The sequence below is a fragment of the Periophthalmus magnuspinnatus genome, chromosome 2, assembly GCF_009829125.3.
Source record: "Periophthalmus magnuspinnatus isolate fPerMag1 chromosome 2, fPerMag1.2.pri, whole genome shotgun sequence".
NCBI classification, from domain to species: Eukaryota; Metazoa; Chordata; class Actinopteri; order Gobiiformes; family Gobiidae; genus Periophthalmus; species Periophthalmus magnuspinnatus.
This window is the reverse complement of record NC_047127.1, coordinates 2,492,447-2,632,458: the sequence shown is the minus strand read 5'-3', so window position 1 is coordinate 2,632,458 and position 140,012 is coordinate 2,492,447. Positions and strand designations below refer to the sequence as shown.

The window sequence follows — 140,012 nt, the reverse complement described above, 5'->3', positions numbered from 1 at the left end:
CGAAATTAAAACTCCAGGATCACGTAGAGCGATGTTTTTTTTCAATAGAAAGTGAATTGGAGCCAGCAGCGCGCCCTCGATCACTTCCTGTTTGGCACATAGCGGCGAGCAGGTTAGCTATGTCCACTTTTACCTACAGTCTATGTGTAAAAGTCACCAACAGAATAAAATCCAACCAGTAGACGGATTTTTTTCAGCATCGTTTTGTTCAAAATAGGCTCAAGTTTTTATTTGATGTGAAGGGGACCCCCGGCTGCGTCTAAAATATGAGGCTAATATTTCTGTTATGTTCAATCTTTCACTTTACCCAGCGTGCATTGCAGTTCCGGGCGCTATTTCTTTACAGCAGACTGGCTTTGGCAAAATGGGAAAACCAACATATGAGCAGCTCGGGGCGATGCAGCCAAAGCACTGAAGCTGTGTGAGCAAACTCAGAACAGACCGAGATAAGGAAAAAAGACTAAATATATACATTAAAGGTCCTATATTTTGCAAAATTGACTGTGGCCACCTTGTGATGTCATGCGGTGATACAGGAAGTGCGCCAAATTGACTCTTCTGAGCTTTACGTCGTGTTATAATGTCGTTTTCTCATCAAAAACAGACCTGGAGTTGTGTTTTGTTTCATTCACACATGTTTGGCTAATACGTTATTGTCATCTCCAAATGCTCTGTTCCACCTTGTGATGTCATGAAGTGGTAGTTTTCAAGTTAACAGCTTCTTTTGCCTTTAGTTTAGGCGAGATAAGTGGCAATTCCAGGAGCTGAAATGATCCAAATGATTCTAGAAATGAAGGTGTGTGGAGTTTAAAAACACAGTGGAGCACTTCCTGTTTCGCCACATGATGACATCACAAGGTGGAACAGAGCGTTTTCAGTTTGAGAGAAGAACTCAGCCTAAATATGCAGGTTTCCAGGTCTGTTTGTTTTCTGATCTGTTCTAATGTTTCCTCATCACAGTGTCATATGAACGCTTTAACACGCAAACTTCACTCAGACAGAAAACGCTCTGTTCCACCTTGTGATGTCACGAAGTGGTAATGGTTTTCAAGTTAACGGCTCCTTTTACCTTCAGTTCAGTAGAGATAAGTGGCAATTCCAGGAGCTGAAATGATCTAAATGAAGGTGTGTGGAGTTTAAAAACACAGTGGAGCACTTCCTGTATCATCACATGATGACATCACAAGGTGGAACAGCGTGTTTTCAGTTTGAGAGAAGAACTCATGCTAAATATGCAGCGTTTGAATGAAACAAAACATAACTCCAGGTCTGTTTGTGATGAAACCCTTTAACACACAAACTCAGACAGAAAACACCCCGTTCCACCTCGTGATGTCATTAGAATACAGGAAGTGCTTTAAAAACAACATATTTAAAACCGCTCCAATGTGACCAGAACATAAGCAACATGTCATCTTGTCTTTTATGGCCGTCACAGGCTGCCGTGTCGTTGGTTTACGGGACGTGGAGGGCTGTAAATGGATAAAACCGTATTTACTTTGCATTTATCTGGAACGTCGTCAGTTTATGAGGCACTTTGGGAGCCACACCGAGCCGAGGAAATGAGTTTATACCTGAGCTACTCTTAAAGCTGTAACGACTAATGAAGAGCTTATTAAAAATGCACCAGGCCCGTGTGTTTTTGTGTTTTTGCGTTTTAGCCGTAGACTGTTCACATACATGGACGTAGCTAACCCGCTATCCGCCGTGTACAAACAGGAAGTGATCGTGGCCCATTTGTTACCAAAAATAACAGCACCTTTCACTTTATACACTTTAAATTGCACGTACAGTTTAATCGCTAACAGCACTTTGAACATTATTTACACTTTTAAAAATAAAACAATTACACAAAAGGATTTAAAAATGTTTATTCAACTTGTCTGTTCTCGTCCCCAATTTTAGACCTGGAGGAACAGTGTTATTTTAACTGAAGCTACGTGTCCTTTAGGGTTAAAATAAGACAAATTTAAAGTTTACTGCTAATAATTAAATTATATATGTGCAATTTTAGTGCAATGTTTGTTTAAGAATGTTTTTAAATGTTTGTGTTATGTAATTTGTTGTGTTTTTAGTGAAATAGTGTTTTAAAAATGTTAAACTTACCTCCTGTGTCCTTGTGTCCGGGCATCAAACAGGTCCCCCTGGAAACGAGCTCCCTTAAAAAGGTTCCAGGGCAGGGTTTATGGGTTTATGGGTTTTTTAAGTATCTTTGGTGCTTGTTTTTTTGAGTTTATGTGTAATATATGTATAAACTTAATCTGATTTATGGGTTTATTTGGTTTTATGGAGGGTTTAAGAGTTTTAAGGAGCTAATGTTATTTTTAAACACCCATTTTTAGTAAGAATAGTTTTATCCGATTAGTGGGACAGTATAAAAGTCGCCTGAAACAAAACACCAGGTTCTGCTGCAGGGGGAGACATTGCTCTTTGCACTTTGGTAATTTAAAAAAAAATTAATTAAAATTGTGGACAACGCCCGTGTGCCGTCTTCTGTCCTACCTTGATTTAAAAATGTCCGACTGGAGCTGAACGCTGTGGGTGACGTCGCACTCACTCAGTCCTAGATTAACAATTACATAAAAGTGCAGCGATGGGTTAATAATGTTCGGGTGTTAATAGGACCTCATGCATTTTTCATTCGCTCCACACACTCTGAGATTATACTGAGCTTGTGTCTCTATGGTTCTCATCTCTGCGGATCATTCTGTTATAATCTACACGTTTTAAATCACAATATTCATCCAAAACAACTTAATAAAAGAAACAGTTCAAGCTGAGTTCATGTTAGAAAACTGCGGCGTCCAACAGGAGCTGACGTCGCCGTAAACGTCGTCACAATAAAGAGTCGTGTAGCTGTTGACGCCCCCTATGGACAGCTGCACGTCACACTAGAGCAGCACGTTTTTGAAAATTTGTACCGAAATGACGACGCAACGCTGCCGAATCCTACGAGTATCAACGATTAAGAAAATAAAACTGGAGAAGGAAGTGCGGACGTCACAGTGAAGGTGAAAACTGGGGTGGATCGACAAAATGGCGTCTTGAAAATAGTGGATTAAAGATTAAACTCAAACATGAATCAGTCCAAACACGACTTAAGAGGCTCAATGAGAAGAAACGACTAGAACATGTTTAAAAGTTCTGATTTAAGTAAGAAAGAATATTCCACATTCACTCCCGACATCCGAACGTGACATAAACGACGGTGAAAGTCATTAAACACATCGTGGATGACCACGATGTTCCACTGAGTCATCCAAGCATTTCCAAACTTAACACTTTATCAATTACTCTGCATGTTCAATTAGTTTAACCAGCGCAAGGCGACGCTAGCACAACGTGATGCTAATGACCTGCAACACGGCTGGACACTTTATGAAATGGGAAATTAGAAGGAAGCGTTTAATTGAGCTTCCTCTGCAGGGTGGCTGAGCGCTTCCTTAGAGACAGGGCGAGGAGCAGAATCACGTAGGAGGAGCTCGGAGTAGAGACGCTGCTCCTACACGTGGAGAGGAACAGCTGAGGAGGCGTGGGTATCTGTTCTGGACGCCTCCCTGGAGAAATGTTCACGACTTACAGGGAGAGGAAGTCCCGGGGGAAAGGCACGCAGGGGGGTCCATGTCTGTCGGCTGGAATGGGAACGTCTTGGAATCCCGTTGGAAGAGCTGGATGAAGAGAGTGTGGACAGGAAAGTCTGGGAATCCCTGCTCAGACTGCTGCTCCATAGCCTGGCCCGGGGTAAACTGGAGAAAAATGGAAAATCTGAAAAAGAAAATGCAGAAAGAAGAGGAACTATGTCTCTCGTCCGGCCTGGGAACGCCTTGGGGTCCCACTGGAGAAACTGGAAGACGTGTCTGGGGTGAGGGAAGTCTGGGAGTTCCTGGTTAGACTGCTGCCATGGAGAAGCGGAAGAATGGATGGATGGGAAATCTGTAAAAGAAACACAGTTAATGCAGTTTAACAAAAATACAAAATGGAGATTAACCAGCACGTTCTTTGTCAGTTTAGCGTAGAACGTCTCGAAAGGAAACACCTCCACTCACTCCTCACCAGGACACGGAATTCTTTATAAAATACATCGTCTAGCTTTGAATGTATATTTTCTGATACAGTGAAAAGTAGTAACATCGTGAAGTATTAGCACAAGTACTTCAACAACACCCCATTCACAAAAGCATCCTGACAGCCCGTGTTCACCGTCCTGCTCTGTGGTGCTGTGTAATTGGCGCTGAGTCAGCAGGTGAGTGATTACCGCACTGCCTTCTGGGACACTGCCCTCATTATGATGTATTGGGCACCGAAAAATGGTTATTAGTGTTATTAGTGCGCTCGCTAACCTTGCCCTGGGCGCGGCTAATTAGATGGATTAATACCACCTCCGTGCTCCAGGTGGCGAGCTGTCAGTCTTACAGTAAAGAGGTCCCTGTACAGCGCAGTGGCCGGTGGACGTGCCGCGGAGTGACTTAGAGGTGAAAGGGTTTAACGGCGTTGACAGCTTCACGTCCATCCTGCTCCTGTACCTCACCAAGATGGCCGCCGCGCTCTGTAGTCAAGACGACGGCGAATTATCTCCCCCCCGAAACTGTCAGATCTCTCAAAAAATAGTCGAGCATTGCTATTGTCACGGAGAGATATTGCGTCACCTTCTCCCCCGGCACGTCACCTGCCTGTTTCCATGGAGATAGATACGTTTTGGAAGACGATAATCAGAAGAACAACATTTCCACGGAAACGAGCCAAACGAGGTCGTCCTTCGGGCCAAATAAGGGTCAGGTTTGTGGATGTGCGAGCCTGCTCACTGGAAGGACGCATGTTTTTGTATGTTCTTCAATGCAATGAAAACATCCACCGTGAAAACAAAACAAAACATGATTTTATTTTAGGTTGTTTTTGGTAAAAAGTTACGTACTGTTGCTTTAAAAGTCCTATGTTACACAAAATGATTTCTTTTGAGCTTTAAGATGTGTTTTAATGTTGTTTCCTCCGCAAAAACAGACCTGGAATTGTGTTTTGTTTCATTCACACATGTTTGAGTCACACTTTATTATTAGTCTGTTACATCTCCAAAGCTCAAAACGCTCTGTTCCACTTTGTGATGTCATCAAGTGGTAGTTGTTTTTTTTGTTTTTTTTTTTAAGTTAACAGCTCCTTTTACCTTTAGTTCAGTAAAAATTGGCAATTCCAGGGCAAAAATGATCCAAATGATTCTAGAAATGAAGGTGTGTGGATTTTAAAAACGCAGCGGAGCACTTCCTGTATCACCACATGATGACATCACAAGGTGGGACGGAGTGTTTTCAGTTTGAGAGAAGAGCTCAAGCTAAATATGCAGAGTTTTTTGTGTGTTAAACTTGTGTGAATGAAACAAACAAAAAAACACAACTCCAGGTCTGTTTGTGATGAAGAAACAACATTAGAACAGAGATCAGAGAATATGGCCGCTTTAAACGTTATCGCCCCCTAAAGGTTACGGCCGGTGTGTGTGTGTGTGTGTGTGTGTGTTGGGTTTGAGCTCGCAGTAGAAAGTGAACACAGTTAATTACGTGTCCGGCAACAAACCTCCAATGATTTCCCCCGGTGGCAGTAAAAATATTTCATCATGAAGACGATTTGTTTTTTTCTAACCTCAATCCACAAGAGCGAGCCTCGTTTACAGCAGCCGACTTTTAATAAAACACTGAAGCCTAATCTACGTTAAAGCGCGCCCATGTTACGCCGTCCTCTGATCTGTGTTCTAATCTTGTTTCCTCGTCAAAAACAGACCTGGAGTTGTGTGTTTTTGTTTCATTCACATGTCTGACGCACAAAAACCCCTGCATATTTAGCTTGAGTTCTTCTCTCAAACTGAAAACACTCTGTTCCACCTTGTGATGTCATCAAGTGGTAATCCAGGAAGTGCTCCGCTGTGTTTTTAAACTCCACACACCTTCATTTCTAGAATCATTTGGATCATTTCCGCCCTGGAATTGCCCATTTTTAGTGAACTAAAGGTAAAAAGTAGCTGTTAAAACTTGAAAACTACCACTTGATGACATCACAAGGTGGAACGTCGCATTTTGAGCTTTGGAGATGTGACAGACGAATAATAAAGTGTGACTCAAACGTGTGTGAATGAAACAAAACACAACTCCAGGTCTGTTTTTGAGGCGGGAACAGCATTAGGACACGACTTAAAACTCATAACACATAATTTAAAGCTATAATATGTAACTTTTAGCCAAAAAAATTAAATAAATAAATAAAATAATGTTGCTTTTTTTCATTGTGGATGTTTTTATTACATTGAAAAACGCAAAACAATTACAAAAAAACATGTGTCCTTACTGTTAACTGGCTCGAATCTCCACAAACCTGACTCTTACTTGGCCTGTTAGCTTAAAAACTACCACTTTATGACATCACAAAGTGGAACAGTATTTTGAGCTTTGGATGTAACATTATAACACGACTTAAACCGCACAAGAGTCTATTTTTATCACTACACGACCTTTAAAGAAACACTACAGTACTTCTTCAGCTGTGCAGGTAATAAAACTAATGATTATAATTAGAGACTTGATTGACACGGCTGATTAATCACGCTGATAATTACGTGAAATCAGCCTCCACGACGGCGCTTCCTCGTGACCGTCCAATCAGAGCGCTCCCCGGTAACGACCTCAAACCTACGCTCACAGTGTGGACGGAATAACACCGGCCTAAAGGGGGCAGTACAGGGACAAATGATTAGAATGAGCGCGAAAAATAGAATGAATTTAACGAGAACTCTGCCCCCACAGTGAGAAAAGATCTGGGTTTGATTCACGAGACGCTCAGGTTTTTCTGTGTGGATTTTGCATGTTCTTCCTGTGTCTCTGTGTGGAATTTGCATGCTCTACCTGCATCTTTATGTAGTTTGCATGTCCTCCCTGCATCTCTGTAGTGTTTGCGCATTCTCTCTGTGTCTCTGTGGAGTTTGCATGTTCTTTCTGCATTTCTGTAGAGTTTGCATGTTCTCTCTGTGTCTCTGTGGAGTTTGCATGTTTTGCCTGTGTCCGTGTGAAGTTTGCATGTGCTTTCTGCATTTCTGTAGAGTTTGCATGTTCTCTCTGTGTCTCTATGGAGTTTGCATGTTCTCCCTGCGCCTTTATGGGGTTTGCATGTTCTCCCTGCGCCTTTATGGAGTTTGCATGTTCTCATTGTGTCTCTGTAGAGTTTGCATGTTCTCTCTGTGTCTCTGTGGAGTTTGCACGTTTTTCCTGTGTCTGTGAAGTTTGCATGTCCTCTCTGTGTCTCTGTAGAGTTTGCATGTTCTCCCTGCATCTCTATAAAGTTTGCATGTTCTCCCTGCGCCTTTATGGAGTTTGCATGTTCTCATTATGTCTCCGTGTGTCTGTGTGGAGTTGAAAAAGTGAAAAGCCGGTATAAATAAAAAGAAACAAAGTTACTGTCCCTGTGTCTATGTGAAGTCTGCATGTTCTCCCTGTGTCTGTGTGTGGCGTTTGCATGTTCTCTCTGCATCTGAATGACCTCATCCACCCAAAAGACACACCAAAGCTCAAATCCTCCAGTTAAGGCCGTCCTGACCGAGCCTCAGAGATGTGTCCGCGGGTCAAACACAGAGGACAAACGTCTCTACGATGACGGTAAAGTTTAACCAAACCGACCTGAACTTCACTCACATTATGACTATGAGGTTTGTAAACGTCTCTGGCACAAACGGGCAGCCACATCCATGTCATTTAGCCCCACGGCAGCTGTGACTTCAACTTATATAAACACAAAACCCACACATAAAACTGCTTTGGTAAGTGGACCATTCATTTCTATGTAGTTGTCCAGTAGTAGAGCAATGTAAACATGACAGTCCGGCTTTAGCCCCGGCTTTGGCCCCGGCTTTGGCCCCGGCTTTGGCCCCGGCTTTGGCCCCTAATCCTGGGATCGCTGCAGGGACAAGGAGCTCCCACTTCCAGGAATGACCCACTCCCTGTGCGCCGCATGTGTCCACTCACCGCAGCCCGAGCTCTGACGGAAACACGGAAAGATAATGGATTTACCGCGGCGTAAACACGACACAAATACGTCAACAATTTGTCTGCAGCGCTTGTGAATTTACTCGATAAATGTGCTGCGTGTTGTTCCGCATTATGGCATTAAAGTTAACTTGAAAACACCTCGATCACGTCCACGTCCTTGGGAAAAACGCGTGAAAAGCGGCGTGTAAAAACATGAGCATTTATCATTTGTCTTCACGTGTCGATACCTACGTTTAAAGCCATACTGCGGAACATTCCAAGCAAATCACACCTGCAATGCGACGAGCGGAATGCGAAATCAACATCAGAAAAGTTCCGCAGTGCAGCGTCCTTATGAACAGCAGTGTAAGCCCCAGTTTGAGATATTCGGTAGGTGGTCATAATGTTTTGGCTCATCTTCACACAGGACCGTCCACGGGTCACACAGATCCACCCTTTGTCCCGAGGCCCGTCCCGCAGATAAGACTCTCGCCTCTCGTCTAGTGCCGTGTTCCTATCTCGTCCGGGGGCTCGTCGGTTCGTGGGAAACAGGCGCCGGGGTCCGTGGCGTTGGCGCGTCCGTGATAACCCCCACGTCAGGCCCAGATACGGGGGGTTTGTGTAGCGTCAGCGCCGCCTTCGCACTAAACCCGTCATCACCACAGAGACGTGTCCCAGCGACGCTGCCCCGTGTCCGACTCTCACTCTGAGGTACTGCAAAAACTGAAAGGGCTTTGAAGTATTTATAGTACTACAGCTGATATGGAAATGGTACAACTAAAACTACTACTACAACTACTAAAACAACACTGTCACCACTACAACAACAACTACTACTATAACTACCTCTACAACTACTACAACAACACTGTCACCTCTACAACTACTACTACAACTGCCTCTACAACAACTACTACTACAACTACTACACTCTCTACAACTACCTCTACAATTACTGCTACTACTACTTGAACGACACTGTCACCGTCGTAAAACTACTACTACTACTACCTCTACAATTACTACTACTACAGCTACCTCTACAACTACTACTACTACCTCTACAACAACTACTACTACTACTACCTCTACTACTACTAAAACAACACCATTGTAAAATAACAACTACTACTACAACTACTACTACCTCTACAATTACTGCTACTGCTACTACTACTAAAACAACACTGTCACCACTGGTATTTACCAGTAGTAGTAGTAGTACACATGTGTACTACTACTACTACTACTACTGCTGCTGCTGCTGACACTACAGTATTAGTAGTAATACTTTACGCTTCAGTAGTTGTTTTACTACTACTCCTATTACTACTAGTACTATTCCTACTGCTGCTCATACTACTAATAATGTAATCTTCAGTACAACACCAACTACATTTTCTACTACGACTATAGCTACTACAACTACTACTACTATTTTGACTGCTGCTGCTGATACTACTAATACTGCCTCTTTAGTACTTCAGTTGAACAACTATTACTACTACGACTTACTACTATTTGTACTATTAATACTGCTGCTGATACTAATACTGCATATTAAGTACTTCAGTAAAACGACAACTTGTACTACTCCTGCCTCTCCAGTACTTCAGTAAGTACTCCTCCTCCTGAGCTCGTGTACACGGCTCAGACTCGTCTCCCTCATGTGAGGAAAACGAAACTGATTCTGTTTCCGATGGCAACGGTGGAGCCGTTCACACGAGCGACACACAAACACAACACACAAACACAACACATAAGACACAAACACATCACACAAACACAACACACAAACACAACACACAAACACAAAACACAAACATAACACAAACACAACACATGAAACATATACACAACAGAGCCGCAAATCAGAACTGTAAACGGCTCCTCATAGAACACACACACCTCCCCAAAGAACACGCACCTCCCCATAGGACACACACGTCCCCAGAGGAACACACACATCCCCAAAGAACACACACACGTCCTCAGAGGAGCGCACACCTCTGGTCCAGCTCATAACTGTGTTAATCTGACAGTTTTATTATGATCCATGTGTCTCTGAACTGAGCAAATACAAGAGTTTCACCTTTATTTACACAAAACCTCTCTTTTGAGGGTGTACTACAGAGGGTGTACTACAGAGGGTGTGTACTACAGAGGGTGTGTACTACAGAGGGTGTACTACAGAGGGTGTGTACTACAGAGGGTGTGTACTACAGAGGGTGTACTACAGAGGGTGTGTACTACAGAGGGTGTGTACTACAGAGGGTGTACTACAGAGGGTGTGTACTACAGAGGGTGTGTACTACAGAGGGTGTACTACAGAGGGTGTACTACAGAGGGTGTACTACAGAGGGTGTGTACTACAGAGGGTGTACTAAAGAGAGTGTGTACTACAGAGGGTGTACTAAAGAGAGTGTGTACTATAGAGAGTGAGTACTATATAGAGTATGTACTATAGAGAGTGTTTACTATAGAAAATGTGTAGTATAGAGAGTGTGTACTATATAAAGTTGTGTAGTATAGAGAGTGTGAGTATATAGAATGTATACTATAGAGAGTGTGTAGTATAGTTTGTGTACTATAGAAAGTGTAGTATACAGAGTGTACTACAGAGAATGTGTACTATAGAGTCTGTCTACTATAGAATGTTTACTATAGAGTGTGTGTACTATAGACTGTGTGGTATACAGAGTGTGTACTACAGAGTGTGTACTATAGAGTGTGTGTACTATAGAGTGTGTACTATAGAGTTCTGTTCATATATTCTTGTACTTGTATTCTGTACTTCCTCACACTGACCCCACGTTCTCTGACCTCTGTCCAGTTTACGCTCCGTTAGCCTCATCGCGCCGTATGAGCTAGCTCTCCGCGGAGACGTTCAAACGGCCCACATTGCCACACTGTGTTTCTATGTGTCTCACTGGCCCACAAAGGCTCGGTGCGGCCCGTCATTAGGAGGTGATCCCCCCGGAGACGTGGGCCGTCCTCCTCTGGACCCGTCCGTTCATCTGTTCATTCCTCCGGTGCTGATCCAGTCCCCTCCTCCTCTTCCTCCCTCCATCTCTCCCTCTGTCGCTCGTCGGCTCCGGCTCGAGCCGGTTGGAGGATCAGGAGCCAGGGTTGCCGTGGCAACTTGGTCCTATCCCTACATCTCCGCTCGGATCATCCCCTTTAAGACGAGTCACGCTCTGGACTCACCTGTTTACTCTGGGTTTGTGTCGAGAGTCGGTTTGTCTGACCTCTGACCCCATATGGCACTAGATCTGACCTTTGACCCCATATGGCTCTAGAATTAAATGAACCCCCCTCACCCCCAGTGTCTGTGTACACTGTATTACTACTAACACAACTACTACCTAATACTACTAATACTCCCTCCCCAGTACTTCAGTAAACAACTATTACTACTACTACTTTACAACTAGAAAGTAGTAAAAAATAAAGACAGGTTGTGTAGTTTGTATTTTATTTTTACAGATTTATCATCAGGACTCAAACTGTTCAGTCTGGTCTTTCCTCTTTTGAAAATATGAGCCAACAGGAGCCGACAGGACCCTCTGGGAGCCGATACGAGCCAATAGAACCGTATAGGAGCCGATGGAACCGTATAGGAGCCAATAGGAGCCGATAGGAGCCAAGAGAACCGTATAGGAGCCAATAAGAGCTGATAGGAGCCAATGGGAGCCAATAGGACCTTATAGGAGCCAACAAGAGACAATAGAACCGTATAGGAGCTGATGGGAGCCTATGGGAGCCAATAGGACCTTATAGGAGCCACTAAGAGACAATAGAACCGTATAGGGGTCAATAGGAGCCAATACAAGCCAATAGAACCTTATAGGAGCCACTAAGAGCCGATGGGAGCCAATACGAGCCAATAGAACCTTATAGGAGCCACTAAGAGCCGATGGGAGCCAATACGAGCCAATAGAACCGTATAGGAGCCACTAAGAGCCGATGGGAGCCAATACGAGCCAATAGAACCGTATAGGAGCCACTAAGAGCCGATGGGAGCCAATACGAGCCAATAGAACCGTATAGGAGCCACTAAGAGCCGATGGGAGCCGATAGGACCCTATAGGAGCTGATACGAGTGAATAGAACCATATAGGAACTGATGGGAGCCGGTGGGAGTTTACAGGAGCCGATAGGAGAAAATAGGAGCCAATAGGAGCCAATAGGAGCCAGTGGGAGCCAGTGGGAGCCAGTGGGAGCCAGTGGGAGCCAGTAGGAGCCAGTGGAAGCCAGTGGGAGCCAACAGAAGTGGGTGAGCCGTGCTTCAGAGACTCTCTGGTGGACTCTGATGTAGAGGCTTTTACTGCTCGAGTGGGACAGAAATAGCCGACCGTAATTACGTCTGAGTTATATAGTGTTCCCTCTCTTACATAATGCCATTTAAAGTCTGATCGAGCTGGTTTCACGTCGGAGTCTCGTCCTTAAAAGAGCCACGGCGTTTACCCACAAGGCACTGGGGCAAACTCCATTACACACATGCAGTATTAGTTTAAAGAGTCAATGCGACGCTTCTCTGATCTGTCCCAATGTTTCATCACAAACAGAAACATCCATCCATTTTCTTCCTCTTATCCGGGGCCGGGTCGCGGGGGGCAGCAGTCTAAGCAGGGACTCCCAGACTTCCCTCACCCCAGACAAGTCCTCCATCTCCTCCGGTGGGACCCCAAGGTGTTCCCAGTCCAGCCGAGAGACATAGTCCCTCCAGCGCGTCCTGGGTCTTCCCCGGGGCCTCCTCTCGTTGGGACATGCCCAGAACACCTCCCTAGGGAGGCGTCCAGGAGGCATCCTGAGCAGATGCCTGAGCCTCAGCTGCTCCTCTCAACGTGTAGGAGCAGCGGCTCTACTCCGAGCTCCTCACCCTATCCCTAAGGGTGCGCCCGGCCACTCTGCGGAGGAAACCCAAACAGAAACATGTTCAACACAACCTGCAGATTTACACTGAGTTCTTCTCTCAAACAGAAAACACTCTGTTCCACCTTGTGATGTCATCATGTGGTAATACAGTGTGCTCCAATGTGTTTACTACTACTGCTACTGCTGCTACTGCTACTGCTGCTACTGCTACTACTACTGCTACTACTACTACTACTGCTACTACTACTACTACTGCTACTGCTGCTACTACTACTGCTACTCCTGCTACTACTACTACTACTGCTACTGCTGCTACTACTACTGCTACTCCTGCTACTACTACTACTACTGCTACTGCTACTGCTGCTACAAATCCTGTCTCTCCAGTACTTCAGTGATAAGTGAAGTACTGCAGTTTTTGTGAATACTCAGTCATCATTAGTACACTTCAGCACACAGTAATACTCTGTCTACTACCACTACGACTACTACTACTATAGTTACTGCAGTTTCTATGGATACTCTGAGTCATCCTGAGTAGACAGTAGTACTCAGTAGTACACAGTAGTACTCAGTAGTACACAGTGGTACTCAGTAGTACTCAGTAGTACACAGTAGTACACAGTAGTACACAGTAGTACACAGGCTACATCTACATTAAGAAACTGACTGATACTAAAAAGGAAATGTAGAATTAAAGCTGTTTCCCTGAAACATGATACAGAGTCTCCATTAGTGATGTAATTATCCACAGAGTGAAGCCGACGACGAGCTGCAGCTCAGCGCTACGCTAACATGTTTATGCTAACATGTTTATGCTAACATGTTTATGCTAACATGTTTATGCTAACATGTTTATGCTAGCATGTGTATGTTAGCATGTTTATACTACATTTATATTGTTTTACAGTTGTGGAATGTCTGTATACAGATACTACTACTACTATTGCCACTGGTACTACTACTACTAGAAGTACTACTACTACTAGCAGAACTATTGCTGCTGCTGACACTACTAATATAATCTCTTCAGTACTACTACTTCAGTAACTACAAACACTACTATTACTACTAATACTACAACTATTGCTCCTGCTGCTGCAGATTTTAGGATCATTTAGATTTTGTCACATTTTAACAAACCCAATGGACTTTCACTTTCAGCCACAAAAATGACCTGTTTTTTCACTTTAATCAAATATTTATACATTTTTGAGCATAAGTAAAACATGTTTTAGATGTGGCTGAATTTTTGTCTTTAAAATCCAAATAGTTTTTAGCTCAAACATTAGTGACATTTTGCTGAAGTTTATGTCAAAGGTCTGGAGTGTATGAGGTTTAATGTTCTACTGTTTCCTCCTCAAAAACAGACCTGGAGTTTGTTTTGTTTCATTCACACATGTTTGAGTCACACTTTATTATTCGTCTATAACATCTCTAAAGCTCAAAACGCTCTGTTCCACCTTGTGATGTCATCAAGTGGTAGTTTTTAAGTTAACAGGTGTTTTTCGCCTCCTTCAGTTGTCTTGTGTTTTAATATTTTAGTTTCTCCTTTTATACAGTCAGGAGATTCACATAAAGTAAACACAGGTGTGAGGGGGCGGGGTCTGACACAGGTGTGAGGGGGCGGAGTCTGACACAGGTGTGAGGGGGCGGGGGCGGAGTCTGTAAACACTGAGGGGGAGCATCCACCACAGATCTGACTCCAGGATCCATTTTAGAGTCAGAAGAGGTGAAGTCGATTTAAATAACTGAAGAAAAACAGAAGAAAAATAACTGAAGAAAAACAGAAGAAAAACAAAAGAAAAACAGAGGAAAAACAGAGGAATAACTGAAGAAAAACGGGAGAAAAACTGAAGAATAACAGAAGAAAAACAGAAGAATAACAGAAGAAAAACTGAAGAATAACAGAAGAAAAACTGAAGAAAAATAACAGAAAAATAACTGAAGAAAAACAGAAGAAAAACAAAAGAAAAACAGAAGAAAAACAGAAGAAAAATAACTGAAGAAAAAGAGAAGAAAAACAAAAGAAAAACAGGAAAAACAGAAGAAAAACAGAAGAAAAATGGGAGAAAAACAGAAGAAAAACAGAGGAAAAACAGAAGAATAACTGAAGAAAAACGGGAGAAAAACTGATGGATTTAGCTCAAAAACAGAAAAACATCAGTGTGTGGAAAATCACTCATAAATAGGAAAGAAAAGAGGAGACTCAGGAGAGAAAGAGGAGGAGAGAGGGAGTGAGAGCAGAGAAGGAGAGAGAAAGAGGAGAGGAGAACATAGAGAGAGGGAGGCAGAAAGAGAGAGAAAGGCAAGGAAGCGAAAAGAGGAGACAAAGAGAGGGGAGGAGGAGAGAAGGAATGAGAGGGAGGGAGGAGGGGGAGGAAAGTGAAAGAGGAGATAAGGAGAGAGAGAGAGGAGAGGAAGAGAGAGGAAGAGGAGAGATGGAGAGGAGGCGAGAGAAAAAGGAGAAGAAGAAGAGATAGGAGGAAAGAGGGAGACAGAGGAGAGGAGGCGAGGGAGTGAAAGAGAAGGAGGAGAAGAGAGAAAGAGGAGAGGAGGAAATAAAGAGAGGGAGGAGGGTGAGAAAGAGGAGAGGCAGAGAGAGGGAGAAGAGAGGAAGAGACAGAGGAAGAGACAGAGAGGAGAGGAGGAGAAAGAAAGAAAGAAAGTAAGAGAGAAAGGAGATAAGGAGAGAGAGAGGAGAGGAACAAGGAAGAGGAGGCAGAGAGAGGGGAGGAGGAGGAGAGAGAAAGGAGAAAAAGGGAGAGGAGGAGGGAGGGAGTAAGAGAGGGAGGAGGAGAGAGAATAAGGAGAGCAGGAGAGAGGGAGAGGAGAGGAAAAGAGAGGAGGATCCAATTAGAAAAACAAAACAACTGTGTGGTTTAAGTAAAAACACAGCCCTGGATCCTCGTTTAATTAACACAAACATTTACCCCACAGCAGTGAACAAACTGGAGCTTTTGTTTTAACGGAGTCATTAAAACAGAGTGATTAAAACGGAGTGATTAAAAGTGTGACACGTGCGGCCGGAGTGACGTCACACTCCTCTCACCCCGGAGTAACGAGAGACGCACGTCCCACGACAAAACCAGGACAAAGAAACAAGAACTGAGCTTTTAACGGCCAAAGGATCAACGCTCAAGTGTCCGACGACAAACAAAGTGGACACGAAAACAGGACTAAAGTGGGTCTAGACCAGGACTAGACCAGGACTAGACCAGGACTAGACCAGGACTAGACCAGGACTAAACCAGGACTAAACCAGAACTAGACCAGGACTAAACCAGGACTAGACCAGGACTAAACCAGGACTAGACCAGGACTAAACCAGGACTAGACCAGGACTAGACCAGGACTAGACCAGGTCTAAACCAGGACTAGACCAGGACTAGACCAGGACTAGACCAGGACTAAACCAGGACTAGACCAGGACTAGACCAGGACTAGACCAGGACTAGACCAGGACTAAACCAGGACTAGACCAGGACTAGACCAGGACTAGACCAGGACTAAACCAGGACTAGACCAGGACTAGACCAGGACTAAACCAGGACTAGACCAGGACTAAACCAGGACTAGACCAGGACTAAACTAGGACTAGACCAGGACTAGACCAGGACTAGACCAGGACTAGACCAGGACTAGACCAGGACTAGACCAGGACTAAACCAGGTCTAAACCAGGTCTAAACCAGAACTAGACCAGGACTAGACCAGGACTAGACCAGGACTAAACCAGGACTAAACCAGGACTAAACCAGGACTAAACCAGGACTAAACCAGGACTAGACCAGGACTAGACCAGGACTAGACCAGGACTAGACCAGGACTAAACCAGGACTAAACAAGGACTAAACAAGGACTAGACCAGGACTAAACCAGGACTAGACCAGGACTAAACCAGGTCTAAACCAGGACTAAACCAGGACTAAACTAAGACTAAACCAGGTCTAAACCAGGTCTAAACCAGGACTAAACCAGGTCTAAACCAGGTCTAAACCAGGTCTAAACCAGGACTAAACCAGGTCATAAGCATAAATCGGTGTTTGAGTTTTGTGCAGCTAAATCCAGACTCAAACTTCTTTTTAGCTGCATGTGACTGAAAGGGGTTTATTCTGCACTTTTCTCCTTTAATATTAAAGCTCATGATGATTATTCATGTTTTGATTTGTCGTTTTGTGATTTTAACGTCTTTCTTATTCCGTAAAACACTTTAAATCACCTTGAGTAAGTTTGTTCTTTACAGTTAAACTTGTTTTTCTCCTGGTGCAGTGAGAAAGCAGCTGTAAATATTTCATAAAGCAGGTGAGGATTGTGTAACGCTGATGTTTGTCCGACTGTTTGTAGGTTCTGAAAGTCTGATCAGGTTTAGAGACACAAAAAGACTCAAGAAAAGACAAATCTGATCTTTAGAAACAGAGAAAATAAAGATTTATCAAAGTAAAAGGCTCTGATATGAGAAAACACATGATTATACTGCCATCTGCTGGACACATCACTGTATCACACCATAAAGGAGGCAAGAGAAAGAGGAGAAGAAGAGAGGAGGAGAGAAACAGGGGAGGAGGTGAGAGAGAGGGGGAGAAGTGAGGGAGTGAGAGAGAAGGAGGAGGAGAGAGAGCGACAAGGAGGAGAGAGAAAGAAGAGGAGGAGACAGAGAGGGAGGCAGAAAGAGGGGAGGAAGCAAGAGAGGAGACAAAGAGGAGGAGACAGAGAGAGAGGAGGAGGAGAAAGGGAGGGAGAGAGGGAGAGAGGAGACAAAGAGGAGACAGAGAGAGGAGGAGAGAGAGAGGGGGGAGGAGAAGTGAGGGAGTGAGAGAGAAGGAGGAGGAGAGAGAGCGTCAAGGAGGAGAGAGAAGGGGGAGAAGGAGACAGAGAGAGAAAGGAGAGGAGGAGACAGAGAGGGAGGCAGAAAGAGGGGAGGAAGCAAGAGAGGAGACAAAGAGGAGGAGACAGAGAGAGAGGAGGAGGAGGAGGAGAGCAAAAGAGGAGAGGAGGAGACAGAGAGGAGGAGGAGGAGAAAGGGAGGGAGGAGAAGAGCGAAAAGAGAGGAGGTGACAGAGAGGGAGGCAGAAAGAGAGAGAAAGGGGAGGAAGCGAAAGGAGACAAAGAGGAAGAGACAGAGAGAGAGGAGGAGGAGAGAGGGAGGAGGAGCGAGGGAGAAGAGAAACAGAGAGAGGAGAGGAGGAGAAAGGGAGTATGAAAGAGGGAGGAGGAAAGAGAAAGGAGATAAGGAGAGAGGGAGAGGAACAGAGAAGAGGAGGCAGAGAGAGGGGAGGAGGAGGAGGAGGAGAGAGAAAGGAGAAAAGGGGAGAGGAAACCGAGAAAGGAGAGGTGTCACGATCCGCACTATTCCTGTCCTTGTTTTACCTCCTGTCCTGCTCCTTCCCCACCTGCCGGGGCTGGGCTCCTGGCTCCACCCACGTTCACCTGCAGCTCATCAGCGAATCAACACCACCTGCCAGGTACAAGAGGAGCCAGGACCAGACACACGGGGCCAGGACCAGATCGTCTGTGTGTCAACATCCCGGTCCCTGGTTCCTCCAGGCTCCTCCCGGCTCCTCCCGGCTCCTCCCGGCTCCGTTCCTGTCCTGGTATAAACTAGGACCGCTGTTTGTACCGGTAATTACTGGTCCTGGACTAAAACCGCTACTAAACCAGGACTTAACCAGGACAAAAGCAGGACAAAATCAGGATCTGTTTGTGCTGGTAATTAATGGTCCTGGGCTAAAACCGGGAGTAAACCTGGAGTGCTGTTTGTACTGGTAATTACTAGTACTTTCTATGGACTAAACCAGGTCTAAACCAGGTCTAAACCAGGTCTAAACCAGGTCTAAACCAGGTCTAAACCAGGTCTAAACCAGGTCTAAACCAGGTCTAAACCAGGTCTAAACCAGGTCTAAACCAGGTCTAAACCAGGTCTAAACCAGGTCTAAACCAGGTCTAAACCAGGTCCACATTAACCTGTAAATCCTTTGCGTTTGGACTCTTCCTTCTCCACCTCAGTCTGACACAGCTCCTCCTCCTCCTCCACCACCTGTCAATCACACGCTCCACCCTCCCCTCACTCCAGACCTCGACACACTCCACCTGCTCCACTCAGGACGGGGCCCTCCACCTGCAGAGGAGGAGTTATTATCAAGACAAAACAACCCAAGAAAAAGAAACCTTCATTTAACAGTATTTCAAAATAAGACGATTGAAAGAACCAGGACCTTTTCAAAATAATGGACTATAAATATACTAAATAAATACCAGTGAATTTGAAAAACAAAATACAGAGAGTCACACTTTATTATTAGTTCATCTACATCTCCAAAGCGTAAAACGCTCTGTTCCACCTTGTGATGTCATCAAGTGGTAGTTGTCAAGTTAACAGCTCCTTTTACCTTTAGGTCAGTAGAAATTGGACGTTACTGTGTTTGAAAAGATCGACATGATTCTAGTGAAGGTGTGTGGAGTTAAAAAACACAGCGGAGCACTTCCTGTATCACCACATGATGACATCACAAGGTGTTTGCGTGTTAAAGCGGCCATATCACACTATTTTCTGATCTGTTCTAATGTCGTTTCCTCGTCACAAACAGACCTGGAGTTGTGTTTTTTTGTTTCATTCTCACACGTTTAACACAAAAAACCCTGTATACTTAGGCTGAGTTCTTCTCTCAAACTGAAAACACTCTGTTCCACCTTGTGATGTCATCGTGTGGTGATACAGGAAGTGCTCCGCTGTGTTTTTAAACTCCACACACCTTCATTTCGAGAATCATTTCGAGAATCATTTGGATCATTTCGGTGAATCTTGAATCACCGCATATCTCCACTGAACCAAAGGTAAACGGAGCTGTTGAATTTGAAAACGACCACTTCATGACATCACGAGGTGGAACGGAGCATTTGGAGATAATAAACGGTCACGGAAACACGTGTGAATGAAACAAAACGCAACTCCAGGTCTGTTTTTGAGGCATTATGACCATTATGACACGATTTTTAAGAGCAGCTGAAACATAAACGTTGTAAATTAAAATATTAATAATAAAAATGTGAAACGGGGGCAGAAGCGGCGCCTCCTAAACTCTTCCCATTTGAAACAGTTTGGCGTGTTCTAATATTACCCCCAGACTCGTTTCATAATGTAACGCGGCGCTATAGTCTTTCAGTCACTAAAGCCGTCCTCGTGGGCCCGGGTTAAACGTGTGAAAATGAAGGCGCACTGTACACGCCGCTCTCACATGCGCCCGGGTCAGGACATGAGGACACGAGGACGTAGGACATAGGACGTAGGACATAGGACGCACCTCCGGGATCCTTCAGGTCACAGCAACTCGAGCGGCTCATTCCATCTGCGAGGTTCTTTCCCGAGCACAAAGAAACACGATTACGAGGTGAATATAGTGAAGGTTTGACGTGTTTTTGCTGCAAAGTGACTGAAAAAAAAACAAAAAAACAATCAGAAAATGAGTTTGAATTCCACCTCGTGATGTCATCAAGTGTACCATGTTGTTTTTAAACTCCACACACATTCGCTAGAGTCGTTTGGATCATTTCAGACCTGGGATTGCCGATTTCTACTGGACTAAAGGTAAAAAGGAGCTGTTAAGTTGAAAGGTACCACTTTGTGACATCACAAGGTGGAACAGAGCGTTATGAACTTTGCAGATGTTGATGGGAACGAAAGAAAACACAACTCCAGGTCTGTTTTTGAGGAGGTAACAGCATTAGAACATGGCTTAAAGCTCACAAGACTCCATTTAGCCTAAAATATTGGACTTTTAACTTAAAAACTACCAGTTGATGACATCACAAGGTGGAACAGAGCATTTTGAACTTTACAGATGTAGATGGGAATTAAACAAACCACAACTCCGGGTGTGTTTTTGAGGAGATAACAGCGTTAGAACATGGCTTAAAGCTCACAAGAGTCCATTTTTAGTAATATTGGACTTTTAACTTAAAAACTACCACTTCATGACATCACAAGGTGGAACAGAGCGTTATGAACTTTGAAGATGTAGATGGGAATGAAACAAAACACAACTCCAGGTCTGTTTTTAAGGAGGTAACCACATTATAACAGTCCATATAATAGTCCATTTTGAGTCAATTTTGTGTAATTTAAGACCTTTAATTTGAAAACTACCACTTGATGACATCACAAGGTGGAACAGAGCATTTTTAACTTTGGAGATATAGATGAGAATGAAACAAAACACAACTCCAGGTCTGTTTTACAGCATTCTAACCTGGTTTAAACCTCACAAGAGTCCATTTTGTGTAATATTGTACGTTTTAATATTAATGTCGTGGAAACTCTATAGCGACATTAAATCTGTTTACTGTCAGTCAATCTCACTCTATCAATAAATCATAATAATCAGATTAAAAGACAAACACAAACCAGAGCGAGGCGACTGCGGAACCTGTCAAAACGTCCCCCGAAACGAGAGCGTCACCCGACACAAAAGCTGCCGTTTTAAAACAACATTATTAAGAGAAAAAGTCGACCTGATGAAAGAAACATCACAACAAACAAAAGTCAAAACACATCAAGGACGAGAGCTCATCTGGAACGAGCTTTTATCTAATATTAGCTCCATTTAACACGTCCTCCGTCGTTTAAATCAAATATCATCTTTACATAGACGTGTGCAGGACGTTTGCGTCGTCTCCAGGAGGGGGCAGTGTTTTTACACGAGACGAAACTGAAACGGAGACAGAAACAGACGAGGAAATGGGAGGAATATTATTAAAGTTATTCATGTTAAAGTGATCCAATGTGTGAGTGAAAACAGACTGAGAGAAGGAGGAGAGAGGGAGGGGAGAAGGAGGAGAGAAGGGGGAGAGAGAGGGAGAGAGAGAGGGAGAGAGAGAGAAAAAGAATGAGGAGGAAGGAGGGACAGAAGGAGAGCAAGAGAATGAAGAGGCAGGAGGGAGAGTATGGGGGGAGCAGGAGGGAGAAAGGGAGAAGGATAGAGTATGGAGGGAGGGCAGAGGGGAGAGAGGGAGAAACAGTATGAAGGGAAGCACTGGGGAGAGACGGAGGAGGAGAGAAAGTGTGGGGAGAGGGAGAGAGAATGAGGAGGAAAGAGGCAGGAGGGAGAGAGAGAAAGTGAGTATGAGGGGAGCAGGAGGGAGAGAGGAAGGAGAAAGAGTATGGAGGAAGGAGAGGGGAAAAGAATGAGGAGGAAGGAGGGACAGAAGGAGAGAAAGAGAATGAGGAGGCAGGAGAGAGAGAGGAAGGAGAAGGAGTATGGAGGGAGGAGAGGGAAAAAGAATGAGGATTAAGGAGGGACAGAAGGAGAGCAAGAGAATGAGGAGGCAGGAGGGAGAGTATGGGGGAGCAGGAGGGAGAAAGGGAGAAGGACAGAGAGTATGGAGGGAGGGCAGAGGAGAGAGAGGGAGAAACAGTATGAAGGGAAGCACTGGGGAGAGACGGAGGAGGAGAGAAAGTGTATGGGGGGAGCAGGAGGGAGAAAGAGAATATGGGGAGAGAGGGAGAGACAGAGACAGTATGGGGAGGCAAAGAAGAGAGAGGGAGAAAGAGTATGGAGGGAGAGAGAAGTGAGTATGAGGGGGTCAGGAGGGAGAGAGGAAGGAGAAAGAGTATGGAGGGAGGAGAGGGAAAAAGAATGAGGAGGAAGGAGGGACAGAAGGAGAGCAAGAGAATGAGGAGGCAGGAGGGAGAGTATGGGGGGAGCAGGAGGGAGAAAGGGAGGAGGACAGAGAGTATGGAGGGAGGGCAGAGAGGGAGAAACAGTATGAAGGGAAGCACTGGGGAGAGACGGAGGAGGAGAGAGAGTGTGTATGAGGAGAAGCAGGAGGAGAGAGGGAAACTGTATGGGGGGAGCTGGGGGAGGAAGGAGAGAGAATATGGGAGGAGAGAGGGAGAAAGAGAATATGGGGGAGTACGGGGGAGAGAGGGAGAGACAGAGACAGTATGGGGAGGCAAAGAAGAGAGAGGGGGAGAAAGAGTATGGAGGGAGAGAGAGTGAGTATGAGGGGGTCAGGAGGGAGAGAGGATGAGAGAGAGAATATGGGGGAGGGCTGGGGAGAGAAGAAGGAGCAGAGAGAGTATGGGGGGAGAGAGGGAAAGAGGGAGAGACAGAATGGCAGGGCAGGGGGGAGAGGGAGAGAGAGTGAGTATGAGGGGATCAGGAGGGAGAAGGGAAGAGAGAGAGAATATGGGGGAGCGGGGGGAGAGAGGGAGAGACAGAAACAGTATAGGGAGGCAAAGATGAGAGGGGGAGAGAGAGAATATGGGGGAGCACTGGGGAGAGAGGGAGAGAGAGACTGGCGGGGCAAGGGGGAGAGTGGGAGAGAGAAACAGTATGGGGGGAGCTGGAGGAGGAGAGAGAATATGGGGGGAGAGAGGGAGAAAGGGAATATGGGGGAGCAGGGGGGAGAGAGGGAGGAGGAGAGAGTAGAGAGAGACAGTATGGGGGGAAGCAGGGGGAGACAGGGAGAGAGAGAATATGGAGGGAGCCCTGAGGAGAGAGGGAGGAGGAAGAGGAGAGAGTGAAATGTGTGATATTTGGATTTTTGATTTTCTTGACAAAATCCCAGAATTTTTTTTTGGCTTTTTCGACAAATAACCCCAAAGTTTTTAGTGAAATGAACAGTTTTAAAGACGCCGTTTCTGGGACGTTTCCGTTTCAGGGATGTTTCTGTTTCAGGGATGTTTCTGTTTCAGGGATGTTTCCGTTTCAGGGATGTTTCCGTTTCAGGGGCTGCTGTTTGGACGACCTGAGGCTGTGATTCCTCCTCAGACTCGACTGTTAATCCGTTCGTTGTATCTGTCCCTTTTTTTTTTTAAACAATAACATTAAAATAATCTCCTCTTGATTCACGCTCCAGGCCTGTGTCTGTTCTCTCATGTGTTTGTGTTTTGTGTCGACTTTTATGTGAAATACTTTTGGCCTCGAGTTGTTTTAAACGTTCTGTAAAATTAAACTGACGGATGAGACTTTACTTACTTCAAATATCATTTCATTTAAGGTGTTTTTGTTAAATATGTGAATTATAAAGAGTCACACATGAAACTAACACCAAGATGAGTCAAAATTATTACTATACAGTTCTACTACTACTACTACTACTACTACTACTACTACTACTACTACTACTACTACTACTACTACTACTACTACTACTACTACTACGAGTTTTATCATTATTTGTATGACTTTCTACATTTTAAATACACACAGAAGACGTCAAATATATGAAGTAACATATATGGGATTATGTTGTAAAGAAAAAAGAGACTCTACTAAATACTTTTTTGACAAAGCACAGGCTGGTACTTTGAGGATTTGAACCTGAAATATAAAAAAAAAAAACAATAGTAGTAGTTTATTTCCAAACAGAGTGTCCGAACTTTTAACTGGTGATGTAAATATAATTCAGAAATAGTTATTACTTGCTCTGCTGTTTTATTTGTAAGAGGAAAACGTCAAGAATTCTACAAAAATCTCTTCTTCAGTTTCCATTTGTGTTAAATAAGAATCATGTCACAGAGACGCTAACGGGGAACGACGAGGAACGACGAGAAACGACGGGGAATGACTGGGAACGACGGGGAACAACAATATAAGCTGCTGATTTGTTTTAAAAAAGCCCATAGAACCAGAAGTGGAACACGACAAAGTAAAAGTAGTAAAAGTACTGCACTTACGTAAACACTTTATGTATGTGTCAGGGGTGGGACGAAGGATTTTATATAATTTGTAATGTGTAAATAGAGAGATTTAGTTCCCAAAGTGGCTTCAGAATTTCTATTTATTTCATTTAATACGTTTGTTGTTTGTTTTTGGAGTTTTCTCGTCTCAAAAGATGAAACTCACCGACACTTCACCATTTTGAGTCCAGTCCAAACGGGACAATCGTCGGCCGATTTTGTCTCGCGAGATCTCACCCCGTCTTTAGTATCTGCAGTTTACTTAAGTACATTTTAAACTGGATACTTTTTACTTTTACTTCAGTACATTTGAGAGCAATATCTGTACTTTATACTCCACCACATTTTTGAACAGGACTGAAAAGTAATTAAAGTATAAAGTATTTTTTATTATTGTGTGAGACCTGCTGAAAAGACCGAGGGTTTATTTTTAAAACGTCCAGAATTTAAGCAAAAAAATGTATATATACAAATAAAAACAGATAAAAATATGAATTCAGTTGTTTCTGCTGAACAAAATCCATCTGAAATATCAAAATCATCACATTTGAAGTTTTACACGACTCAAAATCTGCACGAAATACTTGTACTTTCTACTCTTAAAGCACGTTTTTAAACAGGTACTTTAATACTTTTACTTAAGCAGATTTACTTTTGCTTTTACTTGAGTATTTTCCTCTGTTTGTACTTTTACTTAATAGCAAAACTGTACTTTTCCCATCACAGAGTAGCTGTCCGTGGTGCTGAACAGCCCATTTTTAAACTCCACATCTACTTCCGGGTTATTACATCCAAACAGCTGAATATATTTTAATTTTCTGCATTTCCCCAAAGCCTAAAACAAACAAAAAACCCACAAAGTTGAATAAATAATCATCATTTACAGTAGAAACTTGGAAAAGGCCTTTGTGCTGCTATACCCGCTGTGCCCTGAAGGTGGTGCTAAAGCTCAAGAAACACGATCCTGCTTCTCCAGAGCTCTGAGCTGGATTTATATGAAAGTTTTAATCTTTTAATGTATGCAATTAAACAAGAAATAGTAATGTTGTAATTCTGGGGGCAAAACGAGCCACTTTCCCGTGAACCATCCCCACCCTGGAGCCCCTCAAACCCGCGTGGAGACTCCAAAACAGAGTGACAAAGACCTCCTATCCCCCACTTATGAATATTTAAACATTTAAATCTGATATATTAATTTAATTTCACTCCAAACTGAAGGGAAAAACCTGATCCTCTTGTGGCATCATTGTCCAAACCTAAAGATGTCGTTTCGTCTCTTTTTCTAATCTCTTAAGTGTCATTGTGCAGAGCGCGCGTGGAGTGTTGATTACCACGTGCGTTAATGGCGATCTGGACGCGCGCGCTCTAATTGAGTCATCCCAAACAGGTGCAAAAACATCCTGGTACTTTTCTGAGGAAGGTCACAGCGTTGATTGCAGCAGGGCCCTTTTCCCTTTTTTCCCTTTTCCCCCCCATTTTTTTTCTCTTTTTCTCCCTTTGTCCGTCCATTTCCAGTTCTGTACGCGCGCGTTGCATCATGGGAGCCTACAGGTGGGGCCCCTCATGTCCGTCTCCTGTAGCGTGGGAGTCAGGAAGTCGAGAGAGATAAATCGATACACTGTGAATTATTAAGAGTTTCCTCGGTTGTCGCGCATATTTTTCGAGGTAGGAGGTTTTGTTTTTTTTCATTTGTTTTCTAGTGATGAGACTTTCGGCTCTTTTATGAGATCCGAGTCTTTTGGAGTCATCTACTGCAGTAATAATAATTTTAAAACGAGGTGTTGTTATGATGCCACCTGTGTTTTATGCTGGTTCTTGAGTTGTTAATGTGGATAAACGTGCGTAAAAACTGGAAGGATAAAAAAAAAGAACCGGTTCCAAGTGTTAATGTTAAAGAGCCGACTCGTTCGCGAACATGACCTCACTGTTCAGAGTTTCCTCGGTTGTCAGGCATGTCTTAGGAGGCATTTTATTTATTTATTTTCTTTCTATATGTTTGTTTTCGGGCGTTTCTGGGCCCTTTCTGCCTTTTACGCGCGGCCGTGGCCCTGGCTGGAGGAGCGCTCATTAGTCCGAGCAGTGACGCAGAGGAGCCGTGTCATTAGCCACATCTCTGCGTCCTCCACTGCCTCATCCCTCCTTCTTCACGTTTCATGTGCACGTGCGCCCGCGGCTCTCCAAAACATCTCCATGACAAAGACGCGCGTAATGCCACTGAAGTCCAAGCAGCCCAAGAACACTCCATTACGCACCGGGCACATCCCACTGACGTCCATGCACACCCCAAGAACATTACGCACCGGGCTCAAGAACACTCCATTACGCACCGGCCACAAGAACTGGACATTTACGCACTGGACATAAGACCACTCCATTACGCACCGGGCACATCCCACTGACGTCCATGCATACCCCAAGAACATTACGCACCGGGCTCAAGAACACTCTGTTACGCACTGGACACAAGAATACTCCATTACGCACCGGCCACAAGAACTGGACATTTACGCACTGGACACAAGAACACCCCATTACGCACCGGATATAAGAACACTCCATTACGCACTGGACAAAAGAACACTCCATTACGCACTGGACACACCCCCCTGAAGTCCGCACAGCCCAAGAACATTACGCACGGGACACAAAATCACTCCATTACGCACGGGACAGATCCTCCTGAAGTCCACACACTCCAAGAACACTCCATTACGCACTGGATACAAGAACACTCCATTACGCACTGGACAGTCAGGTGTCCTAATTGCCCCAGTCCAACGTGTCACGGGTGAGAGGGGGAAAAAAAGAGAAAGAGAAGGAAAAAGAGAGGGATGTAACAGTGATGTAACGCGAACGGTTGGCTCCGGATCTCATTATTTAAAAGAGCCGAATCTTTTTCTTTCTAATTTGTCTGCACTTTTACACAGATTTACCCTGAACCAGCACAAGAATCAAGACAGAGGCAGAGCAGGTGACACAAAAAACACATTTCTCATCATAATAACAGTTAGTTTAAAAATTATTATTATTGTAGTGCAAAGTTTTATTTAAATTCTGCTTAATTCCAAAGGGTAAACACACTCCCACTCTGAGTTTGAACCATTTTAAACACATTTAAGCCTTAAAATGAGTTCTCACATTGAGCTTCTGTCTTATAAATAAACAGCAAAAGAGCCAGTCCTTTGAACGGCTCTTTGAAAAGACTCAAATCCCATAAAAGAGCCGCGAGTCCCACCATCACTAGACTCTATTAAACACCGGACACATCAGGTATCCTAATTACCCCAGTCCAACGTGTCACGGGTGAAAGGAAAAGAAAGAAAGCGAGAGAAAAGAGAGGGAGAGAGAGACAGAGAACGTTCTTTCCTCTGTTTTTAAACGAGAGAATAAAAGTAGAACTGAAGTTACATTTAGCGGAAAAGCAGAGTGAAGGAATGTGTTTGGTCAGCGCTTAAACCGGAAACGTAAGATTAACAATGGAGACGGTTTTGAGACAGGAAACAAGACGATATTTTTATGAACTGCTACTAAAAACCAGACATAGAGAAAGAGAGAAGGCGACTTTTAACACTTTTACTTACACTAAATCAAAATAATCTGCTTTTATTTGGACAGAGACAGTGCACAACTTTACATTAACCTTAAAAAAACAGAAAAAACTTTGCAAAAATACTGATTCTGGGCTGATGTTAAGTAAAATTAAGCTTTAAATATTTTCAAAGTTAAAATATAATGTCAAAAACCCATAATAGAGAACTTTATATTACTTTAAATTAATTATAAAGGAAATATTTACAGCTGCCTAATACTGAGCCGCCATTTTGTATTTTTATTTTGCACTAACTCCATATAAACGCAGTAAAAATACACAAAAAACACATTTAGTATATCAGTTCAACGCACACAGCACACTCCGATAACACTTTAAATTACTTCAAATTAATTCAAAAGAAAATATTGAAATCCTAATATACAGCATCCGTTTTTAATTTTAATTTTGCACCAACTAATTTGCATAAAAATGTGCAAACTACACAACTCAATCTCGACAACGTGACCTTAAAAAAAACCCGTCTAAAAATGTAAATTGTAATTTTGCTTGATGCTGCTGCTAATTATTTGAATGAGCAAAATTAGTCAATAAAGTTTAATGTGTAAATTAGCGACGTAAACAGTTTAACCTTTGACCTTTGGCCGAGTTTAACCCTCAAAGGAGCTAAACTGGATTTTTTAAAATAGAAAATGCACTCTTAAAGTCATAAAAAACACATTAGACATTAAAATAACACAATCTGATCCCATTTAGTTGCGTTTAAACGTATTGAATATTAAATAAACGTGTATCGTGTTGTGTTTGAGCTTTCAGGGAGCGAGTGAGTGTTACTTTTCTATTTCGCTGTTTGTCTCCAGTCTTGAGCGCTGACTTCTTCACCCTGAGATATTTCCCGGGCTCGTTGGTTGCGTTCTCTCTCCCTTTTTGCATCCACTTTACTGGTAAATGTCAGGTTTGGGTGTCAGTCCTGTTCTTTCATCATTGCTGCACAAACACATTCGAGTAAATACAAGATGGAGGCAGGAGAAGAGAAAGATAACCTTACATTTTGTGCTCGCGGAGAGTGCAGTGGACTTACAGAGCCCCCAGACATGCTCGAGAGCGAGGGGGCAGCTCCAGCGCCGCACCTGGGTATCTCTCCGACCAGACGGAGACGGAGAGGAAGTGAAGCATTCTGGGAAACGTAGGAAATCAATACCTGGATGGTAATGGACGTGAAGGGAGGTGAGTGAAGAGGGACAAATATATCACTCCTTTTCGGTTTCTCCCCTTTTGCTCCCTTCATTTTGCCCCCTCTTTTTTGGTTTCCTTCTTTTCGTCACCCAAGTTTCACTCCCTCTTTTTAGCTCCCTTTTTTTCGTCACCTTGGTTTTGCAGCCTTTTCACTCACTCGTTTTCGCTCCCTCTGTTTCGCTCCCTACTTTTTGTCATCACAGTTTCGCTCCCTCTTTTTCGTCACTTCCATATCGCACCCTCCGTTTTGCAGCCTCCTTTTCGCTACCTCTGTTTCACTCCCTACTTTTTGTCACCTGTTTTGCTCCCTCCTTTTTGCAGCCTCCTTTTTACTCCCTCCATTTTGTTCCCTCCTTTTCAGTCCCTCCATTTATCTTCCTCCTTTTCGCTCCCTCCATTTAGCTCCCTCTGTTTCGCTCCTTCCTTTTCGCTACGTCCATTTTGCCCCCCCTAGTTTCACTCCCTATGTTTCTTCCCCTCCTTTTCGCTCCCTCTGTTTCGCTCTCTCCATTTCACTCCCTCCGTTTCGCTCCCTTCATTTCGTCCCCCTATTTTCCTACCTCCTTTTCATCACCTGCATTTCACTCCCTCCTTTTTGCTTCCTCTGTTTCGCTCCCTCCCTTTTGTCACTTCCGTTTCCCTCCCTCCTTTTCGCTCCCTCCGTTTCACTCCCTCCATCTCGCTCCCACCTTTTCGCTCCCTCTGTTTCGCTCTTTCCTTTTTGCTCCTTCCATTTGGTCCTATTTTCACTCCCTCCTTTTCGCTTCCTCTTTTTCGCTCCCTCCTTTTTCCTCCCTCCGTTTCGCTCCCTCTTTTTCGCTCCCTCTTTTTCGCTCCCTCTTTTTCGCTCCCTCCGTTTCTCTCTGTAAACAGATGTTATATAGAAACACTTTTACAATGATATTTTACAGAAGTCGAGTCGTTTCACTGAATGAAAAAAAGACTTTAGTTATTGACACATTTTAAATAATAAAGTTTAAACATTCGTCCGTTTCAGTCCATGAGAAAGTTTCAGACGTTTATTTTGTTTGAAAACTCAGTGATATTTGGACAATTCAAGCTTAGTTTTGCAAAAAAAAATTAAAAGTGATGAAAAATGTATTTAGTTACACAATATTCATAATACTTGAATTAAAGTGTATTTCATGACGTGTTCTGCTACATGGACCAGTCACAGTACTGCATTCATACTGTATACTCATACTGTATATTCATACTGTACTGCATTCATACTGTATACTCATACTGTATATTCATACTGTACTGCATTCATACTGCATATTCATACTGCATATTCATACTGTACTGCATTCATACTGTATACTCATACTGTACTGCACTCTGATACTTTAAATACTTTTACTCATAATAAAAAACAGCTTGATTTTTGTTGCTGTTTGTTCGGATTTAATTTATGTCTGAAACTCACACACACCGACACAGACACACCACACACACTCACATAGAAACACACACTCACACACACAGACACATACACACACACCACACAGACACACACCCTCACACAGACACATATGCACACTCACACAGACACATACACACACTCACACAGACACACACTCACACACTCACACAGACACATACACACACACCACACAGACACACACCCTCACACAGACACATATGCACACTCACACAGACACATACACACACGCACACTCACCCCGACACACACACGCACACTCACAAACACACACACTCACACACACACAGACACGCACACACTCACACAGACACATTCACACAGACACACACTCACACAGACACATACACACACTCACACAGACACACACTCACACAGACACATACACACACTCACACAGACACACACTCACACAGACACACCCCCACACAGACACATACGCACACTCACCCCGACACACACACGCACACTCACAAACACACACACTCACACACACCCCGACACGCACACACTCACACACACACTGTAAGATCTGTGTGTGTGTTTGTGAGTGTGTGTATGTGTCTGTGTGTGGGGGTGTGTTTGTGTGTGTGCATGTGATTGTCTGTGTGTGTGTGTGTTTGTGTGTTTTCACTAATTTGGTCCAGACCAAAGTCTAAATGACATAAAGTTCCACTGTGTTCTTTTCCAAACTCTGACATTAACACAAATATTTAAAAAAAACAGATTCAAACGAGCTCGACTTTCACTGAAAATCAACAAAATAAAACTCAAACATTAAAACTGTGGATTTAAATGTTTCTGATTATTTCTGTTTCAGTCCCAGAAAAGACACAAACTTCAGGACAGAAACGAGGGAACAGAAAGGAGGGAGCGAAAAGGAGGGAACAGAAAGGAGGGAGCGAAAAGGAGGGAACGGAAAGGAGGGAACAGAAAGGAGGGAGCCAAAAGGAGGGAACAGAAAGGAGGGAGCGAAAAGGAGGGAACGGAAAGGAGGGAGCGAAAAGGAGGGAACGGAAAGGAGGGAGCGAAAAGGAGGGAACGGAAAGGAGGGAGCGAAAAGGAGGGAACGGAAAGGAGGGAGCGAAAAGGAGGGAACAGAAAGGAGGGAGCGAAAAGGAGGGAACAGAAAGGAGGGAGCGAAAAGGAGGGGATGAAACAAACGTGATGAAGCAGCGGGAGCAAAAAGGAAGGAGCGAAAAGGAGGGACGAAAGGAGGGAATGCGAAAAAGAGGGTACAGAAAGGAGAGAGCCAAAAGGTGAGTACGGAAAGGAGGGAATGAAAAGGAGGGATTGTAAAGGAGTGAACATGGAAAGGAGGAAGATAAAAGGAGGGTACGCAAAAAGGAGTGAACGAAAAGGAGGGAGCGAAAAGGAGGGACCAAAAAGGATGGACAGAAAGAAGGGAATGCAAAAAGGAGGGAGTGGGAAGGAGGGAACGGAAATGAGGGACCAAAAAGGAGGGAACGGAAAAAAGAGGGAGCGAAAAGGAGGGAGTGAAAATGAGAGACCAAAAAGAATGGAATCCGAAAAGGAGGAAGACTAACCTGATTAACTACAAAGATTCTTAGATTCTATCATTGTTCTTAAAAAACAGTATTAAAGTGTTTTTTTTTGTCATATTTCAATCCCAGAGCAGAAAAGTCAGAGGCTTCAGAACGAAAAAAGGGAAAGGAAAGAAGGGAGTGAAGAAGAGGGAGACTCAGACTAACTCCAAAGATTCTAACATTGTTCTTAAAAACGTGTCTTAAAGTGTTTTTTTTTTGATACTTCTCGTTTCACAGACTGAAAAAGGCAGAGGCTTCAGATTTTCTCCGCAGCAGATTGTGTTAGGGATGAAAAACAAAAACTCCTGTGCTCGCTGACATTTGTTGCTCCCTGGTCACCTGACTCGGAGCCGTATCCTTGACAACCAGTCAGATCTAAATCATGTGACATCACTGCTGCCGTTTCAAAAATACAAACAAGAGGCTTTTCATTCTGCTTCAAACACGGGGCGGCGTTTTTTTATCAAATGTTCTTTGTTAATTTGAACAATCTCCTTTTGTTAAAATTCTAAAACTGTTGGTAAAGTAAGTAGGCCACACGTAAGCCCCTCCTTTTCTCTCCCTCCTTTTTCACATTCCCTCGTTTTTGTCCCCATCCCCTCACTCTTTTTCACTCCCTCCTTTTCGTCACCTAATTTTTGTCCCCATCTTTTCGCCCCCTACTTTTGGTTCTCTCCTTTTCATATTCCCTCCGTTCCCTCACTCCTTTTCACTCCCTCCTTTTTTGTCCCTCTTTTACCTCCCTCCTCTTAGCTCCCTCCTTTTCGTTCCCTCCTATCCATCATTCCCCCCTTTTTTTCTCCTTTTTCCCTCCCTCTACTTTTCATGTTCCCTCCTTTTCTCTCCCTCCTTTTCTCTTCCTTCTCTTATTGTCCCCTCCTTCCTTCTTGTTCCCTCTTTTTCTTTCCCTCCTTTTCTCTCCTTCCTCTTTTCTCTCCCTCCTTTTCGTCCACTCCTTTTCTCTTCCTTCTTTTTGTCCCCTCCTTCCTTCTTGTTCCCTCCTTTTCATCCCCTCCTTTTCTCTCCCTCCTCTTTTCTCTCCCTCCTTTTTATCCTCTCCTTTTCTCTCCCTTCTCTTTTCATCCCCTCCTTTTTTCGTCCCCTCCTTCCTTCTTGTTCCCTCCTTCTCATCCCCTCCTTTTCTCTCCCTTCTCTTTTCGTCCCCTCCTTCCTTCTTGTTCCCTCCTTTACTTTCCCTCCTTCTCATCCCCTCCTTTTCTCCCCCTCCTCCTCCCCTCCATCCTCTCATCCCCCGTTACTCCACAAACACTTCCACCGCGGCCTCGTCTGCAGCTTAAATCCCGTCTTTAGCTCTTCTTCTTCTTCTCCTTCGTGAACGACAGTAACACTCGTTCATCTCTTTCCCACTGAATCCGTGTAAGAGGACGTGTTTATTCCCTCCATCCACATCCCTAAACCTCATTTATCTGAGCGGAGACATCACCATCCCTCCGTTCTCTCTGCCGTTCCTCTGGCCTCTTGTTTTTACCGACGACGCAAATCACTCCGCGCTAACGACTGCGCCGCGAACCCATCCGTCCGCACGTCTCCCTCGTTCCGATTCAGACGTATTTAGCGGAGAACGACGGCAGGTAAACGTCCCATTTGGGGATACTGACAAATCCGATTCTCTGTTCGGAACGTGGGCTTCGCTGTAACTATGAGCAACAATCCCATTAATGTTACAGGACGATGATGGCGCCGGCGGGACACATCTGTATTCCACGCCGCGCGCTAACACAAACGACCACACACTCCATATAATAGCGGATCATTTAGCCGCCGTCCTTCGCTCGCCGGCCACGCTCCCCACATCCTCATTCTGGTCATCACAATCTCCGCCATAGACCGCGGTAATTACAGCGGCGCGTACAGCTTTACGTTTCTCAAACTGTGGGCCCAGTGCGGGTTTTGGGTTTGTCTCTGGTTTTTAGACGGGTGTGATTGACAGGTGGATCGGCCAATCATGATCTGGAAAAAAATAAAGGGAAAAAAATCACACAGTCCCTTCATTTTGGTTTCCTTCTTTCCATCCCCTCTTTTTTGTGCTCCCTTTTTGTCAAGTTCCCTCCTTTTTAGCTAACCCCCCCTCCTTTTGACTTCCTCCTTTTTTTGTTCCATCCATTATTGGTTCCTCCTTCCTCCTCCTTTTGGTTCCCTCCTTTTGTTTCCCTCCTTTTTCGTTTCCGGTCATCAGACGTGCGCGCCGTGGTCATCACATCCATCCAAGTTAAATGTTTTATTAAAATAATCAAATTACCGCATTTACATTTGTGTTATAAGACTTTTAATTAAGTGCTTTATCCACTTATACAATGAAAATGACAAACATCTTGCTCATGACCTGTGTAGTATGTTAATGCTATTGGAAGTATAAATATTTAATTTTAACTATGGCAAAACATGAGCTTCAACCAAACCAAGACAACTGTAAACTCCAATGTTGAAAACAAACGTAACATTTTATGATAAAGCTCTGACTTGTTTTATGAGTATAAGTATAAGTATATATGAGTATAAGTCGTTGTGTGAAGCTTTTGCTGTGACTGAGTGAGATTGTCCTACTGTGTCTGGGACAGTGACTCTTTTTCAGTTTATGACACGATCATTTGATTTTTACAACAATAAACTAGTGACAGTTTCAACGACCAACTCACAGGAATCTGTATCTGCAGCTGCTCTATTACTGTACATTTATATATCAAAACACAATATATAATGTGTATTTGTACATAAAATACATTCAAAACAAGTGGTATGGGTCAAAATAAATAAATATATATTTACAAACCACACACTGCAAACAGTGAACAAACACACACACTTCAAAATGTAAACAAACACACACTGGACACTAATAACACACTGTACATGGTTGTACAGTGTGTGTCATTCTGTGACAGAGGTTAGAGGAGGAGGATCGAGTCCCGCTCGTACCAACTTCTGTCATTGTGTCCTTAGGCAAGACACTTTATAACACCGGTCACTTTAATAAGCCACTTTGCACTGTTGTTCTGATGCTGCTGTTGTATATATTTTCTCCCTTTAAGTATTTCATTTTTTAAGCATATCTTTTTAACTTTGTGCATGCCCTTATTTGTATTTGTATTTATTCAGTGTGTTTATGTTACACTTTTTCACTGAATCAAGTTCCTAGTTTGTGAACTGTGTTCACAGACTATGGCAATAAAAGTCTTCTGATTCTGATTAGCTAACGCTAATGATTACACATGATATATTTGACTCACACTTAAGTAAACAGCAGAATAAACCACACTCACCGATCAGGAACATCCAGTCCATCCGCACATCAGGTCCTCTGCTCCTGAGTCCATCATGATCTTCACTCGGCTCCACGAACCGCTCCAGGTCCAGATGTCTCTAGTTTAACTTGTACAAACATCCACAGTGTCCTCGGTCCGTACTTTATTTGTTTTGTCCGTTTCGTCATGTTTAAAACGCAAAACTGCCACAAAACAGTGCGCCAGAGCGCGGGCCGTCGGAACGATAAACAGCACTTAGCATCATTAGCATCATTAGCATCATTAGCATCATTAGCGAGTTTTCACTCCACATCATTACTCTGGTAGCGGCGCATGAGGACATGAGGACATGAGGACATGAGGACATGAGGACATGAGGAGTCTGTCAGTGACGTGGAGAAGCTGCGCAGATCCGTGAATCACATAATTGTCTGGAGCAGCTCGTCACACTCAGACTCACACTGAAAAATAGCGCAGAATTAATTGTTGTGTGTTTATTTTATTTTCAGTTGCGGTTCGATTTTTCTGTGCGCGGAGTACGTGTCAGCAGTGCGCAACTGCGCACGCGCGCAGTTTAGAGGGAACAGCGGGGCCACCAGAGGGCCCCCAAGAGCCCACACATTTATATTGAAAATAATAATTTGATTTTTTTTTTTTTTTTTCTGAAAACTAAACGGCGCTCAGGTGTTTGTACTGTTAGCAGCGTTAGCAGCGTTAGCAGCGTTAGCAGCGTTAGCAGCGTTAGCAGCGTTAGCAGCGTTAGCAGCGTTAGCAGCGTTAGCAGCGTTAGCAGCGTTAGCAGCGTTAGCAGCGTTAGCAGCGTTAGCCTGATACTGTCACACACTGAGCTGATGTCCTCTGTGAAATACAGACATTTAGAGTCCTCCATATTTGTATATTTGATGAGACACATGTGATTAAAGCTGCTGTTAATGTGCAGATCAGAGAATGTGCAGCTTTATGCTCTGAGTCAAACAAGAGGCAGCACAGATACAGAGGTATCGGCTCTTAGTATACGAGTACTGGCACCTGATACTAGTATCAGTATCTGTGCATCCTAGTCATAAATGTGAGTATTAATGTGAAATCACAGCATCCAAAATAATGTTCCTAAAATACTTTTATTTAATGTTCAGTCCTGATGATCTGAAAAACAGGCAGATTTCTGAGAGAAAAGTGATTTTATTTATAAATCACAGGTGACCAGCTCCTTCGTTTCACATGTGTCACTGAAATAAACAGTTCTGATTGGACGATCACATTTGACTGGGCTTAAGATGTGACAGGACGAGGGACCAGACTGACATCAAACTGTATAAAAAACAGAGATATGAGTCTGCATTTGTGAGAATTTTTGAGAACATGTAAAACTCTAGATGTGAAATATAGATGGGTTTTGGTTTGTTCTGCCTTGGCTGAAAATGTCCTGACAATTCATGTAAGAATGTGACCTGTTCTTTTGTATATTATTGTTGCAAAGTACTTTATAAACTGAAAAAAAAGACGGATATCAGTCTGGATTTTGGTTTCAATTCTTGGTTAAATTCTAATTTCCTGTGATTTTCAGTTCAGACGTAGTTTACAGCTGGTTTGTCGGAGACTCAAGATCCCAAACATATTGAAAGTCTAATTTAAATGATCATATTTATTTAAGTAACAACACAATTTTCGATCGTGTTCTTTATAAAGTGTACTCAACCTCTAGTTTTGACCTCAAACTTACTCTGAAATGAATGTTCTTCTCTCAAAATGTGCAGTTTGAGCCGAATCCTACAACTGAGCCAAACCAGGACAACTGAACTTTACTAGAACCACAGACTGTTTATATAAATGGACGAAGCTAACGTGCTAGCCCCCGCGTTCCAACTGCTGTACCTACTGCCGTCAGACTCGTCGTTTTGGTCTTAAATGTTCGTATTAACCCGCTCTACATGATCCTGGGGTTTTTATTTCACTATTTTGTCCGTAACTCAACACATAAACGTTATTAACAGACAAATCCTCCTGTTAGCGTTAGCAGCAGGTTTGTTTGACAGCGTTGCTAAGCGTCCGTTCTGTGCTATTGCAAACGAATTGTACGCACGAGTAATACTGAGCCGCAAAAACGATTGTTCCAGCTTTCATACGTTGAAAAAGAAGTTGATATAGTGATTATGATTATGATTGACAGGCCTAAATGTGTTTTTTTTTATCCCTTTAATAAAAGCGCAAACATTCTGAGACTTTCCGGGCCGACTACACCCAGGAAAGTCGTATTACATTGATTGATTGACTAAAGTTTAATCGACAGCGCTGCTAAACCCTCGCTCCATCCTAAACAAGCGGTGCATGCGGGAAGGGGGCGTTACCTTCATCAGCCTCGCTCCGGATTGGCTCTTTGGTTGCTATGATACTCGCCGCTGCACCTGCTTTAGCCTCGATTAGCCTCATTTGACCGGAGCTGAACGCTGTGGGTGACGTCGCACTCGCTTAGTCCACTTCTTTACACAATCTGAGTGTTGTTTAAGACTTGGGTCAGTCCTAGTTTATCCCGGCTACGTCCTGGATTAATCTTTAGATTCAAGCCGTACACAGCGGCGGAAGAAGTACTCAGTTTTGTTACTTAAGTAAAAGTACAAAAACTGGAGCTACATAAACCTCAAGTAGTTTTTTTTTCAGGTTTTTTTCACTTTTACTTAAGTGCTGTATTTGCTGGAGTATAAGTCGCGCTGGAGTATAAGTCGCGCTGGAGTATAAGTCGCGCTGGAGTATAAGTCGCGCTGGAGTATACGTCGCGCTGGGGTATAAGTCGCATCAGCCAAAAAAAAAGTATAATAATGAAGAAAAAAACATATTTCACATATAAATCTTGTCGGAGTACAAGTCGCGCTGGAGTACAAGTCGCGCTGGAGTACAAGTCGCGCTGGAGTACAAGTCGCGCTGGAGTACAAGTCGCGCTGGAGTACAAGTCGCGCTGGAGTACAAGCCGCACCAGCCAAAAAAAAATGCATAATAATGAAGAAAAAAACATTAATTTCACATATAAATCTTGTCCGAGTATGAGTCGCACCCCTGGCCAAACTATTAAAGTCTGGAAAATACAGTATTAACGTATTAAAGTACCCGTTTAAAAATGTATTTAAAGAGTAAAAAGTAAGTAAAAGTATTTTGAGGTCTTATAAGGCTTCAAATGTAGTGATTTTAATAAAGATTTGTGCTGAATTTTGTTCAATTCTACATTTTTTTCTGGGTTTTTGGTTGTATATTTTAGTTTTGCTGAAATTATTAATGTGTTAAATAAACCCTCTGCCTTTTCTGCAGGTCTCAAACCAATAAAAATACGTTTACTTTGCAGTCCTGTTTAAAAATGTAGCGGAGTAGAAAGTACAGATACCTCAAACTTTACTCTTTACGTTCCACCGCTGCCCGTGTCCGTCAGATTCCAGTAGCAAAACAAGAAAAACCTTATATTTCTGTAATAAAACCGGACTAGTCTATTTGCCAAAGTTGCCAAAAATAACTTGAACTAAACGCGGAGACAGATGAAGAATGAACCGCGCGGGAGGGAGGGGGGAGCGGTAATTCTCCGGAGGATTCGGGCTGTGTGAACGCGCCGACGCTGACAGCCAAAGCGTTGCCCTGTAATTGCATTGCAAATGGAGCCCGATGCGTCTCTTAACAACATCTTCATTAAGGCCTTCACAAAAGTCTCGCGGCTTAAGACGGAAGGAAAGACGCGAGCCTGAAGTGAATTCTCGGCTGGTGCGGCGTCTCCATATTGGACAAGTTTAATTAAACGATAGATTACGTTTTGAAGGGCCGGCGTAATGCGTTGAGTCCCATGAGTGCTCTAATAAACAGCAGAATGGGATCAGTGAGTGGAGACGTAATGATGGTGAAAATAGACATAGACATCCACAGTTCCACTCGCGCGAGTCCAGCTCTGTAAACGCCCAATTGTGTGGCTGAATCGAGCTGATGTGGCAAATATTTATGTAGATGAAGAGCCGCAGATGCTAATAGCACTAAATAATTGTTTGTGGAGATGGAGGGGGGTGGGTTTCAGACGAGTTGAGTTTGTTTAGGCCTTTTAAAGACCCTAGAAACTTGCTGGATTCCCGATTAGCCTGTCATGATATGAATCTTTGCGGTTAGTGGTCAATCAAACCTATTGCTAATGCTAACGGGAGCGACTTTGGGGAAAGAAAATGCCCGGTTTGACTGTTATTAATGTTTGTATCTTGATTTATGAACAGAATTGTGAAATAAAAACCCGAGGATCATGCAGAATCTGTAAACGCTGAATCGAGCTGATGTGGCAAATATTTATGTAGATGAAGAGCCACAGATGCTAACGGCGCTAAATAACTGTGTGGAGACGGAGGGGGGTGGGTTTCAGACGAGTTGAGTTTGTTTAGATGTTTTAAAGAAACTTGCTGGATTCCTGATTAGCCTGTCACGATATGAAACTTTGCATTTAGCGGTCAATCAAACCTGTTGCTAACGGGAGCAACTTTGGGGAAAGAAGGCGCCTGATTTGACTCTTATTAATGTTCATATCTTGATTTAAGGACAAAATTGTGGAATAAAAACCCCAGGATCATGTAGAGCGGATTAATACAAACATTTAAAGACCATTTTATTCAGAATTTGAGTAAAAAATTTGCCTAAAAATTCTAATTTTGCCTCATTTTTCAGAGTTAAAACTTGAGTAAGTCAGACTCAGACTTGGAATTAGATATGATAAAATCCCTGTGTATGTTTTGACAAATCAGGCGTCTGGTTTGTCTCTTATTAATGTTCATATCTTGATTTACAGACAAAACAGCGAATAAAAAATCCCAGGATCATGTAGAGGGTTAATACGAACATTTAAGACCAAAATGACTAGTCTGACAGCAGCAGGTACAGAGAGAGGAGACAGTTTTTCAATAGAAAGTAACTGGAGCCAGAATCACATGCATGTTCAATTCCCGTTTGGAACGCAGTGGCTAGCGGGTTAGCTACCTCCACTTATGTATACACTGTATGGCTGAGACGTCTCAGTTTGCAGTATTCACTTTTTCTAGCATTAAAGTGGGTGTTTTTCTTATTATTTCATTAACGCTCATTGATTTGGTGTTACATTCGTGTTTATTAAAAAGAGTGTAAATAAGGTCAGGACGACACCAGAGCCCCCACGTATCTCCCTACGGGCTGTGAAGGGTCTAAAGTGCGTATTCCCTCGTGTGTGCGATGGGTTTGACCTGTAATCCCTTAAGATTATAGCAGGCTAACGTGCCCGCTGTGTGTGTCCGTGTGGGGGCTCCGGTTTGTGGGCCGGCCGAGCCTCGCCCCTCAATGCCCTTACTCTGACATTCAGGGATCAGAGGGGGAGCGGCCTTCCTCTCTGTCCCCACGTGTAGCCGGTGCCCTCGGGGACCTCCTCTGGCTCCTGGAGGTAACTGCGGGTCAGAGGTGGTGGCAATTAGGAAGCAGTTGGAAGCTTTAATTAGCCGCTATATCACTTAGACTATTGTTGATATAGACTGTGTACTATAGGCGCTAACCCCGGCGCAACTTTAGCTCCTCATCTTTTTCCCATTAAGGCTTTGCAGAACTCATAATTGCCGAGCTCAGAGCATCGTTTATGCAAGTCCGCTGCAGCTTGAGTTAACGTCTTAACTGTAAAATGGCCAACGCTCTTTTTCAATATGGGGTTTTGTACTGGGATTATCCTGCTTTAAGTTTACAGTATCATTAAAAGGCCTGAGCTGCAACCACTGTATATATATATAAATAAATAAATGGATGTAGCTAACTTGCTAGCTGCTACGTTCCAAATATGAATTCATTTACATACAATTTACACTGAAAAATCATCCCTCTCTCTGTCTCTGCTGCTGTCAGACTCGTCATTTAAGTCTTAAATGTTCGTATTAACCCTCTACATGATCCTGCTGTTTTTATTCCATTCTTCTGCTCATAAAACAAGAATATGAACATTAATAACAGACAAACCAGACGCCTTCTTTACCCGAAGTCGCTCCAGCTCAACAGGTTTGATTGACAGCGTTGCCAGAAAAGTTTTATTACATTGCTTTACGTGTCCAACCAGAGTATCAACTGAACCGATATTTGGATACCAGTATTAGATCGGAGCATCCTTACGAGTTGTTGGACTGGCACATGAATGTTTACGAACTAATTTAAATCACACAAGTTTTCGTCAAGCTGAATCTCACGTAAACGGACTAGATTTTATTCTTTTTTTTGTTCTGAAATGTGGAATTCTCGCTCTGTTAACAGCTCACACTAACGCAAACCGCTAAAACTAGCAACTTAACGCAACAACGATTTGTTTAATCGTGTTTTATTCATAATAAGTGATCAATAGCGCGATAAACCAGCGCTTTGTTCAGTTGTGTTGCGTCCAGTTAAACACGTCTTTGTCCAGTGGTGTTTTTCCGACACTCGCAATGCATTGTGGTCCATATTACTCGCGCTAGCTACGTTTCAAGATGCATTATGGAGAATTTTGAGCGGATGTTTTCACTCCTTGATCATTCGAACAACGTTAAAAATGGCGTGACCCCCTAAATAGCTCCCACCGTACGGAGTAGCGCGGACATCCGGACACAACCAGCGTTTTTACTTTTGTATTTTTCAGTTTTTGTTGAGCGTAACACACATGTTCTCTTCACTCGTTTGCACGGTCGGAAAGTATCTCTTAATTATGTTGCATTTATGAAGCGGCTCCACGTCCCCCTCGGCGATGCGTTTCAGAAATTCACATCAGGATTCACTTTTTTTTTTTTTTTTTCTTTTCTTGTGTTGTGTTTTTGGAGAGGGCTCACCTGTTATCCTCGTCTATGCCTCGGAGCCAGGCTGTGAACTCTCGAAGGCTACGTGTTGCAAACAGAACCCGTCTCATCTCCGCGTGGGTTTATTTATTCTATTTATTTAAACTTTCACAGGTGTATTCTGACAGGGCCACCCGAATCACGACTCCACCTGGCCGCAAACCTGCTCCGTACCCCGGTGTGTGTGGGCCAGAACGGTGACCGGCGTACGCCCGCTCCGCGATAAGCCTCCGTTCTGTACCTCTCCTAACCTGCCGACCACGTGGGATAAGCCCGAGCCCGGTAGCAGGGGCCATTTTGCAGACGGCGCGCGGTGATTGACAGGCGCAGACGATAAAAGCGGAGAGGAGCGGCGTTGAAGGATGGCGGCCTGTGTGATGGAGTGCTCGTGGGGAAGAGTAGCTATTGAGTCCTCTTTTTAATCTGTCTGTCAAGGTTATTGAAAGTGCTGTCTCGGTTATGGCGTGCCAGCCTTGGACTCCGAGAGGCCATAAGTATGAGAACACACCCCGTTGTACCGCGTGATAAACAAGTGCGAGGCAAATAGAGCGTTTAGAATGGACGATTGGAAGTTCAACATAGAGTCGTTTACGTGAGTTTATGGACAGAGATCTTGAGCTAAATTAATTTTCGATGCAACTTAACCTACAAAATAGAGTTCAGTGAGGTCTAATTTTGACCCCGAGAAAAAATATTGAAAAATGGATCAGTAGCGCCCCCTCAAATATCGATTTACATTTAAAAAAATTATATAAATAAAAAAAAAAAAAAGAAAAATGAAACTGAAAAATGCCATCTTGGACAAATAGTAAAAGCCAAAAGTAAAATCTGGACAAAATGTTGTAGGAGTGAAGACGTTTGGCAGCTCGTCCAGTTCTTCTTCTTCTCCTCATCTTCTCCTCTGTCTGAACGGAAGGGCTAAAAACTGAAACTGAAACTGGAAACGGCCTTTGTTGAGGGATTACACAGATATCGTAAACAAATGAAATTTAGCATAAAAAATAAGTCACGTCAGAACATGTAAAAAATGATTTAAAAACTGGAAGTCGGCCATGTTGGATCAAACTCGTGTAAATCAAATCCCGTGGCCTAAACATGGCTGCCCATTTAAATAAGGGGCCGTGTTCAATGGTGCTTAGCTAAAACGGACATAGAGCGTAGCCGAAGCTAACGATTAAAAAGTGTTTAAGACAACAGATGGATTTTGAGCTGAAAAACAGCTGAAAATAGGTCAAAATCACCGCAAAACTGGACCTTCGTGAAAGCTGTAGGGGAGTAAATAGTTAGGGATGGGGCAAAATCTCGTGGCACAAGATTCGCGACGTAAAATTGCCAGTAGATTGTGCACGTATGTGAAAGATAATCTCGTCAGATATTTTTTCCCCATTTGGATTGGAATAAAATGGATTAAGGGCCAGTGAGTCGCATCTTTTGAGAAGCCATAGTTCCAAAAATCCTGATAAAATGACAACAAAAATTCTGAAGCCAACTTTGGGAACTAAATCTGTGTATTTACATATTAGAAATTATGTCAAATTATCATCTTCTCTCGTGTCTCGTTTTGTGGAAATTGCGTCTCGTGTGAGGTGGGTTTAGTGTCTTGCCCAAGGACACAATGACAGCGTTCATCTGTGGGACCTGGAATTGCACCGGGAACCTACGTGTCAGTGGATCTTACCGCTCAACCGATGATGTTTGTTGAGATTGGGATTCGAACTTCCAACCTTAAGATCAGCGGACTAAACCAAGACTAGACCAGAACTAAACCGGGACTAGAATAAGACTAAACTGGGAGTAGAACAGGGACTAAAATGGGACTAAAACAGGACTAAACTGGGACTAGAACAGGACTAAACTGGGACTAGAACAGGACTAAACTGGGACTAGAACAGGACTAAACTGGGACTAGAACAGGACTAAACTGGGACTAGAATAAGACTAAACTGGGACTAGAACAGGACTAAACTGGGACTAGAACAGGACTAAACTGGGACTAGAACAGGACTAAACTGGGACTAGAACAGGGACTAAAATAGGACTAAACTGGGACTAGGACAGGACTAAACTGGGACTAGGACAGGACTAAACTGGGACTAGGACAGGACTAAACTGGGACTAGGACAGGACTAAACTGGGACTAGGACAGGACTAAACTGGGACTAGGACAGGACTAAATTGGGACTAGGACAGGGACTAGGACAGGACTAAACTGGGACTAGGACAGGACTAAACTGGGACTAGGACAGGACTAAACTGGGACTAGGACAGGGACTAGAACAGGACTAAACTGGGACTAGAACAGGACTAAACTGGGACTAGAACAGGACTAAACTGGGACTAGAACAGGACTAAACTGGGACTAGAACAGGACTAAACTGGGACTAGAACAGGACTAAACTGGGACTAGAACAGGACTAAACTGGGACTAGAACAGGACTAAACTGGGACTAGGACAGGACTAAACTGGGACTAGGACAGGACTAAACTGGGACTAGGACAGGACTAAACTGGGACTAGGACAGGACTAAACTGGGACTAGGACAGGACTAAACTGGGACTAGGACAGGGACTAGAACAGGACTAAACTGGGACTAGAACAGGACTAAACTGGGACTAGAACAGGACTAAACTGGGACTAGAACAGGACTAAACTGGGACTAGAACAGGACTAAACTGGGACTAGAACAGGACTAAACTGGGACTAGGACAGGACTAAACTGGGACTAGAACAGGACTAAACTGGGACTAGAACAGGACTAAACTGGGACTAGAACAGGACTAAACTGGGACTAGAACAGGACTAAACTGGGACTAGGACAGGACTAAACTGGGACTAGGACAGGACTAAACTGGGACTAGGACAGGACTAAACTGGGACTAGGACAGGACTAAACTGGGACTAGGACAGGACTAAACTGGGACTAGAACAGGACTAAACTGGGACTAGGACAGGACTAAATTGGGACTAGAACAGGGACTAGAACAGGACTAAACTGGGACTAAAGCAGGACAAAACCTGGGCCAAACCAGGCTGCAGATGCCCAGGACTACTCAAACATATATTTGTTGTTGTTGGACTCATAACTCGGCTCTTTCCAAATGGGGAAGTAGAACATGCCCGAACAGATGCCAACATCTCATAAACATCTGGCTCCCCTGCTGGGCTTAAAAGGCAGAGCAAGCATTTTCTCCTCTAAAAATCAAAGTAAAAACACATGACTAAACACACTAAACTCTGCAGATGCTCGGAGAAAGATGGTGATAATGCTTTTTAATTGGTCTCGGATAATTTAAAGCTTTTTTTTTTTCTTTATATGAAAAGAAAGTGTAGAGTTTTAAATCAGATCTCAAGACAGAACTTTTATTTTATTACATTGTATTTAGACAGTTTATGTGATAATAATTTGTGGTTAGAGACTATAGTCTGTATAAAGAAATAAACAAAGAGTGTGACGGTTCATATTTGGAGTATCATAGCAACCAAAGAGCCAATCTGGAGCCAAGTTGTTGAAGGTAACGCCCCTTTCACTACTACTACCTGTTGCTAACATTAGCCGGAGCGATCTCAGGGAAAGAAGGCGCCTGATTTGTCTGTTATTAATGTTTATTTCTTGATTTACAGACACAATCATGAAATAAAAACCCCAGGATCATGTACAGCGGGTTAATACGAACATTTAAGACAAAAATTACACAGTTTTTCAATAAAAAGTGAATTGGAGCCAGAGTTGATGGAGCTGGAAGTGCGCCCATGATTACTTCCTGTTTGGAACGTGGCGGCTAGCACGTTAGCTACATCCATTTATATGCAGTGGTCCCTTGTTTTATCGCCGGGGTTACGTTCTAAAAATGACCCGCAGTAGGCGAAATCCACCAAGTATCAGCTTTATTTTATGTTTTTGTCTGTAAACCCCCTCACCACACACTTTATACACTTTTCTCACACAGGCGTTAACATTTTCTCACATTTCTCTCTCGTTTAAACTCTCTCAAAGTTCAAACCTTCGTCGGCGTCTTTGTCGGTGCAGAACGTTTCATCGACATTGTGGGTTTTGTCGGGGAGAAAACAAATTGCAAACGTACAGCACTTCAGAGTCACACTGAGATCCAACGTTTATGGAGACACGACACGGAGACTGATGGACAATGGTCTACAGTCCAACAGCCAATCAGGAGGCAGAACACAAAAGAAACAAAACAGCAAAATTTTACAAAAAAAATCCGTGAAACAGTGAAACCGCGAAAGGTGACCCGCGATATAGCGATGGACAACTGTAGGAACACATAGATCAGTAAAGAAGCACTGTGTAACTTTACGGTGAGGGCGTAATCACCGCGTTGTCTCCGTGGACCCGTTACCACTTTGCTTGGAATGTTCCGCAGTGCGCCATTAACCTTATCTATCTTTTATTAGTTTAATTACAGGTGTTTTTATTGCTCAAAAATACATTAAAAAAACACACATCGCTTCACTTCTCCACAGATCTGACCTGTAACTTCATGTTGGGGGCGTCGCCTGCTTGTTTCTACGCCGATGTTTTACGTAACTGCCATTTTGGGGTAAATTCCACGCAAAACAATGACGTCTCCATGGAAACGAGCAGCTAATCTCCAACAGAAAAGTGACGTAACGCACTTTTAACGCTCTAAAAATTACAAAAAAGTGGCGAGTATCGATCCAGAAGTGGTCGCTGTGACTCGGGCGTCTGTTCCGCGTGTTACTCAGGTTAGACAGAGGGGGGCTCCACTTCAAACTGTACCCGACCGATCGATGTCCATCAACCGCCCGAGCAATAAGTTGTCAATGAGATTCTCATTAGGATTCAAGTACGCTTTTGAATAATATTGTACAGTGCCGAGACGGATGGCTGTGTGAGTGGCAGTTGAGAGCTTGTCACCGAATGAATTTTAATCAAAATGGGGGGGAAGTGTCATGGAGAAATTGATGTGTGGAGCTCACCGTCCGATTGGCTAAAAATCCTAATATTTTAAAGGTTTTATATCGCACAAAATGGACTCTTGTGAGCGTCAAGTCGTGTTATAATGTGGTTTACGTCCTCAAAAACAGACCCGGAGTTGCGTTTTGTTTTCGAGTAACGCTTTATTATTAGTCTGTCTACATCTACAAAGCTCAACAATGCTCCGTTCCACCTTGTGATGTCATGAAGTGGTGGTTTTCAAGTTCCTTTTTGCCTTTAGTTCAGTAGAAATTGGCAATTCCACGAGCTGGAATGATCCAAATGATTCTCGTGAAGGTGTGTGGAGTTAAAAAACGGAGTGGAGCGACAGTAGTTCCCGCATTTGAGTGCTGTCGTTGTGTCCTTGGGCAAGACACTTAACCCACCTCACCCCTAGCGTCTGTGTGCACTGGCGTATGAATGTGTGAGTGGTTCATTCACGTAAACCGATTTGAAGTGACTTGAAAGTGGAAAAACGCTGTATAAAAATGTGACCGTTCACCTTCATTTGAGCACTTCCTGTATTACCACATGATGACATCACAAGGTGGGTCTTCTTTACACAGGTACAGTCCCGCGGGAAGATGAAAGTGACTTCAGCTCCGACAGACGCAGACGCTGTGCAGAGGTTCAGGAGCAGACGTCCCACAGACCAGGTCAGACACATTTATACAGATTTTTTGCAAATATTTCTTTCGACATAGCGCTTTTTTTCCCCCAATTTATTTTTTAAAATTCGGGTCGAGACTCTGCTACACGCTCTGGATGTTGGCTCATGGTATTTTTTGTTTGCTACATGGATAATTTGAGTTCAACTTTTTAATTAATTTGAAACACTATAGTTGTTTATACAAAGCACTTCCTGTATTACCACATGATGACATCACAAGGTGGAACAGAGTGTTTTCAGTGGGATGTATAACAGTAAATTTGCGGCTAACCTACGCTATTTTGGATATGTTTTTGGGTTTTTTTTTTTTTATATATTTGAGTAAACTAAACTAGATCTGACTGAAAATTAGCTGAAAAATTCAAATTTCGCCTCATTTCTTTGGCGTAAAACTTGAATAAATCAGACGTGGAATTAAATATAAACAATTCTTCTGTTTATACGTTAAATATTTACACTGTTAAGTACAGAAAGTAGAACAAAACCAGGGAAGTTTGCTGCTGTATTGTCATTGAACCAAAATGGGATCCAAACCTCAAAACACTCTGTTCCACCTTGTGATGTCATGAAATGGTAGTTTTCGAGTTTTAACAGCTACTTTTTACATTTTGTTTAGAAGAGACTGGCAATTTTAGAACTGAAATGATCCAAATGATTCTAGAAATGAAGGTGTGTGGAGTTTAAAAACGCAGTCGAGCACTTCCTGTATCGCCACACGATGACATCACAAGGTGGAACAGAGTGTTTTCAGTCCGCGAGAAAAACTCAGCCTAAATCTGCAGGGTTTTTTTGTGCGTTAAACATGTGCGAATGAAACAAAAACACAACTCCGGGTCTGTTTGTGACGAGGAAACGACATTAGAACACAAAAAAAAAACAACAGTGTCATATCGCCGCTTTAAAGTTGGAAACTAAACTTTACACGTCTCGTCTTTGTGATTGAAGCAAAAGAACTGAAAACAAACCGTGTGCCGGATCCTCGTGCGTGTGAAGAGCTTGATCAATCACATGGAACTAAAAGTAATTAAGGCGTACTCGAGGTTAATTTGGTCAGTAATGGTATTAAGTATGTATGGAGTCGCCGCTTCTAAATACCACTCCATTAAAAAGCTGTTATTAAAAGACAATGCTGAAATGAGCCCAAGCATGTACACATTAAAAATAATGAGTTTGTTCACTTCCATTTCCTCCCTCAGACGGATGAGGCAGATGAAGCAGCTCCGTCTCTGTTTAGAACCACACGCTCTGGCCTCATTTTTTTAAATATTTTTTCCTCTTTCGCACAAACTTATTCATGTTCTCTGGTGCAAATCGATCGTCCGTTTTCCACTCGTTTTAACGCCATTCACTGCATAAATGAAGTCGTCTTTTAGAATTGCGCTTTGGTAAGCAAGAGTGCTACTTGAAAACTGGCATCTATCCAACAGAAAGAGTCCTATTCTCTCTTTCATTTCATTTGAAAACTTGGTCACAGATTGCCCTTAAACAGAATAATTTTCATATGGCAAAAGCTTGTCTTTGTTATCCCTCGCAAGGCTAGCTTCTATCAACAAAGTGTCTGAAATTACCAAATAATCCAATGAGGCGCCTCTGCTTTTCACAGAGCCGAGCCAAATCAAAGGCTTACCTTGCCTTGTATTCAAATTGGGTGCATTATTATATCCACTATTCACATCTTTAGAAAACAGCAGTGAAGACATCGCCTCAGTGAAAGGTAAGTGAAGAAAATCATCTATTTACTCAGGAGGAGCCAGTCATTTGTCCCTGAACTCTCCTCAGGCCTGGTGTCCCCTGTGAACGAAGAGTATGGAGCCGCCGTGAAGGGCTGAGAGAGTCTGAGGGGTATATGTGTTTAAATGTGTTTAAAATGTGTTTAAATGTGTTTAAAATGTGTTTAAAATGTGTTTGAATATGTTTAAAATGTGTTTAAATGTGTTTAAATATGTTTGAAATGTGTTTAATATGTGTTTAAAATGTGTTTAAATATGTTTGAAATGTGTTTAATATGTGTTTAAAATGTTTTTAAAATGTGTTTAAAATGTGTTTGAATATGTTTAAAATGTGTTTAAAATGTGTTTGAATATGTTTAAAATGTGTTTAAATGTATTTAAAATGTTTTAAAAGAGTCTGAGGGGGCATATGTGTTTAAATGTGTTTAAATGTGTTTAAAATATGTTTAAAAGAGTCTGAGGGAGTATATGTGTTTAAAATGTGTTTAAAATGTGTTTAAATGTGTTTAAAATGTGTTCAAAACAGTCTGAGGGAGTGTATATGTTTAAAATGTGTTTTAAAGAGTTTGAGGAAGCAGCACCGGGTGTATATCTTTAATTATGCTTAAATATGTTTCTCTTTCATATGTTTTAAACATATTTTAAACATATTTAGACACACATGGCGCTGCTCCCTCAGACTCTTTAACATATTTTAAAAGGAGAGTTTGTGAGAGCAGCTTCATGTGCATATGTGCTTAAATATGTTTACATATGTTTCTCTTTCATGTTTTATACATATTTAAACATTTTAAACATATTTGAAACATATTTAGACACATATATACATGGCACTGCTCCCTCAGACTTTTTTAAACATATTTTAAAGAGAGAGTCTGTGAGGGAGCAGCTCTGTGTTCAAATGTGTTTAAATGTGTTTAAATGTGTTTTAATGTTATGTTTAAAAGTTTGTGAGCGGCTCCTTGTGTATATGTGTTTAATCATATTTAAACACATATACACAAGGAGCTGCTCACAAACTCTTTTAAACATGTTTTATACAGCGTCTGTAGCAGCTCCATGTGTGTATATATATATATACGTGCAAATATGTTTAAAAATAGAGTTTGTAGCAGCCCTGTGTGCATATATACACAACAAGCTGCTACAGACGCTCTTTTTAAACATATTTAAGCATATATGTGTTTAAATATGTTTAAAAAGTGCGTGTGTAGCAGCTCGTTGTGCATATGTATTCTTGTATATGTTTGTATATTCTTGTACACTCTTGTACATTCTTGTACATTCTTAAGCAGCACACTGTCTGCAGCGCCCTGTGTATGTGCACTCACACATACAAACGTTCGGGGGCCACAGCTCTGGGAATACGTCCCCAGAGACTCTGCACACGGCTCAAATTAGAGCGCGCTCAGTGTGGCTGTGGCTGCGGCGTGCTAATAGCATTTTAACTGTTATTGGAGCGCCTCTATATGAGCATTCAGTGATGCTGGTCATGCTCATGAAAAGGACAGTGCCACAATAGCCTCCAACTGAACTGTGACAGGCCAATTAATGAGCCTTCATCGGAAGAGTCGTTACATAGGTCACCTAAGAAGTGTAATTAGAATGCATTGTAGATCCTTATTTTTATTGAGAGCGTTAAATTGAAGGAGGGAACGCAGTCGATGTCGATGGCGGCTCGTTATAACGACGCAGCCTGATAGATGTTGGTGAAAACACTGATTGTTTATGTGGATATGCAAAGCGCGCGCACACACACACAGATGCACACACAGCTGTGTGTGCATGTGTGTGTGTCTGTGTGCGTGCATGGTGGGGGGCTGTGTACACACAAGAGCATAAATGTCGGCCATGAGGCTTGATAGATGTGTCACACTGGGGATGTGAATGGAGCCAATTACATTTATAATGTCAAACGTGCTGCAAAAATTAGCTTCAGTGTTATTATGTGGAAGCTAATTGCAAGGAAATGCTAAAATGATTTAAATCACCAGGGCTATTTCAAGACATTAAGACATTTTGAAGATAGCCACCGCGCTAACAATTTGTACCGCCCATTTTATAATTACATTTAATAGGTTGTCTTATCAGCGCGCTAAAAGTGGATTTGGATTATCGCGGCCGGGACCAGACAGACAGAACTGAATTGTATTATTTTTTTTTTTCCCTTTTTTGAGTGATGAGTGCCGGCCATTCTGCTCATGGGAGAAGGGAACGAGATAATATTCTGGGGGTTAAACTCTTGGATTGCCTCTTCAAAAGGTAAAATGGAGCAGAATGCAATTGGCGGGGCTCTGCTTTGTATTTTCAAGAAGCCAGTCTGGAAGGTCTACCACTGGCATTCAGCGCCACTTAACTTCCACCACAGCAATAGATTTCTGACAGTATGCAAAGACACATACAGAGCGTGTTGCAGAGCGGTCCTCAGAATTGACCCCATCCAAGCGGCACTGACCTCCCCATTGTTGGTGCTCTCCGCATTCGGATTGTATGCTAATAAGGCCAGCGCGCGGAGGGAAGACGGGGCTAGACATGCTTTGTTATTACGTGTACGCAACACTTGAGTAGCTGCTGCTTAATAACGCTCAGGGTCCAATATTACGCCGAGTTGTGTTGGTTTTCGCACTCCGTTTATCTCTAAAGCGGGAGGGCGGGGGGGGAAATTAAATATTCTTTGGTCGGAAAATTCTTGACTTTCGGGGCGTTTTGTCCTGACGCGCTCAATAAAGAATATCGAAAGAAATATGGGAGGTTTTATTTTTTTTCCGAGGTGCAAAACGAGCTTTAGAATCCGCAAGGACGCACTCGATCGGTTTTTCATTGAATAAGTAACAAATGGAACGGTGACAGTTTTTGGGGGTCAGTGCTTATCATGTCATGGGGCGTTTTTCTTTGGACTAGCGGGAAGTATTTGGTTATTTTTGTGTTCTACGATTAAATTTAAGCTGTGGAAAGTTGAAAAAACAACGTATATAGACACAAACTAGCTGCTCAAGTGCTGCGTTTTCATATTTTTGTGCGATTTTGGTGTATTTCGACAACTTTTTGGGCGTTAATTCTGCTTTGTTTTGGCTTAAATTTGTTGTTTTTTTCCCCTCATATCGATCAATCTTGATTTTCGATTTGATTTTCTTCCATTTTATTGAAAAAAACAGGTGGATTTCAGGTTTAAAGCGCAGGATGTCAGGATTTCTACAGTTTTAGGTTTAAACGCAACTGGCAACCCAAAAAATAAAGTCACGTGAGGCTCATTCTGCGTTCTGATTGGACCAAAACTCCAAATTATAACAGAAACGACTTGAAATGAACAGTAAATACATTTATTATACGTAAACGCTGTATTTGATTGGATCATGCAGCTTACTCAAGGACGCAGATGCGATTTGAAGAACAAGTTTTACAAATTTTACACTCTAAAGGGCTTTTGTTGCACCTTTAAACATAAAAACTGAACACATTATAGCCCTGTATAGCTCATCTAGACTATTTTTTTCTCTTTTTAGCCTTAAAGATCATGTTAAAATCACAACTACCTCTATTTTCCACCTCTATCCATCCTTATTTTTCCATTAATGCATCAAATAAAAGTGTAATACCAGTTTAAGTAGAAGGAAAAACATGAAAACGAATGTACTTTTGAGTCACTTTTATGCAACTAAACAATGAAAAAAACTATGTGACCAGCTCAGAAACACTTTAAATTACATATTTGAACAATAATCAACATTTATAGAAGAGATTATGCTGCATTTGTACTGAGGGTTAGGATTTTCCAGCCCTTCTTCTTAAAAAAAAACAAAAAAAAGTCATTGATTTTGCCAGGTCATATTTTTGGAATGTTTATTAAGGAACATTTCTGGTTGAGTGTCCGCCATCTGCAGAACATTCTAGACAAAGTAATAACAACTCCACAGAGGCAGGCAGTGTGGCATTAAACTGATGTAACCTCATGGGACTATTCCGTGTTGATAGGACCAGTAGTTCCTCATAAATCCACCATGGATCTATTAAAACAACTGGATAGTGCGTAACTACTTAGAGCTGTCTCGAGTTGGACTAGTGGCCACTCATTGGTACTACAACGAAAATAAATCCCTCCTGCCCAGAAAGGATTTTCGGACTGACAGGGCAGCGATTTTCACCTATTTTCAGATCATAAACTGTTTCTCGGCTCAAAATCGATCCGTTGATTTAGAAACGGCTTTTTAATCGTTAGCTTCGGCTACACTCTATGTCCATTTTAGCTAAAGCACGAGCGCTGATTGGTTAAAGTGGTCACATGGTACAACGTAAACGAGCACGTGAGCGATGCCCAACTGTCCCAGACGAGCCGCGGGTTTAGAATATGGCTCAACTGCGCATGATCAATGGGCACGACCGGATGTACCAAGTCGCTAAAAGGCTAAACTCGTGATTAGCGCCATTGAGCGGCCATGTTTTGACCCCCGACGCGATGTCTTTTGAACTTTGCCGCAGCGCTAGTTTCAATTTTATCGTTTATCGTCATTTACTCGAGCGGTATCGCAGTTCAAAACGTGTCCTCGTGACGCGCCGACACTCTCACCCGGAATGACCAACGAGATCTACGATGGAAATTTCTACTCGGTCAAGGGCTGTTACAACTGTGAGCAAAGCCTTACCCACAGGTGTACAATCAGACGCCTAAGTCCACATCATCCGCGGGCCACTCCGGAGGGCCAGGGGGCAGCGTGGAGCTTAGAGGGAGATTAAGGTGAGCATCCGGGCGCGGCGGAAAAATGTATCATTCATAAAGCGGCGTTTCCTAATGGTGTGCGATGGCTGCAGCGCGTCTTAACCGTTTAACCTCACGCTACAATTAATTCCCTTTCAAGTTCGCCAAAGACCATTTTCTCAGAGGTGTTGGACAAATTGGCTGCTGGGATATTTTTGGAAGTTGCACACGGAAGCTTAGCGTTTTTCCCTTAGTAACTCATGGGAAATATTGGTACGGTTAAGTCGCTAAAGTCGAACGGAACCGAGGAACCAAGGAAGTTTGCTAACGTTTGTTGTTTGTCGGACCAAAATGGGATGTGTAATAGTAATTTAGTGGCTCACCTACGCTATTTTATTATGGTTTTTAGATATTTGAGTAAAATAAACTAGATCTGACTGAAAATTTGCTGAAAAGTTCTAATTTTGACTCATTTTTTGGGCTTAAAACGCAAATAAATCAGACGCGGAATTGGATATAAACAATCCTTCTGATTATATGTTAAATATTTACGCTATTAAGTCCATAAAGTAGAACAAAACCAAGGAAGTTTGCTACTGTTTTGTTATTGGACCAAAATGGGATCGATAATAGCAACTTTGCGGCTAATCTCCAAACCTCACAACGCCACCTTGTGATGTCATGAAGTGGTAGTTTTCAAGTTTTAACAGCTACTTTTTACCTTTTGTTCAGTAGGAATGGGAAATTCCAGCACTGAAATGATCCAAATTATTCTACAAACGAAGGTGTGTGGAGTTTAAAAACACAGTGGCGCACTTCCTGTATCCACATGATGACATCACAAGGTGGAATAGAACGTTTTTTTTTATTTGATCCATTTGCTGCCTAAAAAAACCCACACAAAGCTTTTATTTTAACACTTTAATATGAAAAAAAGCTGCACAAAACGTTACCACACAGCTCTTTTATAGGTCTGTAGTAAAAACGGTTTATAGTAAATTGAATGAATGAATGAATTGGGGAAAATAATAAAAATCGGTCCAACATATCGGCTCCAAAATATCGACAGATCTTATGAGTCACTGGTTGCTCTGGATTCTAACCAGTTGGTGAAAAAAAACATTCTTTCCCTCACCCTCTTGTCTCCATGGAGATGTATTCAATTCCATGTGTTTTTATAGCACGTTCACCACTAAGTTAAATGGCATAATACGTGCGGAACATCGCCATGGAGACAAGCACATGGTAGAAAAATTACACAGTCCACCTTTTTACAACAATAAAACCATAGACTGTTTATATAAATGGACATATCTAACCCGCTAGCCACCGCGTTACAAACAAAGTGAGCAATTTGAATTTTTGGGCACATTTTTACTCGCTCTTGCTAGCGTTAGCAACAGGTTTGATTGACAGCGTTGCTAAGCGCCTGCTCCCTGCTAATCCAGCTTTGCGGCGGGAAAGGGGCGTTACCTTCAACAACCTCGCTCTTGATTGGCTCTTTGGTTGCTATGACACTCGTGGTCGAAATTCCAAATATGAAACTCTTCTCCAAATTCGCCGCTGTAACTGCTAGCCTCGATTAGCTTCGTTTGACTGGAGCGAACGCTGATTAAAAACATGCAAAACTATAATTTCTCTGACATTAAAACATCTACTTGTAATTAGAATAATCGTAATAATAATAAATGCACTGTTTGCTGTGTGCGTCTTCGTTCAAACCACAAACTCATCATAATTTTTCCACTGATTAACCTTTGACCCCACCCGCACCTTGACGACACCTTAATTTGACGCCACCCCTCGTCCGTATTACCATAACTCCACATTAAGTCTCCATAAATGTGTAAGAGCCCATAAGAGTGTGCGTATATATATATGTATGGAAGTCCCTGTGTCTAACCTCGGCGTAATATCGGCGGCGGGGCCCACAGCTCGCGCTCGCTCTGCCCTGTGTGTGGCGGTAGCGTCATTAGCCATTCCAGACGCAGGGTGATCAGCAGAGCCAGCCTGGCCGGAGACAATTAGAGACCCAGAGGTGGCGGCACATCACAATGAGCCCCCCGGACATGATTAAAACATCAGCCCTGCTCTGCGGCCGGCCTCAAAACAGAGAATAGACACATAACGCACAGATGAAGCCGTTTAGAGTTTAGCCCGTTTTGTTCAGCGATGAAGAGACGGTCTGTTCATTGTTTTAGAGGCGAGTTAAAGCGGGTCTATGCACGAGCTCGTACAATACAGTTTAAAGGGCATCTCTGTTCTAATGTTTCCTCGTCACAAACAGACCTGGAGTTGTTTTTTTTTGTTTCATTCACACACGTTTAACACAAAAAACCCTGCATATTTACGCCGAGTTCTTCTCTCAAACTGAAAACGCTCTGTTCCACCTTGTGATGTCATCATGTGGTGATACAGGAAGCGCTCCGCTGTGTTTTTAAACTCCACACACCTTCATTTCTAGAATCATTTGGATCATTTCAGTCCCAGAATTGCTAATGTCTACTGAACTAAAGGTAAAAGAAGCTTGAAAACCACCACTTCATGACATCACAAGGTGGAACAGAGCGTTTCCAGGTTTGGAGATGTAGACAGACTGATAATAAATGAAATAAAACACATCTCCAGGTCTGTTTTTGAGGAAGTAACAGCATTGAAACATGACTTTACGCTTACAATAGTCCACTTTGTGTCATATAGAACCTTTAAAATATTAATATATTTGAATTTTGATCTAAAACGACTTAATAAAAGAAACAAATCCACTCACGTTCGCGTTAGAAAACTGCGGTGTCCAAACGCGGGTAAATCGACAAAATGGCATCCTGAAAAGAGGCGCAATGAGAAGAAACGACTAGAACATGTTTAAAAGTTCTGAAAAGTCCATTTTGCAAAATACATCTGATTTAAATATGCATGTTAAAGCTTCACTATGTAATATTTCCATTTGGGTCTTTCACTGCCTGTTTGTCTCTATACAAACCTCATTGTTTTGCCTGGAATGTCCCGCAGTATGGCATTGTATCGTCTTGTTATCTCACATTTATTCCACAGATGTCTAATTAAAAACGTATTCTTTCTGCGGGCGGGTTTGCATCTCCACAGATCTGACCAACGCCAATAAAACAATCACTTACAGCTTTTTATGAATCGCATCACAATTCTTAACATGGGTCGTGTCAGTTTCCAATTGAGTTAGCAATTAGCAGATTAAGCTAATCAGTGCTATAGCGTTACACGTCGACAAACGGCTTGTAAACATCTCGGGTTTTTTTTGGCGTAATTGGATTCTACGGCGATAATGAACAGATGAAGATCATGTCGAACCGATGCTTTTTTACGACGAACAAGAGGAGCGGTTTTACGGACCTGTTTTGCATGGTGGCGGCGGCGGCGGCGGTATTCAGAGCGGCTCCTGTTGTGACGAGGAGCCGGGGGATTTGGGATCTAAATCTGCCTTCGGTGAGATACATATCAAAGCCACAAATGTCAGCGGAGATAGCGACACGGAAGTCAAGCTAATCCACTGACTCGCGCGTTCTTCACTTCCTCCAAGGAGTAGATTTGGGCGTTTAAAAATATCTCCTATACGTGGACGTTTTGACAGATGTACAGACGCAGAACGCAGGGGTGTCAGCGGGGGACGGGGACGAAGGGGTCTGCTGCTGTCCCGGGCCCCGCAACGGCACCTTCTGACAGTTTTCTAACGCGAAATTCAGTGGATTTGCTTCTTTTATTAAGTCGTTTTTGAAGAATATTGTGATTTAAAATGTGCAAATTATGACGTAATGATCCACGAGTGTCAAAGATGAGGACTATAGAGACGCAAGGACATTCCAGGCAAAGCGATGAGGTTTCCATGGAGACAAACGGGTCGTGAAATTATTACCTACCGTATTTTCTGGATTATAAGTCGCCGTTTTTTCATAGTTTGTCTGAGGGTGCGACTTATACTCAGATGCGACTTATATGTGGCGTAATATCCGGAGGGATCAAAGACGCAGACTCGGGGAAAAACAGTTCAACAGAGTTTATTTACGATACAAAATGCGAAAGGTGATTATCGGAAGGAAGTGGTTCAGGGCTGGGTCGGCGGTGACGTTCTGGCTTTCAGGGGATGAGGTGAGCTGGGTCGGAGGCTGAGGTGCACAGTTAGTCCAACAAAAAAGTACAAAAAGCGAGGTACAAAAAAACGAGACTGAGCCACGAGGATACACTGACGATCTCGCGGCGAGTGTAGGAATCCTCAGCGTCTTAATACTCCCCAGGTGTGAAGGCTCCGCCCAACTCCAGGTATAGACATAGAAGGGAGGGGCTAAAGACGGCACAGAAACGCAAGGACACACTGGACTCTGGACACTGGACTGACAATATGTTAAATTATTCAAATATATAACTTCACATCTTCGTCATTGTCACAGTGAAGACCACACGAGGGCGCTCTAGGCCTGTGCAACAGTATCTACTCCTCCTGTACCGCTGAACATTTAAAATTTAAACATTACGGTGATTTTAAAAAAACGTCTGAGAAACATTGAACACAAAAAAAAGAAAACGGTATTCAGCGTTTCGGATTTATCGATTTGGAGTGAGATCCAGAGTAAACTCGTTGCTTGTTTTTTCTGCTTTATTTATCTGATTAACTGTTAATATTTTACGTTAACAAACCAGACACGTGTTCAGTTCTGTCTGTGCTTCATGTCGCTGAGTAAATATAAATGTGTTACGTTAGCGTGATGTACTGATATTCAGCCTGTCGTATTTTATTTTAATATTTTTATTTTTGTACTATTTTATTTTATTATTTATTTATTTATTTTTAATTTAATTTAATTTTTTAAATTATATTTTATTTTATTTTAACTTGTCTTTAAAGATAAAATGTCTGTTCTTGGTCTCGGATTTTGTAAAATAAATTTCCCCCAAAAAATGCGACTTATACATGTTTTTTTCTTCATTATTATGCATTTTTGGCTGGTGCGACTTATACTCCAGAGCGACTTATACTCCAGAAAATAACAAACATACTTAAAGCTCTAGAACAATAAAGGTTGTAAAAGTACTTACATTAAATCCTACTCAGTGTCTAATGAGTTCCACTTTTCCCAGTCTGCAGCGTCCTTGCACCGGACCCGACCCTCACTAGCCCCCCTATGGGCCCCCCTGGACCTCCCCGGACCACCCCTCCACGCACACAGCCCCTGTCCTCTGATCTGAAGCGACTCCTCCTCCTCTTCCTCCTCTTCCTCCTCCTCTTACCCAGGCCCTGTGCTGGTCCCCGGGCAGACAGCGGTGTCCCAGAGCCCCCGCGGAGCACAGCCTCTGTCCCCCTTGTTCTTCTGGTTCAGTCACCATTGAGCAAAGCCACACGGGAGCTCCACCGCACCGGCCGGGTAAGCCCACCGCGGGACCACTCCAGCCCCACACACGCTGCAGCCGGGGAGCCGGTCTGGGGCTTAAAAAAAAGTCAGATTCCTCAACATTTGCTGGTTGAACTGAAGCTGTAGAGTCATTTTGTTGAATTAAAGTGGACGTGTTACGCTGTTTTCTGATCCATGTTCTAATGTTTCCTCGTCACAAACAGACCTGGAGTTGTGTTTTGTTTCATTCACACATGTTTAACGCACAAACAAACCTGTATATTTAGACTGAGTTCTTCTCTCAAAACACAGAAAACACTCTGTTCCACCTTGTGATGTCATTGTGATGATACAGGAAGTGCTCCACTGTGTTTTTAAACTCCACACGCCTTCATTTCTAGAATCATTTGGATCATTTCAGCTGGCTGGAATTGCAAATCTACTACTGAACTAAAGGTAAAAGGAGCTGTTAACTTAAAAACCATTACCACTTGATGACGTCACAAGGTGGAACAGAGCATTTTGAGATTAGCAGATGTTACAGACTAACAAAGTCTTACTCAAACATGTGTAAAAAGCGACTGTGCTCACAATGTTTTTTCAAGGTTTTAATTGAATGGCCACATTTTTCTATAGCGCTTTTCCACCTTCAAGGCGCTTTACAACAAGGAACCACTCACCCACTCACCCATTCACACACCAGTGCACGCAGACACTGAGGGCGAGGTGGGTTAAGTGTCTTGCCCAAGGACACAACGACAGCATTCATCTGTGTGAGTTAGAATCGCACCACCAACCTTCGGATCTGTGGACAAACACTACCAACTGAGCTACTGTCACACCACCAATTGAATGAAAGCATATTAGTTTAATGCCATACTGTGGAACGTTTTAGGCTCCTCCCACCACGAACATCACTAGAAAAGTTACTTAGTGCGTCTTTATGCATTAAAAGTCTTATATAGTATTACAAAACATAGACTTTCGTGAGGTTTAAGTCATGTTCTAATGCCGTTTCCTCCTCAAAAACAGACCTGGAGTTGTGTTTTGTTTAATTTTATTATTAGTCTGTAACATTTCCAAAGCTCAAAATGCTCTGTTCCACCTTGTGATGTCATCAAGTGGTAGTTTTCAATTTAACGGCTCCATTTTTTTTTACCTTTAGTTCAGTAAAAAATAGCAATTCCAGGGCTGAAATTATCCAAAAGATTCTAGAAATGAAGGTGTGTGGAGTTTAAAAACACAGCGGAGCACTTCCTGTATCACCACATGATGACATCACAAGGTGGAACAGAGTGTTTTCAGTTTAAATATGCAGTTTTTTGTGTGTGAGAATGAAACAAAACACAACTCCAGGTCTGTTTGTGACGAGAAAACATCATTAGAACAGATCAGAAAACGGCGTCATACGTCCGCTTTAAACTTGCATTGAACCTGACACTTGACCCAGTCCTCGTTTCGCACTTTTAATTAATTCTAGCGGGTTAATCAGTCTATTATTCTCGTGGAAATTGGCCGTTTAAATAAGATCGCACTTCCTATTGATTCAAATGGTTTTAGTCAGGTGATGTCGTGTGTTACTTGTCTCTTCGAGTTTGTTGTGACAGACAGTTAGACGATAATGTCATTTTTATTTATTTATTTTTATCCAATTAAATTGAATTTGCATTTATTTCTGTAGCACACATAAAACCCAACAAATAAAACATAAAAAAATAAATATATAGAGGCCTATACATATTCAAATACACACATAACACAGTATTTTTTAATTTATTTTATTATTATTATTATTATTTTTTGCAATAATTTATCTTCTCTTTATTAATATCCTTCCTTTACTTTACAGTTGTATAAATCTTGAAATATTTGTATTAATTTGTATTTTTATTTAACCAGAAAAGCCACAAGAAAAAGGAGTTGGAACACGTGGAGGGAGAACATGCAAAGGCCCAACGTACCTGAGGATTTGAACCCAAGACCCTCTGGTTATGTGGTGAGTGTGCACAGGAAAACTATGAACCAAATATATGGACTCACATGAGGTTAAGCAGAGTCTGAGGTGTTAAGTGTCCAATGTGAGCTGACGTCGCCGTAAACGTCATCACAATAAAGTGGTGTAGCTGTGGCGCCCCCTGTGGACAGATGCACGTCGCACTAGAGCAGCGGATTTTGAAAAATTTGTGCCGAAATGACGACGCGACGCTGCCGAATCCTACGAGTATCAACGATTAAGAAAATAAAACTGGAGAAGGAAGAAGTACGTCACAGTGGCCGAGAGAGAAGACGAGGAGCCGAGAGGACACGAGAGCGAGGAGACGAGAGAGGACACGAGAGGAGATGAGGACGAGGAGACGAGAACGAGGAGATGAGGGTGTAGACAAGAGTGGACACAGAGAGGAGGCGAGATCGAGGAGACAAAAGAGGAGACGAGACGTGAAGCGAGAACAAGGAGACGTGAGAGGAGACGTGAGAAGAGACGTGAGAGGAGACGTGAGAGGAGACGTGAGAGGAGACGTGAGAGGAGACGTGAGAGGAGACGAGACCGAGGAGACGAGACCGAGGAGACGAGACCGAGGAGACGAGACCGAGGAGACGAGACCGAGGAGACGAGACCGAGGAGACGAGACCGAGGAGACGAGAGTGGGAGTGTACGTCACAGTGGGCGTGTCACAGTTACGAGAGAGAAGACGAGGAACCGAAAGGACACGAGAACGAGGAGACAAGAGAGGAGATGAGAACGAGGAGACGAAATTGGAGACAAGCGAGGAGATGAAAGTGGGCGTGTCACAGTGGGCGTGTCACAGTGGACCTAAAAACGGGCTATCTCTGCAAAATGGCGTCTTGAAACTAAGCGCTTAAACATCACTCAAACACAAATCACTCCAAACACAACTTCAGCCGAGCGGAAACAACTAGAACACGATTAAAACCTCTGAAAAGTTTATTTTCGCAGAATAGCTCTGATTTTAAACATAAGCGCCGAGTGATTTCGGACACAAAAGTTTGAGTTGAAAAGCGGTTGCGGCCTATTGTAAAGCCGAGGTCAGAGCTCACGTCCACTGGCCAAACTGTAATTTTGAATAAGAAAAGAGTAAATGGGCCATAATTACGCCGCGGAAGTTTGTGGTACGAGGGGAGGGAGGTTTACGCCGCTCGGACACAATCTCGTACCTAATGCGCTCTGATGAAGCCGCGTCTCCGTGAATCTGCCATGTTGCGGCGTCCGGGCCGGCTCTGACACACACTATAACGCCTAATTAAATCTGATGGGTGGTATTATTCAGTTTGGAACAGTTGTACCTCAAAGACCAAAGAAAATTACCAAATTGATTTGATGACAGCTAAATTGCAAGAGAAGGCCTTGATGTAACCAGCCAATGTAAATGAGTCCAATTTGAAATCGTGTAATGCGGCCGAGAGAACGCCGCGGAAAATGATCAGGCCAGCCAGTCACAGATATTAAAATGAATTATATCTAATCTGAATTTTAGTCACGCTACATTAACTAATAGAAAGTTATTAACATTTGAAGAGCGCTGGTGGAAGGAGAAAAAAAAAGCTTTTGCCTGCAAAATTAAAAGTGGCTTGGTTGACCTGTGGGCCTGCCGATGTGAACGCAGTAATGACAGGATAATAGCGTATTTACATTTAAAACCGCGCCAGCTAATATTCATATTCTGAATTAGACGCTAAGTCAAGGAATATTTGGTTTGCCCCCGTGGCCCTTTCGCTCCGAGGTTTTCGCTCATTTTCAACACTACAGTCTAACTTTTAATTTCGTTCACTGTTCCCGTTAATCTCGTGCGTTTTTATCTCTGCGTTCCGTCAGCGCCGCTAGTCCTAAGCCGTACTTTGCTTTGCTTTTACCCCCGACCGCTACGTTTCCAAAGCTCCAAATGCGACGTTCCACCTTGTGATGTCATGAGGTGGTAGTTTAGTTTTCGAGTTAACAGCTCCTTTTACTCCTTTTTTTAGTTCAGTAGAGATAAGTGGCATTTCCAAGGCTGAAATTATCCAAATGATTTTACTGAAGGTGTGTGGAGTTTAAAAACATAGAGCACTTCCTGTATTACCACATGATGACATCACAAGGTGGAACAGAGTGTTTTTGTGCTGACGTTTTCGCTCATTTTCAACACTACAGTCTAACTTTTAATTTCGTTCACTGTTCCCGTTAATCTTGTGCGTTTTTATCTCTGCGTTCCGTCAGCGCCGCTAGTCCTAAGCCGTACTTTGCTTTACTTTTACCCCCGACCGCTAAGTTTCCAAAGCTCCAAATGCGACGTTCCACCTTGTGATGTCATGAGGTGGTAGTTTTCACGTTAACAGCTCTGTTTACTTTTTGTTTTAGGAGAGATACGTGTCAATTCCAGGACTGAATGATCCAAATGATTCTAGAAATGAAGGTGTGTGGAGTTTAAAAACACACCGGAGCACTTCCTGTATCACCACATGATGACATCACAAGGTGGAACAGAGGCCATTCGCTCCGACGTTTTCGCTCATTTTCAATTCTACAGATACTAGATACTAATCTCGTTCGTTTTTATCTCTGCGTTCTGTCAGCGCTGCGAGTCTTAGGCCTTACATCACCCCGTACTGCTATGTCTGCAAAGCTTGAACTGCTCCGTTCCACCTTGTGATGTCATCAAGTGGTAGTTTTCAAGTTCCAACAGCTCCTCACGTCATGTTATAATGTCGTCACTTCCTCAAAAACATACCTAGAGTTGTGTTTTGTGTTGTGTTAACTTTTTATTATTAGTCTGTCCACATCTCCAAAGCTCAAAACGCTCTGTTCCACCTCGTGATGTCATCAAGTGGTAGTTTTCAAGTTAACAGCTCCTTTTACTCCCTTTTAGTTCAGTAGAGATAAGTGGCAATTCCAGAGCTGAAATGATCCAAATGATTCTAGAAATGAAGGTGTGTGGAGTTTAAAAACACAGTGGAGCACTTCCTGTATCACCACATGATGACATCACAAGGTGGAGTGTTTTCAATTCTACCGTGTAACTTTTAATCTCGTTCACTCGTTTGTTTTTGTCTCTGCGTTCTCTCAGCGCTGCTAGTCCGAAACCTTACATTACCCTCTCCAAAGCTTAAAATGCTCTGTTCCACCTCGTGATGTCACAAAGTGGTAGTTTAGTTTTCAAGTCAACAGCTCCTTTTACCTTTAGTTCAGTAGAAATGTGCAATTCCAGACAGCTGAAACGACCCAAATGATTCTAGAAATGAAGGTGTGTGGAGTTTAAAAACACGCAGTCCCACCTTGTGATGTCACGTGGCGATACAGGAAGTGCTCCAGACGCTCCGTTTCAACAGCGCAATCTTAACTTCTAATTCTCGCTGGTTTTCATCTGTCAGCGCTGCTAGTCCTACGCTCCACTTTCATCATATCTACAGTGGGATCGCTCGTCTTAACCCGGTCCGTCACGAAGAGCCAGGGTTTTTTTTTTGTTTTTTTTGTGTGTGTGTGTTTTATTACTCCATTTTGGGCGTCTTCAATCCACGGCGAGTTCAAGAGCCCAACGCGGAACACAGAGCCGCCACTAAAGACGAGCTTTTGAGGTTGTTGATACCTTCTTTTTTTTTTAAGCACATTTTTCAAAGTACAGTGAGTGTCTATAATGAAGCCCGCGCGAGTGAGCCAAGGACAGCGGCGCATTCAAAGAAATACCATCACTTCTCATTGGGCGGCCCACTGATCCATTAGTATTCACCGCGTTTACAAGTTTCACGGACGGATCGGATGAACTCAAAGCGGTCCTTAATAAAGCATCAAATCTTTTCCTGTATTTGCAAAGTTTGTTTTTATGACCAGGGGTTATTCAAATTCCTCTTTTTTCTTCAACAATTTACAAGCAAGAGCAGCGTGGAGTGGACCGGCGTGTGCGCGTTTTAGTTTTATTGTGTTGCTGCGAGTTACGGTGACCTCTTGGCTCGCCACGTTCGGAGCTAGACTCTAGCTTATTTCCTCTCTGTCTAGTATAGGCCCGGATGAAATTTTTACATAGGCTTGTTTCAAAATTCATGGCTGTACAGGGAGGTGGAAGATGTATTTAATGTTTGATTATATCGGGGAAAAAAAGCACAGAGGAAAAACCCAAGCGCGGAAACGAAACGGTCACGCGCGTTTGTGTCGTTTTTAAAAGCATTCGGTAACAAGCCCGGTTCAAGGGAGTCGAGGTCGCAGCGTAAAAATGCAGGTTGGTATTTGAAGAAAACCTTGATTCTCAGTGACACTTTTAGCTTCTGACATTCATGCGTCGCGCGGGTGTGTGTGTGTGCGTGCGCGCGTGTGTACGTAGCGACGCCGGCGGGTTTCGCTAGGATCTGTTTAAAAAATAAAACTCAACAAAGACGAGACTCGGGCTCTCCTCTCCAGCCCACCATCTGATCCCCAGGTCAGCCCAGCGAGCGCCAGTGCCTCCGAGCTCACTAACTGCTTTCAATATCTGCTCATGTGTGAAGCCCGAGCTAAGAGACCAGCGCTAGCCAACGCGCTTCGGCCTACGGAGCAGCCTGCCCAAATAATCGCTCGGAAGCATTTGACAGTGCTTCCAAAAATTCTTAAAAGACCCACAGAGATGCAGACTCCAGCCTCATTTGTTAATATAATGGCCAAACCAAGCCTGGGGTTAGCGAGGAACATGCCCACCCTGCCAATGTGCATCGTTTCCAGTTAAAACAGATTCCGTGGTGTAGTATTTCCATTAGGTGACCCATAGCGTTGAGACCGGACAGTTTAGGGTGAGCCTGCGCGATACTTGGCATTAATCAATGAATTTTTAACCTGAAACGGAATATCTGAAAGGCATGAATGTAGTTACTGTGTCTTGGTTTTAAATTTTCGGAGATTTTAGATTTTTTTTAGCCGTAATTTATGCTATCTAACCGCTTCTGCCGCTATACGTTACGCTTAAATCCGTTCTATTGCGCTTGTGTCTCTATAGTTCTCATGTCTGTGGATCGTTTTGTTATAATTTGCACGTTTTAAGTCACAATAATCATCTAAAACGACTTAATAAAACAGTTTAAGCTGAGTTCAAGTAAAAAAACAAAAACGCGGTGTCCGATGGAGCTGACGTCGGCGTAAACGTCATCACAACAAAGCGCCGTGTAGCTGTCGGCGCCCCCTATGGACCGCTGCACGTCACACTCGAGCAGCGCATTTTTAAAAATTTGTAGCAAAATGACGACGCGACGCTGCCGAATCCGACGAGTATCAACGATTAAGAAAATAAAACTGGAAAAGGAAGTGCGGACGTCACAGTGGGCGTGTCACAGTGGGCGTGTCACAGTGGGCGTGTGCATCACAGTGGAGGTTAAACGGGGTTAAATCGACAAAATGACGTCTTGAAAATAGTCGATTAAAGATTAAACTCAAACATGAATCAGTCCAAACACACCTTCAGAGGCTCAACGAGAAGAAACGACGAGAACACGGTTAAAAACTCTAAAAAGATTGCAGAATAATCTTTAGCGACTAATTCAGCTACATTTTTAACCACTGACCACAGTTTTTTCGTATGTTTGATAATTTTTTGTTGCAACCTTTTAATTTTGTAAAGCTTATTTTAACATGAATACAAATATGCAGTGGCGGAGTTGGCCGTTTTGGGGGCTCTGGGTAAATTCAAGTTTGGGGCCCCCCATATAATGTAGACCAGAGGCGTCAAACTAATTTTCACCGAGGGCCACATCAGCAAAATGGGCCAGATGTGACTGTACGGCAGTGTAAATATCACTAAATGTAACCGAATGTCATGTAAAATAAATGTTATTACTTTTTAACTTGTTAAATAATAGTTTCTGTGATAAACTGACATTTTTACAAGTGTGTATCTGGTCGGGACACACCTGCTCACAGACCTTCAGCTCTGCTTTAAATTCGGCCTTTTAATTGTTGTTTTTCTTGCAGTCTAACTTTTACATACTTAGCTCCGTGTTTGGAGTCAAAATGTTGATGTAGATTGTACCGACTCCGCCTCATAACACAACAAAAACATACAGGTTTTTCTCCTCAAAGCACAAACTTATGTTCATCTTCACTTTTCTTCCTTCCAATTTCCTTCCATGCCGACAATTTTCCTCTTCATGAACATTTTGTGATGATTATTTGCAAATATTTCTCAGTTCCACTTGCTGGGAAAATCTCATTAGTTTATTGTCAGTGCACACATTAAAGCAGCAGAGACTGATTTTAAAGTGACAGTCATGCCTTTTAATTTATCTTCTTGCGGGCCAAATAAAATGATGTGGCGGGCCACATTTGGCCCCCGGGCCTTGAGTTTGACACATGTGATGTAGACCTACTTTTTTTTTTTTTTTGCGTTTTTTTGAAATATTTGTCTGTTTTTCCCCATTGTTCTTGAAACGCACACATCTTTAGTTATTTTAATTAAACTGCACTGGAAACGTCAGGATCATATTTACCTCTGAGTACTTTATGTTAGTACTGATCTGGTCAAACATACGTCCGGTACTTTATTATGTCCAGATCAAGGTCGGGCTGTTTTTCCCTCTTTTCTGCAGACACTTTTCTGATGCATTTTAACTCTGAGGCGAGCTCTGGTGTGAGTAAAATCATCGATCACATCCAGCTTCTGTCACATTAAACACGATTCTGTGGCCTGTTCAGTTTTTCTGTTGAAGCCCCGTGGACACAGACGTCACTGGGTGGAGGTTTTTTCACACAGCACTTTTCTGAACTGGAGGAGAATCTGACGCATCTGTGCAAATAAACGCCTTGTCACAGACGCACGTGGTTAATTAGTACATACATATACGCAAAAACAGTTTGAAGTAGCTAAAGTAGCTTAGGTCTGAGAGCGAAATCGACAGAACGAGATCATCAGAGAGCGAGATCATCAGAGATTGACAGAGAGCGAGGTTGACAGCGAGATCGACAGAAAGCACGATTGACAGAGAGCGAGATCGACAGGGTGCGAGATCGACAGGGTGCGAGATCGACAGGGTGCGAGATCGACAGGGGGCGAGATCGACAGGGGGCGAGATCGACAGAGGGCGAGATCGACAGAGGGCGAGATCGACAGAGGGCGAGATCGACAGAGGGCGAGATCGACAGAGGGCGAGATCGACAGAGGGCGAGATCGACAGAGGGCGAGATCGACAGAGGGCGAGATTGACAATGAGATCGACAGAGAGCGAGTTTAACAAATACCTCGGTAGACAGAGATCAACAGAGAGCGAGATCATGAGCGAGATTGACAAATAGCGAGACTGACAGAGGGTGAGATCGACGGAGAGCGAGATCGACAGATATTAGATATTTCAGTGTTTGTCCATTTTATAAACGTCTTTGAAACTACAGCAGTGGCCCCATGGCCCCTCCCCCTGCAGTGTGGACTCTGGACTAGTCCATTATAACCTGAAATGGGATAAAATGTATTTGACAATCATGATATTTTTTGTTTAAAAGTAAAACTACTCTCATTCACTGTATTAAGAGAATATCACATGGGTCTGAAGCCTCTACATTTGTCTGGGGCCCCCTTGTAGTTCGGGGCCCCCGGGTGGCGGTCTACTCTTGCCTTATAGTAGCACCGCCTCTGTAAAATTGTAGTTCTTATAGTTTCACTTTCCTCTACATAGACTTTTTATAGAAACATTATTTTCCGTTTCCTCAGTGCTAAGTGCAGGTAGAAGCGGAGTCTGGAGACGCGGCTGAGGATGGAGCCGTGCAGTCTCTAAGGTACACCCACAAAGTAATTGTTGTTTTGCATGGCAGCTGCAGAAAACTCGTGTGGAGGTAATTTAAGATGTTGGAGATACTTAGATAATTAGACTGTGCTAATGGTAGACTGCTCCGCCGCTTTATTCTTAGGTGATGCTGTGTAGCGATGTAGCTAACACCAAGGTGAGTGGCGTGTCTCTGCGTGTTTATGTGTTTGGTGTGCATTAGAAAAAGTCCCCCACTACTTTACAAATGAAATGAGTGCTGCGCGGCGCTGGATTAATATCATAAGGAAGGCCAGAGTGGCCCATTAGAGGGTGTAATGTTGCTCCGGGGCCCTGTGATGGATGGCCACAGGCGCTTCAGGCCTATTTGCACACAGTCACCTCTGTGGTGGCCGCCATTAGCGGGACATGGGAGGTAAGGCTGCGGATGACCAAGGTTTTATTACTGAGGTGTGTGTTTGTTTCAGCACAAGCTCAATTATCAATGTGTTTTTTCAGACGGCTCTGACCGTACAGACAGATGTTGCGCTCCCCGCCCTCCACTCCATCTAACTGTCTGTCTCTCTCAGTGGACGCGGCTAGCGGGCGGCTAACGTGCGCGCTGTAATTAAGACAGATTAGCCCGCATGGCAGCTTGCAATAACACCAACATATGTCGGGAGATTTGTGTACAGAAGAATACGATCAGAATCATCATTAGGAAATCACTTCTGGTTAACAGCACTTCTGCGCTCACACATGAACGCGGCGGTGTTTGTGTGCTCGCCTCAGTCCTGCTCGATCGCTCTCATGTCAGCCTCCTCTCTTCACTTCTCCCTCAACATTTCAAAAGAATGAATTACTTTAGGCCGTCACTTGGCCCTGGCCAAGAATTCATTTTTGTGGGTCAAGTGTTTCAAACTGTCATCTTTGACAGGAACCATCTCATACAATAACTACATGGATGGACCTTGACTTGGAGTGGTTTTCCCTCCTCTTCATATGGATGCTAAGAAGATGGAGAGAAGCGGATGGAAAGAGAAGAGGCAAACAGGAATCAATACTGGATTCATATATTCATCTTGAGATTGTGTGGAGCCAAACCAACGCTAATATTACAATGAGCATAAAAGACAGACGCTCGCTCCCCAAGGTCTGCCAAATTAATAGAAGCCGGCGAATCCAGGTTCTTGACTCTGTGTTTAACATCAAGTAAATACGACATTGAAGTGAACATAAAGCTGTGTGCTGTGTGTGAGACAGGGACAGATATATGTGTGCTGTGTGTGAGACGGGGACAGATATATGTGTGCTGTGTGTGAGACGGGGACAGATATATGTGTGCTGTGTGTGAGACGGGGACAGATATATGTGTGCTGTGTGTGAGACGGGGACAGCAGGCCTTCAGTGGCATTGGGCTTGAGCAGACAATCTATTTACAGTGTGCTCAGGGGAGCTTATAAACAAATGTTGAGTAATTTCAGCCAGGAGTAATTACCCTTGCCGCTGACAAGGAGAGTGTGTTAGCTCTCCCCTTCACCCTCGGCCCTGTCCAGAAGGCTTCGCGAGCGTGCACGTGCCCACAGGAGCGTGCACGAGCCCATAGGAGCGCGCACGAGCAGATGCACACATCGGGTCCGGGCTGTGTCCGGCGCTCGATAAGGCAAACACAGAACAGGATTTGGAACAAGCTGATGAAATAGTCCTCTCGCTGTGAAATAACGCAGGTTTTCTGAGCCGCGGCCTTATAGGGTTAGCCCACACTGTTTACTCTGGGATTGTATTAAAGTGCTTATCCATACGCACTGCATTACTTACAACAGATAGGCACTAAACACACACAATAGACCAGGGTTCAAGGATTTTCAATAGGAACTGAAAAGGCTGAGAAAATGGTGTTTTTTTTTTTCAAGTGGGTCTTTGTGGCAGTAAATAAAGTATAATGTTTTTAATATGAACCACAACCAGCCACATACATCTGGACATTTACCATTATACGCAACAGTAACACGTTTTTATATTAGCTTTAATTCTGTTCTAACTACAGACTGTGTAAAGAAGAGGATAAGTGAGTGTGATGTCACCAGACAACAGTTATAGCGGCGAATTTGTTCCATATATTTTGAATTTATGAGTATCATAGCAACCAAAGAGCCAATCCAGAGAGAGGATGTTGAAGGTAACGCCTGTTTCTACCAACACCGCTGGTTTAACACGGAGCAGGCGCTTAGCAACGCTGTCAATCAAATCTGTTGCTAACGCTAATAGGAGCGACCTCGGGGAAAGAAGGCGCCTGATTTGTCTGTTTTTAATGTTTATATCTTGATTTAAAGACACAAAAGTGAAATAAAAAGTGTTTAGATTTGCGCTGTGAACTTTGACGGACAGACGTGGGCGATATTGATTTTAAAAAAAAATCTAAAAATGAATCTACCTGTGTATTTTATCCACTGGGAATTTGCCAAAAACACGTCTGCAAACGTCTTGGTTGAGGTGAAGTATCGCACAATAACAGGACAGTTGTATTAACCACAAAAAGTTCACATTGACCTGTTTTACACTGCAAATTTTAGCGTTTTTTTTGCAACATGAAGCTCATCGAGGCTAGCAGTTATACGACCACGACTGTCATAGCAACCAAAGAGCCAATCAGGAGCGACATTGTTGAAGGGGTAACGCCTCTTTCGCTTAGCAACGCTGTCAATCAACCTGTTGCTAACGTCACGGAAAGAAGGCGCCTGATTTGTCTGTTATTAATGTTCATATCTCGATTTACAGACACAATAGTGAAATATATTCAAATAAAAGATACGTTTAAGGCTGAGTTTTATGTCTGAGTAAATTTGAGCAGGAGTCAAAGATGTTTGAGGCTCAGCTGCGACAGAGATCCTTCTCCTGAACGCAGAAACGGGGAGGTTTTCTCAATGTTGTGCAATGTAATAAATGGCAACGCGATTAACAAGTACTGGACATTTAGCTTAAATTTAGGAGACATTTATTACATTGCACAACATCGTTTTACTCTGTGGTTTGTGTGAGCTGGAGAAGTGGAAAGTGAAGCTCGTTTTTTTGTTGTTTTGTCCATTTTATGATGAATTTAACGATGACGACGAGATGAGATGGTTGTTTCATTCTAATGTTCATACGTTGGTGTCATTTCTCTGTAAAACCTGGAAGAAGCGGTAAATTAGTTTGTTTAAATGAGTCTATTGATGTTTGTAACTGTTATATTTTATTGTATTTTGTTAATACCGTCCTATAAGTCCATTAAAGGGCTCGGCATTTTTGTATAAGACGCAACAATAAAATAAAATCAATCATGTAGCGCGAACATTTAAGACCAAAACGACGAGTCTGACAGCAGCGGTTACACGGTAAAGCCACAGTTTTTCAATAGAAAGTGAATTGGAGCCAGAGTCGATGGACCCGGAAGTGCAAACATGATCACTTCCTGTTTGGGACGCCGCAGTTACCGGGTTAGCTATGTCCGTTTATCTAAACAGTCCATTTTCACAGCGCAAAATGGAGTTACGCAAAACGCAAAATGGTCGTGTGGGTGTAAGTAAACGTAATTTTGCATATGACGTAACAGAAATGGGTCGTTTAGCAGTCGTTGTGGTAGAAATAGTAGAAATAATGCCATTAATAAAGCACTTTTACGTAAAATTAATGCTTTGAAATGACTGCGCTTCGTCCAGTTCGCGCTTTTGGTCAAAAATCTCACCTGATTTCCACGTTCCGTTTGTTCCGTTTGTCAAATTAGCTCGTTTTCTCCGTGTAAGACGTGTGAGTCCACTTTACCTGCACTTTCTGACCAAACCGAGCCAACAACATCATAAAAGTTTCAGGTTTTCTTTGTGTTCCTTCATTAGGATGCTGCCCGTGCGCGCGCCGGGCCAACGGATCACGCTATCGAATCAAACACAAGCAATCAAAGTCACATTCACTGCTCCATTCTTTTACATTTTAATCATTTGCAAACCTTAATTATGTAACTAACGAACAGGCAAATTAATTTTCACCTTAACCTTTGGAAACGCAGGAAGGCCACGGTACGGCTTTACCCCGTCTGATCGATTATGATCTCCGGGCTCGAACCGAAAGGATTCCCATGCAAATTTAGCGCGATCGATATTCATCCCTGCGGAATCGATGGAGCTGCTTCACGCCACCTCTTCCTCAGACAACGCGATGATGATGAAGATGAGGAGGAGGTGGAGGAGGAGGAGGAGCGCAAGGAGAACCGCGGCGCTTATGGACGGGAATAACACGCAAACACGTCTGTCCTACAGCGGAGAGGGAAAGGTTACGTTCCAAAGACGTTAAAATCGCAATGTAAAAGCTGTACTGTGGAAGTTTTCTGGCACGTTTTTGTCGCCGTGGAGATGTGTTTGCGTTGTCTAGAATGTTCCACAGTGGTAGCGCGCGACACTAGCTCAGTTGGTAGTGTGTTTGTGCGCTGATCTAAAGGTTGGCGGTTCGAATCCAGCTCTCGACGTGACTTAAAGGTGGAAAAGCGTTTGACAGTCGTCCCTCGATATATCGCGGTTCACGTTTCGCGGATTTTTTTAGCACAATTTTACACACTTTTTTACGTTGTGTTGTGCGTCCTGATTGGCTGTTGGACTGTAGACCATTGTGTTCTTTGTCCTGATTGGCTGTTGGACTGTAGACCATTGTGTCGTGCGTCCTGATTGGCTGTTGGACTGTAGACCATTGTGTCGTGCGTCCTGATTGGCTGTTGGACTGTAGACCATTGTGTCGTGCGTCCTGATTGGCTGTTGGACTGTAGACCATTGTGTCGTGCGTCCTGATTGGCTGTTGGACTGTAGACCATTGTCCATCAGTCTCCTCCGTGCCGTGTCTCCTGTCCAGTACAGAATGTGTTCAGACAAATTTACATAAACGTTGGATCTCAGTGTGACTCTGAAGTGCTGTACGTTTGCAATTTGTCTGTGGTTCAGTCTGTGGTTAAATCTGGATTTTACGTGTTTACATAATAATCTGAACCAAAGGCGTTTTACGGACAGAATCACACGCCATTTCAAAAGTAAAATATGGTAATTTCTGCTCCACGAGACGATACGGAGGATCAAGTAAACAAAATCAAATGAAACTAATACATTTGTCACGGCAGCTTTGAAAGGACTAAACCAGGTCTAAACCAGGACTAAACCAGGACTAAACCAGGACTAAACCAGGATGAAACCAGGGCTAAACCAGGACTAAACCAGGACTAAACCAGGATGAAACCATGGCTAAACCAGGACTAAACCAGGATGAAACCAGGATGAAACCAGGACTAAACCAGGACTAAACCAGGACTAAACCAGGACTAAACCAGGACGAAACCAGGACTAACACCAGGACTAAACCAGGGCTAAACCAGGGCTAAACCAGGGCTAAACCAGGGCTAAACCAGGGCTAAACCAGGGCTAAACCAGGACTAAACCAGGATGAAACCAGGGCTAAACCAGGACTAAACCAGGACTAAACCAGGATGAAACCATGGCTAAACCAGGACTAAACCAGGACTAAACCAGGATGAAACCAGGATGAAACCAGGATGAAACCAGGATGAAACCAGGACTAAACCAGGACTAAACCAGGACGAAACCAGGACTAACACCAGGACTAAACCAGGGCTAAACCAGGGCTAAACCAGGGCTAAACCAGGGCTAAACCAGGGCTAAACCAGGACTAAACCAGGACTAAACCAGGACTAAACCAGGACGAAACCAGGACTAACACCAGGACTAAACCAGGGCTAAACCAGGGCTAAACCAGGGCTAAACCAGGGCTAAACCAGGGCTAAACCAGGACTAAACCAGGGCTAAACCAGGGCTAAACCAGGGCTAAACCAGGGCTAAACCAGGACTAAACCAAGACTAAACCAGGACTAAACCAAGGCTAAACCAAGACTAAACCGGGGCTAAACCAGGTCTAAACCCTAAACCAGGACTAAACCAGGATGAAACCAGGGCTAAACCAGGGCTAAACCAGGACTAAACCAGGACGAAACCAGGACTAACACCAGGACTAACACCAGGACTAAACCAGGGCTAAACCAGGGCTAAACCAGGGCTAAACCAGGGCTAAACCAGGACTAAACCAAGACTAAACCAGGACTAAACCAAGGCTAAACCAAGACTAAACCGGGGCTAAACCAGGTCTAAACAAGGACTAAACCAGGTCTAAACCAGGTCTAAACCCTAAACCAGGTCTAAACCAGGACTAAACCAGGATGAAACCAGGGCTAAACCAGGGCTAAACCAGGACTAAACCAGGATGAAACCAGGGCTAAACCAGGACTAAACCAGGACTAAACCAGGATGAAACCAGGACTAACACCAGGACTAAACCAGGGCTAAACCAGGGCTAAACCAGGGCTAAACCAGGGCTAAACCAGGGCTAAACCAAGACTAAACCAGGACTAAACCAAGGCTAAACCAAGACTAAACCGGGGCTAAACCAGGTCTAAACAAGGACTAAACAAGGACTAAACCAGGTCTAAACCAGGACTAAACCAGGACTAAACCAGGACTAAACCAGGACAAAACCAGGACAAAACCAGGACTAAACCAGGACAAAACCAGGACTAAACCAGGACTAAACCAGGACTAAACCGAGACTGGTTCAAATACAGAAAAAAACAGGCCTAATCTTTTTTTTTACGTATTGAGGACATAAAAATAACTTAAATCTATTAAAAACTATAACCAGAACTGCACATCTTTACTTCATTATAAATTTGCACTTATAGATTCTAAATGTTTTTTCATTTGTATTTTTCAGCCCCAAATACTGCAGTACATAAAAGTACACCGTAAATAAACAGGTTCTACATTTTAACACGTACTTCGCTCCATTCCGCCACAGCACGTACGTATATTTTAACGTAGATACTTTTTGATCACGTGAACGACATCAAATAAAACCCCTAAACTCGTCGCCCCGTGGCCTTGAAATACTCGACTTCTCACGTGTGTCCCTCGAGGGCTTCTGTACATGGTAGAAAAAAACACACTTCTTCCAGCAGAGAACGAAAACTAAGGTCATGGGAGAAAAGCCGCACATTTCACATTCACTCGACCATTTCAAAGCCGAGCGAGCGTGTCCTCCACAACACGAGGGAAACCGCCAGCGAACCCGCCGTTTATTTGCACGTAGGCTTTATCTGTGCGTCTTTAAACATCACCTCCTGCGTACGTTGTTGTCGTTTTTGTCTCCTTTTGTAAAACTAACCCCCCCTCGGCCAGTATAAAATGCGTAGCGGGGCTGTCGGGTTGTGCGTTGTGTTAAAGTCCAGCTTGGCACCAGGCCCAGTCGCAAGGTGAGGACAAACACAGCCCACAAACTCCACTTTAAATCCCGCAGTGAAAGAAAAAAAACACACAAAAAAACCCTACGTACTCAGGTAAATCTTGTGTTTCGGACCATCTTTTATCTCCGCTCCCTAATTCCCCCTTAATTCCAGATTGGGGATAACCTGGGATAGATGAATACGAAGTAAGGGACAGGAAAACATCACAGAACACGGCTCCTCCGGCGGCTCGCTTTGAGTGCGCTCCACGTGGATTTAGGGCTTTTCCCGCGGCTCTTTTAAGACGGGACGGGTCTTATTAGGCCTGATTGTTAGTCACAGGATGTGCAGCTCAGGACTCGGTTTAACCTGCACTGGAGCTTTGGATCAGTTTGATGGCGGTTTGCAGTGTGTTTTTATTTTATTGTTTTTATTTGTACAAGGAGACACAATACGGGCGTTTTCATGGGCGTCCTGGTCAAAATATAGAAGAAATGCAAATAAAGAAAACAGAAATGCACACAAGAACATACAAGAACATACAAGTACATACAAGTACATACAAGTACATACAAGTACATACAAGTACATACAAGAACATACAAGAACATACAAGAACATACAAGTACACACAAGTACACACAAGAACATACACGTACATACAAGTACATACAAGAACATACAAGTACATACAAGAACATACAAGAACATACAAGTACATACAAGTACACACAATTACATACAAGTACATACAAGAACATACAAGTACACACAAGAACATACAAGTACACACAAGAACATACAAGTACACACAAGTACACACAAGTACATACAAGAACATACAAGTACATACAAGAACATACAAGTACACACAATTACATACAAGTACATACAAGAACATACAAGTACATACAAGAACATACAAGTACATACAAGTACACACAATTACATACAAGTACATACAAGAACATACAAGAACATACAAGTACACACAAGAACATACAAGTACACACAAGTACACACAAGTACATACAAGTACATACAAGAACATACAAGTACATACAAGAACATACAAGTACATACAAGTACATACAAGAACATACAAGAACATACAAGTACACACAATTACATACAAGTACATACAAGAACATACAAGTACATACAAGAACATACAAGTACATACAAGAACATACAAGTACATACAAGTACATACAAGAACATACAAGAACATACAAGTACACACAATTACATACAAGTACATACAAGAACATACAAGTACATACAAGAACATACAAGAACATACAAGTACACACAAGAACACACAAGTACACACAAGTACATACAAGAACATACAAGTACACACAAGAACATACAAGTACACACAATTACATACAAGTACATACAAGAACATACAAGTACATACAAGAACATACAAGTACACACAAGAACATACAAGTACACACAAGAACACACAAGTACACACAAGTACATACAAGTACACACAAGTACATACAAGAACATACAAGTACACACAAGAACATACAAGTACACACAAGTACACACAAGTACATACAAGTACATACAAGTACACACAAGTACATACAAGAACATACAAGCACACACAAGAACATACAAGTACACACAAGTACATACAAGAACATACAAGTACACACAACTACATACATTTGACACACGAGCCATATGAACCATCTCACACTGGGGACTAATCAAGGATTTAACTATGAACTAAACCAGGACTAAACCTCCACTAAACTGGGACTAAACCAGGGCTAGAAAACAGGACTAAACCAGGACTAAATCTTATTTACGTATTTAGGACATAAAAATAACTAATTAAATAAAATATTAAAAACTATTACCAGAACTGTACATTTTTACTTCATTATGTATTTGTACTGTATCGCAGTAAATAAAACTACACTGTAAATACACAGGTTCTTTATTTGAATATGTACTTCATTCCATTCCACCACAGTACTTAAGTAGAATTTTTAGGTATCTGTTCTTTACTTAAGTACATTTTAACGTAGATACTTTTTACTTTTACTTGAGTACATTTAAGAGCAGTATCAGTACTTTCTACTCCACTACGTTTTTGAACAGGACTGAAAAGTAAAAGTATTTATCATCTGAGACCTGCTGAAAAGAGTTTATTTTTAACATGTTTATAATTTGATAAAAAATAAAATAAAAAATAAATATATAAATGAATAAATAAGAAAAGTAAAAACGGATCAAAAAAACAATTGATTCAATTTTTTCTGTTGAACAAAATTCAGATCAAATCTTTATAAAATCACCACATTTGACGCTTTATACGACTGAAAATCTCCACAAAATACTTCAGATTTTTACTCTTAAAACTCATTTTTAAACAGGTACTTTAATACTTTTACTTAAGTAGATTTTTTATGTGATACTTTAACTTTTACTTGAGTATTTTTTTGCTTCAGTATCTGTACTTTTAGTTATGTAATTGAGTACTTCATCCAGCACTGGCTTATTATGAATATATAGGACCTTTGTAGTTTTCTCTCTCGTCTTGTAGTACCACACACAGTTTATACATAAAGTACTGCAGTTTTCAGACATCTGCCCCTGTGTGTGACTCAAACCCTGCGTCACACGGTGGTATTTTTCTGGTGGTATTTTTTCCCGTGGTATTTGCCCCATCAGTGTGTCGTACGGGGTTATTAATAAGTGAAGGGCAGATGTGGCTTGGCAGTTTGAAAATGTCTTTAAAATGTCACTCGCTGAAACGGCGTAAGTCCATCGTCTTTGCGTCCATCGTCTGTGCGTCCATCGTCTGTGTCCATCGTCTCTGTGTCCATCGTCTCTGCGTCCATCGTCTTTGCGTCCATCGTCTCTGTGTCCATCGTCTGTGTCCATCGTCTCTGTGTCCATCGTCTCTGTGTCCATCGTCTCTGCGTCCATCGTCTTTGCGTCCATCGTCTCTGTGTCCATCGTCTGTGTCCATCGTCTCTGTGTCCATCGTCTCTGTGTCCATCGTCTTTGCGTCCATCGTCTCTGCGTCCATCGTCTCTGCGTCCATCGTCTTTGCGTCCATCGTCTTTGCGTCCATCGTCTCTGTGTCCATCGTCTCTGTGTCCGTTATGTCCCACATCAGCTGATCATAAATGTTCAATATCAAAACTGACTCGTGTTTAATGTTAAAGCGTCAAAAACTGACCTGGAGTTGTGTTTTGTTTAATTTATTATTAGTTTATCCACATCTCCAAAGCTCAAAACGCTCTGTTCCACCTTGTGATGTCATCAAGTGGGAGTTTTCACTTTAACTTTAATTCTTTAGTAAATGTTTAATTAGTTTATCTCATAATGTCAAAATTCAAATAAAATTTAATGTTTTGGGATTTATCAGGGTTTATTTATTTTGTATTTATTTATTTGAGAAAAAAAATCAACATAGTGACTTTTTTTTTCAACGCAGAAAAGCAGTGGTGGAAGTAGTACTTCATTTTGTTACTTAAGTACAAATACAAATACAGGGGTAAATATTACTCGAGTAAAAGTATTTGTTTTAGTCCTGCTTTAGTCCTGCTTTAGTCCTGGTTTAGTCCTGGTTTAGTCCTGCTTTAGTCCTGGTTCAGTCCTGGTTCAGTCCTGGTTCAGTCCTGCTTTAGTCCTGCTTTAGTCCTGCTTTAGTCCTGCTTTAGTCCTGGTTTAGTCCTGGTTTAGTTCTGGTTTAGTCCTACTTTAGTCCTCGTTTAGTCCTGCTTTAGTCCTGGTTTAGTTCTGGTTTAGTTCTAGATTAGTCCTGGTTTAGTCCTAGTTTAGTCCTGCTTTAGTCCTCGTTTAGTCCTGCTTTAGTCCTGGTTTAGTCCTGGTTTAGTCCTGGTTTAGTCCTGGTTTAGTCCTGCTTTAGTCCTGCTTTAGTCCTGCTTTAGTCCTGCTTTAGTCCTGCTTTAGTCCTGGTTTAGTCCTGGTTTAGTTCTGGTTTAGTCCTCGTTTAGTCCTGCTTTAGTCCTCGTTTAGTCCTGCTTTAGTCCTGGTTTAGTTCTGGTTTAGTTCTAGATTAGTCCTGGTTTAGTCCTAGTTTAGTCCTGCTTTAGTCCTCGTTTAGTCCTGCTTTAGTCCTGGTTTAGTCCTGGTTTAGTCCTGGTTTAGTCCTGGTTTAGTCCTGGTTTAGTCCTGGTTTAGTCCTGCTTTAGTCCTGGTTTAGTCCTAGTTTAGTCCTGCTTTAGTCCTGGTTTAGTCCTGGTTTAGTCCTGGTTTAGTCCTGGTTTAGTCCTGGTTTAGTCCTGGTTTAGTCCTGGTTTAGTCCTGGTTTAGCAGGAAACACTTAGCAACACTGTCAATCAAACCTGTTGCTAACAGTAACAGGAGCGACTTTGGAGAAAGAAAACGTCTGATTTGTCTGTTTTTAATGTTCATATCTTGATTCACAGACACAAAAGTGAAATAAAAACCCCAGGATCATGTAGAGGGTTAATACGAACATTTAAGACCAGAATGAGTCTGAAGCAGCAGAGACAGAGAGAGGGGACAGTTTTTCAATAGAAAGTGAATCGGAGCCAGAGCCGACGGAGCAGGACGCGCATTTTCCCACAGAGAGATGCCAGTTTTAGATTGATATTTGTGTCTCCCGTAACACAGAAACACACTCAGGTGGTCGTAATGTTTAGCCCGATTCCCCGTTGACTCCGACCGCGCGAACCCGACGCGGCTAACGCGGCGTAATGCTCGTCTAACGACATTAAACCTGCCTTTTATGCTCAATAATCCATCTGTATTATGATTGATCCGGCGCCGCTCCACACTTGTCTCCGCACAAATGAAACGGCCTGTCACGGAGTCCATACAGTCATCAATATCCTCTCCTCCCGTTTCGCGGCGGGTTTTTTTCCTCCCCTTTCGCCTGATCGTTTATAGTGAGTAATCATGTGTCTGCGGCGTGCTCGACGGGTTTGATGGCGTGGTGCTTTTGAACGGCGCAGGAAAAGCTCGCTGACAATCCAACAAGCCACTCAACCAAGATTGAGAGGGACCCATTATGTCGGCTGCCTGTGGCCGTATCACACGACTACGCCGCCGTTCCCCCCACGCCGCCGCCACCGCCACAACCGCCCCGCCCCCTCGCCTCTACATAACACACAGAGGTAAATAAATCACTCGTATCGATCCCGCTGCTTTCTTTCTTTTTTCTTTCTTTCTTCTCCGCGGGATGGATTGTCGAGGAGTTACCGACACTGTCAAAACACGTTGGGGAAATGAAACGGGATCGCGGGAACTGCCGACCTGCCGCTTACACCTGATTTGGGCGCGTATTAATCGGAAATAATTTGAATTAGCGCGGCGTTTGCGTGGCGCCGGTTCCTGCGGGGTTTCGTGGCACCGTTTGGAGCCGGATCCATTAGTCACACTGAAGTAACTGAAGATGTAGACTCAGCCATTAAACAAAGACATTACACAGCTCAATTAGGGAAATCCGGGAATGCTGGGTAATTCGTCAAGGGTCTTTAAAGGGACGGCGCGACGCCATTTTCTGATCTGTGTCACAAAAACACCTGGAGTTGTGTTTTTTTTTGTTGCATTTACACATGTTTAACACGTGAAAAAACCTGTATATTTACGCTGAGTTTTTCTCTCTCAAACTGAAAACACTCCGTTCCACCTTGTGATGTCATCAAGTGGTGATACAGGAAGTGCTCCACTGTGTTTTTAAATGTCTTATATTACGCAAAATTGACTCTTGTGAGGTTTAAATGGACCTGGAGTTGTGTTTTGTTTGATTTTGTTATTAGTTTATCTACATCTCCAAACCTCAAAATGCTCTGTTCCACTTAGCAACGCTGTCAATCAAACCTGTTGCTAACGTCGGGGAAAAAAGGCGTCTGATTTGTCTGTTATTAATGTTCATATCTTGATTTACAGACACAATAGTGAAATAAAAACCCCAGGATCATGTAGAGGGTTAATACGAACATTTAAGACCAAAACGAGTCTGACAGCAGAAGGTACAGAGCAGTTATAAATAAACTAAAAAAAAAAAAAAAAACTCAAAATAACTAACAAAAACAAAAAAAACCTAAAAATAAAAAAATATAGTAAAAATAACAAAAAACACAAAAAAACAAAAAAATTATAATAATTAAAAATAACACAAAAAAAAACCAAATGAAAAAAACGCAAAAAAAACAACAAACTTAAAAAAATAAAGTAAAAAATGAACCCCAGGATCATGTAGAGGGTTAATACGAACATTTAAGACCAAAACGAGTCTGACAGCAGCAGGTACAGAGCAGTTATAAATAAACTTAAAAAATTTTTTTTTTTAAACCCTCAAAAATAACTAAAAAAACAAAAACAAAAAAAAACCCTAAAAATAAAAAAAATATAGTAAAAATAACAAAAAAAAAAAAAATTAAAAATAACAAAAAAAAAGAAAATAAATGAAAAAAACTTTGAAAAAAAACGCAAAAAAACCAACAAACTTAAAAAAATAAAGTAAAAAATGAACCCCAGGATCATGTAGAGGGTTAATATGAACATTTAAGACCAAAACGAGTCTGACAGCCGCAGTTACAGAGAGAAGGGATCACTTCCTGTTTGTAGCGCGGCGGCGGCTAGCAGGTTAGCTATGTCCATTTATATAAACATCTATGACACTTTTACACAAACGCTCTGCTTCTAACTCATAAATTTGGAGTTCAAACTTGCGTCGTTGAAGATAATTAGTTTATTTTCTTTCCTCCGTCGTGGCGTTTTCCCTCTCGTTCGTCGGCGTGGAGCGGGTGAAGCGGCGCACACGGCTCCGAGGCATCGCTCCCGCAGAGGTGGCGACTCGGAGGTTTAGGTGGGACTTTTCTTATTTGGTAATATCTGAGGCCGGCCAATAACGTGGCAGAGTGCCGATGTCATCGCATTTGGACAAACTTCTTCTTCTGCCGTGACCTTGGCGCAGACTCCGCTCGTCTCTGTCAGGCTGCCAATAAAACGCCGCGTTCTCCGATAGACCTGCGGGCGACGGGGGGGAAAAAAACACGAACGCACAAACGCACCGGCTTTAAAGAGGAGCACACTGTTCTGACGCTGTTTCCTCATCACAGTTTGTCTCATGTTTAACGCACAAACCTGCAGAAAAACGCTCTGTTCCACCTTGTGATGTCATCAAGTGGTAACGCAGGATATAGTGATTACGGCGACGTGAGGAGTGAGATCAGAGACGGGAATAAGTTCGATCATAAGCAGAGGTCGAAGAAGTAAACGTGCAAATACCAGAGCAAAAAAAAAAAAAAGTACTCGAGTAAAAGTATCACATGAAAAAAATCTACTTAAGTAAAAGTATTAAAGTACATGTTTAAAAATGGACTTAAAGAGTGAAAAGTACAAGTATTTCATGCAGTTTTGTTAAGTAAAAGTAGATACCACAGTGAAATTTATTCAAGTAAAAGTAAAAATATCACATGAAAAATCTACTTAAGTAAAAGTATTCAAGTACCTGTTTAAAAATGTACCTAAAGAGTGAAAAGTACAAGTATTTCATGTAATTTTTTTAAGTAAAAGTACAGATAAAAACTGTGAAATTTAATCAAGTAAAAGTAAAATCAGATTTTTTCATGTGATACTAAGTAAAAGTATGAAAGTATCTGTTTAAAAATGTACTTAAAGAGTAAAAAGTACAAGTATTTCACGTACTTTTGTTAAATAAAAGTAGACTGAAGGTTTATTTTTAACACGTTCAGAATTTGAGCAAAACAAAAATATACAGAGATGGAAGAAGTACTCAGATTTGTTACTTAAGTAAAAGTACAGATACCGGAGCAGAAAATACTCAAGTAAAAGTATTGCATGAAAAATTGACTTAAGTAAAAGTATTAAAGCTTATCTGTTTAAAAATGGACTTAAAGAGTAAAAAGTAAAAGTATTTCTCACAGATTTTGAGTCTTTAAAACTTCAAATGTGGTGATTTTGATAAAAATTTGAGCTGAGTTTTGTTCAACAGAAACAATTAAATCTATTTTTTTAGCTGTTTTTATTTGTATATTTTTGTTTTGTTCAAATTATGAACTGAGGGTTTATTTTTAACAGACGGGGAAAAAACAGATTGATCCAGTTGTTTCTGTTGAACAAAATTCAGCTCAAATCTTCATCAAAATCACCACATTTGAAGTTTTAAAGACTCAAAACTGCATGAAATACTTGTACTTTTTACTCTTTAAGTACATTTTTCAACATGTACTTTAATACTTTTACTTAAGTAGATTTTTCTTGTGATATTTTTACTTTTACTTAAGTATTTTTTGCTCCACTATCTGTACTTTTACTTAACAAAACTGCGTGAAATACTTGTACTTTTTACTCTTTAAGTACATTTTAAACACGTACTTTAATACTTTTACTTAAGTCGATTTTTTCATGTGATACTTTTACTTGAGTATTTTCTGCTCTGGTGTGTGTACTTTTACTTAAGTAACAAATCTGAGTACTTCTTCACCTCTGTATATTTTAGTTTTTCTCAAATTATAAACGTGTAAAAAAAAAAACCCTCAGCCTTTTCACACAATAATACAAAATATTTTTACTTTTCAGTCCTGTTCAAAAACGTAGTGGAGTAGAAAGTACAGATACTGCTCTCACATGTACTCAAGTAAAAGTAAAAAGCGTCTACGTTAAAATGTACTTAAGTCATGTACAGATACTGCTCTCAAATGTAGTGAAGTAAAAGTACAAAATATCCACTTTAAAATCTACTTAAGTAATGTACAGATACTGCTCTCAGATGTACTCAAATAAAAGTAAAAAGTATCTACTCTAAAACGTACGTAAGTAAAATACAGATACTTAAACGTGTACTTAAATGCAGTACTTTTACTCACTGCTAATAAGTGATTTAAAGTATTTTAAATCTAAAGTTAATGTAAAAAAGCTGTCAGTGTGTCGTTTAATGAGCCGTGTTGTCAGGAGTATTCTGTACATACTGTATGATTGTATGTACACTTCACCTCCTCCTCCGCCTCCTCCTCCACCTCCTCATCCACCACCTCCCCCCGATGCCCGAGGGCCTCACCCCGGGGCCCCTCTGACTGACAGCTGTTGATTTGGATCTCTCCATCACACCGGTCCAGATAAAACACCTTGGATCCAGGGCTCATTCCCTCCTCCTCCTCCTCCTCCTCCTCCTCCACCTCCCTCCGCTCTCCCGTTTCCCAATAGCAATTCCCATTCCCTGCCACTGGACTTCTTCTTCCTCTTCTTTCTCTTCTTCTTCTCCTCCATGGCCCTTTCCTAATGAAGTCATTCCCGGCACATATGATTGGGGGAGATTGCGACCACCTCCGGAATGTTCTCTCCGGCTCCCCATCCCCCCGCTCCCTCGCTCCCCCGCTCCTCATCCCCCCCCCGCCTCCTTCCCGCTGCATCCGTGTGGAAACCCCTCGTCCGCCGCTGTGGAGGTGTGCGTTCTTAACTAAGCTAACGCAGACGGACCACGTGCTAGTTGGATATCTGGGCGGCGGCGGCGGGGACGTGGCGAGGACACGGCGAGGCGTTACGGAGGCGAGGAGTATCACACATCGCCACACGGAGCGAGCGGACGAAGCTGGAGCTGAGCACAGAACGGAAAATCACAAAACACTCGTTATCTGAAGCAAATCGTTAAATAAAGGCGTTAAAAATGACGTTTAAATCAGAATTAAACACAAAATACACGTTAAACAAGAGCTGTGTGTGGAAAAGTAGTAAAGTACTGCACTTAAGTAGTATTTGAGGTATTTGTACTTTACTTACGTAGATTTTAAAGTGGGGATTTTGTACTTTTACTTTACTACATTTTGAATTTTGCATTATACATTCTTTATTATTGTCTGAGTGTTTTGGTTTTTTTTTTAACACATTCAACGAAAATAATTCACTCTTAAAGTACATTTTTAAACAGGTACTTTTTAATTTTAATTTTATATTTTATTTATTTTTTTTATTTTATTTTATAATTTTTTTATTCTATTTTTTATTTTATTTTTTATGTGATACTTTTATTTTTATTTAAGTATTTTCTGTTCCTGTGTCTCTACTTTTACTTAAATAACATAACTGAGTACTTCTTCCACTACTTTTTACTGCATAACCTCATACACTTTACTTTATACATACACGTACATATATATCGTACAAAATATCCACATTTTGAGCCATTTTTCGGAGCTAAACTCGTCCAAATCTCGTCTCGTTCTGACACCGTGAAAGTGAAAGTTTTGCCTTGAACTGTTCAGATGTTGAGACGTCGTCAACTCAGAAAAACTTTTGTTAAACGGAGAAGAACAAAAAAGAAAAGAGTGAGATTCTGACGTTTTTCTCATTAAAAACAGGAGCAGGTTGAGTGTAAATGTTTATCTCCACGTTATTAAAGAATCAGTCCGTCCAGTTTAAATGTGATTCATGTGTCACTTTTATTTTTTAAGTAAAATAAAAGTAAAAAAGTAAAATAACTAAAAGTGTTTTTCTGATTTCAGTTCCAGTTTTCAGACGGAGACAATCGTTAGATCTCGGATTAAAAGTTCTTCTCCACTTTCTCTCTCCTCCCTTTATCCTCTCCTCTCTGTCTCATCCTTTCTTCTCCATCTTTCCTCCTCTCCTCCTCTTTCTCTCACTTCTCCCTGCCTCTCTCTCTCCTCCTCTCCTCCCTTTCGTCTCTGCTTCCCTCTTTGTCTCATCTCTTCTCCCTCTTTTCTCCTCTCCTCCCTCTCTCCTTCTTTCTCTCTCTCCACTCTCTCACTCCTCCCTGCCTCTCACTCGCACTCTGCCTCTCTCTCTCCTCCCTCTATCCTCTTCTTTTTCTCATCCTCTCTTCTCCTTCTTTCCTTCTCTCCTCTTTCTCTCTTCTCTCTCCCCGCCTCTCTCCTTTCCTCCCTTTCTTCTCTGTTCTCCTTTCTTTGCCTTGTCCTCTCATCCTCTCTTCTCCCTCTTTCTCTCTCTCCTTTCATTCCTCTCTGCCTCTCACTCTCCCCTCTCTCTGCCCTGCCTTTCTCATCTCCTCTCTGTCTTGTCCTCTCTCCTCCTCTCCTCCCTTTCTCCTCTCCTCTTTTTCTCCTCCTCTCTCATCCTCTCTTCTCCCTCTTTTCTCCTCTCCTCCCTCTCGCTCCACTCTCACTCCTCCCTGCACTCACTCGCACTCTGCCTCCCTCTCTCCTCCCTTTATCCTCTTCTTCGTCTTCTCTCTTCTCTCTCCCTGCCTCACTCCCTCTCTCCTCCCTTTCTTCTCTGCTCTCCTTTGTCTCGTCCTCTCGTCCTCTCTCATCCTCTCTTCACCCTCTTCCCTCTTCTCCTCATTCTCTCTCCTCTCTGCCTCTCACTCTCTCCCTCTCTCTGCCCTGCCTTTCTCATCTCCTCTCTGTCTTGCCCTCTCTCCTCCTCTCCTCCCTTTCTCCTCTCTCCTCTTTTTCTCCTCCTCTCTCATCTTCTCTTCTCCCTCTTTTGTTCTCTCCTCCTACTTGCCTGTCACTGCCACTCTCCTCCTCTCTCTCTCCTCTCTTTGTCTCCTCCTCTCTTATCTTTCTCTTTCCTCCTCCCCTCCTTCTCTCTCCATCTTCTCGCTCTCTCCTCTCACTGCCTCTCCTTCTTCATCCTTCTCTCTTCTGTCTCTCTCCTCTCACTCTTCCCTGTGTCTCCTCTCCTGTTCTTCTTTCTCTCCCTCCTCTCTCTCTTATCTCTCTCCCTCCTTCCTTCTCTCTTCTCTTCTCTTCATTTGTTTCTATAATATTTCACACAGTTTGTTAAATGTTTTGTTTCAGACTCAGGTGTTTTTTTCTTTCTCTTTCATTTGTCGTTTTATTTTAGAAAAGGGTCAAAGTCAAATTAAAGACATTTGAAATAAAGCTCTGAATAGAAGATTTTATAGTAGTTCAAAACCAAAATGTTTTTAGACATCGCACAATGAGGAGTCAACACATATAAAACCACTTTAAACCCGCCCCGTTTAGCTTGTGTCTTTATGGTTCTCATCTCTGCGGATCATTCTGTTATAATTTACACGTTTTAAATCACAATATTCATCTAAAACGACTTAATAAAAGAAACAAATCCGCTGACTTCCGTGTTAGAAAACTGCGGTGTTCAACAGGAGCTGACGTAGCCGTAAATGTCATGACAACAAAGCGCCGTTTAGCTGTGGCGCCCCCGGTGGACAGACACACGTCGCACTAGAGCAGAGCGTTTTTGAAAATTTGTACCGAAATGACGACGCGACGCTGCCGAATCCGACGAGTATCAACGATTAAGAAAATAAAACTGGAGAAGGAAGTGCGGACGTCACAGTGGGCGTGTCACAGTGGGCGTGTCACAGTGGGCGTGTCACAGTGGGCGTGTCACAGTGGGCGTGTACAGGTGAAGGTGAAAACGGGGATTGATCGACAAAATGGCGTCTTGAAAATAGTTTATTAAAGATTAAACTCAAACATGAATCACTCTAAAAACTACTACAGAATACGCCTGATTTAACTCATTTAATCCTGTAATTTCCACCCGTTCATCGTTTTTCCATGATATTTATATTTTTTTATTTATCTGGAGTTGTCTCTGACTCTTTAAATTTAAAAACCAACCCCGTCCTCCGCTCTGCTCCGCCTGTGACGCTCTTCTTCTTCTTCTTCTTCTTCTTCTTCTCCTCGTTGAGTCGTCTCTGGTGAATCCTCCAGACATCGCCTCCTGGCCGTCAGTCCCCTCAGCGCTAACGCTAACACGACTGCTCTCGGCGCTCTGTATCTCCAAACGCTCGTGCGCCCCAACGCCTTGTCCGGGTCCCTGTTAGCGGGCGTGCTAGCTAGCGGATCACGACGGACTGTGAGCGAAGGAGGAACTGTCTAAAACGCTGCAGCTGTGAGTTAGAGGAGGAGTTAGCGGAGAAGGTTGAGGAGGAGTCAGTTTAGTAGTTTAGGACAAAGTTGAGGAGTTAGTAAAGAAATTAGGGGAGGAGTTAGTGGAGGAGGTTGAGGAGGAGTTGAGGACAAAGTTGAGGAGTTAGTAAAGAAATTAGGGGAGGAGTTAGTTGAGGAGTTAGGGGAGGAGGTTGAGGAGGAGTTGAGGACGAAGTTGAGGAGTTAGTAAAGAAATTAGGGGAGGAGTTAGTTGAGGAGGAGTTGAGGACTTAGTAAAGAAATTAGGGGAGGAGTTAGTTAAGGAGTTAGCGGAGGAGGAGTTGAGGACGAAATTGAGGACTTAGTAAAGAAATTAGGGGAGGCGTTAGGGGAGGAGGTTGAGCAGGAGTTGAGGACAAAGTTGAGTTGGTAATGAAATTAGGGGAGGAGTTAGAGTTAGCGGAGGAGTTGGCCTAGGAGTTCGAAAAGTTAATGGAGGAGTTGGTAGTGGAGCTGGAGGAGTTAGGAGAGGAGGTTGAGGAAAAGTTGAGGACAAATTTGAGGAGTTAGTAAAGAAATTAGAGGAGGATTTAGTGGTGGAGGAGTTAGAGGAGGTTGAGGAGGAGTTAGTAGAGAAATTAGATGAGGAGTTACCAGGGGAGCTAGTACAGTTAGCGGAGGAGTTAGAAAAGTTAATGGAGGAGTTAGGGGAGGAGTTGGTGGAGGAGTTATCAGGGTAGTTAAAAGAGGAGTTGGCAGAGGAATTAATAGAGGAGTTAGAAGTATTTAGAGAATGAATTAGGGAAGGAGTTAGCAGAGAAAAGTTAGCGGAGGAGTTAGAAACGGACAAGTTAGCAGAGAGAGGAGTTAGGGGAGGTGTTAGCAGAAAGAAGGTAGCGGAGGAGTTGGCAGCGGAGGGACGAGGGGAGGAGTTAACAGAGGAGTTACATGAGGAATTAATGGAGGAGTTAGGTCAGGAGTTAGCAGAGAGAGGAGTTAGCGAAGGACTTACCAGAGGAGTTAGCAGCAAAGGAGTTAGAGGAAGAGAGAGTGGGGGAGTTAGCAGAAAAAGGAGTTAACGAAGGGGCTAGGGGAGGAATTAGAGGAGGAATTAATGGAGGAGTTAGAGCAGGAGTTAGCAGAGAGAGAAGTTAGCAGCGAAGGGACTGGACTAGAGGAGGAGTTAGCAGAGAAGTTAGAGGAGGAATTAATGGAGAAGTTAGGTCGGGAATTAGCAGAGAGGAGTTAGCGAAGGACTTAATAGAGGAGTTAGCAGCAGAAGAGTTGAAGGAAGAGTCATTGGAGGAGTTAGCAGAGAAAGGAGTTAGCAGGGGGGCTAGGGGAGGAGTTAGAGGAGGAATTAATGGAAGAGTTAGCAGAGAGTTGGCACAGAGGAGTCAGTGAAGGACTTAACAGAGGAGCTGGCAGCGGAGAAGTTAGCAGAGTGAGCGGATGAGTTAGAGGAAAAGTAAGCGGAGGAGTTAACAGCGAAGGAGTTAGTAGAGGAGTTAGCGAAAGAGGAGTTAACAGCAGAGGAGTTAATAGAGGAGTTAGCGAAAGAGGAGTTAACAGTGGAGGAGTTAGTAGAGAGAGGAGTTAGCGGAGGAGGAGTTAGTAGAGAGAGGAGTTAACAGCGGAGGAGGAGTTAGTAGAGAGAGGAGTTAACAGCGGAGGAGGAGTTAGTAGAGAGAGGAGTTAACAGCGGAGGAGGAGTTAGTAGAGAGAGGAGTTAACAGCGGAGGAGGAGTTAGTAGAGAGAGGAGTTAACAGCGGAGGAGGAGATAGTAGAGAGAGGAGTTAACAGTGGAGGAGTTAGTAGAGAGAGGAGTTGGCGGAGGAGGAGTTAGTGGAATTAGAGAAGGAGGCACGATCCTGTCTGTTCCTCCAAACAGTCAAACTTGTTTTGCGTTTGCGACACAGACTGAACTCTCCGTTGCCGTCGTCATTTACAATATCAGAATATCTAGTGTCAATAATTAAGCCTCGGGCGTCTCATTTGCATAACAATAAACAATTATCAATATGGCAGCATCATACATTATTAACGAGCTCTCCATTAACATAATAATACATTTGCATAATCAGGACGGCTGTATTTGCATGGAGGACGCTCGAGAAACGCACAGGACGAGCGCATCAGCAGAAGGAGGGTCAATCGTGTTTGGCCCGCGAAGACGCCGCCGAGATCTTCATAACCACCGACGGAAACGGGCGCGTTCAGGAGCGACCGACGCCACGGACTCGACCCTTTACGGACACTTACCTCCGCTCGAAGTGACGGCGGACTTCCGGAGAGCGATCGCGCGAAGGTCGACCAGGCTAGCCACGTTTAGACCTGCGGGAGGCGTCATAACGGGTTTAGACCTGCAGGAGGCGTCATAACGTCATAACCCTCGCGTCCTCATTTCTTCCGCGCGCAGATGTCGTTACAAACCCGACGAGCGCGGTTCTAATCAGAGCGTGGTCTTTAGCGCTGTCCACCTCGCCGCTAACGCTGTGATGAAGTTGTGCATATTCGTTTTCCCCATTTTATTCGACGCAGGTATAGCTTTTTTTTTTTTTTTTAAGTCGTATTCAGAGCGCGCCCCTGATGAAACAAAGCAGAGGTACTTAGCATGTGTTCTGCTAGTTAAGTCCCCTCTCTGCAGTAAAACAATATTTCCAAGTGTCTGCAGGAAAACAAGTAGAAGGTCAAGAACACCAACAATAGATGTTGATTCCAATTATGTGTAAAGCATTGAACACGACGCGCTAATGATGGCGTCGTCGCTAGAAAAAAGGTGTTTATGTGGACTCTCCCAAAGCCCTAGAATAGTTTATTAAGCAAAGGCTCTATTTCCATAAAGGCTGATAAGACTTCAAATGGTTTGGCTGCAAAGCAAAAACAGGCCCGGCGTCACGAGCGCGGCCACACACAGCCGGAAACTGTCGCGCGCGTGTGTGTGTGTTTATCCGGGCGACGCTGCGAGACAATCAAGACGGAGATGATAGTACGTTTTGAAATGCAGCACGCAGACGTAATGAGATCGGAGCTACTTGAGGAACAAATCCAGACAAAATGCTTTTTTTCATAAATGCCTCCTTGTTTTATTCAAAAAAAAAAGGCCATCGTTTTCAATTAATGAAGCTGGGGATTGAGTGTGAGGTCCTGCGGGATGGGGATTAAGAGCTGTGGCTGCGGGGTCCAATCTCGCCGAGTCTGGACGCGGTCTCTCCCCGCAGCTCCCCGTTCCTCGGCTCCTCCGCCCGCGAGGTGCGCCGCTTCCTCGCGCAACGCTATTAATGGCGGGGGGAGATAAAACTGTAAGTGTTGCTCCCAATTAGTGCATCAGTGACCGCGGCGCCTCCTCCACGCTCGGGCCCGTGGGGAGGAGGAGAGCGACGGACGGGTTATAGAGGTACTGATAAAGAGAGGACAAGAGAGACATAAAAGAGAGAGGGGAGGATAGCGGGGGCGTCAAAGGGAAGCCGCTCAAAAATGGCTTAAGCGTTCATTTTGAGTGGCGAGACAGCTCCTATTAACATTTACCGGCGTTTGCGCAACTTGGTGTGGAGGTTAGGATGCAAATGAGGAGGAATTAAAACTGGCCAGAGGTTTGGCATTGATGGATTGCAGTGTGGAGCTGCTCACCACTTCCTCGTGTCCATCACATGCGATTACTGTATAATTAAAGCTTATTTCTGGACTCTCTGACGCATAATTACTTGTGTGGGAATGTAGCAGTCATCTAAAAGCTCCGGCAAAAGGCTTTAGCATTTAGCGTGGCAGACTGCAGCCATTTTCACCCGGCGATGACAGATAGAGCCAGCTGATGATCGCAGAAAGAACACTCACTTTTAATAAGAGGTAGGGGGGAAATATTAGGGCGACAGTGTGCTGATTACAGGAAAATTAGGCTTTCAAGTGCTAAAGTCCTTTTGTGTCATTTGCATAATTTATTCTGGCTTCGCACCCCCCGCTCGTTCCACCTCCTCTGGTTTTTTTGCGTGAGCTGTGGGCATTTCTCCCTCATATTTCAATAGATTGCACGTTTAAGGCTACTTAAGGAAAACGATCGCTTAGCATATTTTAATTGTCGCGCTAAGAGTGGAGTTAGCGTGCGGGGGCCAAGCTTCAGAAACGACAGGGGCCCCTTTCTGAAGACCGCGGTGGCAGATAACCTCCAGCTTCACTCGCGAACGCACACACGCATATAAGTACAGACGGACGTTATTAGCGCTTTACACCGTTAGCATACCTTTAGTAACAAAGGAGGAGGCCCCCGCAAGATATGTAAAAAGGCGTGCTTTAGTAGCGACTTAACCTCGTTTCAAGTGATGGCAAACGACTGGTCATTTACGCCGCGGCAACAGGCGTAGCACCGCGGCGTATATGGTAAACGCACGCAGTTTTATAAAGCGATTTTGCACCTCCGAGGCAGTCAAACCTTCGGATTAGTGGGCGGACGCTCAACTAACTGAGCCACCGTCGACTCTATATATGAATAAAATGTTAATATTTGTCCCCAGGAATAATTATCACGAGTCGTTGAGGTTTAAATACGGAAGAAATAGTGAAATTAAACTCAACGAATCACCTTATTTCTTTGCGTTTTTGGTTTAAAATGATGTACTTTATATATACCGTGTGTTCTGGAGTATAAGTCGCACTGGAGTATAAGTCGCACCAGCCAAAAAAATGCATAAAAACGAAGTAAAAAAACATATTTCACATGTAAATCGCATCTGAGTATAAGTCGCACCCCGGGACAAACTATGGAAAAAAAGAAAAGTGCGACTTATATTCCAGAAAATACAGTACATGAAAAATCGAAACAATGTTGTGTACTTTTTCTTTGCGTTTGAGGAGATGTGTTGAGGATTTTTTTTCTTGTACTTTAATAAAATTTGAGCTGTTGAGGGACGACTACACAACTTCTACGACTCATTATAGACACAAACTCTAGACTAAAGTGTTATTCTGCGGTTTAACCAATGCAGAGGTGGAAGGGAACGAAGTACAAGGAGTAAAGTTACTGCTACTACTACTTAACTTCTTAGGACCTGGACACATTTTGGGTCGTCAAGGGCATAATGCAAATTTTTAGACGAAGAAGAAAAGCAACAATGTAATAAAAATGTTCAGTTTAGAATGTTTTTAAGAGTTTAGAATCTGCAGAATATTTAATTTTTATTTTACTTATTGTTGTTTCTCATTTTGTTTTTATTCAGGACTTAATAGTTTTTTGCAAATCCTGATTCAAATGTTCAGCAAAATGATTCAAACGTAGGACATTTTTCTCACAATAAAGAGATAATTCTTTGTTTTGACACTGATCAGGTCCAATCAGCCCAAATAACAAAGAGAAATTAATAAAATCATGAAAGAGCTCGAGTTTCAGGAGGTTAAGTAAAGTTCAGATACATAAAAAACCCACTAAAGTACATTTACAGTGTGTATTTTTTACTTTTACTTGAGTACATTTGAGAGAAGTTTCTGTACTTTCTACTCCAGTACATTTTTGAACAGGACTGAAAAGTAAAAAGTACTTTTCATCTGATTGGAGGAGTTATTTTTACCATGTTCGTGAAAACATCCTGAATAAAGTTTAAGAGTTTAAGCTTCAGATTTGAGCAAAACAAAAATAAATATATAAAAATAGGCAAAAAAAAACAAAAAAAACATACACAAAAAAAAATTTATAAAAAAAAAATACTTAAAAATAAACGAAACAAAAATAAATACACAAAAAAAATAAAAATAAAATAAATATACAAAATATAAAAAAATACACAAAAATCTGAAGCAAACTTAAGAAATTGATTCGTATTTTTACTGTTGAACAAAATACGAATCATTTTTAATCAATATCTTTACATTTACACTTAAAATGAACACTTAATATACTAAAATACTTTTACTTTTTACTCTTAAAGCACCTTTTTAAAACGGGTACTTAAATACTTTTACTTACGCAGATGTTTTCATGTGATACTTTTACTCGAGTAACTTTTTACCTTTGTATCTGTACTTTTACTAAACAAAACTGAGTATTTCATCCAACACTGATCTATTGCGTCTCATGTTTTTCTTTTTTTCTTTTTTAAACAGTATTGTACAGTTAGAATATATATATTTTTTAAGGAATTAGTTTCAATATTATCGTTTATCGTAACATTTGTTCTGGTGACCTGCCTCTTACTTAACAATCCAAACTTCAAACTAAACAAGCAACGCATTTAACACAAAGATTTATTTATCCTCTGGTCCGTCTCTGTAACCCGTCCCCGCGCGTCCGCAGACAAATCGCAATTTTTACCGCCGTTTTACAGATTCTATAGAAGAACATCACGCCGCTAAGAGCCAAAACACGCAAACCGACTCGAAGGCTCCCGGAATCTACTTAAAGCGTCGTATAAATAAATTATTTTTGATCACACTTCATGGCTACAGCTCGTTTCAAAGTGTAGAAATAAAGAAAAACAGCAGCCCCACGTGAACTTTGACCTCCCTGCGCCACGTTTGAGTTGTCTTGGGTAATTATAGAGGCTAGAGCAGCTTCCCACACCTCAGCAGCAGCTATGTAATGATAGCCTGGAAAAATGGAGGCTAAAAAGAAAAAAAAAAACATGAGTGTCATTACTAACACTCACATAATCTAACTTCTTTGTGTGTGGGGGGGAAAAAAAATATAATTAATGCTTTAATCTACTGATCTTGCCATTCTTTCCGCAGCCAGACGAGCGAATTGTTGCGTTTTAATGAGAGTAGCGACAGTGCTGGCTCCGCACAAAACGCCAATGATTTCATAATTGTACACAAGGGTGACTAACTCAAGCCTCATTAGGATTATTTTTCAGATGGACTACTTTTTGGCAGGACAATACATATTTTTGTTCTCCGTAAATAAATAGTTTCATTAATAATCCCGTTGCTTTCGGTCCCGGGGAGCGTGAAAGTGACCCCCGCGATGTAAAGCGGCACAGATATATAATAAAATAACGACGATTACAAGTTAGAATCTCCCAAGAAAATGCCTTTAATGACGTTTTGTTGCTGCTTGAACCTCAGATTACATGAAAATACACTGACTGCATGGCAACACATATAAACAAGAGGTGCATTTGTACTGTATGTATAGGTATGTACAACAGAAACACATTACACTGTTTTTAAGTTGTGCAAGTGTGTTAAATATGCTAACAATTTATAAAATCCAACACACTAAATAAAAAAGAACAGTGTGCCCACGTATATATACACTTCCACACGCTCACAACCACAGTAGTTCACAAAAGATTAAAGCAAATGTCTTGGATTATACATTTCCAGGTCATTGTCAGGTTGACCCGAGTGTCCGCGTTTCCTCGTCTGCCTGGTTCGGATGCTCTCGGCGTTAGGATACGTGTGTGTGTTTGCGTTTGTGTGTGTGTGTGTGTCCGATACAGTTAGACACGCACGGGCTTTGCTTTGCTGCAGCCCCCAGTGTCACAGTCGTGTGAGGTAGACTGCGCAAACTTCAGGATGTTCACTCCGCTTTTTGTTTTTTTTTTTGTTGTTTTTTTCTTTCTGTTTAGTTTCTGCACAAATAGTTTGGAAAGACGTAACTCAAATACCACGTGTTTTTTTGTAGCCATGAGGTAGAGATGCTTTAGTGTCCAAAAATTCTAAGTGGACGTTTACATAAAAGTTAAAAAAAGCTAAAAGCCACATGTATGAAGGGACCGAACAAGCATAGCGTTGAGCACTCAGCGTTGCGTCTGAGTTTCTGTTAGCTGTGCTGTGCTGTTGTGTGTGCTCTGAAGTGCGTTAGTGGTTTCTGTCTAAAGGGAGTCTCTCTCTAGAGGATTTGCTGACAGAAGGAATTCTGGTACAGATTGTTTTGAGGGTGCTTTTCTGACGGACCGCTCGGCTCCCCCTCTGCCGCCGCACTCCTGCCCGTCTCCCCTCTGTCAATTCTGCTGACGCTCAGCAATGTGCTTCCCCACATCAGGTGCCTATAGATACCACAGGAGCACAGCCGCAGACGCCTTCGCACATTTAAACGAGGCGTACGGTTACGTTTAAGCCGTGGCAAACGCGCCGAGTCCTTCCGCAGAACACAGCTGAACAATCCCGACGCTCACAATGGCATAGAGACCTTTTAAAAGAGCAAGAAAACCACACTCATTCAAACTTCTTACGAAACCAGATATCGAGTAATTTCATGCCACAACAAAAAAGAGACTCCTCCTCGACACAGTGAGGAGGTAAGTGTCAGAAACTAAAGCACATTCCAATGTAACACAATGAAAGAACCTTCAGATCCAACAGACAAAGCCTCAAAGCTGTTCAGTAAACCCTGTTCAAAAAGCACAACCTGCGTGTGCCGTTACAGAAAGACGCACGTTTCAAATGGAGTTTTTTTTTTTTGGGATTAGCTTAACACTGATCATGTTTAAGATATGAACATAAACGATTGCACACTTTAAACTGAGCCTCGACCGTCGCTTTCGCAGATGCCGCCGCGCGTTTTGGTCTGTACAGAGACGGTGAAACGTGCACGAAATAACTCGGTGACATCGGAAAAAAAACTCCCGATGAACTCGTCCCAGTCTGACGGAGAATGCAGCGAGCGTGAGACAAGGCCACTCAAACCCGAAGCCAAAATAATACTGTCGAGATGCGAAACGCTGTGATTTTAACTGACAGGTGAAAACAGCCCGCTCAAAACGCAGATCGCTCTTTATACTCCTAAAAAAACTGCCGGAACCTGTCAATCTAATGTGATGTCCCACTAATGATTATTAATAATTTTACAACATAAGAGTACATTCATAGTCTCGTCTTTGCCTTTGATCCTGGTCTTTTGTGGTTCACCTACAGTAACACAATCCGCCTCAGATTCCCGACTCAGGCTCTAGTGCTTTTCAACAACATTTCTTGAGGTACTGTACAAATCCCAAACGATTTCCTGAGTTTGGCCTGTTCTGTCAGTTTGAGCTGCAGAAAGCGGATCAGAGCCGGGTGAGTCAGGGCCGCTCCTGTCACCTCTGGATTTCTGCTCTGAGACAAAAGAGAACTAGTGAGAACTCGCTGCACTCTGCAAACTCACCGCGTGTTTTAAAGCTCGTAGTCGTTTTCAGCTCATGCCATGAATGTAGATTGTGAGGCAAATGAACAACAGAATTATAAAGCACCACTTCAGGCACTTGGAGAGCCAACGAAACCATAAGAACAAGAACAGAACCGTATTTACACAGACACCGCAACGGCTTTGCTCACCACAACTTCTCTTGCACTTTGTAAACATGACCTGGCCATCAGAGAGTCTAGCATTCAGACAAAACTCTTTAATTTACCAATACACTTCAGTGTTATCATCAAACTGCATCTAAAGCCTGCCGGTGAGAACTCATGGGCTTGTGTTGGCCTTCTGCGTGCTTCCCTCCAGCACAATGCTTCTGCCCTGAGGGGAGGAAATGTGGAAGCCTCTTTTTTCTCAAGGGCGTAATCTGTCTATTTCACTGACTGCAGCCGAACATTTTGTTCCACTCAGTGTACGTGTCAATCTCTTTCTGCGATATACTGGCCTGGAATTTACAAAAGACACTCTCAAAGTCCTGGTATGTTAGAGGCCTGATCTGTCCCCGGGGCATCATGGTGGACATGTCCATGCTCTGTGCAGACGCATGTAACAGCCCCACTAAGGCCTCCTGACAGAGACGGGCCAGGTCCAGTCCAGAGAAGCCCTCTGTGTGCTGCACCAGCAGAGCCACCTCCTCTTCACTTAAGCAGTACTTGTGCTGAGACTGGGCCAGCAGCTGGTTGACCATGTGATGTCGAGCCGCAGTGTCTGGGAGGGGCACGAGCACCCTTCTGGAAAAGTACCTCCGCAGCCCTTCCTCCATGTCCTGGGGTCTGCTGGTGGAGCACACCACCAGCACCTGGCTGCCTCCGTCCTCCCCAGAGCCCATTAGGAGCGAGTCCAGCTGGGCCAGGAGCTCGCCCTTTAGCCGGTTGATGGGACTCTCTTCGCTGAGGTGGGCCGACAGCAGCATGTCCACCTCGCTAATGAACAGTACTGACGGCTGCCGACAGCGCGCCACCAAAAAAGATGCTCGAATGATCTTTTCTCCATCTGCCAGCCATTTTGTGGCCAGTGTGGAGCCGCTGAGCTGGAGGAATGGCGCCCCCAGCTGGCTGGCCAGGCAGCGGCCCAACAACGTCCTGCCACTGCCTCTGGGGCCAAACAGCAGCACACAGCGCGGAGCGGGTCCTAAACTACTGAACATGTCCGGACGCAGGATGGGCCAAAGCACCTCCTCTTTCAGAGTAACCTTGGCTATCTCAAGACCAGCAATGTCACTCCAGTCCACAGGGGGGCCCTGCTGCACGATTTCAGAGGTCACCATGTCGAGAAGGTGAGGATCGCTGCTTTTGAGCTGCTCTTCGGCAGGACGTGACGACGATGACGAGGAGGAAGAGTTAGGCCCGGGAGCCGAATGGGACAAATGTAGTCGATGGTCTTCACCCTGCTCGCTGAGGGAGGGGGAGGTGAAGCTCGCTAAAGAGTCCGCCGAGCGTGAGCCGCCGAGGCTGGAGGACACGTATGTGGGGGGAGTGAGAGGGCCCCCTGTAGGCTGGCTGCTGTACTTCCTCTGCTGCTGCTCAGAGCCCATGGAGGACTGTTTGGGCGGATTAAAAGGTAAAGACGACTTGTCGGAGCTTCTATCAAATCCTCCAGAGCTGGCCCCACTGGAGCCTCCGGTGGAGCTGCTGCTGTCTGCAGAGACCCTGTACATGGGGCTCTCGGCCGAGCTCCGGCTCTGTCCGTAGCCAAAGTTTCCATAAGAAGAGTCCACGTCACTCTGGCTGCTCATGTAGAAGGCTTTCCTTTTCAGCGAGTTAGACGAGCTGCTGGTGAGAGGGGTGGGGGCGATGGGGGTGAGGTTGTGACTCTGGTATGGGTATCCAGGTAAGGCAGAGGATGGAGGGAGGGGAGTCGGTGCAGCGATGCCTGAGGGGAGGTACGAGGAGGGCGGAGGCGCCCCCCCAGGGCTATAGCCTGGACCCACAGAGCCCTGTGCGGGATAGCCTGCCGGGGGGTAATTATAGCTGGACAGGTTGGGAGAGCCGCCGTTGTAAGCGGGGACTAGAGTGGGGTGTGAAGGTGGAGGCGGAGGTGGCTGCAGAAGCCCAGAGCTGTGCAGGGGGGAGGGAATGGTGGCGGCGGACTGGGAAGTGTAAGTACTGTGCAGGTAGGAGCCGCTGTAGGCGGGGCCATATTCCTGAGAGGACATGGAGGACGAGTGCAGAGCTGTGGCCGTGTGACTCCCGCAGCTGCTGCTGGAGTAGCTGGGCTCGCTCAGGGTGCTGGACGCCAGCCCCGGGGAGCTGCACAGGCCGGACACCACCTCTGAGGCGGCCGCCACCCCCCCCTTCCTCACGGACACCCCTTCGGGGACGCAGCTCATGGGGTACACTCCGTCCTGCCAGGGCTCTGATTCGCCTTTTCGTCCATTCATCACTCCGGGGCCTTCCGAGTACGAGGAGGGCATCTCCAGAATCCCCGAGTACTTTTCCGCATATTTCTTGAGGAGGTTGGAGGCAGTGAGGGCGGAGATGTCGTCGTTGGCCCAGGCGTACTGGTAGGTGGCGGAGCGCTGCAGGTGGGCGGGCACTGCCCGGTACGCCTCAGCTTTATGGGCGGGGGAGCGCGTGGTGGAGGAGATGTCAAAATGCTGCTCGGCCCACTGGGTGTGCTCGGGGGTCCACTGCATCTTTAAGCCTGAAACGACAGAAACACACATGAAGTAAACACGTGAAAATCATGCTCACAATAATTAGAATAACAACACCTCCAAATTACATTTTACAGACACCAGACAATTAAAAATGTGACATTTATCTAGAGACCCGAGTGCGCCGCTGCTTTTTGCCTAATGTTCAGAGTAATCATTTATCATTTATTACATGTTTTACACACAGTCTTTAGAAACACAAACCGTTGTGTACAGCATACGCACACTGTTTATTGTACGAGTGTGTGTGTCTGTATATGTGCTGTATAATGTATAGTGTCCACTATGGCTGTCCCTGCTCCAGTGCGGAGGACGCAGCGTCCAGCAGGTATAGAGTGTGCTGCAGAGGGATGGCTGGTTACAGCAGCCTAATGCACCCCCGCCAGACCAATAAGACAGAGGCATGGAGGGTCACTCTATAATCCCGTCTCATCTGAGGTGGCTGGAGATGGGTTTGAAAATGTGCCTCGCTGAGTGCCCACAAAGACACACACACCTGTACATGCACACACAGCTCTCACACACACACAGGGCGTTTAAAAAAGCGAAGCGGCGGGGCTGCACTGAGGCGTGCTGACACGCACGCGCGCCTCCACTGACCCAGACAGACAAACAGCCACACACACACAGAGCTGCAGCCAGCTATGAATTACAACACATTGTGTCTCAGCTTAGTTCCTGTCTGCACAGCTCCACCTTGACCTCCTCTCTCCTCCTCCTTCCTTTCCCGTTCTGTCTGCCTCCTGCTGCCTTGTCTTCTCTCACTCTTTGCTTTTTGTGTAATCCATTTTCAAGCTCCCTCCTGCTAGATCCTTCTTTACTTCTCTTCAGCGCCTTTTATTCTGACTCTATCTGTTTGGATATATATCTTTACTTTTCCCCTCTTATTTACTCCCGGTGTGCTTGCTCTCGCGCCTCCCCTCCCTCCTCCTCCTCCTCCTCCCTCCTCTGCTCCATCTCATCTCAGACACACTCACCTGGCTCTCCCCTTTATTGCCTCAGGAGGCTGGAGAGCCACTGTTTCCTTTAATCCCAGCCAATGCCATCTGCAAACAGTGACAGTCACACAGCGACTCCATCGTCGTCTCACTATCAAAGGCGCGGCGCTATCAAAGGCTGGACGGGCGTAATCACAGCACTGCGCTCCACACTGAACTCTGTTTGATTTGACTTAGAGTCACAAATAAAGGATAATATCGGTGTCATTTAGGCGGCTTCCTGAGACTTATTGACTAGCAGTGGTTCATGTTGAGCTCCACAGCTGGGGGTCTGGTGAGCAGTGCCTTCCTCACAATTGGATATTTGTGTGTATTTGTGTGAGTAAAGTGGAATCCATTCATGAAGGAGCTCCCACACACACACACGCAGCATTCAGTGTTTTCTGAGGCCCTGTTTGTTTGGTAACAACACGGCGGAAGGAGGGGGGAATCCCCAGACTCCTATTTCCTCTCTGATTCCGCTCTCGAGCCGTCTCTCGGCAGACGCCAGTGGCTAATTAGCAGAATGGCGATCTGCTAATTGTGTTAATTTACAACATTTTAGCCGAGGGGAGTCTCGCGGAGAACGAGCTCGCACCATCCCTGTGTGCTGAGGCTCACACATGAGGAGGGTACGCACGCTTTGCATGGACAATATGTAATCAAACAACTTTAATAACACAGCACTTGGCCGAGCGTCTCTGCTCGAGTGTGTGTCACAGAATGAAGCTTTTTCTGTTTATGTCACACGAGGCCTCGATAATCACCCAGTCCAGTAATCGCTCCAGATACGACAAATGGAACTGTAGATTTTGAGGCTGTATATTTTCTTGCAAAACAATGAAAATGTTTGTTATTTTCTCTGTAATATTTGTCAGATTTGAGCTGCAGAGGGTTGAGCCTGGATTTACCCAGAGAAGTGACTTTTCCAAACGGTTTTGTTCAGCTACATGTGACTGAAAGGGGTTTATTCTGCACTTTTCTCCTTTAATGTTAATTTTATGATGATTATTTATGTTTCGATTTGTTGTATTGTGATTTTAATGTCTTTTTTATTCTGTAAAACACTGAATTACCTTGTGTATGAACTGTGCCGTACTAATAAACTTGTCTTGCCTAATTATTCCTCACTGTCTTTAAATGATACTTTACACATCACTGCTGTAACAAACTACTAGAATAAGACGATTCCAATGTGTTTTTGGAGCAAACCGAGTAATATTGCCCTGTTTTCTCTCCTTAAACTGTGTAAAAAACGTGGACTGAGTGAGTGGACGACACAGTTTTTCAATAGAAAGTGAATTGGAGCCAGAGTCGATGAAGCCCAAAGCGCGTCTATGCTCACTTCCTGTTTAGAACGCGGCGGCTAGCACGTTAGCTACGTCCATTTCTCCACAGTCTACGCTTCCCTCTCTCCGCTCTCTCGTCTGATGCTCTGTTCCGGCTCAGCTCTGTGTTGCGGGGTCCTGCCTCCGCCGTAGAAATATCCATCTTCACAAGTCGTTTGAAATGGCATTCACTGATCCTCCATTCACTAATCTAATTATTGACCTCTATTGGCGATCAAGGAATTACAGCGATGTAGTCGAGCGCTTGACCTCGGCCAAGCGGCGACTTCTTCTTCTTAATAAAGTCCCCTTTTTATAACACTGACCCTGCGCTATTATGGGGTGAAGCTGCAGAGAATATGTCAAGTGGTAAACGTCCAGCGGCGTCCGGAAAGGCTGCGGACGACACCGGTTCTGTTCACTTTAATGTTAACGCTCGGACTTCGACTTACGACGGCGAGCGCTGACCTCACTGTCCTTAAAGGGCCAAGACGACACAGACCCAGAGTTGTGTTTTGTTTAATTCACACACGTTTAACGAGTTTAATCTTAATTTTATGATGATTATTTATGTTTTGATGTGTCGTACAGTGGTTTATCGCAGGGGTCTCCTTCTAAAAATAACCCGTAATAGACGAAATCCGCGAAGTATCAGCTTTATTTTATGTTTTTGCGGCTGTAAAACCCCTCACCACACACTTTATACACTTTTCTCACACAGGCGTTAACATTTTCTCACATTTCTGTCTCGTTTAAACTTGTTTTAAAATATAAAAATAAGTTGTTTTATGTGTAAAAAATGACCAAAACTGACCATATTTGGGACATTTTGGTCGTTTAAAACATTTTGGGAAACACGAAGAGCCAGATTTGAATTTCTTGCTTCTTTTTGTTGATATTTCAGATGCTAAAAATATACAGAGAGGATTTTGGATATTTTATTTAGTATTTGAGTCAAAATTTGCCATATAATTCAAATTTCACCTCATTTTTTTGGAGTTAAAACTTCAACTCCTTGTGCACGTTTTGACGAAATCTTGTTGCGTTTAGTTTTGTAAAGTTCCTCTGTCTTTGTTGGGGCAATTTATTTTGAAAAAGCTGATTTTGAAGATAGAATGTCCCATATAAAGAGATAGATGGTTGATTTAAGTAGCAGAGTTTCATACAGCGGCCCGTCGTTTATCGCGGGGGTCACATTCTAAAAATAACCCACAACAGACAAAATCCATGAAGTAGTCGGGTTTAATTTAAGATTTAAGTCTGTAAAACCCCTCACCACACACTTTATACACTTTTCTCACACAGGCGTTAACATTTTCTCACATTTCTCTCTCGTTTAAACTCTCTCAAAGTTCAAACCTTCGTAGGCGTCTTTGTCGGTGCAGAACGTTTCATCGACATTGTGGGTTTTGTCGGTGGAGAAAACAAATTGCAAACGTACAGCACTTCAGAGTCACACCACGATCCAACGTTTATGGAGACACGACACGGAGGAGACTGATGGACAATGGTCTACAGTCCAACAGCCAATCAGGACGCACAACACAATTGCGCTAAAAAATCCGCGAAAGGTGAAGTGCGATATAGCGACGGACAAATGAACTGTAATTTTAACATGTTTATTATTCTGTAAAACACTTTGAATGACTTTACGTACCAATTCTGCTGTACAAATAAACTTGCTTTTACTTTTAACACGCACAAAAAAACTGCATATTTAGGCTGAGTTCTTCTCTCAAACTGAAAACACTCCGTTCCACCTTGTGATGTCACCATGTGGTAATACAGGAAGTGCTCTATTTTGTGTTTTTAAACTCCACACACCTTCATTTATAGAATCATTTGGACAATTTTAGCTCCTGGAATCGCCAAACTCGACTGAAATAACGGTAAAAAAACGTCGCCGTTAACTTGAAAACTACCACTTTATGACATCACAAGGTGGAACGGCTCGTTTTGAGCTTTGGAGATGTAGACAGACGAATAATAAACGTGTGAGAATGAAACAAAACACAACTCCAGGTGTGTTTTTTGCGGATTATAACAGCATTAGAACATGTTTTAAACCTCACACGAGTCTTAATATTGGACCTTTAAACTGCTCGTTCTGCCTTTCTCAAGATCACAACTTTTGTCGTATAATATTAGCGTTGAATCCAAACGCTGTCTCCGTCTCGCGCTGGGATTGGCGCTCCATCAAATTGAGATATGTCCTTGATTTAAAGCAACATGGCTGCTCCTAATTCGGTCATTAATAAAGATACGATATATAAAAGAGTGCGTCGGGCTCCATCAGGACTTTCATCTCTTTATAATGAGGTTAACGCAGAGACGCAGTGATTACCCCGGCCATGCAAATGAAGGCCAAACGATAACTTGCACTATTTAAATAAGGTAATACCGATTACTCTACGTTATGCAAATGAGGGAGGACGCTTTGAACCGAGCGCTTTGAACTCGCCTCCTTCAACAAAACATACGGACGAGCGAACGGACGGACGGATTGACTCGGGAATCAGGAGTCAGGGAGGAGCCGCTAATGCAACGTGATGTAAAGGCAAGGGCAGCGCGCGGAGGGAAAGTCACACGGCGCGGGGGCGGGGCTAGCAGAAAAGGGGGTGGGTATCTGATATTATAAGCCCCATTGACAAAGTTGTACAGTTTTCCTCGCCGTTTTCTCTTGATTTTATGCCATTTTTATGTTTTTATTTCACAGTGAGAGCCAAGCGTTAGACTCTCTTTTCACGCGCGCCCCGGTTCAAAATACCAAAAAGAAACAAGTATATAAGTCCATATAAAACATTAAACCGGAGCAGGTGTGAGTATAAAAAGTTCATTACCAGATTATTAAATTGCATTCGTGGCGCCAAAGTATCCAATTTTGCTCGTCCTTGAGATATATTCCATTTTTACGAAGCGAAACAGCCAAAAGCAAAAACGCTTTTTCCCCTCATCTCCGTGTAAATCTAAGCAGCAGAACCGTCATGTGATCGTGTATTAAATGTTGCCGTATAAAGCTAAAACACAAACGCGGAGAAACAAGGCGTTTGGACACAGAAGAGAGTGTGCGTTTGTGCGTCCGCGTGTGTACAAAAATGTGTTTGTGTCGCGGGGAAAAAGGGGGGGGGGGGGGAGAAAAAGACGGAGCCTCAGCTGAAACAACATCCACCTTCTGAAGCGTCACGTCGGCCGATGCTTTTGCCCGGCTCCACATAGAGAAGTCTAATCATTCTCATTACACTCGGCATCCATCTGCATCCACGGAGCTGCCTATTAGCGCCTGTGTGTCTGTGCAGTAAACAGCTCTTTAGGGAGCGCTAATGAGCTCTTTTAAGTCTGTGTGCTGTGTGATTCTGCTCGCGGGGTGTCAGAGCAAACTGCCCATTTTGGTAACGTCATAATTAAGGAGCGTGTGTGTGTGTGTGTTTGTGTGTGTTTGTGCGATGACAGGACGCGCAGACGAGGCCTTTCCGTCTCCATAACACAAACAAACAGAACGGCTTGTAATATGTTTAAAGGCTTTTCAGTAAGCTGCTAAAATACCCGTATGACAAGGGATAACTTCATTAAGACAGGCCTGTTTTACTCACCACCAGGGAAATCTTAGGAGCAGTTATTCACATCCGTGCGGCGTACACCAGGGGGCATGTACGAGCCTCTCCATCACCGCACACACACACTAAATATGAGCCTATTGTTTCATATTGATGCATTCAGAGGCTGCTGTGTGTCGAACAACCTCTACTACCTTGTTAATGAGTCTTGCACAGTGTGACTAAGCCACAGGCTACGGCGCTTTGGCACACGGCCTACTGTACACGGCGCCGTGATGTGATTACGCTCCGCAAAAGGCCATTCATGATGAAATTAGTCACGAGCTTGTGTCAAAACACTTCTGCATTTTAAGCTCAAGCAAAATGAAGATTAAAATGTTCCGACACCTTCGCGGCAAAGTGTCAGAAAATGAACAAAAGAGGCAAATTAATAAGACCCCGGTTAAATACAAAACACAAAACTCGGTCTCTTTCCCAACAAGTCGTCTCGGAAAAGGCGGCTTCTCCCTCCGAGGAGACGAGACGCTTTGAAGCCTTCCATCGAGCCTTCCAGCGCGACTCGCCATTACAACCACAGCCTGTCGCAAACGCCACAATAACAACAACAACAGACAAACAGAGCGAGTTCAAAGTCCCGACGCAGCAGTGACCGCCGCCGCAGACGAGCCGTCACTAACTCAAAGAGCCAGAGCCGCGTGACAGCTCCGAGCCGCCGTACGACAACATGTGACAAACCAAACGCTTTAAAAACCTAATCTTTATTGTAATCCACTTTTCAAACCAAAGCTCTCGCCGCCTTCAAACCAAAAAAACAGACGGTTCCTCCCAGAAATACTTTAAAACAAACCCAGAAATTCACTTTTAACGCCGCTTTTAAATATTAGCTTTGGATGAGGAAGTGTTTAATGAAAGCCGCTGCGCTAAAATTAGCTTACGCGAGACTAAACCAGGCTAACTAAATTCCAGAGGCGTATCGCGGCGGCCCCGGCTGCCTATCAGATCGTCTTTAGAGCTGTATAAATTGACACAGTTTAAATTTCGTTTTACTAGACAGAGGAGTGAATGGGTGGGTTAAATGGATGGGGCGCAGTTAAACAAATGCTGCGGATCAAGGAAATTGTGCGTGCCTTCTTTTGTCATTCAGAGAGGAAATTGAGAGATATGGGGGGGGGGAGCAGGGGGGGTGAGGGGGCGGGGGCTCGGAGCGGCGGCTAAAGCACGCCATTCATCCATAATGCACTGGGCCTGTCCGTCAGATACTCTATTTCCTGTGACTAGCGCAGCGTGGCTAATCACCCGGCTCCACGCGGCGGTGCTGGTTCTCACGCGTCGACACACACACACGAGGATGATACACACACATACACACATGAGAGGGCTGGCGTACGCATGAGGGGCAACACACACACATACACACACAGGAGGGGCAAAATACACAGACGCAAGAGCTGATGCAGAGACATGAGGGTGATACACACACACGAGAGGGCTGACACACACACACACACAAGGGTGATACACAGACATAAGGGCCAGCACATGCACACGAGGGCTGACACACACACACACAAGAGGGCCGATACACATGAGAGGCGACATACACACACACACACATGAAAGGGCTGGCATAAGCATGAGGGGCAACACACACGAGGGCTGATACACACACACAAACACACACACAGGAGCCGACACAGACCTAAGAGCTGATGCAGAGACATGAGCGCTGAAACATACACACATGAGGGCGATACACACACAAGAGCCAACATACACACACACACGAGGGCTGATGCAGAGAACCGAGGGCCGGCACACACTCACACGAAGGCTGATACACACACAGACAAGAGGGACGACACGCACACACACACATAAGGGCTGATGTAGAGACACAAGGGCCGACGTACACACACTAGGGCTAATGCACAGACATGAGGACCGACACACACACACGCACAAGGTCCGACATAGAGACGGGGGCAGATACACACATTGAAACACACACACAAAAGGGGCAACGCACACACAAGGGCTGACACGCACACAGAGGGTCGGTACACACACACACACACGAGGGCCGACACACAGTGAAACACACACACACACAAGGGCCGATGCACACAGTGAAACACACACACACAAGGGCCGATGCACACACTGAAACACACACAAGGGCTGACGCGCACACATGAGGGCCGTCACACACACACACACGAGGGTCGACGCACATTGCAGAAATGCAGAGTAACACACAAACCTGCAGACAGAGGGCGCTCACTGAGACAAACTGATCTTTTTTTTTTATCTCCTCAGTTAAACGTGTGTAAACTGAACGCCGCGAGACTCAGACCTCTGACCCCGCCCCACGCCGCTCTGACCCCGCCCCACGCCGCTCTGACCCCGCCCCACGCCGCTCTGACCCCGCCCCACGCCGCTCTGACACCGCCCCACGCCGCTCTGACCCTGCCCCACGCCGCTCTGACCCCGCCCCACGCCGCTCTGACCCTGCCCCACGCCGCTCTGACCCCGCCCCACGCCGCTCTGACGTCATTTAGACTCAAATCAGTTACAATAAAATGAGAATCGACACATATGCGACGCACACACACACACACACACACCCCTACACACACCTACTGCAGCTACGGCTATTGTCAAACACCACAACTTTATTTAAAAAGACAAAAAACACAGACCAGAACTCCACTTTTTAAATATAAAACTAAATTTCTTGATCGTGACCTAAAATAAAATGAGCTCCAGTTTAGTTTTTCAGGCCTGAGGAAAAAACAACTTCAACTTTAACAACAAGGAAATATTTTTATTAAACTCTTAATGACACAAAGTTTAAACGTGTTCATCTCCAGACGGGACGTTAGAAAAATTGTGAGTTTGGCTGATTTGGGACGAGATAATTTACAGTGTTTAAATATAAAATAAAAATATCTCATGTCGAACTGTAAATTATTCCTCAGTTTGTCACGGTCGCACATTTTTAAGTTCAATAAATCGTTAAATATGGACGATAAACGATAATATTGAAACCCCAGAGCAGATTTAAACCACAAAAACTATTATAAATCTACAATATTGTTAAAAAAAAACATCACTTTAGTTTAAGTTTGAATCTGGAATGAGTCAGACAACGGATTAATTTAAACTTTTGCATCTTAAATCTGATCAAACAGACAAAAAATAAAACTAAATGTCCCAGTCGAGCAAAGAAAAAGTAATAAAAGATAAAACTGACGTCAAAAAAAATTATAGTGATGTTTTTTTTCCTTCAGTGAATGAGCTTGGAGATTTACAAGTGTGTGTGAATGTGTGTGTAAAGGGAATGTGACTAGATCACACACTGATACACACACGAGGGCCGACAAATGCACACGAGGGCTAACGCACACAAGAGTGATGCACACACACACGCTGACACATACACACACGAGGGTCAATGCACACAAACATGTTGACACACCCAGGGAACAACACACACATACGAGGGCCGAGACACACACACACACAAACAAGTGATGCACACACAAAGCTGACACACTCACACACACAAGGTCCAATGCACACACACACACACATACACATGCTGACACACACATAGGGCCGACACACACACACAGGACCAACACACATTGACACATACACACACACAGAGCCGACACACACTGACACACACACAGGGCCGATACACAGACACACACACACAGGGCTGACACACACTGATACACACAGACACACACACAGGGCCGACACACACAGACACACACACAGAGCCGACACACACTGACACACACACACAGGGCCGATACACACACGCACACACAGGGCTGACACACACAGACACACACACATAGGGCTGACACACACAGACACACACAGGGCCGACACACACACAGACACCCCCCCACACACATAGGGCTGACACACACAGACACACACAGGGCCGACACACACACAGACACCCCCCCACACACACAGGGCTGACACACACTAGATAAATCACATCTCTGTTGTGTTGTAACTCGTTCCTTTCACTTAATGAGTCTCATGATCTGAAAGAGGCAGATTTACAAGTGTCTGTTTTTACTGCAAACACACAAAGACAAACACACACAGACACAGACACACACACCCCCACACACACACAGACGCACACACACACAGACACACACACACACAGACAGGAGCCAAATGAATCTCACAAACGTCAAAGAGTCCAGACGAGACGGAGCACATGACCACGGCCATAAATCAGATCCGTCACTGCGGGGCCCGGTCCAGGTCCTAGTCCAGGTCCTAGTCCAGGTCCTGGTCCAGGTCCTGGTCCAGGTCCTAGTCCAGGTCCTGGTCCAGGTCCTGGTCCCAGTCTGGGTCCAGGTCCTGGGTGTATTTGTGTGTCCAGGTCCTGGGTGTATTTCCGTGTCTCCGTGTCTCCGGGTCCTGGGTGTATTTCTGTGTCTGGGTGATGTGGATTTTTCTCTGTTTACAGGACACGGTGTCATCAAAACAAAACGCCGCTCTAACTTTGAGAAACTCTCGGGAACTTTGGGGCGAGCGTGACTTTTCTGAAGAGTTTAACCAGGCCTTCGGTGAGTAAACAAAGACTAAAAAAAAAACAAAAAACAACGTAAAATTCAAATCTGTCACTGGACAAAAAGTTGTTAAAGTGAAGACGTTCTGGTCAGATTAATGGCGCTAGCTACACCGACGCTAACACACTTACTGTTTACAGTTTGTGTCGGTAAGCGAGGTGTGTTTCAGTGTAGTTAGCGATAAATATAGAGCAGTGACCATTAGCGACGACAGGATAAACAATAATATCGTTTATTGTGATAAAAACGGTCGACAATAATCGTTCGTGGGACATTTTATATAATCGTGATAATCGCTAGCAAAAATAATAATCACCGGTATCTCACCAAAATGTGCTGAAAAAAACAAAACGAATTGTACCTTCTTCCTATTAATTAGCATTACGGGGGCCCATGTGAGGCTTACTGCTCCGGGCCCCCCAAAGTTCTGTTGACGGCCCTGCTCATTCATTACAGTCTGTTAAAATTATAATTATTCGTATCCATAACAACTTTCACATCATTACTGTGATATAATTGTTATTCACAGTTATTTTGTTAACGATTAAATTACGTAATGATTAAAGTCGTTTTATATAATCGTGATAATCGCCAACAAATATAATAATCGCTTTTATTTCACCAAGATGTGCTGGAAAAAAAAGGAAAAAAAAGACTTATCCAGAGGGGAGTTAACAGGGTTTTAGGGGCCCCGAATTGGACCCTCTTCCTATTCATTTATATTACAGGGGGGCCCATGTGAGGCTTATTCCCCCGGGCCCCCCAAATTTCTGTTGACGGCCCTGCTCATTCATATAAATATATAATAATAAAACAACTTAGTCAACAGTGGGGACAAAGGGGTCTGTTGTCCGGGGCCTCAACGTTTAAACGATTAAATTACGTAATGATTAAAGTCGTTTTATATAATCGTGATAATCCCCAACAAATATAATAATCACTTTTATTTCACCAAGATGTGCTGGAAAAAAAAAAGACTTATCCAGAGGGGAGTTAACATGGTTTTAGGGGCCCGGAATTGGACCCTCTTCCTATTAATTTGCATTACAGGGGGGCCCATGTGAGGCTTATTGCCCCGGGCCCCCCAAATTTCTGTTGACGGCCCTGTTTATCCATAATATTCAGGTAAAATTATAATTATTCACATCCATAACAACTTTCACATCATTACCGTGATAAAATCGTTAATCGCAGTTATTTTGGCCGTGATAATCGTCACAAAGTTTAAATATCGTCCCGTGTTTAGTGTCCAGCAGAAATCTGACCAGCCAAACGTCTTCGCTCTAAAACTTTTTGTCCAGTTGGCAGATTTGAGTTTTTGGACGACGGACACTCAAACTAAGTCTCCTGATCAAACTGCGGAGGTGTCGCGGTGTCGGGGGGGAAAGTGGGCGTCGTCTTGTCCCGTGACGGCCGACTGTCCATCAGCATTCAGCCTTTCTCTGAGCTCGGATCTTTAAGAGCGGCCCCGGGGTTAACGTGGGGCCACACGCCATCAATACTCCCCCGACGTCCCGATCCATAGCCGTGAACCAGCACTACTTTGTTTACCTGTGTGTTCAGTAATTAAAATAGATTTCTGAGAGGGGCCCTAATCCTTTTAGAAATGACATCGATCCCACAAGCAACGCAACACAGCCACAGTGTAATTTTGTTAGCTTTAACGCACAACTCTCTTCCCCATTGAGTCGAGAATAAGCAGAGATCTGGGACGATCAGACGCACACAAGGGCCGATACACACACGCAAGGGCCGATACACACACACAAGGGCCAATACACACACAGGAGAACCGATACAAACGCACACGAGAGCTGATACACACACGAGGACGGATATAAGCACACAAGGGATGATCCACACACACAAGGGATGATCCACACACACAAGGGCTGATACACACACACAAGGGCCAATACACACACAGGAGAGCCGATACAAACGCACACGAGAGCTGATACACACATGAGGACGGATATAAGCACACAAGGGATGATCCACACACACACACGAGGGCTGATACACACACACAAGGGCCAATATATACACACACGAGGACGGATATAAGCACACAAGGGATGATACACACACACACGGGCTGATACACACTGACACACGAGGGCCGACACACACACGCAAGCTGATACACACACAAAAGGGCCGACACACACTGACACACACACGAGGGCCAACACACACTGACACACACTTGAAGGCCAAAACACATTCAAGGGCCGACGCACACACGCGAGGGTCGACACACACTGACACACTCAAAGGCCGACACACACACACACACCCACAAGGACCGACACACTCTGATACACATTTGAAGGCCGAAACACACTTAAGGGCTGACACACACGCACACGAGGGCCAACACACACTGACACACATGAGGACCGACACACTGACACACACTCAAAGGCCGACACAGACACTGACACACACACACATTGACACACACGAGGGCCGACACACACACTGACACACATGAGAGCCGACACACTGACACACTCAAGGGCTGACGTACATTGACACACACACACTGACACACACCCCGACACACACATGAGGGCCGACACGCACTGACACACACACCCCGACACAGACACACACACACACACGAGGGCCGACACACTTCCTGCTGATCCTCGCACACACTCTGCTCCTTCCTGGATGAAACTTTGTAAAGTCCTCGACATGAAGGACGTTATGTGGAGCAGGGGGGGGCGGGGCAGTGGAGGGAGGGAGGGGGGGCCCGGGCTCTTCTTCTTCTTCTACTGCGGCTGAGACGGGCGGGGGGGCGGCGGCGGCTGGGGGGGGGGGGGCAGGTGCAGATAATGGAGCCGCTCCTCTAACCTCATCTAAAGCTGTCCGTCTTCGTAAATAAAATGAGATAATTATTGAGCGAACAACATTAAACGCCAACGACACACTCGCTCTTCTCCCCCTCCCGGTGCCGCGCTGTAAATCTCAAACAAACATGGAGCTTTTGGACATTAAGGGCTCGCTAAGCACAGAGGATGCATCATATTTCAAGAGCAGGCGTTGTGTGGGTGAGGAGCCGGGGAAAATGGAGTGTAATGGTTATCCATTATCTTATACGGGAGCGGCGGCTATGATCATTTTCAAGTGACTCATTTCTGGAAGTACCGATCTATTGGCCACTTGGAGACGAGACTTTGAAGGCTAATCCAAAACAACTACTCAGAGGTCACTCACTGCCGCGGCGCACGAGAGACGCTCCAGCCTCCCTCATTATTCAAATACAATCCTCAGGAAGACTCACAAACAGAGTGGGCGATCGCTCCACGCCGCGCTCCAGCCACGTCCACAAATGAATATATCACAACACGTTAGCGCCGCGGGAGTCGAGCCGCCGCGGGAGTCGAGCCGCCGCCGCCGCCGCCGCGCTCCCGACGCTAACATGTCAATGATCGGAGCGTTTTGAGTCGATGAAAAACGGGACGGAGCGGGCGGGATTTGTCAATGGGCCCGGTGTGTGTGTGTGTGTGTGTGTGTGGAGCGACGCATGAATGGTTACTTAACAACACGGAGGTTTCACTGAGCGAGTGTGCGGCCGAGCAGAGATGTGTTTGTGCCGCCAGCGTGTGTGTGTCGATGTGTGTGTGTGTGTCGATGTGTGTGTTGATATGTACGATATGTTTGTGGGTCGGTTTGTGCGTCCATGTGTGTCTGTCTCAATGTGTGAGCGCGCGTATTGATGTGTGTGTGTCGGTGTGTGTGGGCCAAAGTGTGTGTGTCTGTGTGCGCCGATGTGTGTTTGCTGATACGCCCTTGTGTGTATGTGTGAGTGTGTGTGAGTTGATGTCCCCGTGTGCTCGTCTGTGTGTGTGTGTGGGCCTCAATGTGTGCGGACATGTGTGTCTGTGTCTTGATGTGAGTGCGTTTGTGTTCGTGTGTGTCTTTGTGTGTGGGCCAAAGTGTGTGTGTCTGTGTGCGCTGATGTGTGTTTGCTGATACGCCCTTGTGTGTATGCGGTGAGTGTGTGTCTCGATGTCCCCGTGTGTGTCTGTCTCTGTGTGTCAATATGTGCGGGTGTGTGTGCCTGTGTGTCTTGATGCGTGTGAGTGTCTTAGAGTGTGTGTGCGTGTGTGTGTATGGGCTGATATGTGTGTGTCTGTGAGTGTCGATGTGTGTTTGCTGATATGCCCTTGTGTGTGGGTGTGTGTGTGTGTGTGTAAGTGTGTCCATGTGCGAGTGTGTGTCTCGATGCCCCCGTGTGTGTCTGTCTCTGTGTGTCAATATCTGCGGGTGTGTGTGCCTGTGTGTGTCTTGATGCGTGTGTATGTCTTAGAGTGTGTGTGCACGCGTGTGTTTGGGCCGATGTGTGTGTTTGTGTGTTTTGATGTGTGTATGGGCTGTTATGTGTGTGTCTGTGAGTGTCGATGTGTGTTTGCTGATATGCCCTTGTGTGTGTGTGCGTGTGTGTTAGTGTGCCGATGTACGAGTGTGTGTCTCCAGGTCCCCGTGTGTGCATCTGTGTGTGTCGATTTGTGTGTACGTCTCAGTGTCCACGTGTGTGTGTCTGTCGATGTGTGTGTGTGTTGATCTGCATGTTCGTGTGCATGTGTCAATGTGTGCGTGTGTGTCTAGATGTGTCTGCTTGTGTGTGTTTGTTGATGTACCCGTGTGTGTGTGTGTGTGTTGCCAGTCGATATACCCTTGTGCATGTGGATCTACCTGCTTCTGTGTGCGTCCGTATCCATGTGTGTGTGCGCCCGCTCGTGTGTGTGTGTGCGCTCGGTGACATATGTGTGCGTCTCTGGCGAGGAGGACCGAGGAGTGTGACCATCTGTGGACGTCCGTGCGTCTCCGAGCCTGTGTGGGCCGCTCCGTGTGGGCCGCTCTCGCTCACACACGACCGGCCCGCGGTTTTAAAACATCCAGACACACACACGACTCCCGCGGCACAAACCTGTCAGTCTGAACACAATCATCAAAGTTCAGCGTCCAAACCTTTTCTCCAACAAAAACAAAACGCACAACTCCAGACTCTCATTCCATATTCAAATAGATTCCATACGTCCAAACATCCAGACGCACAAATGCCTCGTTTGTGTTTATTTACGCGCCGGAGACGACTGTATATGCAAAACTTTGACTGTGACTGAGGCTTATTTTATCAAAAACTTTAGAGATTCCTGGTGAATTAGGTTTGTTTGGATCAAAATACGAGTCTGGATCTGTGTTTGGAGCCAAGTTTGTGTTAAAAATACAATAATTTGAAATGTTTTTAAAGTAACGATCACGCTTTTACGCTTTTTTTTGCATGTTTAACTTTCCGATTCTGCTGATGTTCTTTTATATTTTATGAAACGCATCAATAAATAAGTGAAATGCATTGAGTTAAGTTTGCAAATCTGCTCTGAAGCTAAAACGTGACTCGATCAGGTACAAAACTCGAACTGGGCCCTTGATGCAAAAGCTCTTAAAAGTTCTACAGTACTAGACTTGAATTGGAGCCTTTCCCGCTCAAGTGTTGTTTATTTTAAGTCGGTATTACAGACACAGATGTGTGCGTTGCCAGGTTTGCAGCGTCCTATCTTCAAAGTTGTGTACACGTAGCTACTTGAAATAGTCCTGCAGCTTTAGTAACGAACTCCTAAACGTGCAAAATATTGAGACACAGTAAAAAATAATGTCATGTCGGAACTCACAAAGCTCCTGGTGAAAGAAATGAGCTTTGGATGTGTGTTAAAGGTCCACTTTTACACAAAAATAGGACTTTTAACACAAAAATGGACTCTTGTGAGCGTTAAGACGTGTTTTAATGTCGTTACGTCCTCAAAAACAGACCTGGAGTTGTGTTTTGTTTCATTCACACACGTTTGAGGAAGAAGAGAAAAACTTTGAGAGAAGAACTCAGCCTAAATGTGCAGGGTTTGTGCGTTAAACATGTGTGAATGAAACAAAACGCAACACAACTGGTCAGAAAACGGTGTCAAATGGGCCTTTAAATTGTTTGTAAAGTGGGTTTTGGAGGTGTGTGTGTAACATTTGGAGAGTGTTTGAGATTAACGGGGGCTGGTGCAGATTAGCCCTGAGTGAGCACGTGCAGGACGAGTGTGTGTGTGTGTGGATTACAGAGCAGGCCGGGCTGCGATGACCTCTGACCCCGACCAGGACTCACACAATCCCTCAGCCTTTCTGCGAGAGGAAGATCTGCCAACGCACACCTTCATCAAACACAAAACACACACAACACAACCCCTACGAGTCCAAACAGTCTGCATCACTTTGGAGGAATATCACTTTAAATTTACAGCTTCATTGTCAAGGACCTGAAGAAGAGGAGCGGGGTCAAAAGGTCACGGTACAATTTAGATTTATATATATACAGAAAAATGATAAGGTGTAAATAATAAAGCGGCCGCGACTTGTTAGATGCATTTTGGAGCTGGTAATAAACTTGGGAGTCATCCATCTTAGTGTCAGGGTGTCGCCTGCAGTGACAGGACAGGTGAGAGGGGAGCCGAGGTCACGCCGAAGCACTCAGGCTGCGGCCCACGCTGAGTCACGGGACGGCCCATCACGGGGCCCATCACGGGGCCCATCACGGGGCCCATCACGGGGCCCATCACACACTATACCTGGCCCACTCTGCACACATGAACGAGCCGCTCTTTAAATCCACTTGGGCTCACATTATGCTGCAATTCACAGAGCTTGTCTAAACAGTCAAACACTGGATCAATACGTCCATCGATCGGTGGCATTGAGACTGAACTGGAGTCGAGGGGCAGGAGATTCTCATACAGCTCTCTGCACACACTCGAGGACACCAGGAAAAGCCGAGATTTGACGTACAAATATTTGTAAACTCATGTATACACATAAGTGGCACACGACGTTTTTCAGTCCTGCCTGTGCCCGAGCGAACAGAGCGGCCTGAAAACTGCACGTCTGCACAGGTGACATCTGCGCTGTGTCTGCACAGGTGACATCTGCGCTGTGTCTGCACAGGTGACGTCTGCGCTGTGTCTGCACAGGTGACGTCTGCGCTGTGTCTGCACAGGTGACGTCTGCGCTGTGTCTGCACATACAGGTGCTCAGCACATGCAGGTGAGGTCTGCGACGTGCCCACACTGTGTCTGCACATACAGGTGTTATACAGGTGATGTATGTGCAGACATGTTGCAGACATCACCTCTGTGTGCAGACAGGTGATGTCTGCGCTGTGTCTGTGCCGTGTCTGCACATACAGGTGATGTCGGCTGAGAGGAGCAGTTTGTCTCAAAGTGAGCCCGTCCACTCAGCTCCAGCAGTGGAATATCAAGCTGGCTGCCGCCGCGACTCCTCGCGCTCAACTGACACAGTCGATAGCTCTGCATTATTCATGGGGCCGGCGGGGCCGATGAGATGGCCTCTCGCTGAGGCTGGATTTCAGACATCCCAAACTTTACAGAGCCTGGCTCACGCCTGACACCTCCAACAACTGTTTATCGTCAGCCAAAATGACAAGCAGAGCCACGAGAAAGACCATGAGACAAGTACATTTAAGCCAGTACATTTGACGACTGTCCCAGCTCACAGCTCTGCTCAGACGAGGAGCAGCTACTTGAAAATAAAGTACATATTAAGACACTTGTCAGCTCCTCTTGTTTGCAATCAAATCAATAAACACAGATCACAAAGCTAACACGACAATCTGAAACGTCTCCGCGCTAAGAAAAGAAAACAAATCATTTCAAACGCTGCTCATCCGTGTAAGCTGATTTCCATTACACAGACTAAAGACATCAATTAGTAAAATGGCGTCTGTTCAAAGGGAGAAAAAACACACAGTTATTGGGAGTAAATCAAACACGAGGAGCGACGTCGGGCTGCTTCATATCACATCTCAGAGGACACATGTGATGGGCACGACGAGCAGAAGGCATCTCAGGAGGACGGGACAGAGGAGAGATTTAATGCGATCACAGGGGACGCTCATCTTTCAGGGAACGGGCTAATAATGAGCAATCAATAACATCCTTAACAGAGTTAGAGCCAGGAGCTGACAGCAGATGTGAGGCTACGGCTAACAGGCTCCGGCTCGGCTCACGTTACAAGAGTGAATCCTGGTTTAAAGCGCACGCACACACACACACACGCACACACACACACACACACACACACACTTCAGGACGACCATATGGGTGCGCTAACATAAGAACACACAGCTTCCTCCACCTCTTTTTACTCAGCCTCTCCTCAAGTGACACCGGCAGCGTCGTGTCATTGTGAAACGATCGATAGCTGTAATCACATTCACTGAGAGCACACACTCGCGTTTATCCCGAGACGCCTGATTTCACGCCGCAATGTGACAAGCGCTGCTGGGAGATCGTATCAGCGCTACTTAGAGGCCAATAAAAAGCATGTTTAACTTCAGATTACATACACTGGCAGCTTGAGTAATGTTCCGGAACGCTGACTGGAAAAACACCAACTCCGCTTCCTGCTTTGTGTTTTTACAAGGAATTTTATTGGTTTTAAAGGGTCGAATATTACGACGTTTTCTCATCTGTGATATAATGTTGTTTTCTCATCATAAAATGGACCTGGAGTTGTGTTTGTTTCACGCACAAAACCTGCATGTTTTAAGCTTTGTTCTTCTCTCAAACTGAAAAAAGCTCTGTTCCACCTTGTGATGTCATCGAGTGGTGATACAGGAAGTGCCCCGCTGTGTTTTTAAACTCCACACGCCTTCATTTCTACAATCATTTGGATCATTTCAGCTCTGGAATTGGCAATCTTCTACTGAACTAAAGGTAAAAGGAGGAGGAGTTAACTTGAAAACTACCACTTCATGACATCACAAGGTGCAACGGAGCATTTTCTAATAATAAAGTGTGACTCAAACATGTGTGAATGAAACAAAACACAACTCCAGGTCTGTTTTTGAGACGATGATAACAATAAACCTCACAAGAGTCCATTTTGCGTAATATGGGAAATTTAAAAAACACAACGTCGCACTTCCTGTATCATGGGATGACATCACAAAGTGGAATGGAGCGTTTTCAGTTTGAGAAAATAACTTTTTCCGTTTTTTAACATGTGTAAATGAAACGAAACACAACTCCAGGTCTGTTTTCATGACGATAACAACATTATAACATGTTAAAAGAGTCCATTTTGCGTAACAGTGGAAATTTAAATACACAGCGGCGCACTTCCTGTATCACCGCATGACATCACAAGGTGGAACAGAGCGTTTTTTTATAGTGTTTCTTTCCCGTCTTTTAACATTAAAACACAACTCCAGGTCTGTTTTTGCGGCGCTAACAACATTCTAACTTGGTAAAACCTCGCAAGAGTCCATTTTGCGTAATATTGGAAATTTAAAAACACTTCCTGTATCACCGCATGACATCACAAGGTGGAACGGAGCATTTTCAGTTCGAGAAAAGTTTTTTTTTTTTTGCATGTGAATGAAACAAAACACAACTCCAGGTGTGTTTTCGAGGCGCTAACGACATTACAACACGACTTAACGCTCACAAAAGTCACGTTTGCGTCAACACGTGACCTTAAAAGTTTCCCGTATAAACAAAAGTCAAAATCTACATATAAAACTCTCCGTGTTAACTAACAGAAAAAAGTTTGACTGTAATTTTTCTTAGTTTAACAATAGGGTCAATAAAAAGTATATTAGCGCTCTCCGTTTAGCTAACAATGCCACAAACTTGATGTTGTGCCAATAATCTGTCACTAATTCCCCGCATTCACCGCTGCTAAACAAAAGTCAAAAGCTGCGTAAAGACTTCCTAATTGGTTAGCAGGGAGCCACGCTAGCTCGCGTTGCCAAGATGATATTGTTTTGAAAACCACAGGCTACAGGGAAGAATATTTATTACATTCGCCTACATGCTCGCCATTGTTGATAAGCCCGCGCGCGCCGTATACTGTGCTCATTAGAGACAATATCTAAGTGCAAATCCCATCTTCTAGGAAACAACTTCTAGAGTCTTCTTCCTCAAAGTCACCGGAGCTTTGAACCACCCTCCCAGCTAGATATTTCATCCGCCGTCGTTGCGCGTTTCCCCTGCAGTTGTGCGTGATCCTGAGTGAGGAGAGGACAGGACCTCCAGAGCCGCGTGGATGTGTGTGAAACCGCTTCTTTTGTGTGTTTGCAACTTAATGCAATTTCACAAACTCTCGCAGTTTAAATCCCTCCGAGCGTCCGCGGTTACATCGTCTTGTTTTCACTCTCGCTAAATAAGTAATTACAGATATATTACCGTGGGGCGCATCTCCGAGCCCGAGGCGGCGCGCGCTCGTTCTAGGTTGTCGTGATATGAAAAATGCGATGCGTAAAGACGAATGGTCAGCTAGCATTAGCAGTCGAGCCGTTTCCTCTCCGTGAAGCCCTCCGTATGTTGTTATTTACCCAGCGCTCGCCTGTGTGCCTATGCTTTGTGGACTTTGGCAAAAGAGATACTGGAGTGTGTTGGAGTGCACAAAAGAACACCAAGAGCTGTTTGAGAAAGGACCAGCAAAAGGCAAAGCGAAAAGGGGAAGAAAAAAAAAAAAAAAAGCATTTGGGAGTTGTGACATAAGATAAGACTGAGGCGTCCTGCTGGAGAGGGAATGTCATTCCACCGCCGGGGTCCCACGAGGGAGATGAGTCAGGGCCAAGGAACGAAGGGCCAGCAAACAGCACAGGCTCAAATTCAGGATGTGAGATTTTCATTTTCCAAAGCCGTGTTTGTTGATACAGGCATTTTTCAGAAAAATAAACCACTTTTTTTTACGACTGCTGTGTGGAAATAGCCTCAAAAGTGGGCCACTGTGAAGACGGATGAAATATGGTATTCAGCGCTTTAAGTAATTAAAGCTACGCGCCGGCAGAGTCTATAGAGTGTTTTTTATTCAGCAAATGCAGCGAATGACCGAGCCCTTGTCCACAGCTTGTTGTAAAAGCTGACCAGATGTGTCCGAGGGTTTGGACGTCTCCTAGCAACAGGAGCTGTGCGCTAACCTGGTCTGGCGGAGGGCGCGCGGTCCAGCTCCATGTGAAGTCAGAGAAGTCCCAATTTTAGACACGGTGAAGTAAAATATATGTAGTTCAACCGCAGAGAGTGAAGAAGAAGAAGTGGACTGAGCGAGAGCGACGTCACCGACAGCGTTCAGTCGAGGCTAGCAGTTATAGCGGCTAATTTGAAGCTGAATCTCGCTATTTCACAGATTTTTTTAGTGCAAATTTACATGCTTTTTTACGGTATAGGAGTGTGTTTAGTGTCGTGCGTCCTGATTGGCTGTTGGACTGTAGACCATTGTGTTGTGCGTCCTGATTGGCTGTTGGACTGTAGACCATTGTCCATCAGTCTCCTCTGTGCCGTGTCTCCTGTCCAGTACAGAATGTGTTCAGACAAATTTACATAAACGTTGGATCTCAGTGTGACTCTGAAGTGCTGTACGTTTGCGATTTGTTTTCTCCCCGACAAAACCCACAATGTCGATGAAACGTTCTGCACCGACAAAGACGCCTACGAAGGTTTGAACTTTGAGAGAGTTTAAACGAGAGAGAAATGTGAGAAAATGTTAACGCCTGTGTGAGAAAAGTGTATAAAGTGTGTGGTGAGGGGTTTTACAGACAAAAACAGAGAGAATAATGTAAAAAATAAAGCTGATACTTCGCGGGTTGTTTTTAGAACGTGACCCCCGCGATAAACGAGAGACCAGTTAATTTGGAATTCATAGCAACCAAAGAGCCAATCTGGAGCGAGGATGTTGAAGGTAACGCCTCTTCCTGCAACTCTGTCAATCAAACCTGTTGCTAACGCTAACAGGAGCGACCTCGGGGAAAGAAGGCGCCTGATTTGTCTGTTATTATTGTTCATATCTTGATTTACAGACACAATAGTGAAATAAAAACCCCAGGATCATGTAGAGGGTTAATACGTCCGACAGCAGCAGGGGCCACAGTTTTTCAATAGAAAGTGAATCGGAGCCAGAGTCGACGGCGTTGGAAGCTCGCCCATGCTCACTTTTCTATTTCCTTTATATAAACACACGCTCTACGACTTAAACCGGGTGCGTCTCCCGACAGCCCTTCCAAAGCGCTAAACCCGCCGAGGCCGTTCATCAAGTTGTTAGCGCCGCTCTCGCTCTCCTGACGCGCACTCCGTCCTTATCTTATCAGCCAATCGGCAAAAGCGTTCAGGAAATGAGCGGCACAACAGTGATACTCCGCAACAACACTCCTCTTTCAAGACGCGCTAGCCAAATTAGCATACTGTAGCAGCACAAAAGACAGGAGCGATATAGGACAGAGCGGATAAATTGAATCGCTGACGGGAAACACACACAGTCATTAGCCGCCGCCGCCGCCGAAACCGTATAGGGAACGTAAACACCAGGGGAGGACACGAGCGTTGTTGTATCTGGTGTAGCGCCGCAAAACAGGAAGTGGTGAACTAGCTTGAAAATCTGCATGTTTTTTTTTTCCCCTCGTGTTTGTTTGCTCACATTACAGTCGCAGCCTCAGTCAGCGGGGAGGGAGGAGGACGACTATATAAAGCCAGGAATGAGACACAAACTGAGGAGATGGAGCGCTGGCTGAGTGGACTTCTTCCCCAGGGATCACTTACTCGTTACAGACACACAACTGCAGGACACAGCACACAACAAGGGTTCATTGGCCAAAACTCTCTGCTCCTGTACACACCAAGTCCCTCCAAGCGATATTCCTGTAAGCACTGGTCCATGGAGACTGCAGCGCGCATTGACTGAAGAGGAGAAGAGGATGGAGGACGGATAAGGCGAGGGGAAAGAGTCGGAGCGAGGGATCAGGGGGAAGCGGGGGAAGGGAGGAAGAGGAGGAGGAGGAGGAGTGTCCACCTGGCCGGCGTCCAGGGGAATTAAACAGCCTGTTTACGGCTCTCAGCGCCTCGCCAGCGCCATGTTAGCCTAATGGCATGGACATGAAGCCAATTGATTTGTGGACCAATAGACCTGTCCCAGCACACAGGCAGATTACCTAGATCACTGGCTCGGCATTGAGTAGACATCGGCTCTCGACGGTGCCCCACAGGCTCTGGTGTGTGTGCGTTTGTGTGTGTGTGTGTGTGTTGGAGTACTGAGAGTAGTACTGAGTGGGTGAACTGATGCTGTCAGGTGAAAACTTAACAATACTTTGCCAATTGATTAACTCCCCTCAGGTCAAAAAAGCTCGTTAAGATCGTTCTATTGGTAGAATATGTCCAAGGTGAGTTTATTTGTACAGCACAGTTGGTACGCAAAGTCGTTCAGAGTGTTTTACAGAATAAGAAAGACGTTAAAAGAGGCAGAATAAACCCCTTTCAGTCACATGCAGATAAACAGAACAGTTTGAGTCTGGGTTTAAACATGGTCCAAGTCGAGGCCTGAGTCACATCTTCAGGAAGAATGTTCCAGGTTTTGACTGAACAAAACACAAACACTGATTCACCTGGTTTAGTTCTGGTTTAGTCCTGGTTTAGTCCTGGTTTAGTCCTGGTTTAGTCCTGGTTTAGTCCTGGTTTAGTTCTGGTTTTGGTCCTGGTTTAGTCCTGGTTTAGTCCTGGTTTAGTCCTGGTTTAGTCCTGGTTTAGTCCAGGTTTATCCCTGGGTTAGATCTGGTTTAGTCCTCCATTTAGTCCTCTGTTTAGTCCTTGTTTCGTCCTCGTTTAGTCCTGGTTTAGTTCTTGTTTAGTCCTGCTTTAGTCCTGGTTTAGTCCTTGTTTAGTCCTGGTTTAGTCCGGGTTTAGTCCTGGTTTAGCCCTGGTTTAGCCCTGCTTTAGTCCTGGTTTAGTCCTGGTTTAGTCCTGCTTTAGTCCTGCTTTAGTCCTGGTTTAGTCCTGCTTTAGTCCTGCTTTAGTCCTGGTTTAGTCCTGCTTTAGTCCTGGTTTAGTCCTGCTTTAGTCCTGCTTTAGTCCTGGTTTAGTCCTGCTTTAGTCCTGCTTTAGTCCTGCTTTAGTCCTGCTTTAGTCCTGGTTTAGTCCTTGTTTAGTCCTGCTTTAGTCCTGCTTTAGTCCTGGTTTAGTCCCGGTCTAGTCCCGCTTTAGTCCCGCTTTAGTCCCGCTTTAGTCCCGCTTTAGTCCCGCTTTAGTCCCGCTTTAGTCCCGGTTTAGTCCCGGTTTAGTCCCCGTTTAGCCCTGCTTTAGCCCTGCTTTAGCCCTGCTTTAGTCCTGCTTTAGTCCTGGTTTAGTCCTGGTTTAGTCCTGGTTTAGTCCTGGTTTAGTCCTGGTTCAGTCCTGCTTTAGTCCTGCTTTAGTCCTGGTTTAGTCCTGGTTTAGTCCTGGTTTAGTCCTGGTTTAGTCCTGCTTTAGTCCTGCTTTAGTCCTGGTTTAGTCCTGGTTTAGTCCTGGTTTAGTCCTGGTTTAGTCCTGGTTTAGTCCTGCTTTAGTCCTGGTTTAGTCCTGGTTTAGTCCTGGTCTTTTAAAGTCTTTTCTCTGAGACATTATGTTCATGACATTTGTTTAAGTCCCACAGAATCTGCTCTAAAAACTCTTCTTAATGGAGACGATCTGGAGCCGTCGTGTCAGAAAAATATGATCCATGAGACGCTGGGACTGGAAGGGCATCTGAGCATATATCAAAAAGGCTGCAGACCTGTCACAATAATCACTGTGTCAGCTGATCGTAACGTATGAAAACTGGAACCTTTTTATAGTATTTATCATGTGGACTTTTTCTTTGACCCAGTGGAGAAGTTTTGGGTTTTTTTTTTTACGCTACAGGATCAGATTTAAGATGTAAAAGTTTGAATTAATAACTTGTCTGACTTTTGGTTTAGTCCTGGTTTGGTCCTGTTTTAGTCCTCGTTTAGTCCTCATTTAGTCCTCATTTAGTCCTCATTTTGTCCTCATTTGGTCCTTGTTTAGTCCTCATTTAGTCCTCGTTTTGGTCCCCGTTTATAGTCCTGGTTTAGTTCTAGTTTAGTCTGGGTTTAATCGTCCTCATTTAGTCCGCGTTTAGTCCTGGTTTAGTCCTGGTTTACTTCTCATTTAGTCCTGGTTTAATCCTGGTGTAGTTCTGATTTAGTCCTCTTTTAGTCCTCGTTTAGTCTTGGTTTCTTCCAGGTTTAGTCTTGGATTAGTTCTAGTTTAGTCTGGGTTTAATCGTCCTCATTTAGTCCGCGTTTAGTCCTCGTTTAGTCTTCGTTTAGTCCTTGTTTATTTCTCGTTTAGTCCTGGTTTACTTCTCGTTTAGTCCTGATCCAGTCCTTGTTTAGACCTGGTTTAGTCCTGGTTTAATCCTGGTGTAGTTCTGATTTAGTCCTCTTTTAGTCCTCGTTTAGTCTTGGTTTCTTCCAGGTTTAGTCTTGGTTTAGTTCTAGTTTAGTCTGGGTTTAATCGTCCTCATTTAGTCCACGTTCAGTCCTGGTTTACTTCTCGTTTAGACCTGGTATAATCCTGGTTTAGTTCTGGTTTAGTCCTCGTTTAGTCCTGATCCAGTCCTTGTTTAGACCTGGTTTAGTCCTGGTTTAATCTTGATTTAGTCCCAGGTCTAAACCAGAACTAAAAACAGGACTAAACTCGTTTCATTTATCCCCACACATGATTTCAAACAATCCTGTACCTTTAGAATCATTTTTACGTTTAAATTGCACCGGGTTTATTACGTCAGCGGCATAAATCCCCTTCAGTATCATCATTTATCGCGGTTCTCCAAACGCGTTACCGTGACGGGCCTCGCTGTCACATTAAAATCCCATATTGCCATAAAAAAAAACCTTAAGGCCGGACAATACGGGACCACACAGACTCGGATTTACAGTTGTCTGGGAGTGCGGCCCCGGTGCGAGCGTAATTCCACATTCTCCACAGCTTTCAGTCATGTCAGTGTCCTACTTGATAAGCATGAAAATCCATTTATCTACAAAGAAACTGTAAGGCCCACACTGGACAATATCTCCTTTATGGTCCCTCGTGGGCTCTTTTTGCTCCACAAAGCCTCCAACTGACTCCACGATCTGTAATGGGCTGCATTCATTGATATAGACACATCAAGGGAGATATTGCAGTAGTTTTCGAGAGAAGCGGGGCCCCGGGTTGAGAGCGACGACGACGACGACGACGACGACAATATTTGGCAGACATAAAAGCACAAAAGATACAAGGAGCTGGCCGTTTAAAGGCGAGGATAAAAGGGGAAGTGGCAGCTGATACGCAGGACCCGCGCACGCCAGTTATTGTCAGCTCATCCCCGACAAGATAGAGATTTAGACGACGAGGAGGCGGAGGAACCGTCAGATTACGGATTAAAAAGGTGGGGAAGCGGCGGCGGGATTAAACGGAGGGCGTCACGATGCGTACCGGCGAGTCTCCTGAAACGGTCCGGTCGATGTTTTTATGACTCGGATGAGGTTGTGCGAGGGTTTTTACGGCGCAAAAAAAACCCCAAAACCTCCGAGACTCAGGTATTAACAACGATGCTACGTCTTAACCACCCCCTGGCTAATGCGGCTAATGAATGGGGAGAGCGCTAGCAGGCTAACGGCTCTAATTCTCCTTCGCAGGCTATCATGTTGCAGCCCGGAGACAGATCAATACCATTTGCTCAACACACAGGAGGCCCGGGAATCTATAAAAGGCCTTTTATTGAGTAATTAAACACCCATTACTGTCCCGCGCAGCCAAACAATAAATTTGATCAGGCTCTCAGGCGCAGATCCAGGGCTGATTTATACCGTGTGAGTATGACATAAAGCCGCTAGGTGACATTTTGCCAAGTCCCGTCTCAGACCTTGTACTTCACCGGGATAAAAAGGTTCGGCTCCTGAAACAACACGATATTTTTCTGGGCCTGCGTTTGTGTTTTGGGGGCCCGTTTCGCCTCCAAACGAGACTAAAAAACTCTTAAAAGTGCTTACGTTTTCATGTTTAGAGTTAAAAACGTACCGTGATGTTGTAAAAATAGTAAAAAATGAAGATTATTTTATCACGTCGCTTGTTTCTATGTGATGGGAACGTCAATAAAAGCCAAAATTCTGACAAAATGCGCTGAAAATGACAGTTAAAGTAAAAAAAAAACTACAAAAAAAGGCGACAGTCGAGTACTTTAAACCCGCTCTTGAGCTTGTGTCTCTATGGTTCTCATCTCTGTGGGTCATTTTGTTATAATTTACACGTTTTAAATCATAATATTCATCTAAAACGACTTAATAAAAGAAATACGTCTGATTTATACGTTAGAAAATGAGAGCTGACGTCGCCGTAAACGTCATCACGACAAAGCGGAGTGTAACTTTTGGCGCCCCCTATGGACAGCTGCACATCAGACGAGCGAAAAGTGTTTATTTTTTAAATTTGTACCAAAATGACGAAGCGACGCTGCCAAATCCTACAAGCATCACCGATTAAGGAAATAAAACTGGAGAAGGAAGTGCGGACGTCACGGTGAAGGTGAAAACCGGGATTTATCGGCAAAATGGCGTCTTGAAAATAGTCGAAAATAAAGATTAAACTCAAACATGAATCAGTCCAAACACAACTTCAGACGCTCGACGAGAAGAAACGACCAGAACATGTTTTAAAAGCTCCAGAAAAGTCCAGTTTGCAGAATAGTTTCGCTGTAACAAAAACATAAGCCTCATCTCTTGGACTCGAGTCTTTGGCTTCACTCCTCATTTTTCCATTTAAAAAAAAAGAGGAACAGACGAAAACCGAGACTTTTCCCCCCTAATTTCACAACGTCTTTTTCTTCGCTCGCACAATCCTCAAACCTGTTACAATCCCATCCTTGTTGCAGAATATTTAGCGTTGTTGAGCCAACAATATGGCATCTGGGTGATTCTCCTAAATATGAATGGGCCATTCACGCGGCTCAATGGAGTCGCTTGGCAGTGGCCCTCGTCCCCTCCCTCTTTCATACTCAAAACAATATCCAACGCAGCAGTCTTGGCACTTTCCCCCCCGAAATCAACAAAAGAGGATCTCGAAGCTGTCCCTGAAACCCTCAAAGCATTAAGCCTCGGTGAGATGCAAGTACTTGGCACAAGCAAAACGATTTCGCCACAATGGGCAAATCATACAGTTCTTTGTGGGATTTAGAGGATACAATAGCAGTGGGTTTCCAAAGCACACATTAGTACGCATGTCATTGGGACCCCCCGGGGGATCTGAGCCGTCCAGAGGATTGTGTAGTGAAGAGGATAAATATATGTTAGCGGGCAAGACGATGGAGCGGTGCCAACGCCTCCTCCTCCTCCTCCTCCTCCTCCAAACGCTGTGGATTATGAGGCTGACGAACACTTTAATAAAATAATCTCGTAACATGGAAAGCGCACGCTAACCCGCTAACTGAACCCATTTGGCTTGTTAAGTGTATACATCCAAACACTTCCAAAATCAATTTCCGAGCATTTAGCCGAGCGCAAAAGGTGCACATGAGGAGAATTTCCACTTGTAAAAAAAAATAAAAAAAAAATGAGCTGCCACGATAAGGGGGAAAAAAGCAACACGCCGAACAACACTTGTTATAAATGTGCGGCGCTTGCAGCCATACTGACCTCTGCGAGCGAAACAAAACCAACCACGGACACGCACACACCCACTCAAAAGTCAATACCATGCGTGCCTCTTCCTGCTCCTCTATGGTTAATGCATGATGCCAGGTAGAAGAGACAGACGGAGAGTAGGATCTCATTATCCGCTGCGTGCTATCATTAGCTAGCTACCACATGTGTCCATCCTGCCAAGTGAGCGGTACAAGCTCCATCCTAACGTAAGGCGCCGCTACTGTACATAAACACACAGCCCCAGAGCCGGGCCCGCCGCACGACCACGCGCGCACGGGTTAATACGAGTGTGGGTTTGAGGCAACGCTCCTGACACCGCGACGATACTGACGGGACTTTGAGAGTGTTTCACAGAGACGTTCGTGTATGTACGTGTTTATTTATGTGACGGAAGACGGCGTGAGAAGATATTTTAGCGACAAACTAAGACGCAAACGGTTCAAACTGAGAAATAACGCTGTAATAATAATGTTTTAACTGTTATTATGATGTTTTTTCAGTTGGTTCAGGCGAAATTGGTGAAAAAATGCATGAAAATTACAAAGAAAAAGATTAGTTTCTTGTAAAAACAGACCTGAATCCAACTGGTCACATCAAGGAGCCGTTCAAAAGAGCCGACTCCTCCAAAAGAGCCGTTCATTTATATGACGGAAGACACTGTGACAACTCATTTTAACAACAAACCAAGACGCAGATGTGTTTAAAATGGTTCAAACTGAGAAATGAAGCAGTAATAATCGTTTTTTAACTGTTATTATGATCCTAAATGTGTTTTCTCACTCAGTTCAGGGTAAATTGGTGTAAAAATGCAGGAAAATTACAAACAAAAAGAGTCGGTTCTTGTAAAAACAGATCCAAATCCAGGCGTTTGAAAGAGCCGGCTCGTTCAAAAGAGCCGTTCATTTATACGTATGTTCATTTATATGACAGAAGACACTGTGACAACTCATTTTAACAACAAACTAAGACGCAGATGTGTTTAAAACTGAGAAATGATGCAATAATAATCATAATAATGTTTAAACTGACTCTTATTATGATTCTAAATGTGTTTTCTTACTTGGTTCAGGGTAAATCAGCGTAAAAATACACACAAATTACAAAGAAAAAGAGTCAGTTCTTGTAAAAACTGAGATCCGAATCCAACCGTTCACCTCGAGGAGCCGTTTGAAAGAGCCGGCTCGTTCAAAAGAGCCGTTCATTTATATATATGTTCATTTATATGACGGAAAACAGTCATTTTAACAACAAACTAATCACAAAAAGACACGACTGAAGCTTAAATGTGTTTAAAATGGATCAAAATGAGAAATGAAGCAATAATAATAGTAATAATAATCATTTTTCACTGTTATTATGATCCTAAATGTGTTTTCTTACACAGTTCAGGGTAAATCAGTGTAAAAATGCATGAAAATTACAAACAAAATGATCAATTTCTTGTAAAAAACTGAGATCCGAATCCAACCGTTCACCTCGAGGAGCCGTTTGAAAGAGCCGTTCATTTATATACAAGTCATTTTAACAACAAACTAATCGCAAAAAGATAAAACCAAGACTCAGATGTGTTTAAAATGGTTCAAAATGAGAAATAAAGCAATAATAATAGTAATAATAATCGTTTTTTTACTGTTATGATGATTCTAAATGTGTTTTCTCATTTGATTCAGGGTAAATCAGTGTAAAAATGCATGAAAATTACAAACAAAACAAGTCAGTTCTGGTCAAAACTAAGATCCGAATCCAACCGTTCACCTCCAGGAGCCGTTCCATAGACCCGACTCGTTCCCTAAACCTCACATCACTCGTGCGCAACTACGAACGCTCCCCACGCCGCCGCCATTGTTTCCGTAAAACGCCGCCGTTCACGCTGGATGTGACGGTTTGTGCCAGTCTCCCACAGGCCACAGGCAGCTCCGCGCCGCTGTGCCACACGCCCAGTCACTCACCAGCCTTTGTGTCCGGCTCGGGCATCGTGCCAACCTCACACACACACACACACACGACACACACACACACGACACACACGACACACACGCACACGACACACACGCACCGACCTCCAACCATTGTTCATTAACGCACACACCTAAAGTCACCCAGAGGTTTGCCAAAATCAACTCGGAGCGAAGATATGTCTATTTTCGCTAATCAAGACGTTTTAGCGGCAGACGGAGGGAAAAGGGGGAATATCGCAGGAGGACGAGGAAGAGGAGGAGGGATGGAGGGAGGGAGGGAGGAGGAGGAGGAGGAGGGACGGGGGCAGCAGACGGCCACTATCTCGCCAAGGCTCGCTGCTGTTAACAAAATCAGATCATCCAGCCAGAGCCGGTGCGGGAGGAGCAGAGATTACAGTCAGAGCCGTCCACGTCTGAGGCCCGCTGTGAAAAAAATAAATAAATAAATAAAAAGGCAACGTCGCGGGGGAAAAAAAAACGTCTCCGCAAATCAATGGACACTTTAGCTTAAGACTTTCACGGCAATAACCTGATTAGAAACGGCGGCTTCTCATTTGGAGCCACGATGTAAAACGTAATTCGAGTATTGAGGCTAATGGCGAGGAAAGTTCCACGTGGGTTTTTTTTTTTGTTTTTTTGTCTTCCACGTAATAAGCCCTTAGCGTAGTTTTAAATATCGAGCGGGGAATCTGGCGGCGTGGCTCAGGCGGCCGCTGTCGAGGAGCAAAAAGGAGGTGAGCGCAGGTCTGTTTAAAATTCCGCGAAGGGGCAAAAGGACTTTAAAAAAGAAAAGAGAGAAAAAAAAAAGGAGCTTTGATTTGATTAAACCTGTGAAAGTGACGCGTTACATAAACGGAGGGACTTCAAACAGTCAAGTGATTCCAGGTTCAAAGAATGTGAGATAATGCTTTTAATTCGCAAATTTACATGGAAATGAATTTAACGAAATGTCGGGGAGTGGGAGCCAAACGAGCCGTGTGATGTGGAGGAGTGGAGGGATTTATTAGAACATTAGAACATGAGGAATGAGACTCAGAAGAGATTTAAACCTTAAACGTGTCTGCGACGGGACGGGGCCACGGCGACATTTGGACATTTAGTCTCGGAAAAATTCAAATAAAACGCAAAATAACTGCGATTAACGGTTATATCACGAGTTTGGACAGTTTAAAAATGTTTCCTGTGGGTTTTAGAACAAGCTAATCGTGAAATATTTTGACATTTTTGTTGGGAAAGTCGATCGTTCGCTCCAGATTTGAACTGTTCTGTTTTGTTTTGTGGTGTTTTTTACGTTTTGTTTAGTTTGATAAGGTTTCACTAAGTCGATATAACTTTAAAAATGTGTAAAATAAGAACTAAAATGAGGCAAAGATGTGTCTGTTTGAGGAATAACTTTGGAATGAGCTCTTAAAAAAAACTCAATTCAAAAAAACATTTAAAACACGAACAACAAAGACGAAGTTTAAATCTGTCAACTTCACGATTTTGTCCAGTTGACGGATTTAAACTTTGTCTTTTGCTCTGGATCAAACCTGGACGACTGAGGGATTACACAGACTTTAAAACACGTGTCAAACCCGAGGCCCAGGGACCAAATCTGGCCCGCGACGTCATTTTACGCGGCCGCGACAACGTAAATTAAAACGTTTGACCGTCTTAAAATGTCGGTTTATCAGAAAATACGCAGTTACACTCATATTTTTTTACATCTTTGCAAATTTGAAGGCAAAACAAGACAAGACATCTGTGTTTAAAGACATTTAAGATTTACGTAAATGGATTTTGTTTTGTTTTGTGTTAGTCAGGACGGTCTTACATGAGCCCAATCCTTATTTTGGCTGTAATTAATGAAGAAAATGTTGCGTTTTGTCTTTTTTATTCACTTTACATCGTTTTTGCGCAACACTTTGAGCAAACGCCATCGTTTTAACAGTTTATATGAGATAAATTTGACTTAACTAATAATATACGTTCTATATCTGTTCTAATACTGTACTTTGTCTTAAGCGTAAATGCAGATCTAGAGGGTGAAATATGCTTGTTCTGCACATTCTGGACATATAACGGAGCTGTATGTTTGTTAGCGACGCTCACGATTAGCCATATTACGTATTTGTGCAGAACTTTGAGCAGACGCGGGTGTTTTAAATGTTTAATCGCTTTAGAAATAAATGAAACTGATAATATAAGTTCATATTTAAACAGCTGTTATAATACTGCACTTGTAAACACAGATTTAGAGGAGAACGTCAGGGTGAAAGACGCTTATTCTGCACATTCTGGAGGCAGTATTTTGCTAGCGATTCTCACGATTAGCCGTATTATTCTTTATGAACGCTTCAGATCAATGCCATAAATGTAAGAATAAGTTTTACACACAGAGTTTTACAAAAGGCCTGGATCAGAGCTGTGTTTTCCTGCAGCTCTGAGTCCGTCCTGGAGACTGGGACTGGCTAAAAACCAGTCAGCGCTGGGGAAACACCGGCCTGATGAATATAAATGTGTGTGTGAGTGTGTGTGTGTGTGTGAGACCACTGTACACACACATACGCACACGAGCAGTGGAAGGAAAGAGACAAGGGATCAACCGGCAACTGTCAGTCAAAGCAACGCTGGAAAAAAAAACAAAAAAAACACACCAAACAATCCCAAAACCCCCATTTGAGTCGAAAATCCTGGCTTCAGTGAACAAAAGTGGAGAGGATCTTGAGTGGATCAGTGTGTCAAGGATTTTAAGGAATTGGCGAGCACTCATCTACGTGAAACATGTCGGGGGGCCGCGGCTCTGGACGACAGCTGCCCGCCGTCTTACACAGGAACTTAGATCTGCGAGGAGGGGCTGTCAGAGAACGGCACAAACACACAAAGACTACACAGCTCCGCTACAGTTAGCTGACACACACAGCCCCGGCACTGTCTTCTGGGATGGAGAAGGGGGGTAAGGCGAGGCAGCGGAGAAGAAGAAGACGAAGAAGAGGAAGGGGAAGGGGAAGGGGGGGGGGAATAAGTGGACAAAGAGTGAAATAGATGAGAGAGCAGGAAGACATGACAGCCTGACGCACTGTCGAGCAGATGTGGAAAAAGAGGAGAGAAAGATGAGAGGAGGAACGAGAGAGCGAACGCGACAGACAGGTCCGAGAGGGACTTGTTCTATTTGCATGCGCCCGGCTCCCGTGGGGCTCGCCGCCGCCGCACGAGCCCACAGCATAAAAGATAACACTTAACATATTTGCTAAAAGATGACAACCCTGCTGGATCTCGTTTGAAGCGGCTCTTTTGTCAGAACGCCGCGCAGACAGGAAAAGTCCACTGATACGGCCGTGGCTCAAACCGCCGCCGCCTCTTTCTCTTCCTCTTCCTCTTTCTCTCTTTCTCTCTGCGTGTCTGTACAAAACCACATCTCCACACTTTATATCTGATATCTGTGTCTTGGCACCGGTCCCACGAGGCCGTCCCGCTTCAGGACGGTAAAACAGCTTTTAATAGTAAACATTACAGACTGATAGAAAGTGTCACTATAATTTATTTATCAGGTCCCATGGGGAGTCGCTCAGCCACCCGAGCAGCACACCGGCTCGCTCTTTTCATTTGTGCGTCTCGGGGAAAGTCCATATTTAGATAAATGCAGCCGGAGAGAGGCAGAGTAAAGTAAAAGGGTCCCTGTTTGTAAAGTCCTATTTGTTCTTTGCCTATTATCTCGTCTCTCTCTGTCCCTATTAGCTGCACCGGGGGCTGGCGGAGATGTGAGACAATACGTTATGTGTATAATGAGGGGGATTATTGCTTCTGTCACCGAACACGCACGCAGACAGCACACGCGGAACGCCGGATCTTAAGACCGCCACTGTAGCAAACAAATAGACTTAGAGAAATAAACAAACCAAGAGGAGATACAATATTTACATTACACACCACATCCAGACCAGGAACGAGGGGGGGGGGGCTGTTCTGAGTCTGCTCCACGCACACGGCCAAAAACGCACACGCCAAACCGCACACGGCAACCCGCACACGTCCTCCCCGAGTCCCATTACCGTCACGCACAATCAACGACAAACAAAACAAAAGCAGGATTGTGATTATTAAAAAGTCATAAACGCACAGGTGTGAGCTTAAAGTGTGAACGCACACACACACGCAAACACACGCAACACACACACACAGAGATACAGAGAGCGGGAGGTCAAAGGTCAAAGGTCAAGTCCTCGCTCATAACTGCTACACAAACCCCACAACGCGCGTCGACGTCAAATCCGCTCGACCCTGTTCATAAAAACAACGATGCACGGCTTTGGAAACGGTGAAACTGAACTGAAACTGAAGTGAAACTGAACTGAAACGTGACGTGATGATGGTCGTTATTACAATAAAACACCGCGCTAATTATATTTTGAAAAGTTCTTAATGTAAAATGTTAAAAGTTGCAAAAACATTCATTTATCTGCGGGGTTTTTTCTGATAAATGATGTTAAAATCCTGAAATATTCACACAGGCCTTTGCGCCTCTGCAGCCTCTTAAAACACAAAAAATAAATAAAAACTAATATTATAATTTTTTTTTAACCTTATGTCTATGTAGATTTTGATCAATTGTGTTTTTTGGAATTTTTATTTTGAAATCCCAGCTTTTTTCCTATTTTATTTCTCCAAAAGTTGCACCTGCAGACCTGTTTTTTGTTTTGTTTTTTTACCCACAAATGCACACATATTTTCCCAACTTCTACCTATTTCCCCCCCAAAAAAGCTGTGTTTCTTTTTGCATTTCACACATTGTACACAGATATTTAAATAAAAACATGACAAACACTCACCATAGACACTGCTGCTGCTGATCATGTCGTGCTGGAACAAGCAGAGGGACAGGAGATGAGAGCATTTGCGTTAATTTAAGAGGGAAAAAAGTGCAAAAAAATTAAAAAATCTAAAACAATCCGGCTAAAATAAAAGCTGCGCGGGTTTGGAGCGAGGACGAGGCGCGTTTGAGGGTTTGCATTTGAGCCGTGTGAAAGGTGGGCCCTTGCAACTCAATAGGACGCATCTAACCTACATGCATCTCATTAGAAAGTGGACCCGGGATGAGGCTGTGCGCTGCTGCTGCTGCTGCTGAGGAAGAGGAGGAGGGGGGCGAGGAAGAGGAGGAGGAGGGAGGAGAAGAAGAAGGAGAAGCAGAGGAAGCAGAGGAGGACGGGGGGGTTCAACTGGTGCATGTTTTGGGGGGGTAAAAATCAAGTTAAATCCAGAGATACCGCCCTAAAAAAAAAAAAAAAAGTCTCTGCTCAAAAACACATGTGGCACAAACAGAACAGGGTCCGCGCGCAAACACCAACTTGTTGTGACGGTTTCGGCGCAGCGCAGCGTTTCTCTTTGGAAAAAAAAACCAAAAAACCCAAAAAACATCCGCTATTTGTGCAACTTGTGCGTTTCGTTGCGTTTGGAGAGCTGCAGAGCGCACGGAAAGGGGGAAGAAGGGAGAAGGGAGAGAAGAGAGAAGGAGACGCGGGTCCCTGTGTTGCAGCCTTCGTGCCTTTGCGTGTTATTTCCCCGTGGCGCAGGTGCACTTCCACAAAATTCAACACTGTGGAGACGCGCGAGGAGGCGATGGAACCGGGGGGAAACTTGAGGAAAAAGGGGGGGGGGGAAGCGCACGCGAGGAAATCCGGTACAGCGCGAGCTCGTGTCACGTCTCGAGCCCCCCTGTCTGCCCGTGTCCACTCTTGTCTCACCGCACACGCAGCGTCTTACCTGTGTTTTTAGCGACAGGTCGAGCTCTCACGTGAGGGGGGTTAGGGTCCCATGGGTCCCCGGGTGGGCCGCTGCTGATGGAGGAGGCGCTGAGGTTAAACCCGGGTGCGCGCGAGCTCGAACCATCCCGAGTTTACGCAGGAAACACTGACCACGGACACTGCCATGTTGGAATTTCACCAGCCCTGAACAGCTGCTTCAGACTGACCAGTGCGAGCCCCAGTGCGCATGCGTGCAGAGAGGAGCAGAGGAGAAGGAGGAGGAAAAAGAAAGAAAAAAAAGGAAAGAAAAAAAAAAGATCCCTCAATTCCAATTATTGGCTATAAGGTTATTACAGGCGTGTGGTGAGTGCGGCGCAGGGACAGAGCTGGACTGAGGAGGGAAATAAACTACAAATAAGTGTGTTTATGGAACGAATCGACATTTACACTGTGGGTTTTTCAAAGATGGCAGCGATAAGTGAGTTTTTTAGCATCAGAATTTTGAAACGTTATGAATCCAGAGCAGCGGGGGCTTTGTCAAAACGCAAACTTCTGCTCCGGTTTTGTTTAAATTGTGCAATAAACTCAAAAAGAGGCTCGTGACACTGACGCTTTGTCGAAAAATACTGTGTTTTATTTAAAAAATGGCAGGTTTTGATTTAAAAATTGTGTTGGTTTTGTTGTAGTTCCGTGTGTGCGTTTGGGCGCCTCGCTGCTGGAGAACGGCTCCACGAAGCTTCACGCAACTCCAAGCAACTCCTCACAGCTCCACGCAGCTCCTGACAGCTCCTGACAGCTTCAAACAGCCCCACGCAGCTCCTAACAGCTCCACGCACCTCCAGACAGCTCTTAACGGCTCCTCACAGCTCCTCACAGTTCCACACAGCTCCTCAGAGTTACACGCAGCTCCACACAGCTTCACGCAACTCCAGACAGCTCCTAACAGCTCCTCACAGCTCCTCAGACCTCCTCACAGCTCCTCGCAGCTCCACGTAGCTCCAAACAGCTCCTCACAGCTCCTCGCAGCTCCACGTAGCTCCTCACAGCTCCAAACAGGTCCACACAGCTCCTCAGGTCTCCTCACAGCTCCACGTAGCTCCAAACAGCTCCACGCAGCTCCTCAGAGTTCTTTCCGGCGATAATACAGCAGCGATATGGAATTAGCAGTTGAAGCCCTAATTAGACCGAAAATGTCCCAGTTAGAGCATTATCAAAGCGTCAGCGGGGATGCCGTATTTAAACAACACATCAAAGACCAAATCACTGTCAGCTCATTGTTGCTAATCACCACCACGAGCTCGTTTATATATCACATTCTCCTCTGTGTCACTGCGTTTGGAGGTGAGTTTTACACGTCGGACGGTTGCGTAAAGTCGCTCCAAACCCGGGGGAGCTCCGAGGAGGTCCAGGAGCCGTCGAGGAGGTCAGACGTCTTTCCTTTTCCACGTTTATCCACGGCTTCTGTCCTCGAGTCCCCGCAGGATGTGTGCGTTTAAGTGCGCGTGCCGTGTCCTTCCCCGCACCTGCCCACGCCGCGCTTTACCGCCGCTGCGAATTAAACCGTTTCCGGGCCGGGTTTTTGCACGTTACCTCACGAACGAATCATCCGGGTCCTGGCTAAAACTAACTGAAATGCGGGGTTTTTTTCAGGGGTTAATGACGACTGGCAAACCTCTAATTGTTTTCTTAGCGTTATTACAATTACAAACTCTTGATGATGCTCTTTTTGTTGGAAAATTGAGTTTCGCTCTTTCGCTCTGATTTACATACAGGAGCCAAAGGTAGGATCCGAGTGCGTTGAATATGCAGTGATGCTATAAAAAGACTCCCACTCTGATCTGAAACACTGTACATGTAGAACCACGGGGCAGTTTATAGTTCCAGCGTCCAAGTTTAAGCACTTTAGCTATGATTAGAAATTAATTTTACTGCTACAGCATTTTATCCCAAGTGCATCTGCAAGAGA

At 43.9% G+C, this 140,012-nt stretch overlaps 1 protein-coding gene across 3 annotated transcripts; it reads right to left on the bottom strand.

The window, feature by feature from the left end:
- Positions 1-19,944: 19,944 nt before the first annotated feature.
- Positions 19,945-138,231, bottom strand: LOC117383268 (fidgetin-like). 3 transcript variants are annotated; one of them, XR_008648977.1, is made up of 4 exons: positions 138,066-138,225; positions 137,135-137,165; positions 98,364-101,390; positions 19,945-19,954 (listed from the first exon to the last, which is right to left on the bottom strand). XR_008648977.1 is itself a non-coding variant. In XM_055227367.1 (3 exons), the coding sequence occupies exons 2-3, from the start codon at positions 137,157-137,159 to the stop codon at positions 99,124-99,126; spliced, it is 2,292 nt and encodes a 763-aa protein (XP_055083342.1). In that variant the 5' UTR covers positions 137,160-137,165; positions 138,066-138,231; the 3' UTR covers positions 96,979-99,123. The 3 variants fall into 3 exon arrangements, 1 of the variants encoding a protein (XP_055083342.1); XR_008648978.1 differs by lacking the exon at positions 138,066-138,225 and having other exon boundaries at positions 137,135-137,221; XM_055227367.1 differs by lacking the exon at positions 19,945-19,954 and having other exon boundaries at positions 96,979-101,390; positions 138,066-138,231.
- Between the last annotated feature and the right edge of the window lie 1,781 nt (positions 138,232-140,012).

Coding starts and splice junctions, on each gene's coding strand:
- LOC117383268 (XM_055227367.1), bottom strand. CDS start 137,159: ATGATCAGCAGCAGCAGTGTCTATG. Junction 101,391..137,134: donor CAGCAGCAGCAGTGTCTATG/GTGAGTGTTTGT, acceptor CTGTCGTTTCAG/GCTTAAAGATGCAGTGGACC.